This window comes from Pteropus medius, unplaced genomic scaffold (assembly GCF_902729225.1).
Source record: "Pteropus medius unplaced genomic scaffold, Ma_sr-lr_union100, whole genome shotgun sequence".
Classification (NCBI taxonomy): Eukaryota; Metazoa; Chordata; class Mammalia; order Chiroptera; family Pteropodidae; genus Pteropus; species Pteropus medius.
In genome coordinates this window covers 21227043-21371221 of record NW_024344240.1, presented here as the reverse complement: position 1 = coordinate 21371221, position 144179 = coordinate 21227043, and the positions used below count along the sequence as shown (strand labels likewise).

Sequence of the window (144179 nt, the reverse complement as noted above, 5' to 3'; positions counted from 1 at the left end):
TGCCTTACCCAGCTGGCCACTATTAAGGCGACTGATGCTAGATCCTACAAGAATCCTCTGAGGACCTTATGAAAAGCATCTCAGAACCACAGCTCTGGAGAACAAAAGGATAAACTGTTTATCTTCCACCTTATCAATCCATCACTGGAGAGCAGCCCCACAAGTTGTGCTTGTGTGAGTGGATTCCCCAGGGAGCCCAGGCCCTGGGGTAGGAAACAAGAGGCATAGGCCAGCTGAGTGAGGTGCTGCCAGTGCTACATGGATGCAGCTGGGCAAAGCCTATTAGACCTGGTTGCTACACAGAAGTTAGACTAAAATTTGACATGGTAGTCAAGAGGGTTCTAAAAAGCATGGGAAGGGAACAGAAGCAAAGGCCCTGAGATGGAAAGAACACATTAACTCTTGGTTTGCTCCAGCATCCCTGGAGGGACATGGTACATCAGTATGGAACAGACCTGAATTGGGGGAAAATATGCTAAGAGTCCTGAATCCAGGTTAGATTCTAGTGCAAATGACATACCTTGAGTGGAAATGAGAATAAAGTAGTCCCTACCTCATAGGGTTGCAATGCAAGGTGCCTGGCACATGAGACAAAATGTTGGCAAATGCTGGCTTCCCCTCTTGATAAACCAAGAGGAGGATTCGACCATCCCTAAGGAGAATTCAGGGTAAGACAAACAATTAAATTTACTTGGCTTTTTCCCAACTGTAGTTCTTTCAAAGGTAGAGATAGTGCTCTTTTAAATTTTGTAACACATATAACACACACACACATACACACACAGACACACACAGACACACACATAACTTGGGGCTAAGATATAGTAAATGCTTAAGGAGGAACTAATATTTTACTTAGTGTCTCTTATGTGCCAAGGACTGTGCTAAGTACTTTATATAGATATATATATACTATTTCACTTAATAATATAGATGATCCTGTGACACAGGTGCTATTGTTATCTATGTCTCTATTGATAAGAACACTAGGATTTAGACACATTAAAAAATGTACCTGAGATCATACAATTAGTACATCAGACACAGAATTTAAATCCAAATCTGATTCCCAAACTCAAATACATTCTTTTGCCTCCTTGTTGTTTGCTATATTAGTTTCCTAGGACTGACCCAACAACGTGACACAACTTAAATAGCTTAAGGTAACAGAAATTTATTATGTCACAGTTCTGGAAGCTGGAAGTCCAAAATCAAGGTGTCAGCAGGGTCTGTAGGAGAGAATCCTTCTTTGCCTCATCCAAGACTCTGGTGGTGGCCTGCAATCCTTGGCATTCTTTTTGGCTTGTAGCATGGGCATGTCAACCTCTGTGTCGTCACATGGCCTTCTCCCCTAGTGTATCTGTTCTTTTCTTTTCTTCCTATAAGGACACCAGTGACACTGGATTAAGGGCCTACCTTACTCCAGCATGATTCCATTTTAACCAAATACATTGGCAACAACCAAATTTACAAGTAAGGTCACTTTCTGAGGTCCTGGAGTTTAGGCACAATTCAATCCATAACACTTGCTTAGTGTACATTTGGTGAGTGGATGAACAGATGAATGAATAAATGATTAAGAATGAAGTGGCTTGACTAGAAATGAGAAGTGTAGACAATTAATAATCCCCCACTGCTACACAGCTTTTTACTTTACATGCAATTTCATATTAATCATTTTCATTTATTCTCAGTGAGAATTGCTGAAAAGTGAGTTCTTTCCACTTTTACCTGGTAGAGGCAGGCAGCCTTCTCCACCCCTCTTCAAGTACACGTTTTTATCCCTATTCGAGATCATATATCTCAGTTCCTTTCATCTGCACTACAACTTTGCAGAGTATGAAATTACATATCCCCATTTCTTGGGTGGGGAAACTGAGGTACAGAAAGGTTATGTGGCAAGGAAGCCTTGTTAAATAGTGACAAAACCAGAACTATAGCCCAGAACTTTGGGCCCACAAGCACTTTTTCCCTGTCATAAAAAAAGTATCTATTTTTCCATTATGCATATAGTATATGAAAGTGTGTTCACCACAAAAATTCTTTTCAGATAATACAGAATTGCATCAACTAAAACGTTAAAGCCCCTTCATCATCCCCAACCCACCCCCAGCCCCGGCCCCTCAGGAGGTAACTATACTGCAGCCTTACACCTCCTTCCTGGCTCTTTTTCTCTATATTTACTGTCTAATATGTATCTTTATACCTATTTTTAGGGCTTGTTTTTTATTTACATAAAGGGAATCACACCCTTCATGCTGTTCTAGTACTGGTGTTTTCCATTTAACAACACCCTGGAGATTTTTTTCATGTGTCAGCAAAACTGAAATTCACCCTGGGTGTACCAGTCCAGCGACAGGGCCAGCTTGTGCCTCCGCTGGTCAGGCATCTGTTCTGACTGGTCAGCTAACATGCTCAAGCAGGGGCTGCATATTTTGAATATCATCCTGTGTATCAATGTATACAGGTCTGTTTTATTCATTTGAACTGCTCGATAGTGCTCCAGAATACAGAGCTGACATTTTTATGTGATCGTGTACTATTAGTGCATATTTAAGTTTTTCTAGTTTTTCAGTATTTCAAACAATGTTGCCCGTAACATCCTATACCTGTCTCTTTGTGAACACGTGTGAAAATGTCAAATACTCTCTCCACAGCCACTTGCATGACAGAGACACTTGTGATCTCTTCCTGGCCTATGGCGTGACCCCTCAAAGGAGCACCCCTGAGAATCTGGAGTTGCTATAGAAACATGACCTCGGACAGTGACCAGCCACCTTGCAGCACTTAGGGTCACCTGGGGAGATTTTAAATCAATACCTATGCCTGGGCCTCACCCCCAGATGGATCCCAGGGACTAGGATTTTTTTTTTTTTTTTTTGTTCATAAAATGATTCAAATATACAGTCAAGGTTTAATAACCACGACAAAGACTCTAAATCTTTGCAAAAAGACCTACCAAAAGATTTGAAACCTGAAAAGGGAAAAGTATTAACAAAGAAGGCAGAGAGGAGAAGGGTGTGTTTGGGGCGGGGGGGGGGTCAAGGCACTGTTTATTACATCCCAGGGATGCTGAGCCAGCCCTATCTCCAGCCCCGGAAGTGCCCCCACAGGCTGGGCTGTGTCTTTCCGCAGGGGCTCCATCTTCACCTTTGGCTCTCTCTACAAATTCATACCCCCAAACAACGCCCATCTCTAAATCAGTGCTTCCCAACCTTTGTGATGGTAAGGACTGCTAACCTCAAGGGGACTTTGAAACTATTCGTTATGATACTGTAAATGTAGATTCATGATCTATGCATCGAGCAAAACCTATAGTATGTACAACACAACCAGTGAACCCTTCAGACTTAGGTAAGTGATAATGTAACAACTCTGGGTCATCAATTAAGACAAATGTATTACACCAACGGGAAACCGAGGAAGAGAGAGGATGTATAAGGGAACTCTCTGAATTTTCTGTTCGTTTTTTCTGTAAACCTATAAACTGCACTAAAAAATAAAATATATTTATTAAGAAAAGAAGATTTGCCCTCCTGAGTCCCTCCCTCCGCCTTCCTCATGTCCCCAGCAGAGGCACTGTAAACTCCTTAAAGCTTGCGAATAAGTGACTAGTTGGTCATCTCATCAGCATCAGCGTGCATTAAAGAGAACATGGCTCCATCCATGCGCAAGTTCTCTCATTCTCTCAGTCCACACACAGCAGTGCTCTACCTCTTCACAGGCCTCTTTGCAGTCACTCCTCTAAGTCCTCCAAGGCCATCCAAGGGTTAAGGACCTCCGGGTGGTGCGAACTCCTACACACGACCTTTTCCCCTCCGCATTTCCTGGCCCCAGACTCTTTTTTCAGCTGAGGTTAATCTGATTAGAGTTAAGGTGCTAATAACTTGAATGAATGCCATTAAACAGTACCAGATAAAATCTGCATTTAAACAGGGGCTCCCAAAGGGCCAGAGGCTGGAATGTCAAGCATGAGGGTAAGGGCCTGGGGAGTGAGGATTGGGGAGGAGTCCTCCACCCTCCCCCCACCCCCACCGCCACTGCCCCCCTCCCCACATCCCGCCTCTGGGTAGCTTCCCACTACAGTTTGTAAAGCAATTTAATAACATTTTCCCAGCACTTCTAAGTGTTAGTGCTGGGCTAAATGTTGCATATATAGTATCTATTTTTAGCAACCTAATGAGGTCACTACCATGGTCTCCATCTTGCAGAGGAAGGACTTGAGGTTGGGTGAGCGAAGAAATTTGTACCAGCTTGTGACAGAAAGGAAATTCAAACCTAGTTTGAATCCTACTTTAATCCCTTCTCTTCTAATCTATTTCTCCCTAACTATGAATGAAAGTCATATGTAGTAGAATTTCTCTCACCCCTAGGCAATGGATGAGACCTGTTGTGCATACAGCCTTTCCTTCTGCCGAACCAGACCTTCCTCCCTTTCTCCCCTTCATGCCAGTCCTCTCTCTCCTCCTGGCCCTGCATAGCTAGCTAATATCATCAGCCTGGCTGGAGAAATCCCCATCTTCCCTGACCCAACACTGCCTGCAAGCCAACTTTGATACAGTCATCTATGTCTTCAAAGATTTGTAGATGGAGCCATAGTGGGCCTTTGTAGTGACTTTGTAGGGGTGAGAGTAAGGTAAGAACTAATTTCTACATATTCAGAGATCTACAGTCAAATGGGAAGAACCTGGGACAAGAAGTGAACCCTGGCTTCCCTGGAATCTGCCTGCAGAGATAGCACATGGATGCCCACCCCACCCCACCCCCCGCCCCGCCCCGAACATAATGTGTTTAAGCAGGAGACTAACTTTTCCCTGGAGGGTTCCTTCATCATTGGCCCACTGTGTACTACTGAGCGGTCCAACATGAGAGACTAGAAGCCCATCAATTCCTGACTTTGTTACTTCATTAACGTCCAAGCCTTGACTTGAAAGTGGCCAATTAAGTCTCCTGAGAGGCAGGCATTGTTCAGAAGCCTCTGGCATACTGGAATGTATAGTAGAAAATGTCAATCAGTAACCCTCCAAAACTATACTTCTCATAGATATGAACCATGGGAAGTAAGCCATAGAATGTTTGTCCTGTAACAAGCTTCAGCAATGACCTTGTCAACCCCTTTGTATTACATAACAGGGAGCTGAGGCTCAGGAAAATGAGATGCTTCTCCCAGAGCGCATGGCAAGTTAGAGGCAGAGTGAGGCCTGGACCTTGGGACCCGCCCTTCACATTAAACCACTCAGGATGGGCAGAGGGCCAGAGTATACAAGGCCCCCAGTGAGACCTGGGACTCCTTCCCCACATCTCTGCCCTCTTCTCTCTAAGGATGTTAAAAACAAACAAACAAACAAACTGGAAGACAAAAGTGTCCATCTTCCCTTTGGCAGTTCCCTTGCAACCCACAATTTTCATCCCCATAAATTCTCTAATGTAGGATCTGACTTGATAGCCAGATCCAAATTCAGCTGCACCTCAGGCTCTGGGCTTGTTTAGCCAGCTGTGCCAACAGACAAAGCAGTTTTTCCAGGCAGTCAGTGGCCACTAAATTGTAAGCAGTGACTCCATAGTTCCTGCTCTTAAGACACTCAGATTCTATTCGAGTGCACAGGATACATAGCTGAAACAAATAACTGGCAACTGAAGGTGCTGACCTGATCTTTGTCCAGAGAGGAAAGCCAGCGCCTCCTTTGCCCCTCACTCTACCCTCACTTTCAGCAGGATGCAGTTCAGATCCCTGTGGGCGGAATCGGATGATTGCTGTTTAGCCTATATCTAGTTTATTGTTTTCATCTGAAATTCAAAGTTCAGGGGTCCTGACATAATTATTTATTAATCTCATTATTGTTCATTAACTGTTTTCATAAGTCAATATTCATTGAATGTTTATTGATTGATTGCCTAAATGAATTAATAGCACCTATGTAATAACAACCTATTGAGGAATGTATTGCAAATGACTACAAATGAGACTGCTATAATGATCATTTATTTAGTATGTTGTATATTCTAGGCACATCATATGTATTATCTTTAATCCTTACAACAAACTAGCAAAGCTAGCATTTAAAGAGTAAATCATTCGCCTAAAGGCACTCAGCTTTTTAAATAGTAGAGATAGGATCTGAACTCAGTTCTGGCTGACTCCAAAGTCTTTGTTTTCTACTACCACATTACCTTTCAACTTTTCAGAAGGTGCTTGTCCCCATGAACATGGGTCAGCCCTGTCCTTTCTACTTTGGGAGTCAAATGAAATGTACGTTTTTGCTTTCCAGCTTATGTTGCACTATTTTCTGGACCAGTAGGCAAGCAACTATTTGCCAGAGTGAACATTTTGTAGGGGTCAGGTGAGGTGTGGGAAGCTATGATAAGGGGCAAAGACAAAATTCAGAACACTGCCATCGATATTCCTCTGAAGATTACTCTATTCACCTAAAGTGTGATTTTGCATTTTTTTCTTTGGTTCGAAAGGTTGTTAGTCTCAAAGTTTAGTAAAACAGTACAACTCAGATATGCATTATTAAACATGCGATTTTCACTTTGTAATATCAAGTCAATGGAGCAGCTCTGGGGCAGATTTATTCCTGATTCACAACTAATTCTGAGAACATAAGGTCATAGACGATGATTGAGATTCGATTATAGAGAATAATATGAGCGAAGACATCCTGATCCGATTATTTAGGAAGAGATATGAGATAATAGATTTTGAGAGAGATATGAAGATTTGATCTTTGAGGATCCAGCTGAGAAGAGGCTTTTCTTTTTCTTTTTCTTTTTTCTTTTTCTGCTCACGTCGCCGCCCAGCGCCCAGCGCCCAGCGCCCCAGCCGCCAGCCTCACGCTCGCCTTTTTCCCGCCGCCGCCGATTTTTCTTTTTTCTCTTTCTTCTTCCTTCCTTCTTCCGCCTTCTTTCTTTCTTTCTCTCTTTCTTTCTTCTTTTTGTTTTTTTTTAAACACTTAGAGAACTTTAATCTTCTCCCATTTTATATGATTTTTTTTCTCTCTTCTAATTTAAATCTTTCAGACCTAGAGCTGAAATATTATAAAAATGGATGATGTGTTCCCTGCCTAGCTGTTCTCAGAATGCCCAAATCTTGGTAACGACACAAGAAGGCAGTGGGTATTTGGAATATTTCTAACAGGGAGGTATCCTTAGAGTGGTGGAACTGCTTAAAAGAAACAGGTCAAGATAAAAGGGATTTTTCATCCCCTTTACAGATGATGTTCTGCTAGCACTCCCTAGCACAGAGAACAGGGGCTGAGCTAACATGGGACAGATTGTTTACACAATGCTTGGTCCCTCTGGTGAATAAGGTCCTAGGGTTAAATCTCCCATAAGGACTCTCCCACCATTTCATACCCTTTGAATCACTGGAGGGGGACACATAGACTGGTGCCAGCGTAGAACCTGGGATGCACAGAAGAGGAGGAGGGGGTAGGTGAACGGAGGAGAGGGGTGAAGATTTCACTCGGAACCTAATGCCGTTATCCATCACCTTCTGTCGTTTCTGACTCTGGGTTGTTTACAAAACCCTCACCCTGGCATGCACTGGGCTGCCTTAAATAGCCTTTGCTCCTTCCTTAAGAAGGAGGCATTGCTTTTGTTATAACAAAATCAAAAACTTTAATTTAGTCCCCAGGCAAAACATACCCAAAAGCTGGTCTGTGGGAGATGGGGCTGCTTCCCATGTGACTTTAACCCCCATGAGTGTGGATGTTTTCTCTCAATATCCTCAGACATTCTCTCTCCCCTTTCCCACTTCCCCCCCAATAATGTTTATGTGAATCAGGGTGGGAAAATGTGAGAGCTACATACCTCGGTGAGCACCACCAATTCAAAAAATTCAACACACAAAGTGATGAAGAACTAAGGTAGGACAAAAAAAAAAAAAGGCAGATTCTAAGTCACTTCACAAAGACCTGTATATCCCAATAGAGCCTGCGGCCTGGTTAGAGAACCTCGTAGGGAAAAATGTACGTCTCTCATCCTATATGTTCATTCATTAATGAAGGAAGATGGATAGCAACCAAGACAGAACCACACAGAGCAGCATAGGTGCCCCCTTCCAAATTTCTTCCTGCTCACACCAAGAACCCAGAGCACAAGGAAGTTAATGGTCAAGTCTAGGTCAGAGGGTGGGCAGCTCACCAGATCGGGGAGAAATGTTCCCTTCTGCCCTCAGCACTGGCCTCTTGGTCCACCAACTATCCTCATCCCACCCTTCACAAAATGAATGTGTGTTCAGGGAATGCAAATTCATTTTAATATGACCTTAAAGAAAGCAGCTGAAGGTAAGTCCACCAGGAAGAAAAAAAAAAAAAAAACCTTAAAAATTCCAAGGCTTTAATATTCTGTATCCCTTGATCAGGGATGTAAGTGCGTGTCAACTGATCAGTGAACTTTTAGAAACCAGAGCATTTGTCATCTGCAGATTTAAAAGAATTAAGTTGTAAATCCTCGTGTGCAGTGTGACCCCTTTCCCCCAGCACATTTTGGCTCTGGGTAGCTGTGGGTATAACAGCGTTGGTGGTAGAGGCAGTCCTGGGCTCTCTTGCTGCGTGCCTGCTGGCCAGCCACGCTTCTGCGGTGGGTGAGGAAGCCAGCCGGGCTCCAGGTTCAGTGAAGCATCTCTCATGGATTTACTTTCTTCAAAAGTTTGAGCTGGCAGAACCCAAAAAGTATTTTGCCACCAGCATGTTCTCCCTTCATTTTCATGCCTTTCTGGATTTCAAAGGTAATGTCATTTGAGGGTACCTGATTCATTGAAAATAGCTCAGCGAAGTCTGGTTTGTGATGACTAGGATGCTAAGATTCTTTTCTTTTCCTTCTGGTTTTCTGGGTCTATCTACTCCAAACCCCAACCCTGATTGGAAGCTGGAGAGGTGCAACTCAAATTACAGAGGAGAGCGGAGCCCAGGAATATCCCGCGATTCTTAAACCTGTTTCACAGATGAGAATACTGAGGCTCAGATTGGGCCCTTACAGTTTGTAAGGGAGAGAATAGAGCTTTGCATCAGATCTGTCTGACTCCAGGGACTTCCTTTTCCACGGCACCGTACCATATTCTTGGGAAGCAGGCTATCCAGCCCCAAGGATGCCAGCCAAGAACTTATGCTTCACGTGGCTTCTTTCCTGTTTTCTCATTCTGTAGGACTCCGCTAGCTGGAATCTAGAAGGATTATCTCACAGTTCCCCAACAAAACAGTTCTGATTTATACCATACTATTGGTGTTAAAAGCTTGCCATATCCTTAGACACTGATCCTGTTGGCTTGGGGAGTGAGTGGTGTATATCTGTGTACAACAGTGCCATGAACATTTGATCAGGCTCAAGAGGCCAGTCCTAATTATGAGTTTGCCATTCAGAGGCCATGTCCTGCCAAGTCTCAGGTTCCCCATCTGTAAAACAAGAAGATGAAACTGTTGATCTCCAAGACTCCTTCTTACTCTGACAATCTGCAAGGGTGAGTCAATACAACAAACAATCTTGGTGCCAGAAGACAGTGCTGTTCCAGAGGGTATCTAAAGACAGAACCTGAGGACAGGGGATACAGTTATAGCCAGAGGAATTTAGACTAGAGAGAAGGGCTGCCTGAGAAGTTGCTAACCACTGCAGTAATTATGGAGAGTTTACAGAATCTCTTTGCCAGGAAATATATGCCCATCACCCTAGCTAGGAAGAGTCTCCTTAGGCAGACAGATGGAAAACTTTAGATCTTTTTCATCTGGAAAGACACAGCAGAGAATGGACCTGAGTCTTGTGAAAAGAGGCGGGGTTGATGCAAGTTCTAACTGGGGAGATCGCACCTGACCTGCCTCCTTTACAGAGTTGCCAGCATCAAGTAAGATAACATCTCTGAATGCGTGTTCTCAACTGTCTGGTGCCAAGGCAAGGACAAGGGATTTTTATTGTGTACAGGAGCTGGGGGTTCTCTCTTGAGGATTTAAGAATAAATAAAGGCAGCACTACTTTACGTAGAGGGAGTAAACTATCCAACTGACAGGAGTACAGGCTAAGATGTACAATAAACTCCAAACAGAACTCATAAGTAACAAAGGCTTTGAAGTTAAAATCAATGGCTTAATACAACTGGAAACTTATCATTATCATCTCCATCATTACCTATCAATTTTTATATACACATTTTTCATATTTCTCATTTGATCCTCACCAGAGCTTACGGGAGCAGTTCAGGAAGGTATTATCCCATTCTATGGTGAAAAAATTGAGATTCAGAAGGATTACATCAGTTGCTCAAGGTCACACAGCCAGTAAGTGGTATAGCTCTCTCTTCTAACTCTAGCTAGAGGTCAATGTCCTTGCTCATTCAAGTGATTCATTCATTCATTAACTCATTCATTCACTTATTCATGTGCTCATTCATTCAATAGATATCTAGTCAGCATCTTGAAAACAACAGAAACAGTAAACTGGAGCATATTTTCTACCCAATCTCATTGTGAGATTGAGACATTTTCAATGAAATAGTAAAATAATATCATTCTTCTGCCCTGAAAACCTGTCATGTCATCCATTGTCTTTAATACTTCTTTCCACAGCCAACAAGGTCTTAATGTTTAGCCCATCTCTCTTACCTCATCTGCTTCTTCCCACTTCCCTCTCTATGTTTTAAATACACTGACCTTCGAGTCCTTAAGACACCAATCAAGCTTCTTCCTGTTTCAGGGCCTTTGTACGTGCCATTTCCCCAGTATGCACACATCTGCACCATTCTCATAATTCAGGTCTGAGATCAAATGTCATATCCTCAGAAAGAGTTTTCCTGACCATCTTATCACACACCCTCAACACACACAGGCACTTTCTCACACAGTACTCTTTATTTTCTTTATGGTATGTATCATTATCTAGAATTTTCTCATTTATTTTTACTTGTTTGCCCTCTGTCTCCCTCCCCACCCTCAGGAATGTAAACTCCAGGAGAGTGGGGGCCTTGTCTGTCTTGCTCACTGAAGTACCTTCCTGCCTTATGTTTAACACAGAGCAAGCACTCAGTAAACAGTTATTGAATAAGACCATTAATTACTGGTCAAAGTATTTACTATATTGCACTTAATTGCATTGTGTATAACATGCAGTAATTGTTATAAGCTACGAACGAAAAAAGAAGAAAAAAACCTTTTTTAGTTTCCAACGAAACTAATCTCCTACAAGGAAAAAGTTTCAGTAGCAGCAATCAGATCCACACAGTACAAACCTAGATCAGAATATGTCCTTCATCCTTTGTTTTATTTGTTTGTTTGTTTACATATGGCATCAATTTATGAACACAGTTTCTTTAGCTTCCGGACTTATCTTGGAGCCTTCAGTCCCTGATAAATGTTGAATATGGAAAAGTATCAGTAAATCGTTGGCAGTGGACAGCAAACTCTTCTGAACAAACAAAAAATTAAAAATATTGATCGGTCATAGAGGGGGCTGCGTGTTCAGCCAGAGCCAAGCCTTCTACCCCTAGACTCAGAACTAGACCTGTAAGAAACAGTGCTGGCTTGCTTTTACCTCAGGAGTTCCTCTTTCAACAGCCTTTTCCTTTGTGGTCAGAATCTTTTCCTCAGTTACTTCTCATTCTTTTTTTTTCTCCCTCTCTCTCAATTCACTTTCTCTTATGAAAGGAGCTAAAAACTCATTCACGTTAAAGGATACATGACTGATAACCTCCCCCAGGCAGCCCTGCAGACTAAGAGAGAAAAAGGCGCAGCAAGGATAAAGCTACAACGGAATTTTAGGCATCCGGCTCTAGCAGCTGGCCAGAGGGGTTCTGTCCTGCTCCTTCTTGCTCCAACTCTTATTTGTCTTGGAAGAAAAACCTCACAGGCCATCTGATCATGCTGCTAAACATGGAGTAAAAGAGCCTCATTGCAAGGTTGAGAAGAGTAAATTGTCACATGGCTGGAAGGAATCTGAAGGGACTCTTCAAGAAATATGACCTTGTCTTCTTAACGCCCACCATTTTTTGTGGGAAATTTCCATTGGCAGGTATATCTTAAAGGTGTTTGTCTACAGAACTCCTAACTCTTACCTTGGCCCAATGACATGGACTGTAATTAGAGAGAATGAGTGTTTATCTAGCTAGGAAATGGCAGAGCCAGAATTCCTTCTGATTCTGAAGACCTTGATCTCTCCTTTAGTTTCCTTCCTCAAGTTTGTAAGTCACAATAACTTATGGAAGAATAAGCTTGCGATTCCCAAATAATGTAAGCAATTATATTTTTAATTTTCTGAACTAGACATAAATGTTCCAATTAAGTTCTGAGGCATTTGTTTGACCTTTTTGGGAGATCGCTTTACTGATAAAAACAAATATTCACCGAGCAGGTAAGTGTTAGATACTACTAAACAGAACAGCCCAACAGCTTTGTCTTCAAGGAGCTTGTGCTCTTGTGCAGGGGTAGTGGTAGAAAATAAACCATTAAGGAAAATGTAGACTGTATCTGACTGTGGTAAACGCTGTGGAGTAAAATAGAGCAGGGTTAAAATATGGAATGCCAGAGTTGGGTTGCAATTTCAAATACTCTACTCACCTCACTGAGAGTTGATATTTAAGTAAAGACTTGATGGAGGTGGAGTTGAGGGAGCAAAGCAGGTGGCTATCTGGGGAAAGCTCATTTTAGGAGTGGTGGCAAGGACAAAGTTTCTGAGGTGGAGTTAGTCACTTAATTACAAAAAAATTATGAAAAATATCAGTTTGATAAGTTGTTTGGTATTGTAAATGCCAAAAAAAAAAAGAGAGAGAGAGAGAGAGAGAGAGAGGATCTTAAATTAATCTCTTGCGATGAAATCAGAAACAGTGGTTACCGCTGGGAGGGTGCGTTCTGCTGGGAGGAGATGAGGGAGTCTGCTAAGGGGATGAAAATGTTTTATTTTACATCTTCATCTGGGTGGAGGTTAAATGCTGATTGTCACCTCCCATACACCTATGATTTATGCACTTCACTTTATGAAGTTGTACCTCGATTTAAAAAAAAATAAAAAGAGGTCTTAGTTTTTCACTTCTGGCATCTGGAGTTACATATTTACAAATTGTGTAATATCAGAATTTTTAGTGCACACTTGATGGTTTCTTCTTTGCCTGCCTTGCTCAAGGCTACAAGTCACTCAAAAAAATGAAAGCTTAAAAAGAACAGGGTTCAAGTCTTTGATCTATGATCTTGGGAGAGTTGATCATTCTTCTGGATGAGTTTCCACATTGCGAAATAGGACTAACAGTGACATTTATCTTCTGGATTTATTGGGGAATCAAAATGAGGTAGCGTCCGTGAAAGTCCTCATTTAATGGCAAGACCACAGAAATTGTACTTGATATTATAATATGGATATAGCCAGTGCTTCAGTGGGAGTGCCCTTGGAGTCACTGCTGTGGTCAGTCACTACCTGGTCTCTGCAGCTATTTGCTCTTGAGGTCACCTTATGCTGGGTACAGCAGATCCCTCAACCACAATGGTATTCAATGGGGAGGAGGTGGGGGAAATGACTCCAATTACTTTTGGGTAATACTCTGTTGGAAAGGACTCCCAAACTGAGTTAGTTATACCCTAAAATTTCAGAAAGTTTAATCAACATCCCTTTTCATCACCACTATCTCAACTCCCCTCCTCCCTGCAACCCCCTCCCTCCCATACACACACACACACACACACACAAAGACTCAGATGTCAGTTCCCTGGACAACGAGAGCGAGTTGAGAGGCACAAGCTCTGTTGTGCTGAGTTCATCCTTCCCCCTGTGGTTACGCCATGTGACTAGACCATGCCTGTCCTCTCTAGCCCCTTTAGGATGAGCTTTCCAAGTGATCAACTGCTTGCACTGAGACAAAGGGTGGAGGTGAGGGCAGGAGGGGCATTTTCTGTAGAGAACTTAAAAACATTAATGAAACTGAAGTCAGTTGATCTTATTATCACCATGAGACTGTAATTCTAAATAAAACTGATAACATACTCCTGCCCCGCAAAACCTTGTATTGGTTTTAACAGTTGCTGTGATTAATTTTGAGTTTAATTATGCACACACACCACACACATAGACATACACACATATACTTCAAATTAGCACATTTCCATTACTTATATTTAGTAAACATGGTATTTTATATGGCAGTTAATTTGGAGACCTACCAGTTATATAGTCTTGCCCCCCTACCCCCACCCATGCACCCCACCCTCAAGGACTCAGGGAAAGGCCTCTGTTTCCCCAGTATGTTCCTAGTGGCTTAATGGTTTGGAATGGTTGGAGCTCTCTTCCAGACATAGTCCACATCTTCACTGCCTGTGCTATTATATTTTCTTGCACTTAAATAATAGATTTGAAATAAGTGGTGTGATATTTTGATTTATAATAAATATATATTTTTATCTTCATCCAAGGTTCCCAGCTCACCTCTCCCCAAACTCTTGGAATTTCCTAAGCAATCAGAGCAATGAGAGCATCTTTTGTTATGATATTTGGCTTTTTGTAGTCGGTTCCTGAAATTGCTTCAGAGTCATAAAGGAGAAATAGGTGTCTTGTTATCCATGTAATAAATTCTTTCAACAACAAATGAGTTTATGTTAATGAGGTGACTTTTAGAAAACCCCTAAGGGTGGGGGCTGCTTGCCAGAGAGACCACCGGTTTTAGAGGGTTGGACGTTTCAGTCCCCCTCCTCCAATTTCTGGGGAAAGGAACTGTGGGTGAGTGGGGCTAGAGGTTGAATCAATCGCAGTGGTCAATAATTTAATCACTCATGTCTGTAATGGAGCTTCCATAAAAACCCAAAAGGATAGGGTTTGAAGAACTTCCATGTTGGTGAACTAGAACGCATCCATATACCAGGAGAATGGTGAACCCCAAGCTCCAGGGGATAGCAGTTCCTGTGTTCAGGACCTTTCTGAATCTCACCCTCTGTATCTCTTTATTTAGCTTTTTTTTTTATTCTTTAATATTCTTTGTAATAAACCAATAATCTAGTAAGTAAACAGTTTTTCTGAGTTCTGTGAGCCATCTTAGCAAATTAATTGAACCCAAAGAGGGGATCGTGGGAACCTCTGAATTACAGCTAGTAATTCAGAAGCACAGGTAACTATCTAGACTTTTGATTGGCATCTGAAGTGGAGCAGTCTTGTGGGACTGAGCCCTTAACTTGTGGAATATGATGCTATCTCCAGGTAGAGAGTGTCGGAATTGAATTAGATTTGCAAGACACCAAATCAATGTCCACTGAGAATTGCAGAATTTCTTGGTGGTGTTGAAAAGACACATGTTGAAAACAGTGACAGCAAGTACATTGAGTGTAAAGGTGAAGAAACAGAATTTGAGTTACTTCAATTCTGTTATTTTATATGAGGACTTAGAGACTTTATTTGTGTTTAAAATCTAAAATAGTGGAACAGAGTTTCAAATGCAAGGTATAATATTTTGCTTGATAACAGTTCATTTTGGTTTGTGTATGAAATATTTTCCTAAATTTGGATGATATATTTGATATTATTTATCTTTATAAATGTTAATTTAAAACCAAAAAATGAATCAATAATATGACTATTACATGATTATTATGGAAAATAATTATGAGGTATAGAGGGGGGACCAGGTGTAAAAATGATTGTTCCAAGTGTCAAATACACTAGGTTCACCAAGGACTGTGTATACCAACCACTCAACTGAACTCTGAATTCCAATGGTGGACATATTTTGCTCTCAAGCTATATGTCCTCCCACGTTATCATTGCTACCCTTCTAGGATGTATCCCATTAGGAAGCGAGGGGCTGACGGAAATGACCTGCCAAATATCTGTCATGATTCATCCATTCAAAGAACACTTATTGGGCACCTCTATTGTGTGTTTTGTATATTCAAAGTGCTGTACTTGAAGTTGGAGAAGATTATAGGGCTAAGGAAGCTAAGATTTCTCTATTAATTCCAAAATTGAGAAAACTAGCAAAAGATGACAGTTAAATATCTTGGTTTTTAAATGGCTTCAATTATGATACCGTTTCCAAAATACACCTATTAAAAAGGGAGTTTTTATAGAAGGGAAACACAGTTATAGTGTAGTAGGTGATAAACAGAAAGTCCATTTATGTTATTATATATTTACAAGATGAGTTCTAACCTGCTGTCAAGAGACCAGTAATTGTAGAGAAACTCTCTCATAATGGAGGGCTGCACACGTTCCAGCACCATCCAGGCATTTAGAGAGCCTCCTGACATGTCGCTGGAACATGCTGTAAGGTGCTATTTCCTGATTTACTTAATAAAAGCAATTCTTGCTCATTATTTCTCTTATTATCATGGGTAATAACAATAACAGGATGTTTGAACATGTTACTTTAGCTCTGGAATTAAACAGAAGGGCAGGCTTATATCCTACTGTTTGTTACTCACCTAATGGAGATCTGTGAATTGACTGGTATGAACCTGGGATGGAGAAGAGACATTGCCTTAAGGGTAGGGGGTGGAGTTGGGGATGGCCAGTGCTACTAGGTGTCTTTTGGGGATGAGGGGCCCTCCCATCTGTGTCATTCCTCAGCTGTATGATGCTGAGAAGATGCTAGTCCTGTCATTTCCTTAGACAGTGTCTGTAGGATGTCAAACATCACAGGTAGAATATGTTCTAAAATTGATTGTTGTCTTTGTCTTCTAACCGCTCCCTGACATTATGGAGATTTCAGTCCAATTTCATTACATGACATGCCTGTGACCATGGTAGCCTCCTTCATTAGACCTGTGAAGAGACTGTTTTACAGAAACAGCCATAACATATAAGGAAGGTAGCCTCTTATTTGGGATCATCAGACATCAAACTCAACTTCCTCTCTGTAAGAGCATGGGTGGAAACTTTCTCCTTGGTATAAAATTAATAATTATGAATTTCACAATGCGCTGGAATCTACGAGAGGCTTAGTCACATGCAATTTTACCTGTAATAGGGCTTTTGACTTGCCGTAGAACACAGGTTTAGTCCTCCTCATTCTGGGCACAAAGGTGCTGAAAATCAACCCAGGACACCAGAAAAAGCAGGCTCCAGCATTGATCTGGATTTGAAGTTCAGCTCTCCTGTTACTAGAGGTGGAAACTTTGAGAAGTGACTCAAATATCCTGAGCCACATTTTCCTCATCTGTATAGTATAAACCATAATACCAAGCATACAGGTCTGCTATGAGACTGATGCAGAACTATGTGTTAAACAGTGGGAGCACACTGAATTCGGTCAAAGGTAGCTACTGTCCTACAACTGCCACCCAGCTTCTCTCATATCACCATCGTTTGTATTACTATTAGCTCACATGGGTCCTATGGCTCTGTGTTCTTCCCTATTACTCAGAGTCTTAAGAAATTCTCCTTTCCGTATTTTAATAAAGGTTAGAATAAGGAGAGTGAATTGAAATATTTTATTTATTTCCTCCCAAGGAACTAAAAGATCAGTCTGATCAAAACATTACTTAACTGGTTTTTAAAAACTGCACAGAGGAGAGAATATGATTACTCCCATGCCTTAGATGGAGAAACTGAGTCTTAGAAGATAAGAAAATTGCTCAAATTCATGTAATAAGCCACAGATTTTACACAGAGAGTTCTGGGTTGTTATCTCCCCCTACCTTCACAAGGGTGCTTTCCACTATTATCATGTCAGTGAATAAGAAAATCCTTTCTGTAATATGAGTAAAATGAATTGGAACCACTTGATAAATAGAACTCTTTATGGTTTACAAAGCACTTTCACAAAAAATATCTCCCTGATTTCATGCAATATTACTTGTGAGATAGGTATTAGTATTATTATGATTTTACAAAGGAAACTGAAATTCTGAGAGGTTACTTGATCTGTCCAAAGTCATGATGCTCATATAAGTAGAGCCCAGATCAGTGTGGCTCCTAACACCATTCCACCTCATTATACATTATACATTATCTATGAACATGTAAAGCAAAATGGTATATGAGTATTTTGCTTAAAGTATACTTTCTCACCTGCATATCCTTCCCCAGTGCCCCTTGCATCTTTTCTCTCACTCCATGCAGTTTCTAATTTTCCAATCCTTGCTCCACTTTTAAGCGTCCTCGATTCACATCTTTATTTCAGATATCAAGGTATCCTGATCTTTCATCTCAACTTTGTACTCCTGACACTGAGAGAATGAGATGTGAGACATGTGCTTGCATATTTCTATTTTATCATTTGACTTTAAAACACAGTCCATCACAAATGATCATCCCAGTTTTGTGGACCTTGAAGCTAATACAATTTGGGAGGTCCTAAATAGGAAAGAAAACTAAAATTAGGTAGAAGTCCATCTAAGTGAAGGCCTTTAAAGCTCACGCTTCATAGCTTCATAGTAGATTGATGAAATCTACCTTTGTTCCCATGTAAGATACAACTTTGGGCTGGCTACCCTTTAATGAGTCTACCTTGGCCAAATGCTGAGCTTGCAGACTTAGCCCATTTCTCTCTCATAACACAATCAAGAAGATATGTTGGTTCCCATTTTATAATTCCACTCCTCTGTAGTTTATTGTTTTCAACTCAAGTCTGAGTTTTTGAACTCAGGGATCCTGCTTTCTATTTCTTTGTAGGATCCTCATTGAGCTCAACACAATTCTGAGTTCATAAATGTTTTATGGATGAATAGATGTTTGGACAAATGAATGGATGAAGAGTACATGTTCAATAGCCACCTGTTAAATTCATAGCAGAAAATCTAATGATTATAATAATTACTATTTATTGAGCATGATGATCCAGTCTCTCCTCATATACTATCTCTAATCATAGCAACTGTGCAGGGTGGGAATTATTATCTCTAATTTATAGGTAAGGAAATCGAGGCTCTTAGTGGTTAAGTCACTTGCCCAAGGTCAGACAGTAAGTGGCAGAGCCAGATTCAGTTAGCCCTAAAGCCCAAGTTCTCTCCACCTCATACTACATCTCAAAAGTGAGAACCAGGATACTTAAATCAGGGGAACTGTGTTTGGCTTGCTGGGCACCTGCTCACCATGTCCACTTTACCTTTAAATGAGGAGGTGAAGGGAGATCTCCTTCTGCTTTAACAGGCTTTGTCTTCTCCTGCTTCCCCTGTTCCCTCAGAACCTTGGACCTACTCTGCCCACATAACATGTGTGTTGAATGAATTTGAACCATAAGCAAAGTTCTTTTCATGGGTCTGCAGTAGGAAGTAAAAGGAAATAAAAGTTAGCTTGGCAAACAGAATAACCACGCCAAGGAGACCAGGATGCTGAGGACAACACTTATGAACCACTCCCTGGACCCCAAAAGAGGGAAAGAGGAAAACAAGATACTCTGGTGCTTTGCCTTCTGCCCCAGATTCCTCTGCAGGTAAATCAGCAGAAAGTTGCCCTTTGTGGTCTCTTTGGACAAACAAGACTCTGTGATCATAAGGGAATGTGAAGATGAACGCCAGATTTCCACCAAGTGCTGATAATGAGGAGATCTCTGTTGGGCAATTTTTATGTGATGAAAATACGATGGTGCTTTTAAGAAGTTTCAAGAGCCTTAGGCAAAAGATGCTCTGATAATTTTGGAATGAGGTTTTCACCTCCATTATCTCATTCAGGTCCCTTTGGTTCTCTAGGGCTAAGAGTGGGACGGCCATAGTAATTCCCATTTTATAGAGGGAAAGTTGGAAACCCAGGATAGTAGAACCCAAAAGGTCACTGTGTTTATTCTCTATTTGGCTTAGCATATGATTGCCCCAAATATAAAAAGTTTCAAGAGGATGAGGCAAACTAGAATCTTTCTTTTTCATTGTGATATAGTTCAATCTAACATTACAGAGAATTTAGTATTTTAAGGATGCTGTTGGATGCTGAGAAAGATGATTATGTTGAAGAAGATGATGATTATATGATAACAATAATGACTATGACCATCATCAGAGATCTAAATTCATTCGGGAATAATAGCACGAAGAACATTGGAACAACTCAACTGTTCCTAAGTCCTGTGTACTGAGGCCCAAATACTTTTCGGAGTCCTCTCAAACCACTCCTGAGATGAGCTGCAAAAAAATAATTAAAAAAAAAAAAAGAAAGAAAAAGAAAAAGAAGAGAGAGACAGGGAAATAAAAATTAACCTGCTCTTTAGTTTATAGTGACATCTGTACTCCATGGTTTTGGAATTCGAGGTGATTCCTTGAGCTAGCCAGTCAATAACTGATTCCTATTAGGATATATGGCTTTGTCTGGGGCACTGGAAAATGAGGTCATGTGCTGCTTACATCCCCTTTTAAGAAAGGACTTGATGGGTATGACTAGCTAGTTGATAGGTTCCATCTTTTAGCTCCCTCAGAGTCAATGTCAATTTTCTTGGAGAGGGCAGGTGGGAACATGGTATTAGGACAGACACCTAGCGATTTCTCCACTTCTCGGGACTCCTGGGTGCAGGGGCTGTCTATGCTCTACAGCTACCTTACGGGTCTCCCTGCTTAATTTTGCTTCCTCCCCTTCTCTCTCATAAGTCTTACTCCCCCCACAAACCTTTTGAACTTCTAACTCCACCTCAATATGTGCTTTCTGGAGAACCCAATCAACACACTTGCCTTAACCTCTGAAACAACAGATGTACCTAGTGCCTGAACAAAAATAGAAAAGTCAAGATCGTGCATCCGATAGGAAGAAATGAAAAAATCTGGCCCATAGGTCACCAGAGGAAAAGGATGACGAAGTGGCTAGAAGCATGGATGGCAACAGCTGGCACCAGAGCTAAACCTGGGCTATCAGGACCAAGCTGTCAGGTTCCCCTCCAAGTACAGCTAACTGCACTTTGGTGGTAACTCCAAGGCACTCAGCTTTCACTCCACCTTCCAAAGAGGGTGAACTGGGAGGTAAGGCTTTTTGTCGTCTAAGTTACTCTGAAATTTGGGTAAATTGTTTTACTGCCTTAAGCCTCAGGTGCCCCATATGGAAATTGGGACAAGTAACATGTGTTGATAAGGTATACTTTCACTTGATCCAAAGATGATTCTCTTCTCAGGCCCTATGTCTGAATCAAGTACATCAATCTTGCCCTGGACTCTGTGCCTTGATTAAGAGACAAAGACTCAAGAGGGTCAAAAATATCCCATGTCACACACGATCTTCCAGAGAGCTGACCCAAATCTGAATATAATAGCCTTCCCCTCCATTCCACAACCTGAATTTAGCCTGAGTGTGTGGAGAAAAAATATATACCTGCACACAGTGCACTCAGCACCCCTGTGTTAAATCCAGGGGAAATTCCTGGCTGGGAAGAATAGCAGCTCCACTCTGGTTTGGAATCAAGGAAGCTTGCCAATCTCTAGAGGAGAACCCGACCTGGGAGATGCAGAATCTCCAGCATCCAGAAGTTCTGGTTTCTGAACTTCTAGGGCTGAACAACTGTTATGGGTATCAATAATCAAGAACTTAGGACTTTTTTTAAAACATCGTTTTTATTTAAGTAAGATGTATATTAAGAAAGTACATATATCACAATATTCATCATCATCGGTCATCTGGGAAATGCAAAACAAAACCACAATGAGATATCACTTCTCACCCTCTACAATGCCTATAATCAAAAAGTCAGATAACAACAAGTTTTGGCAAAGATGCAGAAAAATGAAAAATCTCACGTAATGTAACATGGTGTAGCTGCTTTAGAAAACAAGTCTGGCAATTTCCTCAAACTGTCAACCGTAGTGTTATCATATGACCCAGTAATTTCACTTCTAGGTATTTACTCAGGAGAAATGGAAACATGTCTACACAAAAACTTTATGTGAATATTTATAGCAATGTTATTCATAACAGCCATAAGGTGGAAACAACCCAAATATTCATCATTTTAAATGTTATCGTTATTAAAATGTTTCATTTTAATGAATGGAGGAACAAAAGTGTTATATCTATACAATGGGATATTATTTGGTCACTAATAATGAGGTGAAGTATCGATATATGCCTTGAAAATATTACACTAAATGAAAGAAGTCAGTCGCAAAAGACCACATATTACATTATTCAATTTATACAAAATGTCTATAATAGGCAAATCTATAGAAACAGAAAGTAGATTAGTGATTGATTAGGGCTGAGGATAACGGGGCTATAGGAGGATGATAGCTAAAGTGTACACTTTCTGAAGCGATGAAGAGTTTCTAAATTAACTGTGGTGATGATTGTATATATCTATGACTAGACTAAAAACCATTGAATTGTACACGTTAAATGGGTAAATTGTATTACATGGGAATTATATCTCAATAAAGATTGAAAATTAGATCTCAAAAAATGTTTAAATGTTCAGATTAATGAATTATTAAAAAACAAATAACTCATGGAGCCATAGCCTAGGTCAAGAAATAGAACATTCTAGAACCCCAGAGGTCTCTTTATCTCCCATGTTTGTTTAATTTTCTATCTCTAGAAATCTTACTGCACTTCTCTGGAATAGGTCATTTGGTGTAACTGGTATTTACTTCCATTGGGTTTGTAATGAAACATGGTGGCTTCTCTGTTGATCTTGCTAATAAAGCACAGAATTAAGCTTATTTAGATCCATTTTTAAGGGGTTAATGACAAACTTGGACTTATCCTAAAGGGGTATAGACAGCATTAGAGAGGACTAGATCATAAGAAGAACAGCTGAGGACCCAAGTCACTTAGCCTGCGAAAAGACATCTCTGGGATACCTAATTGTCTTCCCATATTAAAGAGTTGCCATGTGGAAGCGAAGTCACTTGTGCTATGTCACCCATAGGGAAAAACTAAGAAGCAAAGAGATAGTGTCAGTCCCAATATGTATAGTGTCCAGCACTACATATGGCCCCTTAACACACAAACACCATTTAAATCAGTTATCAAGGGCCTAGAGTGTTTTGGGCACTATGCACAGTCTCAAGTCCTCACAAAGACCTTGTCAGATGGATATAGTTATCCGCATTTTGCAGATGAGGACTTAACGGAAGGAGAGATGCTGATGGGGATAGATGGCACTGAGTGGTCCTCTAATCCCCAACATCTTTATCCCGCTTTAAATAAACATGCAAGATTATTCCAAAACGAGTTATAAAAGTCTGTTTAGAAGACGAGGGAAAGGAAATACGGAGGGCACAGGGAGCTTAACCATTCCTTAACCACTCCCAATCCCCAAGTTTGAGCTCCAGACTCGCTTTGAGGTCAAAGCAGGTTTTCTTACTTTCACCCCAAAACCCATTTCAAAGGACCAAGGAACATCATCCCCAAAACACAAAGCCAAATGCCCATGATATGGAAAAGGGGAGACACAGGGAGACTGGGGGCTGCCAGGAAGGAAGGAGCTGGTGAAGGAGGAAGAGGGAGTATGCTAACATGGCATAGAGAGCTGTGGCCATGGGGTGACACTGTCCCAGTGGATGGTCCTGCCCCCTTCCTGGAAATTCAGATTATCAGATTCTATTTGTCCTGAAGACCTATTGCCATGCACTAGGCTCTGAGCTGGAAACTTTCCTCTGAGGTAACCTCCTCGGATCCCCCACAGCATTCCTGTGAAATAGGCAATATGCCATAGGTTATATTTTGGGGTTTACTTTTGCATTGAATATGATACCACTAAGCTTTATCCGTGTTGTGTGTCACTGTTGTTCATTAGTTTTGAACACTGTGTAATACTCCATTATGTGAAATATTCATCTTTTAATCTATTCTCTTATTATTGCTATTGTGCACAATGTTGCCATGAAATGTCTTTTGGGGTGTGTGTGTGTGTATGAAAAGTTTATGTAACTAGGAGTGGAATTGCTGCATTGTAGAGTACATGAAGATTTCCTATGTGGTTGAAACAATTTACACACTCATAAGCAATGAGAGATGTGTGCACCTACATCCTCTCCAACAGTTGGTTTGGTCAGACTTTTTAATTTTTTAATTAAATGAATGCATTTCTCTGATCATTAATGACTTTGAATGTCTCTGTTTATTAGCTGCATTTGTTTCCTCTTCTAAGAATGCCTGTCCATGTCTCTTATCCATTTTTCTACTAGATTCTTTATGCTTTTCTTATTGACTTATATGAGTTGTTTTCTTTTACTTTTTCTTTTTTTTTAAATATATTCTTTAACTCCTCAATCAGCCATGCTGCCTTGGTTACATTTAAAATTTCCAAATGTGTACAGATCTGTTTCTGTATTCTTTATTCTATTCCATTAGTCAATGTGTCCATCCTGTGGCACTGCCACCACATCTTAATTACTCAAATAGCATGAGATTGGCCTCTCCTGGCTCTACTTCTCCCAATATTAGCAGTGACGTCATCTCTCTCTAGAACCTTCTAGTCTAGATGAACTTCCTTTTCTCCCTAATCTGCGCAACCACAATCAAAGAGCCGCTATACCCAGGAGCTGGCAAATCCAGACCTTGATTTGATCAGGACCACCTCTGGGCAGTCTTGCCTAACTTACACAGTGACCTGGGCCCAGGATTATACGCCTGCTTGTCTCTAGCACCATGCACCTCTGTCTAGAGAATGCTGACAACTCCTGTCACCTGTGGGAGCTCTTACACTATTCCAGCTAGGCAGAGATGTCCCCATCTCCAGTTTAACTAAAACCTAAGGAAAGATGTATGATGGGAAGAGGAAAACTCCACAGCCTTTGGAATTGGCTCTGTTTTATGGATGAGTGAGCCCTGCCTTTCCAAGATTTGATCCAGCCCAAAGAAAAAAAAAAACAACTGTAATTTCAGAGTTTCTCTTGGAGTGTGTGTGTGTGTGTGTGTGTGTGTGTGTGTGTGTACCTACCTGATGGTGGACTCTCTGGGTTTGAAGAAACTCCTCAAAGGATTTTTTTTTTTTTAGATGTGCAAGGAGAGATCTCAGAGCTCAGTATGATGTGGAAGTTAGAAACAAAATTGCTTTGTGAGCCACTTAACAGACATTTTGAGGTTATAGAGAGTTGAGACCCTAGAAGAGAAGAGATGGGTGTAAGGATTTCCTGAGAAGGAACCCCCAGCAACCTGGAGGGGTGGTGGAACTAAATGGGGGCATAGCCACTGAAAAATGTTCTGTGTCAGAGAAGGGCCAATGGATTTCTAGAAACAGTGGTGTCTGACCTTCAATATGTCATTTTTTCCTGCCCTGCACCACCCAGCCAGCTATTCCTTGGGAAAGTCTGTTAAACACAATAGCTTTGTGTGAATGTTGCTCTGGGGAAGGAGAATGAGCTGTAGTCTGAACACCAGACAAGAGAAGGATGAAAAAGAACAGCTGCCCTAGGGTGAGGGTAGGGAGTTGGGATCAAAATGTAAGCGAGAATAAAAAATTTCATTAGGGCAAGAATTAGAAGGCAAATATGATCATGAGAACATAAATCCCCAAGCAGAATCCTCGGAAATATTGGAGAGGGCTCTGGGAAAGACTCTGGGCATCCTATGGTACTGGAATGAATGCTCAATCCATATTATTTGAATATTAAAGCAACGGTAACCACAGAAGACCATAGGATGTGATTTCATTTAGTGATTCAGGGACAGAGGGGCTTTCCAGGGACGTGATGGTCTTGAAAACTTATGGGACTTCTTTAAGTCTGGTCTGAGCCCCTCGTTTCACAGTTGGTTTGTAGAAGGAGCAGAGACGGCTAAATGTGCGACCCTAGAAGCTAAAGATTAAATTAACAGGGTTGAAAGACAAAAATCTACCCTTTAAGGGCTCTTATATCCTAATCACAAGCGCTTCTCTGAGCAGGGCTCAGCCAGTCAGATGTTGGTTGAGATCTTTCTTTCTCCCTCCTTCTTCCCTATTGTCCACAAGTATGATGGCCAGAGAACATTTGTCAAGTGTCAGGTCATCTGAGAGTACACTGCACAAAGCACGCTTGGCTGAAGGAAAAAATGGCACTGATTCAGGGGCCCTCTAGCCATTCACCACTGATAACTCTCATTCTCTCTCTCTCTCTCTCATTTTTTCCATTGTAGTAAAAAATATATTTTAACCATTTTTAAGTGTATAGTTTAGTGACATTAATAACATTCACAATGTTAGGCAACCATCATCACTATCTATTGCCAAAACTGCTTTATTAACCCACATAGAAACTCTACCTACATTAAATAATAAATTCTCATAATAAATTAACAAACAAATAAACAATAAATCTTCCTCCCCCTCAACCCCTTGTAACTTCGAATCTACTTTCTATCTCTGTGAATTTGACTACTCTAGGTACCTCATATAAGTGAAGTCATATAATATTTGTCCTTTGTGCCTAGATTATTTCACTTATCATAATGTCTTCAAGGTTCACTCGTATTGTAGCATATGTTAGAATTTCATTCCTTTTTATGGCTGAATAATAATCCCTTGTACGTATATACCACACTTTGGTTATGTATTCTCTGTTGATGTAGACTCGAGTTGGTTTCACCTTTTGGCTATTGTGAATAATGCTGTGAGGAACATTGATGCACCAGTATATGTTATTTCCATGTTATGTACCAGTATATGATGTACCAGTTCCTTTAGGTATATAACTAGAAGTGGAATTGCTTGGTCATATGGTAACTTTATGTTTAGTTTTTTGAGGGACCACTAAATTGTTTTCCATAGCAGCTAGACCATTTTACATGCCACCAGAAATGTATAAATGTTCCAATGGGTTTGCCATCATTTGTTATTTTCCATTTTTAAAATACTAATCATCTTAATGGATATGAAGTGGTATCTCATTGTGGTTTGCATTTACCTAATGACTAGTGATGTTGAGCATCTTTTGATGCGCTTATTGGCAATTTGTCTATCTTCTTTAGAGAAATGTCTAGTCAAGTCCTTTTCACATTTTTTAATTAGGTTGTTTTTTGTTGTTGAATTTTTGGAGTTTTTTATATATTCTGGACATTAATCCCTTATCAGATATATGATTGGTGAATATTTCTTCCCATCCTGTAGGTTTTCTTTTTACTCCTTGAGAGTGTGCTTTGTTTGATGCACAAAAATTTTTAATTTTGGTGATATTCAATTTATCTATTTTTTCTTCTGTTGCTTGTGTTTTTGGTGTCATAACCAAGAAACCACTGCCAAATCCAATGTCATGAAACTTTCCTCCATTGTTTTCTTCTAAGAGCTTTATAGTTTTAACTCTTATATTTAGGTCTTTGATCCTTTTGAGTTAATTTTTTCTAATATGGTGCAAGGTAATGTTCTAACTTCATTCTTTTGGATGTGGATATCCAGTTTTCAAGCATCATTTGTTAAAAAGACTACGCTTTCCCCATTGAATGGTCTTGGCTCTCCTGTCAAAAAATCATCTGACCATGCATTTGAAGGCTTATTTCTGGGCTTTCTATTCTGTTCCATTGGTCTATATGTCTGTCTTTATGTCAGTACCACACTGTTTTGATGACTACAGTAAGTTTTGCAGTAAGTTTTGAAATCAAGAAGTACAAGTCCTTCAACTATGTTCTTTTTCAAGACTATTTTGGCTATTCGGGGTTCCTTGAGATTCCATATGACTTTTAGAATGTTGTCTTTTTTTTCCTAAAAAAAAAAATCATTGAGATTTTGATAGAAATTACATTGAATCCTACAACTTTGCTGAATTTGGTTTTTTGTTTAACATTTTTTTTTTTTATGGACTGTTTAGGGTTTTCTACATGTCATCTGCAAACAGAGATCATTTTACTTTTTCCTTTCCAATATGGGTACCTTTTATTTCTTTTTCTGGCCTAATTGCTCTGGCTAGAACTTCCAGAAATATGTTAAATATAATTGGTGTCTTGTCCTTGGTCTTAGAAGTGAATCTGTTTTTACTAGAAATGGGATCTTTTCACTTTGCTATTAGTAATGAAGTTTTAAATACATCTGGGAAGGCATTTGGGGGCAAAATTCATGGTAACAAGTGAATGATTAATATTAAATCCTCCCCTTGGAACAGTTCTTAGAAGATTGTCACTTATGAGAATCTTGGAGAACATTGTAGCTGAATGTCCAGGAAAATAAAGTGACTTGTCTAAGCCCACAAAACAAATTGGACACCAAGCCAAGACTGGAAGTCAGGACTCTGACTTTTGTCGTGCTAGTTACATCATTGCATACAACAAAAGCACAAAAGATAGGCCTCTGCAACTCTACAAATGAGACAAGGATCTCAAGAGAAGCAGAACGGGCACAGGAAAAGGATGAAGCTTTAGGGAACCAGATTGGTTTTGAAGACAAGTCCTCACTACTTCACAATTTGGCTAGAATGTACCTAGAAACAAATTAAGTCGTACAATCCCTACTTGTTGGGGGTTGAAATTAATAAATTCATTCACTCATTTAAAAAATATACTGAGGCCTACTATGTGCCAGGTACTAGTAATAAATCATTGAATGAAATACACAAAGTTCCTGTCTTCAAGGAGCTGACATTCTAATGTTACTCGCTCTCAAGCTCCTCTTTGACAATTTCCTTTTTCTTCTGATTCTCCACGGGTGAACCATGATATACAAAGCAGAAAAATTTAACTGAGGTCAGATCCTATTAAAAGTTGGAACATGGAAGTAATAGCAACAGGGGTAACAATACCTTTGAGGATTCTTTGGGGATATGAAGAATTTCTGGTGGCCCTCTCTGTCTCAAAGACAATAAAGAGTTGATGGTAAACCCTCCTCCCCACTCCCAACCCTCTGGTGCTGAACAGTGGCTGATCTAGTGGCAGGAGTCCTTCAGCTCTATTTTTAGGCAATCCTTGAAGCTCACTCTACCGCCTCAGGTTGAAGACCCTATACCAAACCCTGCTGAATCTGGGATATTAGTCTTCATTCTGAGAAATATCTGGCATTGATCTGAATGCCAGAAAATCCTGTTGTAGGGTTCAGTCCTAAAAGCTATGAGAAAACAATCACAGGAATCTTCGGCTGCCAGCAGCCTGGCCTACATCATTAACATTCTCAAGGTTGCTCCTTCTTACAGCTAGGTCTCTCCACTCTGCCTGCCTCTGTCCTGCTGTTCCACTCTCTGCCCCATCCTCAGGGTTAGAAGACGAAGAAGAAGGGTAAGGAGCAGGCAAGGTGAGAAAGCCATTGGAGAATATGAGGTGAGTTTCCACTGAGGTTCATGGGGTGGCAGACAGAAAGAGTTGGAGGACTTGGATTCTAGATCCATCTTTTTCTTTAGCTAGTTTGTGTTCCTAGAAAAAACCACTTTACTATTTGTGACCTCAGTTTTCTCATCTGAAAAATGGGGTAATGTATTATTAGTTAAGATAACAGTAGGCAAGATAGCAGAAAGCCCCCAAATCTCAGTGGCATATGATGAGTAGTTTATCACGCACTTAAAGTCCACCTGGCCTTGAGGGTGAGAAGCTACATCACAACATCATTCAGGGACCCAGGCTCTGTCATCTTCATTATGGCTCCCAAGGATGCCTGGCTGTCTACATGCAGCTGCTAAAGTGGGGAAGAGTAGAGTGGAATGAGGATTTCAGGCCTGTAAACGGCATATATCTTTCCGTCCGCATTCAGTGAGGGCATCTCACTGCAAAGTGGACTAGGAAACATAGATGAGCCATGTTTCCAGGAGGTAAGGGAAGTAGACAAATACCCGGCACTGATGTGGCTTCCCTTCTAGGGTCTCACTACTCAAAATGTGGTCCGTGGACCACCAGCATCAGCATTCCCCTGGAGTTTATTAGAAATGCAGAATCTCAGGCCCCATCCCTGGTATACTCAATCAGAATCTGCATTTTAACAAGAGCCAGAGGTAGTTTGTGTGCACATTTTAAGTTTGATAGCAGGTGAGGGGAAATGAAGATGCTGGTCTAGCGTCTCCATTATTCTGTGAGCAAGGGCTACGGAGTTCGATGAGCCAGACTGACTCCTGCCCCTTCCACTTGGTAGCTGCGTAATCTCGGGCAAGTTATTTAATTAAGTCTCATTTACTCCAATGAGAGTAATAACAGTGCTTATCTCTCAGCATTATCGAAAATGTCAGATGAGACGATCCATGTACATTCCCCATCACATGGCCTGGCCTATAGTTTGTGCTCAATAAATGTTCACTAATATTAATCTTATTATTGCTGTTATTGTTCCCACAATGTTGGTGACTTTACCTTCCGTAAATCAACCCCAGCACAAGAATAGCAAATACATAGCATGCATTTCATCAGTTACTCCTCATTGTTCATGACAGACTTGCCAATGAATCAAGACACTCTTTCTCCCAGAGTCCAGACTTGCCTGAGATTCTGTCTCACACAAGGCTCCAGGTAGCTGTTATTAATTAATTGATGTAGGTTTGTAAGATACAAACTATTTGTCATCTCTGGTTGTCTTGGCCATTCCCAAAGACCAAATCTGCTCTTTTACTCTCAACTGTGCTGATATTCTTATTGATGACTGATATAGGATGAAGAAAGGAGAGAAGGCAAAGACCAGCAGAAAATATCCAGCCTGGGAGACTATGAGAATGGTGGAATCATTATAAATGAGGGGATTGAGAGAGGAAGGTGTTCTTAGGAAGGTATGTTAAATTTGAGGTGTCTTTAAAACATCTAAATGAAACGTCAGAAGGTAGTCAAAAACACAGGACTAGAGTTAGGAGAAACATCTGGGTTGGAGACAAAGTTCTGGCCACCATCTGCGGCAGACACTGTTGATTATCCAACAACCATTTCCCCCTTCATCTATACCTCACTTTTGTCCACATGTAGAGTGGTAATATTTTCAGCAAAGAGTGAACTCTAGTCCAGCCTCAGACCCTCACATTATGGATTTTGATTACCTCAATACAATCATAGATAATTCCATTTCCCTTTCCAGTGTTTAAGATTGGGAATATAATATAACTGTGGGCAATGAAATGAGAGAGAATGCCTGCAAAAAGGATTCTAGACAATTCTAGGGTTTATCTCCTTTTTAAAAAAGAGATGGAAAAAAAAAATAATAATCTTCCCTGCACCTGCCTCTAGATGTGGTTCTGTGAGGAGGCATTGCCTGAAGCTACTGCAGCCATTTTGTGACCATGAGGGGATGAGCCTGAGGATATAAACTGACATGCTAAGGATGGCAGAGCAGAAAGATGAAAAGAAACTGGGTCTCTGATGATACCATATAATGATGATACCATCAAATAATCCAACCCCAGAAATGACCTCAAGACGCCCTGCTATGTGATAATTACTGTCCTCCTTATTTGAGCCAGTTGAGTCAAGTTGTGTTGCTTGCTACTAAAAGTATTTCAACCAATACACCATCTATGCAGATAAATATCTACATGACAGAGGTGAGCATTGAAGCCATGAGAATGTTTGTAAAAATCAATGGAGGGTGCAGGGAGCTAAAAAGCAGTGATGAAGGCCAATAATATGAAGTCAGAGAAGAAAAGGAAGAAGCAAAAAGAGACAGAGAAAGAATGCCATCAGGGGCAGGGAGAGAATTAGAACACTCTATGTCTTGCAAGTTCATGGAAAGAGAGATTTAACAAAAAATACATGGGTGGGAATGAAATTGTGTACAGAAATAAAGCTGCATTTGTTCTGGATCAATAGAGTGGTGCAGAAGCCAGTGGGAAGGGAGAGGAAATATTTATTGGTTGACTGATTACTTGCATGATCAATTGCTTGCTTGACAGTTCTGTTCCCAGTCACCAACTACTCCATGGTGGCTGGGATGACCCCATTGTCGAGGACTTGGGAAGATTTGACCTTTTGGGTGAGAAAGAAGCATCCCTCTGCAGATATGAAAGCCATGTGCCCAGGGCTTCTGGGACAGTGGGGCTTACAGAATGCTGCCCATTGTCAGACCATGAGTGCTGACACCTGGTCCTGACCCTATCTTCTGCAGACAGAACATGAAACATTGAGTTTTGTTTATCAGTTGTAACTTGAGAGAAGTCACTTTGTTGCATTCTTGTTACCAGTACAGGGAACAGCCTCAGCTTCCTGGCACTGTTCTCCCTCCTTCTTCCTTCCTCCTTGCCCCTTTAGTATACTCTGTGCTTCCTGCCTTTGATCACAGGGATCCCCCTGCCATGGATGTTTTTCCTCCTCATCCCAACTCTACTTGTAAAGTCTCTCTTCCTGTCCTTCAAGACTGGTACCTCCTTTATGGAGTCCTCCCCAGTCCACCCAGGTAGAAATCATCTCTGGCACTTAATTGTTCCCATTCCACTTGTCTTGAAGCTCTGTTCTCCTAAGCACCAGGAGGGAATTATTTGGGGCATTCGTGGTCTCCTGGAAGACAAGAACATAGACCCAGAAGGAAAGTCACCTATACAAAAACAAAAAAAACCCACAAGGCCCGCACAACATCTGTCCCGTGTGTGAGGAGGGCAGGCACAGGGGGAGTGGAAAAGTGATCAGACCCTCTCTTCCCACCTACAAAAGAGTCCTTCCTCTCTCCCCTTCTCAGACAACCTCTAGGGCAAAACAACCTTGGCAAAGCAGGCTGGGTAACTTCCCAGATATCGGCTAGGAGCAGCGCTTCTAGGTCAGCCTGTGCATTGCTCGCTGTTACCATCTTCAGTGGGTAGTGACTTCACAAGCCCTCAGATAAATGTCCACTTCCTTTTGGCCTGGGCTCACTCTACAGACCTCCCTTCTGCTTGGCCCCTCTCCACCTCCGCAGCCTTCCCTTCTGGGCTCGAGGCCCAATGTCCAGTCACTCTCTTTCTGTTTATCCCCCTTTCTCCTTCTTTATCTGGCATTGTTTCTTTCTCTGTCTGCCCATCTCTCTTTCAGACACTGTCCTTGTCCTTCCTCGCCCCTCTTCCTCGCTTTCTAGTCCTCCCTGACTGAAGTGAGGATTCTCAGAGGAAAACAGATAGGAGATGTGAACTGGTCCAGAAGAACTACAACACAGAGCCTAAAGTGAAGAGGTTTTGGGTGCCTGGTACCGATCAGCAGAGAAACTTATGCATGTTCCTGCACTTGAGTGCACCTTGGAGTAAAATCGCCGGTCAGAGTTCAAAAAGCCTGGGCCAGAAATGAAACCCACTCCCTCACTAGTGTCGTAAACTGGTAGCCTAAACTTTTTTGATTTAATTGTCTCTATCAGTTTAAAAAAAAGTTGAGCAGTACTTTCAATATATACATATCTACCTATTTCTAAGTCTCACATTAAATAAAATTGTCGACTTTGGCGAAGAATGCTAGCTGCCTCCTGTTATCCTTTTCAATTCTTCTACAGTATTAAGACCTGAAATTTTAGCTGGACCCACATCCAAAATAAAGGTTATATTTTCCATGACCGAACATCTAAGTGTAACCATTTGCATTAAGTTCTGGTCAGTGGGTTTTGAGGGGAAGTGATGTATAAGTTCTGGAACCTGCCCTCTCTCCCTCACTTCCCTAATGCTGCCCCTCTGCCCCCTACCCTAGAGCATGGACTTGAGAGCAAGCCATCTTGGTCTCCGTGGAGTAAGATTTAAGATCTAGCCATGATGAGGCAACAAGAGAGGAGGAGCCTGGGTCCCTGGACAGGCTGACGGAGCAGAGACTTTTTATCATCCCGGGCTATCTGCCTGTAGGCACTTCTATCTAGTTGGAGTCCTGCTGTCGTGCAGCTGAACCTCTATTTCAACCATATTGTATTTTTATGAAAACATGGTGTGCATCGTAAAGCATGTAAAATATGGACTATGAAAAGGATGACATTTTTAAATAAATTTTATATTTTACAAAAAGTTTAGATTTATAGAGAATTTGTAAAGACAGATTAGAGAGTTTGTATATACCCCACACTCAGTCCCCCCTATTATTAACGTCTTAGTTTAGTATGGTAGATTTGTCACAATTAATGAACCAATAGGAATACATTGTTGTTGTTGAACAACAACAACAATCCTGCTTTACAATGATATGTCTTAAATAAATAATTTACCATTTTCTTCCTAACCCCATGCATCTTGCACACCCTCTTTGTGTGGCGGGGAGGGTCGGGGAGGGGGAGGTGTACCGAAGGGAGACCATTGTTTTAGATGGTCTCCACCAGTACACCACATGACCAAATTGCTAGTCACAAAGCACAGGAATGAGGTACTGAGAGGGGACACCAGGTGAAGGGACTCGAAGAGTTTAAGTACTGAGGAAGTACCGAGAAGTGGAGGAACAGGCATCACCAAGGAAGAATCCAGAAAGGTTCTTGGAAGTTGGGTTTTGTTGGGAGAGACAGGCACTGATGAAAAGAAGAGTATGGCATTTCCAAGGCGTGCAGACCCCAGGAGTAGGCAAAAGCAGAAGTGACGTGGGGGCAGGGTGGTGAGGTAGGATCTGGTTTGCATCAGGCCTGTGCCCTGGGAAACAGCACAGAACAAGGCTGGGTCAGGGCAGTGGTGGTAGATGTACCGGGCCTTGGGTATTTTCTTTGTTGCAGAGCATGTCTGTATTTTTTTTGAGCCCAAGGCACTGACTGTTCTGCTGGGCTCTGTGTGTCCTGGCTCCTCATTAAGACAATGGGAGTTTCCTTGACCCTTGGGAGCCCATGTATCTGGAGAGCAGCCATAATCTTGGAGAAACTTCACAGCAAGACTTCCCCTTTCAGGACAGACCAGGAGATAAGAGCTATCATGAGAATCAAGGCCTTTTCTGTCATATATGTGGAATGCACCCTCCGTGTACACACACACCCCTTATTGACTTTCTGTTCCAATTCTGATTCCCAGTGAGGAGCAAGAACCAGGTTGTACTTGGCTGTGCAGGGAAGATGTCTGTGGATTGAAAGAGTTCAGGAAACAGGGCACCTGAGGTCACCTGCATTTTTTCTCATTTGAAGAGAAGTGAGCCCAGGGAGCTGTGCCCAATGTCCCAGTACCCTGGCCATAAGGTAGGTCTGGCTTGTAGAAACAAAGGCACAGAACAAGGAGATCACAGATAGTCATGGGTGGAAGGGATGTAAGGATACTTATGAAATGATATTGAAACAACCTGTTTAGATGTCTAACCTATGAGCATCCCTGAGGATGGAGAGTGAACCTGGTATTTTTGAATTTCCATGTCTTTCTCAGTGCCTGGTCTGCAAATATGTATTCAATAAATACATAAATGTATATTGAATGAGTTGTTTGTCTAGACATACTTACCTCATTTCTGACAGAACCAATAAGATCCTGGGTATCCTGAGCCTTGGGTCCTACTGTTCTTTTCTGTACACCATATCACCAAATTGCTTCTGGACCTCAGTCTGGCGAAGCAGAAGTTCAGGCCACTTTTTGGTTCTGCCCACCATCTTGCTACTCTATCCCAAGTATGTCCACTCCTGCTCCTCAACTAGGCTAATTAGAGCATCAGGCTAATGAAGACACTTGTAGTCATAAGGTCATTGCTTATCTGGGCTGGTTAGCTTTGATCAAGCTGAGTTTTGGGGTCCTGGTAGTCTCTTTGCAAATGGGAAGGTACAAATAAGTACAGAAAGTTTTCAAATCCATAACCCTCAATGGGTCCATAGTGCCTAGAGAATAAAATCCAAAGTCTTTAGGGTCGAATTAGGGTCCTCCATATTTTGGCTAGAAAATCCTATATCTTCAACATCTTTCACACTCACTTAAATCCTAATTCTAATCACACACTTCCTCCAAACATGGATGGTTTAGTCAAATTTAATATTTACCATTCCTTATACCCAACATTTCTTGTTCCCAAACTTTGCTCAAATCTTCCTATGCCTGGTAGTGTCACCCCGCCCCCATCTCTCCCCACTCAAACTCTGCTATTCTCCAAATTCTGAAGCAAATCCCACCTCCTCTAAACTTCCTGTTCTCCTGGCCACCTGTTGGGATGTGATAAAAATGTCCCATCCTCTATACTCTCAGAGCCACATTTTCTTCTTAGTATTACAGTTAGTTTGATGTACTTCTGTGTCTGGCTGTGCAGAACATGGATGCTGGCGCCTCATCTTTAGCACTGAACCCAGAGAGACTCTTGGTAGCTCCTACACTGAGGGTGGGGAGAGTGGTCAGTAGCGTTTCCTCTGATTGGAAGAGCAGAGCTTTCGTATTTATCCACACCCTGAAGCAGAACATCCCAAATGGACCTTCCTTCCTTAAGCTGGGTGAGAGGAAGTAGTTTTGGATCTTGGGAACCATGAGATCAAGCAGGGATCACATGAATTAGTCTGTCCGACAGCAGGAGAAGAAGCCTGGACTGGGAGAAACTGGCTGGCCCAGTCCTTGGGAAAGGTCATGCAGATCCCCAAATGGGCAGGAGCACTGGGTTATGGATGCCCAGGAGGCTCAGTGGATCCAGAAGAGAAGAGGGAGCAAGTCTAGATGTGACCGTGAACCCACCCAGCTCCTTTTTCTGCTCCCTTCTCCTCTCATATCCCATTGTTCTGCTTTCCTTGCCTCTAGGAAGAAGAGACAGAGATAGCAGTGACAGGAGGAGGAAGAAACCGTGGGCAGGAGGGTCTTCCCTTTTTGGAATCTTCTTCAATATCCTTGTCAAGATGATCTCCAAACTTACCACTAGAAATTTTATTTTTAACCCAGGATGAAACATATAAAGTTAGTATTCTTTGTAAATCATCTCCACCTGGCATAAACGAATGATTTGTTGAATGAATGTTTAAAACTGTTTCCTCCGTGGCAGGACCTATACAGTAGTAGGCCGTGAGGATTCTCATCAGGTCAGCCGTCCTATCAGGCAGCGTTCAGGGGCACAGTCCATAGTCATCACCTGTTTACCTCTTACCTCTTCAGAAGGTCTCCAGACAAACACCCAGGAGCCCTCAGAAATTCACTAGCCCAGAGCTTCAGCAGAGCTAGTTCCTATCAGTAGCCTTTTCCCAGCATCCTCCATGCCACCCCTCCCCCATGCCCTCTGTGCTTTTTCCCTCCAAATGCCGCTGGGATCCTTGGATAAAGGCGCTTGGCAGCTCCATGGGTTTCCCAGGCAGCTGCTACTCCCCTAGACTCCAAGTACTGGTAACCTTCGCCCCGATGCAGCTATGACCCTTGGGCTTGGAACCAGATTCATTAAATTCATCTCTCTCTTACTCTCCAAAGAGTGGGGGGCGGGGTGGGGGGGAGGGAGCTTGGTTTCTGGGAAGCAACCAAACTTCCCACCACCATGTGCAACACTCAACTTCTGACTTTGGGCAAGAGAAAGAAAACGGCGGAATTAAGCTCTCCATGCTTCCCTGAGGAGGACCAGCTCACCTTTCTGGGAAACACAACCAGCTTTTCCTCCATCATCTGTCAGGTCACCCACACTCTCAGATAAAATTATGGGCTCATCCACACTATTCTGAGGAAGAATTGGCCCGTAAGGTTCAAAATCATAAGGAATCTCAAACCAATTCTATTTCGCTTTGGAAAACTTTTTATTTTTTCTTCTCCTGCAGCTGACTTTTCTGACTCTATTGAATGTTAAAACTCATGCCTTCCCTGGACAAAGATTGGGAAAAGGTGATTCCTAATGAGACCTGGCCACAGACAAGTCTCAAAAGAGACAATGTGCATTAAAATATCTGAGAGGTTGTTCTCTGAGAAGTTTTTTATAAGTCATAGGGATCGAAGAGTCTAAGTGCCGAATATGTTCAATATTATCTCTACTTTGAGACCATTGAGACTAACCCCCACTTTACGTAGATGAGGATACTGGAACTCACATGATAGGTAAGCTGCAGCTTAATATGGCAGCTCATCTCCTCCTCTTTATCAAAATTCATGTTCCCTTTTACCCAGAAACCCACTTACTTAACCAGCTCCCTTCACCCAACAACTTTTCAATTCTACATAGAAACTTCTGGCCAATTGCTGGGTGTATCTGTTTGTATGTGTCATATACATTTTAATGACTTATTTCCCCTATTAACCCATAAGCTAGAAAAAATTGAGTCCTTTGGGTTTCTTCTTGTAAACTCCATGTTAATGACACATTGCCTAATGACTGCTAATTAACCTCTCGGCAGCCATCTCAGGTGTTCTGCAGCAACCATCCGTGGTTCAGGTCCTGACTTTGCTACTTTCCAGCTATGTGATCTTGGGCAAATGACTTAGCTTCCCTGTAGAAGTGGCACCAAGGGAAGGCTTTAGTCCTCATAATTGCCATAGCCACCTCCAAAACACACAATGTTTAAAGTAAAAACAATGCATAACAAAATCTAGCTTCAGGACAAATCTCCTGGTACCCCTGCAACCTGATTATAAATTACATTGACCAAAATTCTGGAGCTGCCACTGCTCCCTCCCTCTTAATTTTCTCATCAGGAAGGGAGAAAATAATACCAATAGGGTTATTAGGAAAGTTACATAAGATATCTAAGTAAAGTACTTAGCACTTCGAAAAACTGTCTAACACATGTTAGGTCCAGGTACTGGAACTGGGGTTAGGGAATCAATGACAAATAAAATATGGACCCTACCCAAAATACTCACAGATCCATAGCGGAGACAGACAAGTCATTCCATGAAGACTGTATGATACAATAGATTGAGTAATATAGTAGAATGAAAAAGACAGTGTTAACTGCAGGAGGGAACGACTGTCTCAAGCTGTTTAAGGTGGTCTGAGAAGATTTTATAGAGGGTGAAATGCTTGAGCAAGAATCTAGAGCATGAATAAGAGCGTCCTGAGCAGGCATGTGAGTATTACACTAGCCAGAAGGAACACTCAATTTAAAAAAACGGATGCTTTAAACAGCATAGCACCATCAAGTTTCATGAGAAGGTAAGAAAAGTAGTAGGCAAAGTGGCTGGAGAAAGAGACAGTGTGGAATGAAAGAAAGGGCATGAGCTTTGAGTCAACAAGACTTGGATTCCACTCATGGCTCCATCACTGACCAGCTATAAGAGCAGATTTCTTTATCTCTATGAGCCTCAGTCTTTGCATCTGCAAAAAGGGCAAAATGACAGGACAATAGTCCCCTCTTGTCCATGCAGCATATATTCAAAGACCCCCAGTGGATGCCTAAAACCACAGATAGTACGGAACCCTATATACACTAGGCTTTTCCTACGCATACCTATAATAAAGTTTAATTTATAAATTAGGCATGGTAAGAGATAAACAACAATAAATAATAATAATATAGAACAATTATAACAAAGTACTGTAATAAAAGTTATGGGAATGTGGTCTCTCTCTCAAAATACCTTATTGCATTGTACTCACCCTTCTTTTTGTGATGATCTGAGATGATACAATGCCTATGTGATAAAATGAGGTGAGGTGAGTGACATAGGCATTGTGACATAGCATTAGGCCACTATTGACCTTCTAACTATACATCAGAAGGAGGATTGTCAAGACATTATGATGTTGTGTCTTCCACCCATAAATTTAATGCCTTTTCCATCTTAACTAAGCACTTGTCACACACTGCGGCTGTAACTTTTGCAGTTTGAGGTGTGACATCGAAACTAGTATGAATTCCTTTTTTCTTCTTCACAATTTCACAAATAGACGATTTGGTCTTACCATAGATCTTAGCAACCTCAGATACAATTTCTTTTCTTTCCTTATGAAGTTGAAATTGTCACCTTTTCACTTAAAGTATATACTTTATGGATTCTCTTTGGTATATCTGAATTTGCAGCATAGCTACTCTTGTACTTTGGAGCCATTATTAAGTAAAATAAGGGTTAGTTGAACACAGCATTGTCCGATACCATGATGGTCGATCTGATAACCGAGAGAGATGGACACTTAGTGATTAGCGGGCGCAGAGCATCTACAGCATTGGAGACACTGGACAAAGGGTCGATCCATGTCCTGGGCGTAATGGAGCAGGACAGTGAGAGATTTTATACTATCCAGAATGATTTAAAAGTTATAAATTGTTTACTTCTGGAATTTTCCATTTAATATTTTTGAACCTAGGTTGATCACAGGTAACTGAAACAGCAGAAAGCAAAACCATGGATAAAGGGAGCTACTGTACTACCAATAACGAACGGCTGTTACTTAGTCGGTGGCATATAAATGGTAGCCCCTGTATAAAGTGGCCCAGGCTTTGTCTGGAAGGTTATGGGGTTTCAGGCTGGATGAACGTGGGTCTCAGAAAGAACCATTTGGGTGGGGGTCACAGCAGTCGAAGTGGCATCCTTTGACTGTTTCGATATTCCGGGGAGACATGGGTGAGGGGCTGAACCACTATTTGCGGTTGTGGGGACTCCAATGAAAGGATCGAGTCAAGAGATTCGGTGGACTTGGAGGCAAAATCAACAGTTGTTCGGTGAAATTTAAATGAGGTGAGTGATAGAAAAGAGAAACTGAGGAGGAAGCCTTTAGCAACTACAATTATACAGTTTTTTGTTTTGTTTTGTTTTTTGTTTGTTTGTTTTGGTATGGATTAAAGGGAAAAAATAGAGGGTACAGAGTAAGCACACAATGAAAACTCATTATTACTGAGTTTTCCTTCTGGAGGAAAACCTAGCCCAACCCCCTCCTTTCCAAAATGAAAAGCTGAGTCCCAAAGAGGCAAAGTCACCAAGACCATGGGTGGCACTAGGGATGGGGGTAGGAGAAGAAACAAGTATTGGGGACTTCTGGGGCCAGGGAGCCGCCAATGACATTGGTTCAATAGCCTCATGTATGAATAACTGTACATTTTAGTTTTTAAAACCATGTTATGTGCTATTTAAATTAGTTTTAAAATGTCATGTCCTGCAATACGGTACATGGACTCCTTTATGAGAGGCCAGTTGACGTCAGTGGCCAGGCTACAAAAACTGCTACCCAGTGTCTAGGAAGATACAACTGTGTCCGGAGGGCTGACCTTGAAAGTCCAGAGCATTGAGTGGCAGCAGTCATGCTTCAGGCAGACTTTTCTATCAACTTCATGTTACCGGTCTCAGAACTGGGAGCCATCCTGCTCAGCTAAGTGGCCAGGCAGATGGGATAACTGAGAAAGAGCAGGCACACATATGTGCCCACGGGAGCAAAATGGAAAGCCCTCTCTATTTGCTCTCTATTTGGGTGCTCTCCAGAGGCTCTGTGTGTGTGTGTGTGTGTGTGTGTGTGTGTGTGTGTGTGTGTGTGGTGGTGTGAGGGGAGGGCTGTGTGTTGGGGAGGAAGGAGTAGGAGTGCTGGGAAGGAATACAGGGGTCTTTGTACACCAGGAGCAGCAGGTGAGTTCACTGTCTTTCACCTGATTCTAGCTAAGCAAGAAGCCTCCTTCCTTGGAGAAGGAGCAGCTAGGGACTGCCAGGGTGGACCCAATATCCCCTCTGGTTTCAATGGGCAGTGTGCACCATCAGGCTCTGCCTGCTGGCCCCATACCTCTCCAGCATCCCACACACAGGCTCCCCAAGCCTCGCCCTGCCAGAGCCACCCACACTTGGCCTATCTGATTGCAGGCGGCAGTCCGCAGGCCTAGCACAGGCTGGCAGGAGAAGGCTTTTGACTCCCTCCAGTTTGATACCCTCCAGCTGTCGCTTCCCCTCCATGCCCGCCATTTGGCAGTGTGCAGCCCCCACCCCCAACGCAGTCTGGTCCAGCAGGCACAGCTTAAGTTTCCACAGAAACTCTGACTTTTCTGGGGTTTGGAGAAGGCCAGGCAAGGAGGGAGGTCGGGTGGTTTCGGCTGGCTACAATTCCAACGGCTGCTGGCTTCTGGAGCCCCTCCCCTCCCACAGCTTCTGGCAGGGTATGGTCACCGCCACTATAGAGGCTTGGCAAATTCTGGAAGAAGAGGGTGGGGTACGCTATGGTTGGTTCCTATTCCTCTACTTCCTGAAATCCAGAATAACAACAATCACACTTAAATGTCACTTTTAACCTTTCAAAGAATTTTCCAAATTTTATTTCATTTGACTCAGTCTTCATGATTTCTCTCTGTAAAGCAAGCGGTATAATTAGGATTAACCCCTTTGGCCAAAGGAGGAACAGAGCCCAGAGGGAGTGAAATGACTTGCCCAAGTTCCCATGACTAGTTAATTGGCACGGAACCTGAGGAACCTTCCTCATGCTGTATCGCCACCACCACACCCTCTTCAGGTGGCACAACATATCCCCAGAGGTCTCTGCACTTTTCATAGCCTCCCTTTGCATAGAAGAACCTAGAGGTACCTCATGTAGGAAGCACATGGGCAGCCTCACCACATCTGCCCTCCCTTCTCCGCCGAAGAATGAAGCCCCTCCTAGACTTTCTGGAAACATGTGCTTTGTGATCAACTGTGTCCCGGGCAAGTCTTTTTCTTTATCAACATGAAAAACCCTGAAAAAAAGATACTTTGTGCTTTTCCATAGGGGTAACAGGAAGTTTCAAAGGGGAAAGGAAATTAGAAAAGATTGGGAAATATGAGGGCAGAAGAGGAAAAGGTGTACACCATGTGCATGGCCACAGACAAGAGTTTCTAGAGCTAGCTCATACATGCTGACCTCTTGGCAATTTCTCGTATGGACTGACTGACTTGACACCAGTCTGGCTTGAGAAGAGAATGCCTCCAAGGGCAATCCGTGATTACTCACGCCTAAATCCACAGGACCAAAAATCACTGGATCCAAGCCTCTGCTTCTGTGCTGGTCCATCCTTAACCCTTCCCACCCCACCCCCTCCACCCCCACCCACCAGCGATGAATCTGAATCCTAGTCTTAAACATTTCCAGGCCCGGAGATGCCTTGATGATCTCTTCCTAGGTAACTAGGATCTGGTGGTTTTGATGTGCTTCCTCACGTCTAGCCTCAACCATTCTTGCTGCGTTTTTAAAAGGCCTCTTCTTCTGCTCTCTGTGGAGGAGAGCAGGCATGGTGCCAACAGGCAGGAAATGAAATCACGGCTGCTGGTCATTTCCCCCTCTTCTTTCCTCTCCTTTCCTCCCTCCTCCTCCCATCCCCCCACTGCTCTTCCCTCCTTGGGGCTGCTTGTCAGATGTTTCCGCTGGGATGAGCAAAGCCTGTGTGTACAGTGCCTTTATGTGTTATAGATTTTTGCCATAAGCCTTCAGGCTTCTCCTTGCAGCCCTGACAAGGGAAATCCCATAATGAAGGATTTCACGGAGCTCCAAAGGCCAGGAGAGGCTTTTCTTTCCATCTGTCATTTTACTTCAAGCCTTGACCTTTCTGTTCTCATGTAAGGCGGGATCAGGAAGAAGCTGGGGCTGTGGAGTGAATGTCTGGGTTGGGATGGTGGACCGGGGCCGTGAGTGAATGGAAGCCAGGGGTCTGGATGACTTTAAGTGGGGAGCGAAGGACCACAGTGCACACCTCAGGGTGAGAGCAGGGTGCGAGTGAGAAGAGTTTAAAGAAAGGAGAGAGCCTCTCATTAGAATAAGATCTCACATACAAGTAGGACACAGAACCTCCTAGGAGTTCCCTGTCTAGCCACCCCTCACCAGACACTCAGGGGTGCCATTTTTACCAAAGAAAGCAGAGGCTTTGGACTCCCCAAAATTTGGGTTTAAAAATAGTTCTACCCACCTGCTTGTTATGACTTTGGGCCAGTCGCTTAACCTCCTTAAGCCCCAGTCTCTTCATTTGAAAGTTAGGAGTGGGAATGCAGACTTCACAGGATTGCTCCGTGCATGGAATAGGACACTGTCTGGCGCTCAGCATCGTACCCACAGACAGGTAGCACAGACTCAGCGGTGGCTACCAGCACTTTCAGATGAGAAGAGAACCTCAGGACCACCTGGAAGATAACAGGAACCAGAAAGCCCCCTTTGGCCTCTCCTGCCCATCAAACTCCCCAAAACTCTCCAAAGGGGCCTCACCCCAGGACAAACAGCCCATGGGAAAGCAAGCTGGGGCTTTGATGACAATGAAGGCCATCTTCTGACCAACTTTCCCATGTCATGTCGATAGGGAGGCTGAAAAAAAAAAAATCCCAGTCGCCAAGGCTCCACGACCAACTACCCGCCCTGCACGGCTGTGAAAGGGCAAAGCCTCCGAGATACACAAGGATTGTGATTGTTTGAAATGTTGGTAACATTTCATCTTCCCAGAGACCTTGTTCATTTATCAGGGTTCTTAAAACCCTTTTGTTCATAAACTTGTGGTGAGCACAGAAAACATTCTATCTAATATCAGAGCACAGCTGTTCCGCGACAGAGAGACTTAGGGAGAAAGCCCTTAAAACAAGGAAGGGGGGAAATCCCACCAGGGTTACAAACATGGGAAAAGCGACCGGGGGCAGGAGGACGGCCTCCCGAGCAACAGCTGCCTAACAAGAATATGCTGTTCGGGAAGTGTGAGAAAAAGCATCGCCACACTGACAGTGGGCCTCCGAGCTCTCAGTAAACACTGTGACCAAGGCAAGCCCCAGAGCTGGGCTCCTCCTCTCTGTAGGGTTCCTGGCAATTGAGCAGGAGGCCCCACCAGGGCCCCTAAAAATGTTTGAAGTAGGTGTGGAGCCCTGAGTAATATCTTCTTAAGGGCCAGTGTGGCTGGGAAAAAAAGTCTAGTGGAAAACTCTGTCCATCCAAGGCCACAGAAGACCAGGAAATATTTTCTAAAAGGGCTTTGATTGCTCCTGAAAGCACAAGACAGACTGAGCAGGGCCAGGCCAAGCCGGGGACTGCGTGACGCTAGCCATTGGCTGTGTGAGGTTGGGGCAGACAGGTCCGGAGTCTACGATTTATTTGCAGCTCTTAATTATTTAGTCGGGAGCTGTACAGAACTTCATGAATTCATATAAAGGATAATCACGTCGATGTTTATGAGCTGTCTGAATAGGGGAAGAAACCACATCCACGTTTGCAAAATGTCTGAAGAGTAGCAATTGTTAAATGTAATTTCATTTCATATTTAAAGCCATTTCATATTTAAAAGGGAAAAAAGATAAGTCAATCAAGGTAAATTTTCAACACTGAACATTATAGCTGCCTGGAATTAGACACTGGTATATTACAGAAGTTATAAGCATGAGCTCTGGAATCAGAAAGACGTGGATTTAAATGATGGTGCCGGGTGGCCGAAAAAAAATGTTTCAACATCCCCATTTCTGGGTTTCCTCATCAGTGAAATGAGAGTACGGGCACCTACCTCACAGGGTTGCTTTGGAGTTATGTGAGCTGCTACATAAAAGTGTTTAGAAAAGGGTGGGAACCTATTAAGCCCCCACAGAAGTAGAAGCTATGACTGTAATGAGTGGGGGTTATAATGATATTCTGTGGCAATAAAAAGGAAACTTGGGTTGTCTTAGCTTGACCACTAATTGGATCCTGTAACCTCTAGGCCTCAGTTTCCTCTGTCTGAGGCAAGTTATACCTGTGTACCCCATCTGACACGAATGTTGTGGGTCAAAGAATCATACGAATCATAAAGGCGTATATAAATGTGATCTATGATTATTCTAAAGTACCCTTCTTCTGCAGTGTTACTTCCCTGCATTCAGCTAACATTCTAATCCAAGAACTTTGAATGATCAGCTCACCATTCTAGCTGATACCAGACCTGATCTCCCACTTTGTTTGGATTGTGATTCTAACAAATCAATTGCGAGAGAGAGACAGAGAGGGAGACACTCAGAGAAATTTGATGATATTAAGGAATTATTGATTTTTGTTCGTTGTGATAATCGTATTAAATACATATGAGGGTTCTTCTTACATGGTTCCACATGGAGTATTTATAGATGAAGTTACATGATGTTTGGATTTACTTTAAAAATCATCTGTGTAGGGGGGAACTAGAGATAGGTATAGATAAAAGAAGATTGGCCATATGTTAATAATTGTAGAAGCTGAGTGAGGAGCACATGGGAGCTATTTATATTATATCCTCTGCCTTTATGTTTGAACATTTTCCATAAGAAAAAGAAACAATAATACAAAAAAATCCAAGAGGGGGATCAATGATTAACTATCTGTGACGGCAGCTGAGGACCAGGTAGAGTCCTGACAAAGGACGGTCAGATATTTCGGATACAAGAAGATGCACAGTAGTAGGAGAAAGCTGGACACTGGACAGCTTGCCACAGACAAAGCCTTGCGAAGTGACCAAGTCACTTAATTTCTCCAGGCTGCTGTTCCCTCCCCTTTAAAGGAGGTAAGATTCAAACGCCTTTTTCGGTCTTCACGTATGATTTTTAAGGACTTCAAAATCAAGTACACTTTGCCTGTTTTCTGAATGGAATATATAAATCTCACTTTCAAGTGAATGAAACCATTTAAAATGTACCAGACATGCTCTCGATTTAAAGGAGCACTGTGAGAGAGCGTCTGGCTTAGGCAACAAATCTTTTTGGTGAAGTCTATACCTTCTTCCCCAATTTATTTGTGGCTTCCAACTTCCTTGTTACAGTAAAAAGGTCAATTGACGAAAACATACAGAGTTTGGAGATGTTTTTCCAAGGTCCATTTTTATGAAAAAATCCTTTATGTTTCAATTCTCTATACAAAGGAATCTCTCACAAACAGGAGTCTACTTTCCCTTCTCTTAGCGAGCACAGAGAAATGGACACCACCTTCTTGGTGATCCGAGTCAGGGTTTCTTCTGGCTTGAGATCAGCACCAGGCACCAAGTCTGACTGTCCAGGACTGGAGATGTAGACAGAGAGAGCAGACATCAAGTTGAGTCTAGACTGATGCCATGGCATCTTCTGGAAGGGACGCTTTCAACTTCGATCCTTGTAAGAGCCAGTTTTAACCTTTGAGTCTCCTACAAGTGGAAGACAGAAGAAAGCAGAGCAGTTAACGAAGTGTTTCCGATCGGCTGAGTCAATCAATCTAGGTTGTAGTGAAATGGGTTGGTGCCCTGAACCCTTCATTCCCACCTATTTCTCATGTTTCTCTTTGCTACTATGAACTATTTGCTCGCAACACTTCCGACACCAAATGTATGGGCTTTTTCTCCACACCAACCAATTCTCCAACTCTCTGGGTACCAACTGCGTGTCCTACAATTCAACTGAACTCTGACACTAACTACCTGGAATTAACATAGACCCCACAGGTTAAAGGCTCAGGCCCCAAGGCCGTCCCCACTTTGGATGCCAGTCACAAGCCCCATGCTGTCACCTATACTCCTGACTGACTAGCTATAAATTCAGTGGTTCTCACAACACCCTCCTCAGGTCTGATAATTTGTTAGAGGGGCTCGCAGAACTCAGGAACAGTTTACTTACTATCACCAGTTTATTTTAAAGGATATTATAAAAGATACAAATTAACAGATGAAGAGGTACATAGCATGAGGTCTGGAAAGATCTTGAGTGCAGGCGCTTCTGTCCCTGTGGAGTGGCATGCACCCCCCAGGCAGGCACGGTTCATTACATCGTTGGCCACTGGTTATTAACTCAATCCCCGGCCTCTCACTCCTCCCCAGAGGCTGGGGGTGGAGCTCACAGTTCCATCTCTTTAATCATGTTGTGGTCTTTCTGGTCACCAGCCGCCTCATCCTCAAGCTTTCTAGGGGCCCACCAAGAGTGGCCTCATATAAAAAAAAGACCCTCCAATCACTTCTATTACCTAAAAAATTCCAAAGGATTTAGGAGTTGTGTCAGGAACAGGGATGAAAGATATATATATATTTTAATCACAGCTACTCTAAAGTCTTGGAATAAAATTTTCTAAGACACTGGCTGCAAATCTCACTTCTAAGAAGTACACGAATCTGTCTGGCAAGAATTCAATACTATTTTGGCCTCTCGAAAGCACCCTAACTCATTGATCATTGAAAAGGCAGACCATAAACATCTTTGGACATTCAATAAGCCAGTATTTATTAGTTTATCTCTGACTTGTCCCCCACTTTGATGCCTGGGATTTCAACATTTGTGTTCAAGTCCCATCTTGCTCCTTAGCTGCCAAGGACTTGGTCTTCTCTTTCTTTCTCTGTGACATGTTGATAATAACAACATGGATTTATAGGGTCGTTGGGAGGATTAAATGAGATAATCCCAGAACAGCAGTTACAATAGTGCTTGTTACACAGTAAGTGCTCAGTAAGTGTTGTCTGAGCATCTGAGAGATGTATTCATGCGAGAATCTGCTAACACCAGGAGACACCATACCCAGACAGCTGGCAAGACATCCAGCATCCAAGACCAAATGAATGGCAGAATGGGGTTATTATGGGAAGAGTTCCTGGGACTGACTGGGCTGGCTTTCAGAGTGTCTGAGGCTAATATCACCCAAGTGACTGGTCTGAGCCTCAGTCCACTGGGGTCCCCTGCCCTGAATGAACATGGACTGGCCTGAACCTCAGAGTACCTAGGCTTTCTCCTGAATAGAACTGTGAGTTCTATGGGTGTGTGGGGATAGTAGGTCAGAAAGGGCTCCATGAAGGAGGTGGCACTGGAGCCAGGGCTTCAAAGATGGATAGAGTTTCAGAAGGTTAGAGGGCAGAGATAATGAAGAGGTCGGCTTAAGTATGGCCCGTCTCTTCTCTCTAGAGGCACAGGCCCATGGCCACCTCTCCATGGGTTGAACACTGGACACTGTTGGGAATGTGTGTCCCTCCTTCTCCCTGAAATCCCTTGTTGCTGCCCAAACAGAAACCTACTTTTTCTTGCCTGGCTCTTGGGAGAGCTGCTGCCTACACACCCCTTATCCCACAGAACAGCCCTTCTCAGATCTGAAGCCTGAGGCCGTGCCAGCTCTTCCCTCTGGCTTTCTCTCTCCCAAGGACCATGTTCTGCTGGTCTCATAGAAGCCACGACTCGTCGTCGTATGCTGCCCAGCATGTGGGTGCCAACCCGCGAGTGGGCTTTGAGGCCTTCCCTGGCCAAAGCCCAGGCTTGTGGCTGCTGTCTCATCACCCTCTCTACCTCCCTCCATCTCCAGAGCTGCAGGGACGTGGTCACTGGCACCCTTTCCCAATTCAGCTCAGACTCTCTTCTCAGTACCCTGGCATCCCACTCTGGGCCATCACAGGAGATTTCAAGTGAAAAATAAGACAAAAACTGAAAAACGTCTTCTTATTTTATCACAAAATATAAACAGTAAAAGATTATATAATCCCAGCTCTGCACTTGCCAGCTGGACGAACTTGGGCAAATTACATAACTTTTCTGTGCCTCAGTACAGGCATCTGTTAAACAGGAATAACAGTAGTTATCCTATCATAATGCTGTTGTGAGGACTGAGTGAGTTACTATAAAAGAAGTATTTGAAACAGTGCCTCATACAGAGTGAGGGCATCAGTAGTATTATGTTGTCATTGTTATCGTGGTTAAGAGGGCGGGACACAGACACAGGAGACACCACTTAACCTCTCTGAGCTTCAATCTTCATCTTCTTGAAATGGAAATAAAAACATTACCTACTTCATTCAACTGTGGGAGGATCAAAGAGATACCCCACGCTCATAGTTTCCTGTTAATGATTTAGCACCATACTTATGTATAGTAAGTCGGAAAAAAGTTTACATAAAAAAAATTTTTTTGAAAGAAAGAAAGGAAAGACAGGAAGGGAAGAAAAGAAAGAAAAAGAAAGAAGGAAGGAAGGAAGGAAGAAGAAGGTTGAAGGAAGGAAGGAAGGAAGGAAGGAAGGAAGGAAGGGAAGGAAGGAAGGAAAGAAGGAAAGAAGGAAGGAAGGAAGGAAAAGAAAGGGAGAAAGACTCTGGCTTGAAAAGTAATGACCGAACGCATTAGAGATCTAAGACCTGCAACCCAGCCTCCCAAATGCAGGCAGCTGCAACACTGCCTGCAGTCCGCAGCCTCTCCAGAGAATCGCCACATGGGGGACATCCTTGCTTTCCCTCACCGTGTCTAGCCAGGAGTCTTGCACAGCACAATCACTGAGGTCAACCAGAGCTGAATAAATAGCATGTTTAAACATGCCTACCCGACCCCCAGGAAACCAGGAGAGTAAAAAGAATCTCTTAGAATTTTTCTCTACTTGCTCACCCACAGAGTTCCACCATCTGGGAGGGTGGCTGCTGTGGGTGGCACAGTTAACATGAATCAGCCACATGACTTTGAGTGCAGTGGTCAGGAGCCTAGGCTTTGGGTTTTGAAAGACAGTAGTTCAGGTCCCAATTCTGCCAGTGGCTGGCCGTGGGATTCAGATAAGTTTCTGACTCTTTCGTGGCCTCAATTTCTTCCTTCATAAAATAGAGATTGTGAAAATTACTTCACCATGGAGTTGTGAGCATCGAAAGAATTATTTGTAAGACACCTAGGACAGCATCTGGTAGGTCTTAGTGCTTAACAACTTTCGGTCACTATTATCAACTCTGGATTTCTCGAACCCCTGAAAAGAGCAGGGGATTCGGTTACGGAAGTAGTTTCAGGGAAAATCTGGTATCTGATTAATTTTTCTGGAGAAGGGTGTGGCCATGGCCTGAGCCCCTGGAATGCTCCTGCTCAGTGGCTCAGCATCACTGACATATGTCCATCCTGCTTTGGGGTCAGCGTCCTCCTCTGGCTGCAATTGTCATTCCCGTCACCATTAACACCCCTCCTTCTTCAGAGATGTGAACACTTGCATTGTTTCTTCCAACCAATGGTTTCTCTCTGGCCTGTGATTGGTACCCCTGAGATTCCATTGCAATCCAGGCATGCCAACTATGTCAGCGTGACTCAAGTTGTGTGAGGCTGACATCCACATGGCCCCGTAGAAGGCAGGCTCCAGCAAAAGGTTATTTGGAATGCTGCTGAATGTTTGATGTCTGTCAAGTTATCTTTTTGGGGTTAAGCCATTAAAGTCGCATCTGATGTTTTATGGAACAAACAAGATAAACTACATGTTGAAATTCATGGGGCATGGAAAGAATTTTTATGGATGTAGACACTGTGGCAGCTAAAAGTAGGTTATTTTTTTCCCCTAAAACTTTGTAGTTTTTCTTCTACATAACTATTTCCCTTGGATTCAAGGCAGAAACAACCCCCAAAAGTGAAGCATAGAGACTGCGATAGGAACAGATTCAGTAAAACCTGGGGCTACTGGATCACTTATAAAGAACATGGATCTATCTACCTTGCTCATATCATCTCAATCAGAGAGTTATCTGCTCTGTTCTTAAATTCTGTGCCGAAACTTGATCACACACCCTGAAGAAAAATTCTTTTCCACGCAAATCTGAATCCTTCCTGGGTGCTTTTTAGTCCATGCCCCTGGCATCTCTCCACCTCTCCCCTCCTTCCCTGCTCCTTTGAAGTGACCAATGCTCCAGATACTCCAGCCACACCACCAGCTCCTGGGGCTCTGAGCATACTGAGCACTTTCCACTTTTGTTTGTAGGCTTTGTCTCCTTTGCCCAGAGCACCCTTCCTGTCTATCTCTGTCACTACTCATTCAACCAAATGGTCTAACTGAATCCACCTGAATAACTAGCACGTTGCCAGGCAATGATAGAAAGATGAGCAGACCAAGCATCCGAGCCTTCCCATCCTCCAACTTCGGACTCAAGTGCCACCTCCTCCATGCAGATTTCTCAGTCTCAACCCGTCAGTCTCCCTCTTCCTGCACTCCCAAAACATTGAGGTGACTCCTATCTTCATCTCTCTTATATTAAAGTGAAAGCCATGTGTGTATATGTCTGTTCCCCTGTAGACTATAAGGTTGTTGAAGACAAGGACTTCAAAATGTTAATTTTCTATCTTGGACCACTTAATTTATAGAATCAAGACCTCAATATTTTTCTCTTCCTCTGGACATTCGAATGCACAGGAAAGCAAAGTACAACGATGCTTGATGGAACAATATTTATAAAAGCAAAAAATTGGTGAGGAAAGGTATGCCTATTAATTGTAGGAAGTGGTTAAATTATGATATAATATGTTTTTATTACTGAAGAACAGTCTTCTCACCCCCATGATTTTTAATAAAAAAAAATGGTTAACAAAAGAATTTGAATTCCTAAAGGCCCCAAATAAACTTTTGGTTTGATTGGCAAAAAAAGAAACAAAGAAAGAAAGAAAGAAAGAAAGAGAGAGAGAGAGAGAGAGAGAGAGAGAGAAAGAAAGAAAGGAAGAAAAGAAAAGAAAGAAAGGAAAGAAAGAAAGAAAGAAAGAAAGAAAGAAAGAAAGAAAAGTTGTTATGAAAATGAAAGAAAAGAAAGAAAGAAAAAGAAAAGAAAGTAAAAGAAAGAAAGAAAAGAAAGAAAGAAAGAAAGAAAAGGAAGAAAGAAAGAAAGAAAAGAAAGAAAGAAAAGAAAAGAAAAGGAGAAAAAGAAAAAACATTCTGCATTTACAGTGAATGAAATAGATCTATGTGTGCTGAGATAAAAAGACTCTTGGAGATTATTGTTAACTGAAAAAAATCAAGTTACAGAACAGTATGTTTGACATGATTCTGTTCAGGTTTTTAAACTCTTATTCCAAAAAAAAAAAAAAAAAAGCCCCAAAGTAAAGATCTCTCTGATGTGATGAGAAGGTGGTGGGTTATCTGAAAATGTTGGAAAGTGAGAAATCATTAAAAAACTCATACATACTTTAAATACTTCTTTGAAGTTAACATACATTTATTTACCAATTTCTCGACATTACTCCAAACCCTATTTTATAGCATGGGTCTGATAGAGTTTTGCATCATCTTTTATATGTAAGCCTCATCCATAATGCATTGTTTAAGAGTTCTAGTTTTATTTTCTGTAAAGTGCAATGAGAATTTAAAGACGGTAATACAGTAATTTGAGTTCAGGATTCTGAATTATGATCTGTAGCAGCTGTGCAACTTACACAACTTAAATAACGTTTCTAAGCATCAGTTTCTCATCTGTAACTCAGAGCATAATAATAGTAGCTATAGGTAACTGAGAGGAAAAAAGATAATTCTGCATGTACAGTGCCTAGTGCTCAAGAAGGATTAGCTAATCAATGAAATATTTTACTTTCCTATTATAGCACAGTAAGAAGGTGAAAAAGCAGCATAGGACCACCCTACCTGGCACTCTGGCCACCTTCTCTTCCTTCCTCAAAGATGCTCAAAGTCCATAGATCCCAGGAAGAAATGAATATCGTGGCCTGAAAAGCAGGTGAATGAGAACCTGCTGTGTGACAGAACTGAAACAGGTGGCATGGCAACATGGAGCTCAGTAAGTTAGCTTCTTTTTCAAAGGACATTACAATCTAATGACAAAAGATTGAAATACATGGAAAGGCAATAATAATAATATATAGTATTGATTAGTATATTTTCAGTTGCAAATGAAAAAAAAAAACCAACAAAGTAGCTTAAATACTACATTTTTTAAATCAGCTCAACCCATGAACAATTCCAGAAACTGGGGGAACTTCAAGAGATACTTGATCAGCCCTCTGGTTCTAGTTCTCTTTGATTTTTCTCAGCTCTGCTTTACTACATATGTCAGCTTTGTTCTCACTCTGGCTTCCTGCTAGTAAAAAAAAAAAATGGCTCTAGCAGTTCCAGGCTTCACATCTGAGACCACATCATCAAACTTCAGTCCTAAAAGTCCCTCTGGACTAGTCAAATTCCTGTACCTATCTCTAACTCAATCACTCTAGAAAGATGAATGGAATTATGTTGATCAAGTTGGGCCAGTCAGGGCTTACCCCTAGAGCTGGCAATGGAGTCAATTTACTGAGTGTTTCTTTCATGTGTCAGGTACTGTTCCACTTGCCTTTACACATTTATCTTCGCAACAGCCCTAAGAGGTAAGTGCTGCTAGCATCTCTAGTTTGTAGTTGAGGAAACTGAGATCCAGAGAGGTTAAGTAATTTTCCCAAGGTTGCACAGCTAATAAGTATTAGAGCCAGATTCATACTTTGGCCCTCTGACTCTAGACCCCTCATTCATAACCACTAAACCATAGTCTCCCAAGGCATCACTCCTAAATGTGGGGCGGGGGGGGAGTACCTGACGTATACTACAGATGATACTTGCTGGGTATATTAAGAGGGAAGAAAACTTGGCCAGGCTGATGTGATGATGGAGAAAGCAGGGCTTGTGGTAGGTCTTAAGCAAGTATGGGAAAATTAGATCAAGTGAACTTTCAGACACAGGAATCACGTTACAGCAGAAACAAAGGCAGTGGGCTCAGATAGCTACCAAGTCTGTCACTTACATATAAGCTGAGTGATCTTTTCCAAGTAATTTGACTTCTCTGAGCCCACAGGTGAAATAAGAAGCCATCAGAGTGAATCAAAGCCCACGGGGAGACTGTAAAGAGAGAATATGGCAGAGAATGCAATCCTGGACACCCTGAAACAGACCAGGAAGAGTCAAACAAATCCTATGAAAAATGTAAGGTCCTCCGCGAAGGAAGGTAGAAAGTAGGAAGCCCACAACCCATGGCCTCAGTGTATTGACAAGTCTAGAGCAATTCTACAGCATCCGTACCACTACCAGCTAGGAAGTAGGAAAGAGGTGGATAAAGATGAAGCCTTGGGAACTATAAGAATATCCTAATAAAGATAGCTCTATGCTACACTGAACAAGCCCGATCCCATCTGATCTCGGAAGCTAAGCAGGGTCGGGCCTGGTTAGTACTTAGATGAGAGACCACCTAGGAAGACCAGGTGCTGTAGGCATAAGAAATTAAAAAAAAGAAAAAAAAATAATAAAAAGATAGCTCCTTACAATCACCTAATTCTAAAGCTGGATGGGACAGTGGACAACATCTAGTACAACCTGCTTATTTTATAGATAAGAAAGGACACATTTGATATAGAGGCACATTTGATACATTATATACAGAGGCTTGTAGGTATAGTGTCTAGCACAGTGCCTGGAAAATAGTAGGTGCTCAGTAGATTGTAGTTCTTATTATTTTCTGAAGTGACTTATTCATCTAAGGTCTTAGAAGTTGGTTAGTGAACAAAAAACATTTTAATGCCCAGTGTAGTTTTTTTCCCTCTTAGCTTTTTTCTTCTACGGCAAATTTGAAAAGGAGAATGCCAAACACCACTGAAAGGAGGAAGAAAGAAGAGTTATTTGGTCTCTCTCTCACCCATAGTCAGCAACTCTCCTTAGTACCCAAAGTAGGGGAAACTATGATAGAAGAAAAATGTTGGAATAAGCACTAAAGAAGGCATTTGGAAACCAAGATTATGGATGGTGGTCTGCCATTAACCAGTTCAATCATCTAACTAGTGTGGGCCCCCGTTTACTCATTTATACAATCAGATATTTGGGGAAAGCAATCTGTTTCATTCCAACTCTGAAATTCTATGAAAGTAGCTTCTGCTCTTAACATCACAGTAGCTTTCTTTATAGGAAAACATAATTGAATTCTAGGAAAAATTTTATAGGGCAAAGATCATGTAAAAAAATCGAAAGCGAGAAAACATGAGAGTTGGCTTCAAATATTTGAAAAACACTCTATTCACACGGCGGTTAGACTTACTTTGTGTGAGACTCTAGCTGGCAGAAATATGATCAAGGAATAAAAGCAATAGAGGTAGGTTTCTGTTCAATACAAAACAAATTTTTTTTCATGCATTTTGGGGGCTATTTTATTAGATATATATATGTTTATAACTGTTAGGTCTTCCAAATGAATTGACTCTTTGATGGTTAAAAAGAGTTCTTTTTCACCTTAGTAACAATTTTTGTCTTAAAGTTTATTTTGTATGGTATCAGTATAGCTACTTCAGCTCTCTTTAGTTAGTATTTGCGTGACATATATTTTTCATCCTTTTACTTTAAACTTATTTGTGTCTTTGAATCTAAAGTTTGTCTCTTGTCTATAGCCATGCCACCCTGAAAGTGCCCAATCTCCTCTGATCTCGGAAGCTAAGCAGGGTCTGGCCTGGTTAGTACTTGGATGGGAGACGACCTAGGAATACTAGGTGCTGTAGGTGTTTAAAAGAAAATGAATAAAGTTTGTCTCTTGTAGACAGATACAGTCGAATAATTTTTTAAAATCGATCTGCCAATCACTTCTCTTTGTAGTGTTTAGTCTATTAATATTCAATATATTGCTGATAAGGTAGGATTCACATCTGTTATTTCGCTATTTGTTTTTTCTATGTATTATGCCTTTTTAATTTTTTTTATTAATATTTTCTTTTGTGTTAAATAGTATAATCTAGTGTGCTATTTAAATTCTCTTGTTTCATTTCCTTTTTTAAAAAAAAATCTTATTTTCTTAGTGGGAGTCTTGGGGATTACGATTAATATCTTAACTTAAAACAATCTAGTCTAGATTATTACCAACTTAATTTCAATAATGTATAAAATTTTTAGTCCAGTACAGCACTGTTCTCCTATACAGCACTGTTTGTGCTATTATTGTCATACAAATTACTTCTTTATACATTTTAAGTCTATCAACACAGTTTTATAATTAATAATTTATGTAGTTGGCTTTTAAATTAGAAAAAAATTGTTATAAAAAAAACTACATCTATATTGTCTTTTATATTTACCTATGTAGTTACATTTATCAGTGCTTTTTATTTATTTGTGTGGATCTGAGTTACTGTCTCATGTCCTTTCATTTAAACAATAAGAACTTCCTTTAGTATTTTTTACAGAGAAGGTCTGCTAGCAACAAACTCTGTTTTTGTTTATTTGAAAATGTCTGAATTGCTCCTTCATTTTTGAAAAATAACTTTGACAGATACAGAATTCTTAGTTGACAGTCTTTCTCTTTCAGCCTTTGACCACTGCCTTTTGATCTCCATGGTCTCTGATGAGAAGTCAGCTAACTTATTAAACTTATTGAAGATCCTTTATACATGATGAGTTTGCCTTTTTTCTTGCTGTTCTGAAGATTCTCTCTTTGTCTTTTGAAAGTTTGCCTATGATGTGTATAGGTGTGACTGTCCTTGAGTTTATTCTACCTTGAGTTTATTGAGCTTCTTGAATGTGTAGATTAATGTACTAAAATAAATATGAAAAGTTTTCAGCCATTACTTCTTCAAATATTCTTTCTGCCTCTTGCTCTCTCTCCTCTCTCTCTGGGATTCCCATTATGTGTATGTTGCTATATTTGATGCTGTTCTACAGGTCTCTGAGACTGCTCATTTTTCTTCACTCTTTTTTCTTTCTGTGTCTCAGACTGGATAATCTCAATTGTTTTATCTCAAGTTAGTTGATTCATTCTTCTGCTAGTTCAAATCTGCTATTGAGACACCTCACCCCAGTGAATTTTTCATTTTAGTTATACTTTTCTACTCCAGAATTTATATTTGGTTCTTTTAAATAATTTGTCTCTTTATTAATATTCTCTATTTCTTATACTTTAATTATTTAGAGATGATTTCCTTTAGTGTTTTGAACATCTTTATATTTTAAATAACTTTATATTTTAAATAGTCTTCGTTTAGTAAGACTTTATCTGCAATATCTGGGCTGCCTCAGGAATGGTTTCTGTTGATCACTTTTTTTTTCTGTGTATCGGCCATACTTTCATATTTGTGTGTTTCATAGTTTTACTGAAAACTCAACATCTCAAATAATATAAGGTACTAATTCTTCAAATCAGATTCCCCTATACACTGCCAGGTTTGTTATTACTGTGTTGTTGCTGTTTGTTTACTAAATGACTTTTATGTACTAATTCCATAAAGCCTTCATTCTTGGTCATGTGCAACCACTGAAGTCTCTGTGAAGTTTGTTTCATGGTCAGCTAATGATTAGACAGAGATTTCCTTGAATGCCTTCAACCAATACACTTCCTAACCTTTGCCAGGGGATTCTATGAATGCGTGCATACATGTGTATGCCTTCAGCAATCTGGCAGGCAGTTTACAACTCTGCCTTAACTATCACTTTCTGTTTGCACAGGGGCTCAAGGTCAGTAGTAGTGATTAATTAGGGCTTTCTCAGATCTTTCCTGGGCACGTGCACATGCATGTGACCTTCTAAATTCCCAAAAATAAGTTGGAGCTTTTTAAAGCCCTTATGGACAGCACATTTCCCAATGTTTCATCTTACTATTTTTAGATAGCCTTTTGTTAACCCCAATTTTGCCATCTCATGCAGTTGAAATGTCGAACAATTGCTGATGATTGTTTTGGACAAACATGCTGGAGATAGGACTGTTCTCAGAGAGCAAGCTCTGAGTCAGGTCAAATAATGACAAGCCCTGAGAATGGAGCCTTTCCAGAGAACCGCTAGTTAAGTCAAATAAGGACATTTCTCTGCCTTTTAGAAAGGCACAGCAGTTTGGAAGGTGATGGGACAAAAGGAAAATATATTTGGAGAGGCAAGTTATAGGCAGTGGTAGTCTGGTAAAGAGCGGGGCACCCAGTCTAAAAGTCCAATTTAGGGGAAATCATTAAAACAGAAATGAGCAATAAGTAGTAGCTAAAGCTATTTACAGAATAGAACATATTTGTGAAACAGAATATAGTATTGACAGAAAAACACAGGATGAATGGGGAAACTGTAACGATACAATTTAAATGAAAAAAACCCATGCCAGGTCTTAACTTTTTTAGTTTCAGGAGTGAAGGAATAATACCTTCATTCCAGCACTGTCACTGCCAGGCTGTGTGATTGCAGGTATACGTGAGCTGCTGCCCTTTAGTTTTTAAAGGAAGAATTGGAGTTTACGTCCCGAATTTTAATTATTTGCATACAATCTTTCTAATGTTTAAAAACCATATCTATATATCACTTCAACTTATTTAAAAAAGGATTCCTTTTTAAAACAAATACATTATAATATTTGTAAAATTATGTTTGCTATGTTACATTTTTTCTAATACTCATTAAAATAAACCTCAAGCCAATAAAATACAAAATATTCCTCCATGTACCAACTACCTCACTTTGGTAAATCATGGATTCAATGTGTAATGTTTCTTCCACTTCTGGAATTGTGTGGATGGGTTTTCCCCTGTTCCTTCTACTCATATTGCCTCTTACAGTACGTGTCTCTCTGAGGACAAGGTAATCTGGAGTTTAGAATGAACTGTTCTGAGATTAAACCAGCAGCCACTAAGTAACTGACCCACGGTGGTGGTAAACAGTGGGTAGGGACACCCCACAGTTGAGATCTGGCACAGAAATGTCAATACTTTCATAGAGTGTATGACATACATTAATAATTCCATCAAGTCCTAGAGCTGAACTCATTCTGAGAGAACAGAATAGAGTTCAACAATAAAAATAAACTCCACTTGGTTTTCTCTCAGTGCTTACTATATATGCTAGGGCACTGTGCTAAGCCAATTACAAACCTTTACTCCTTACAACCACTCTGCTAGGTAAATATTATTCCCATCTTACAGGTGAGGAAACCAAGACTCAGAGAAAAGAAATGACTCATCAATCCCTTCATAACATCCCTAATGAGTTAACCATGGTCCTTTACTTGATCACTGAAGGTAACTCTTGCCATGTTGGGATGGATTGCAGAGGAAGTTCATTATATGAGCAGAAATATGTTTCTTTCTAATATTTTATTAGAGACACTAGTTTTGTTTCTTGGGGCCCCGGTACACAGATAAAGTAAGATCATTCATAGTTCAATTCATCTAATTTATAAATTTAATTCATCCAACTTATAAAATGAGAAAATGGAGTGCAAGTTAGGGTTTTATACATAAAAGAAGCCTCCAGAAGGTAGGATAACCATTTTATTTTTCCTGTCTAGGCAAGTACATCTTCAAAGGTACTGGGGGATGCTTGCTCCAGGAAAATGGGGTAAGGGGAGTCAAATGGCAGTCCATGGGCCTAGTGTGTTTTGCTGTAACGACCTTGATTGTCTGCAGGTTGTGAAGTTGCTCCACGTTGCTTTCTCATTAGCCACACATTAAGAAGGATATCAGTCTACGGCCATGCCACCCTGAACATGCCCGAACCCATCTGATCTCGGAAGCTAAACAGGGTCGGGCCTGGTTAGTACTTGGATGGGAGACCACCTAGGAAGACCAGGTGCTGTAGGTGTTCAAAAAAAAGAAAGAGGAGGAGGAGAAGGAGTGAAGAGGAGGAGGAGGAGGTGGGAAGAGGAGGAGTATAGGAGGAAGAAGAGAGGAAGGAGGAGGAGGAGGAGGAGGAGGAGGAGGAGGAGAAGACGACGACGACCATGCTCTAAGATGGATATCAGGGAATTAGTCAGGATCCAGAGGAGGACAGCCTGCTAGTGAAGGGCTAGTTTCCAATAGAGCAGCCAAAGAGAAAGGATAGTCCAGCCGGGAGGAGAATGAAGGGGATGGCATCCTCAAATATCTGACTGTCTGCACGAGTGAGGGAGATGGCTAATTCTGCCTTGTTTCAGTGGCCAGAGACAGCGTTTGTGGGCAGAAATTGCCAGGAAGCAGAAAGTCTGGCACCCCTACTAGCTGAGTGATGTTCAATAAGTTATTTGACCATCTGTCTTTCAGGATCTTAACAGCACATGGTTTTTGGGACGGTCCTCTGAGTCTAAGACAAAGGAACCGGCTCAGGCCCACCAATAGTAAGTAGACACCAGTGTTACTAAGTTTAGATGTTAATAAAGCATCCTGTTCAACCTAAGAAGACAACATATAAACTTAGAATTGATAAACAACAGGGTTACCTTATAGGACACGAGTTCTGTATTAGCAGAAATGTTTGAGTAAAGGCATCCTCTTATCTGTCAGGGATGTTTTAAAGAGGTTCTTCCGTGATAGACAGGGGTGTGGGCTGGGAGACACAACCCTAAAATATTGTACTCTCATACAAATCTTGTCCCAGGTTACACAGCATGTGGCATAGTGGGGACTAGAACCCACCTCCCTTAATACTAAATCCAGGGCTCTCTCCAGAACGCCATACACTATGCATTTTAAAAAATTGTATAGAACACTGTCCAGAACCTATCCCAAATGTAATTGTTTATTAATTACTACAACAATTTTCTCTTTCTCAGTAGTCACTCTTTAAGAAGGAAACATGTCTACAAACACATATATTTGTAAGGTAAATAATTTATATCTAAGTAGATTTTATTGGAGTACAAAGAACACTGATGCATAAAGTTTCTCATGTGTTCAAAGCAGTGAAACACGAGGAAGAAAAGTAGGGCACAACAGAAACCGTTACTTGCTTGTTCCTAGTTATTAGGACATGCCAGAAAGCAAGGAGGGATGTCTTATTTAAAGGTGAAACTCTGGACATCTGCTTTACTCCCTTTTCATCAGAAAAGCCACCTGATGCTCCATGAGTTCCATAGAGCTCAGAATGAGCCTCTTTAAAGAGTCCCACAATGGCTCTGAGCTGTCACTTAGTCACTTAAAGAAGGATCTGCCAATTAAGGTTCATTCAAATCTATATGTCTATATGTGCTCTAAAGGGGGCTGTGTTTAAGTCGTAGGAATAAACATTGGGTTAGTTTAACCTATGTGCTGGGATTGCCTTAAGCACTCAGGAACAGTGCTATATTCCATATGTTTTTACATTCCAAGTATTTTTGAAGACTGCCATCCTATTCTATTGTGATTGGATAAGGAAAACAGCAGTCTCCATCAGCTGACAATAGGCATCAAGTGCCCACCAATAGAGGAAATGAACTTAAAAGGTTCCAATCCATAATGAGTGAATATCTCCCAGATACCTAGAATGAGGACATACCTAAATTCATAATTTAAGAATCATTATGTAAAACATAAAATATATAAAAGGCGCTATAAGATATGACTCCTATTTTGATGATGATGATGATGATGATAAACCCACTGGAACTTTAGAAATCTAGAGCTGAAAGGGAATTTAATGTCATTTACAACACCTAGCTAATTTTGTAGATGAAGAACTTCAGAAATGGAGACATTTAAGCTATCCTCAGGTCACAATGCTGGTGGGTAACAGACTGGAAACCGGAATGTGAGTATTCTGACTTCCAGCCTAGTGCCATTTCACCAATGTGATGTCAATAACGAGGACAATACTTTCTGCGTCAGCTTTAGGAGACTTCTCGGCTCATAATCAGAGGTCTATATTCTGCTCTATCAATGTGTAGGTGACCCAGGAATGGAAATGAACTTCTCTGACATCAGCTTCCCCAACCAAAGGAGTAAAGCACTAATCAATACCCTCTCAGAACCAGGGTGGGTTCATTCAGACAAGAAACAGATGCTCTGGGAAATATAGCTACTCAAAGAAAGGACTGCTCTCAAAATGATGGACCAAAAAAGCTGCTCTATCTTTGGTTACTTTAAAAGAACTAATAACTAAATCCCAAACATGTGACCCAGATATCCAACCAATTAGTAGTTCCAATAGATTATTAACAAGTTAAGAACATAATTTAAGAACATAAAAAAATACTGTGCAATCCAAGTAACAATTACTTGATTAGACTGAGTTTTAAAGAGAAGGTAAATTTCCACGTCCCTGTTTTAACGGAAGTTGTGTAAGATGGATAAAACATTGAGCATCTCACTCTATGGCCTTTGTTCCTTGGTTTTATTATTTTTTAAAAGCATTCACTTATGGGATATTAATTCTTTCCCATGCTTAATCGCTAGACAATGTGCTTCTTGGAGACAGGGACTGTATTATGCAACTATTTTTCCTTCCTGCCTTTCAACATATTCATTGAGTACCTAACTATATGCCCACTACATTCCCAACGCCTAGCACATTGTTTGGCACATGGTAAGGACTCAGTTTTTGACACATAAATGAATAAATAAATCACAAAAGCCAAAGGCAATTCCAAGGCACACAAATCTCAGTGTATTTGACAATTCCATCAAAACCATTTAATTTCTCCCTTACAAATCCGAAGTGTGCCCCCAGCACGCTCTGATGTATCTGTGCAGACCTGTGATGCTATCAGTTTAACACATACGTGGTCACTCAGCATGAATAACCTTGATGAATACTATATAGAATTTCAACTGCAGACTCCCAGACACAAAAGGCATATTCTCTGACTTGCCAAAATGTCATGAGGTTCTCCAGGCTATTCCCCTGCTTCCAAACAAGACTGCATCTAATCTATGGTAGAGAACAAGGCTTTCCTAAATCTGTAAGATTTCCACTCAGTGAAACTTACAGGCAGCCTAGGTGAAGTCTTAAGTGTCTAAACAGAAGGTCAGACTTTGATTTCTTGAGGTAAGTATGGTTTTCATCCCAAGTGTAGCAAATTCCACTGGAGTTCCATTACCAACTTACTTAAATCGCTTGCTAGACGACACAAAATTGCTAGTAATTACACTACAAAGAGTAATTATATGAACTTTTTTTGTAGAAAGGTAAGTAAATTTAAGACTTATTCAATATTGTGTCAGGGAAATTTTACATTAGATATGCAATTTTATTTAAAAAGGGAAATATTAGAAGAATATATATTCAGAATAGGGGTTAGAAAAACTTGCTATTTACCAGTTAATTGGAATCACACAGTAGAGATCTCATGTGCTTGATATAACTAAATTTCCTGAGTTTAAACGATTTCAGGAAGACCCACACACAAAACGGCCTGCACACATCTAATCCATGATCTAGACTCCCCTACCTCAAAAGTTTTTAAAAATAATGTTTCACGTTCCTGAAAAAATGAGTGTTCACAGGATGCCAGATGGAAGATGTTTCATCTGAAACCTTATGTAAACTAACCTGAACCATTTGCTTCAGAACATCTTGACACTAGGAGAGAGTTTTGGTCCTGGGTTTGCATTTGCCTGATGTACTGACTAGCTGCTCTCAAAAATGGAAACATACATGGGCACGATGAAGGAAAAGAATTTGAAAGTTAGGAAAAAAAATGTTCTTGTTCTTTCTTAATCCTGTGGTTTTTCTCTTCACCTAAGCAATAGTTATATTAAATTTTGGTGAGTTTTTATTTTCAAAAGCGCAAAATTGAGTGCTTTTGGGTTGTTTCCCAGGACAAAAACCTAACTTTAGCGTCTGTAATTTTTTTTACCATTTGATGACAATTTAAAAAAAACAAAAACAAAGTGAAGGCACACACACATTCATTGAAAGAAGGAAGACACCGAGGAATATCATCATCCTCATCACCATCATTACTAAATAGGCTTGAAGGAACTTACTTTTCTATACATCACAAAGAAAATTATTTGGTTTATAGTTGATGGGACAACAATGAAATTGTGATTTGTGATGGCTAACAGCAGAAATAAATTAAATATTTTGCTCTAATTTCATCTCTCTGGATTTGTGCTTTTCTAAATTGTTTACATAATGCATAGGTGCACACTTTGTTTCAAGTTCATGTAAGAGCAGATGCCCTTACTTTAGGCTGAGCAAAGAGCAAACACATTTCTCTTAAGAGTCTAAATCCAACCTAGCTTGGATTGTCTAGCATACTTAGACAAAATGCTTGCTTTCAGGTCAATCTTAAAATAGAAAGAACATCCCTCTCCAGAGGTGCACATTTCAAAGATTATAAAACTTTAAAAACAACCTGTTTCAAATTTCAAAACTCATTCCTTTTAATGCCAACAAAAGACTACTAAGAAAATAATTTTAGAAAAAATTTCAAACTGACTCCTGATATTTGCCGTGAGGAAAAAAAAAAATCCTCAACAAGAAAACAAATTTTCTCTGGTTTTTATTAATGAGTTTTTAAAAGTTTGGAGACTATAAATTCAGCATGTTCTAGAATTGTTATAAACTGTACTAACAGATGTTAGCAATCCTTGTGTTTAGAGATTGATATATGAAATGAGGAATATTTATTAGAAATATTTTACATTACTTCAATTTGGTTGTAACTGACACATAGCTAAATAAAACCATGAAATCAAAAGAATATTCAATCTTACTGAGAAAGTGGTCATTTTTAAGAAAATGAATGTTTGAACTTTGACAAAATTAAAGTGTTCAGAAAACAAATAAAAATGACTATTGCTCAAAAAAAATTCTGGTGGGGGTAGTCTTGACATTTTACTAAGAATTTAGACCTACAAAGTACTTAACTTAACCTCCCACAACTTAAATGCCTGAAATTAAGAAGGAGCAAAATTGAAAGAACATTTGTCTTTTTGGTTTTTTAAACACTTCCTTTAGCTCCTTCCCTATTTCTTTTCCAATAATTTCTCCTATTTTTCTACCTTTGTACATACAAACCAAGTGTCCATCAAATCAGGCACCAAAAGCAAGCACTCTTAAAGTTCATTCTGGCTAAGAAACCACATCAAATATTGACATTTTTATTAATTTTAACTTTTTTTTTTTTCCAGAAGAAACAAAACAAAGTCACTTGGGTCAGAATAGCAACCATTAAACGAAAAAGAAATAGATAAGTTAAAAATAGAGAGACTGTGTTAAAACGAAGAAAGAAAGTACTGATCATAACCAAACTCTGTCATCTTAAAAAGAAACAGTTCCACACTTGATACCTGATTCAAACAGAAAGCTTCTCCCTTACATTTGAAACAAATAATCCCACCTCAAATCCACATTTTCAAAGAAGCTCCTAGCTTTCTGCTTCTGATTCTTGCAACAGTTTCTCTACTTCATTGAGGCAAAAGCCAATTCACATATACTATTTTTCTCCCACACTCTCACTGAAGCTCCTTGTAAATTTCAATATAATCTCAGAATTGTCACCGTGGGTTTAGAAATGACATATTTCAGCCATCATCTCACAGACTGAAAGATTAAAAAGCCTCTGAGCATATTTAGGGGAAATGAAGGTGCGTGGGCTCACTCTAAAGTTACAATTTTCAGCCCTTGCAGTCCAGAAGGTTCTCCATGAGTGCTGACGGCACAGGGTATCAGGGTATCCAGCGAGTGGAAAGGAAGTCGCCCTGCACTTCTGCCCATCTATTTGTGGAACTCTTTTGACAAGCATTATTTCTAGACGAATTTGCTCCTAACACAACAAAGTTGGTCCAATTTTGCTCACATCCATCCTCGGAAGGTAGGTCTTACATTAATTATCATAGTATCAACCAATCCGGCTGGTATTTAAATAGTGAATGGGGCGGGGAGCAGGGAGGAATAGGTCGCGCGTGAAACACTCCCGATGTAAAAGTAAATGCAGAACTCGTGACCCGAGGAACAGAAAAACACATTCACGTCTCCCTCACTGGAGAGAGGCAGTAGAAAGCTAAAGGACGCGGCGTCGCGACCTACAATCGCGATATTCAGGCTAATGTCCCTAACAAGCGGAACTGGACCACAACCCTAAGAAATAAGCCTTTTCCGGAGTCAAGACCTGCTCACGATTTCAAAGCAAAAAAAATAAGCTCTTTAGGGGTGGAAGATGGAAGGGGCCAAGGGGTGCGGGGCGGGGGCAGGGTCGCCACTCTGCCTCCCAAGCGAGTGAGCACAGCCTCTTCCAGCCCGCAAGCCCGCGGGGCCAGCGATACCGCCGTGGCCGCAGCTCGTGCGCCCACCGCGCGGGGCCGGACACGCAGCCACCGCCCTGCGCCGCTCCCCGCCCGCCGGCCCCCTCCCCCGCCGCTTCCTCTCGCTCTCCCAGCCCCTTCCCCCACGTGTGGATGACGTCAAAATTCCGCGAAAAAGCCGCGTGGTGGCTCCCCGAGCGGAGGCGCGATTCCGCCGCCCAGCGGCCCCCTCCAGGGGCGCCTGGGGGAGGGCGAGCGACCGAGAAGGCCCATTCCTTTTTCTCCCAGAAGGCAGGGCCCCGCCGGCGCCGCGAGCCAAACGCCCCCCGCCCCAAATTGCATTGGAAAATTAACTTTTATAAAGCTAATGCATTTCCAGAGCTATTTTCGGCTGTGTGAGGCGTGTCCTGCAGCTGAATCAGACAGGAAGAGGGGGAAGTTCGGGTCTTTTTACTTTTAATTTTTTTTTCCAAGGGAGGGGCATAAGATGCTAGGTGGGTGAACAGACGGCAGGCGCAATTCTTCCTAACCCACGCCTATCGCATCTGCTGCCCCAGGCACGCAGTCCCGGTCCAAGCTGCAGCGCTCCGCAAGGGCAGTTTGCACAGGCCAGGCCCGACTGTGCCCCCCTCTGGATCCGCAGCGCCCCGAGGACGTGACGCGCGGGGGGGCGGCGGCGAGAGGGCCCCGGAAGCGTATTCACACCTGGAATCGCACTGCCCGAGCTCCGTGGAGATTCCCGTCATCTCGTTCCTACCCGCCCACCTCCCCTTATGCTCTCCAGTTGCCGACCTTTCCCTCTTCCTTTCGCACATTTTTCTAGTTTGCTCTTACTCCCTCCCTATTGCCCCCACCCCCATTCCTCTTTCTGTACCTCCTGCTGTTCCTTCCCAGTATTCCGGGCGCTCGGAGCCAAGAACTGGGACACTTCACCATCTACTTTTAAGTAACCGTCGGGTTTTCAGTTGTCTGACCATTCATCGCTCAGTGGAGAAACACACACAGTTCTACTCTTTGGGGGAAGAAGGGGGAGGGCATAGCCCCCATTCCTGAGCCTGAACCCACTCCCCTCCCCCAACCCGGCGTGAGTGCCGCGACGCGGAGGCAGCGGGGCTCGAACTCGTGCGGCTCCGAGGCTTAGAGCCGACGGCGGGATGACCTGGTTTGTGGGCATCTGCTAGATGAACTTGGGAGCATGTGTGCTTAGGGTTGCCGGTTCCTGCAAAAATGTGCCTATCAACACCCAACACCCGGCTTCACCCTGCACCTACAGGGTTTTGTTCACTTTCCAACCGAAACTCAAAAACTCGAGGAGTAGGGGGTGGGGAACCGGCAAGGGAGGGAATAAAAGTCCAATAAAACTTGCGTTCGCTCAAGTTTATCACTGATCCCACAAAGGACAGGATATTTTCTTTTCCTTGAAGGGCGAAAAGGGGATGAAGAAGAACCAACTTTCTCTATTTTTCTCTCCCCTGCTCCCGCCCCCCACCCCGTGACCAGTTTTGACTTCAAAAGTCAGAAAACACCGGCTCTTGGTTTTTCTCTAAACCTAAGTCTACACTCAAAGAAAACGCGCACAGAGGGCAACGTGCGTTTCCCCGCATGCTAAGCGGAGTGCTTTTTACCCAGCAAAAATAAAGTTTTAACACATGGTCGGAGTAGCGACCAAAAGGGAAAACTCAGTTTCCAGTCCAAGCCTCCCAGAGACATTCTTGCCAACCTCCGCACCCTCTCGCGCCCCACCCCGCGTGCTGGAGACTGAAACACGACAGGGGGACGGATTCGTCGCGAAGTTGATGTTCGGGAGCAGTCCGTAATAGGAAGGGGAAGTGGATGCGGGAACTTGCATTGGCAAGCCTGCCACGCGAGAAGCGTCGGAACTCGCCGGTCTGGGTCACTCGAGACCCGGGCATCCGCCGACGCCCCTCCCCTTCGGAAGCATCTCTGCCCCCATCCTGCTCCCCGCCCGAATTTCTCTGCAAAGCCAGAGGAGGGGTGGAGGGAAGGGGCGAGACGGCCAGACTTCAGGATTCGCCACCCAGGCTTTCTCCCCAGGGTTAACAAGGCCCAGAGGACGACCACCCGCCTCTGCCCCGCCCCCTTTCCTTCTACTGGAGACCCAGGGCGGGGGATACTTTCCCTGCAGGGAGGTAGAGGGAGGGCTGCGCCTGGTTAGTTATCGAGTGATGTCAAGGGACTGGAAGCCCTCGCCGGCTTCTGTCCTTGCCTGTCGGGGTAGATTTATACTTTAAAAATACCTCTCTCATCCTTCCCCTTCCCCGCCCTCCCCCCCCGCCCCCCGGCGTGCAGCTTTCTTTCATCCACTCAAAGGTAGCTGAGGTGAAGTTTGAGTGATTCCTTTATGGGGGTCTAAAAATGTAAGTTAATGTATTTACCCCGAGTGATTCAAAAGCTTGAGTTGGGAAGTCCAAGTGAGTAAAATCAATAGGTGATTGTTAGGGACCGACTCTGTTCCGAGGAACACTGTACTCAGCCCGAGTCTCATCACTTTGAGCTTGTCATCGTCGAGTGTTTCACTTTGAGTTTGCAACTTGGGTTTTTCAGTGAGCTTTTTTTCTTCCCGAAAGCTAATGGCTTCCACAGCAATTAGACGTTTTCCTCGCCTGCCCCTGCCCTCCCCTTTCTATACAGCAGATTGGACACTAATTCCCGCGGCTATTGATAAGGTCGGAGGCACCCGGCCGCTCCCCAGCCTCGCCCGCCCGTCCCCGCTCTCCCTCCGCCCTGCCTAGGCTTCCTTTTGATGTAGTGGGGAACTCGTCCCACAAAAAAAAAAAAAAAAAGAGAGAGAGAGAAAGAAAAAAAAAATAGAAAAGAAAAAAAAGTAATCTGCCCGGTAACAATCAGCGCGCAGTAGCAGGAGCCCCAGAGCCATTGGCTATGCAAATAGAGGGAGGGGAGACGGCGCCCCAAACTCTTATCCTTTTAAAGCTATATCCCCTCCCCCCCACCCTCCAGCCCCACCCTCGTTTGAAGGGGCTGGCCCGGGGGCCTGAGTTAATCGCTAGCACCTCTGGTTCAGTCACTCCCTGCCTTCTCTATTCCTCCCCCCTCCTTTCAGGAACACTTGTAAACCTCCACTCAACCCCACCCCACCCACTTGCTCTCCACTTGGTTCAGACCCCTTTTCGGTTAGGGAGGCACTGGAAGGATCTTGGTATGTCAGAGCCCGGAGCCCACGCCATGCTCGCTGCACGTGCCAGCTCGGCCAGCCACGCCTGGGGCGCTTTGGAAACACTACCTTCTCTCAAGTGAAATGTCTTGAAATGCGGAGGTGGGGGGCGCGGGAGGAAGGAGGTGAGGAAACGCTTACCATATCCCCTATGAATGCAGCCAGACCAAGGGTCGCATTTGAGCACGTGTCATAGCCGACTGCGCGGGCGGCGTCTCCCTACCAGTCCACTCCCGAGGTAAGCCCTGGCTAGCCAGTAGGGCATTAATCCAGGAGATCCTGCACGAGATGCAGGCAGAAGGACCAGGAGTGGGAAGTTCGGGGCCCCCGAGGAAAGAAAGGGGGGGGGTTTGCGCAGGGGGGTGGGCAAACCTAATCCCTCCCTCGCCCCCCTCCCCTCCCTTCCCCCTCCCCGGCTATTTCCTAGAAAGCTGTATCAGTGTGGCCACGCTCGGCGCAGACACCTCGCGCGGCTTGTCAGCAGATGCAGGGGCGAGGAAGCGGGTTTTTCCTGCGTGGCCGCTGGCCGCTGGCCGCGGAGGAACCGCTTTGCAACCCTGCCCCCGGCCCGCCGCAGCTCTGGGCGCCTCGGCGTGTCTCTCAATGGCGCCCGTAGCACCCCCAAGAACAGGAGAGTTTCTGCGTAGGGTCACATTCTACCACGTCGGAGAAGCCGCCTCCTCCCTCCTTTCCTCTCCTTTCACGCCACACACGGAGAGGGGTTGTGCAGGGGGGGCGCTGTTCTGGTCCCTTTATTTGGGCTTTTGAAACAGGTTCGGAATGATCAGGGACATAACTTTCAGGGACATAACCTTTATCTCTGGATATGCGAGGTTGCACTTTTCTAAAATCGCCCTCGTTTTTCACTTAAGGGGTCTATTTCTAAATCGTCGGAGCCCACCCCATCTTCAAGCAATCTACCCTTGATTCCTGGATCTTCATTCAATACATGGGCAGGAATGATAGGATGAGTTTTGAAGAAGCCAAAGTTGGAGTGTCGTATTTTGGCATGATACATTACAGGGTGCGAAATTAGAAGGAATACATAGGAATCGGCTTTTTGTGGGTTCCCCTATCCAGGGCCCCTGGCATGCGGAGCTGGGTGGAGGGAGAGGGCCTCGGAGAGCTAAGGAGGAGAGGGGTGGGGGGCTGGGGGAAGTTTGGAAGTTAGGTTGGGCCAGCTGCTGTTCTCCTTAATAACAAGAAGAGAAAGGAGGGAGGGAGGGAGAGATTGAAAGGAGGAGGGGAGGGACGGGAGGGGAGGAAAGGGGAGGAGGAACCAGAGAGGGGAGCGAGGCGAGAGGGAGGAGAACTGCCTAGCCAGTTTGCGTCACTGCTTCGGAGAGCAGAAGAAGAGAGCGAGCTGGGGAGAGCGAGACAAATTTGGAGGGGAGGGCAGGCAGAGTCAGCGGCCCCCGAGGCTCTCCTCTCCCACCGCCCATCTTTCTCCTCTCTTCTTCCCCAGCTCCTCTCTCTGCCTTTAACTTTCCCCCGAAAACTCCACTAGGCAAAGGAAGGAGGTAAGGGGAACCCTTTCCCCTCCCCCGTCCAAAAAACTTTTCCATTCCGGAGAGAGCAGGGGACCGAGTGGGCACCCGCCTGGCCATGGAGCTGCTGTGCTGCGAGATGGACCGAGTCCGCAGGGCCGTGCCGGACGCCAACCTGCTCTACGACGACCGCATTTTGCAGAACTTGCTCACCATCGAGGAGCGCTACCTTCCCCAGTGCTCCTACTTCAAATGCGTGCAGAAGGACATCCAGCCCTACATGCGCAGGATGGTGGCCACCTGGATGCTGGAGGTAGGTCTGCAGACAGACTCCTGTCTGTCCCCACCCTCGTTCTCGCCCCTACTCACGCAGGGACCCTGAAACTGGGAGAGGACATCCTCTGCGCCCGCCTCCCCGCGCCCTTCGGCGAGACGCGTGGCTTCTTTTCTGTTCCTTGCAGGATGCAAGATTAACTGGGGGAGGGAGAGAAGAGGGAGGAGGAAAATCTGGGAGAAACGAGGCTCTTCTGGGGCAGGGTGGGGCATCGCGCGTGTCTGCCATGTGGCTGCCTCTTCCCACCCCCATCCCATAACTGCATCTTTGCAGGGCTCGCGGCTTCCACTGGGATGCACTGAAGAAGGGGACAGGGCAGTAAAACTGGGGCCCCAAAATAAAAAAGCAGCCCCCCAAAAGGCCAGAGCAAATTCGTCCTAGTCTCAGGTCCCCGCATGTGGTCGCGACTCCGCGTTGGCACTTAAGGGGGGAGGGGGAGGAAGAGGGAGGAGGGAGGAGGAGAAAAACGGGGAATTCAGGAGCCCTGGAAGTCATACTGAAGGAACGTGTGTTTTAGGGGAACCCAAAAGAACCACTATTTTCCCCTTGCTCCAAGTCTTTGCCGAGAGCAAGCCGTGTGCCCACGTATGCACAGCTCTGGACCTGCCGTGGTTTCGCCATGTTGCTTTGCAAACTCTGGTTGGAAAGCCTGGAAAACGTCGCCCGCTCCCCCTCGCACCCCGTTATCCCGGCCACCCTTCTTCTAATAGCGCTCTTTACCCCATCCCCCACTTTACAATGGTTACCTAGTTTGTTTTCCAGTATCTTCGGTGCGGAGATTTGGGTGGGGTGGGAAGTGGGGGAGGAGGTGTGTGTAGGGGGGATATCGGGGTACCGCTAAAGGGGAGATCAGAGTTCCTGTGCCTCTCTCCGGCGGCTCCCCGGTCCTCCTCTTTCCCCCAGCTCGTCACCACGTCCCCTAGTTTCTGCCCTTGTGGGCCGCAGCCGGACACTCCCGCCGCGGCGCTCACCCCTCCAAGTTTCCCCTCAGGATCCAAGGCCCCAAGGGTCGAGATACAGACCTTTCCAGCACCCGAAAACTCCGTTTCGGGAAGCCTGGGTCCTCTTTGGGGTTTTCACGCCAAAAGGGCTTTTCTAGGATATTTCCTCGATTTTTAATTATTTTTTGAAACCGTCCCCCCTTGCTCCGACTCCAGCCGCCGCGACTACGGCGCTCTTCCTCTGCGCCCTCCCCCCTCCCCTTCTCCCACCTCTCCCCCACCCACCCCCCAATAGCAGCGCCTGGGCACGAGAACCCTGGAAATTTTTTCCAATTGTCGGGAATGATAGAGCAGGGTCTGAGGGTCCGAATGAGACCAAGAAGGAGACCCCCGGAGCCTCCAGAATATTTTTATTGATTTTTTGAAAAGATGACGAAATCCAAAAAAGAGTGAGTGAGTTAGAGCGAGCGAAGGAGTAGCCAAAGGGAGCGGCGTCGAGCTGCGGGCAACTACTGCGCATTTCTTTCCCTCCCCGTTTTGGATCTTTGATTCACCTTTTTTTCTTTTTAGTCTCGTGGGGGAATACCCCAGTACCGATGGGCTATTTATATTTACCCCACTTTCCTCTTTATTCTTATCACGTATTCTACTCCGCACAAAAAAATAAATAAATATTTTTATTTCCATAGATTATGCTTTTTCATTTTTTTTTTCTCTTTTCCTGATAGTATTTTCAACCCCCTCCACCCTCCCCCACCACCCTTCCCCACATTGTAGGTCTGTGAAGAACAGAAGTGTGAAGAGGAGGTCTTCCCTTTGGCCATGAATTACCTGGACCGCTTCTTGGCTGGAGTCCCCACTCCTAAGACCCACCTGCAGCTCCTGGGTGCTGTCTGCATGTTCCTGGCCTCCAAGCTCAAGGAGACCATCCCGCTGACGGCCGAAAAGTTGTGCATTTACACCGACAACTCCATCAAGCCTCAGGAGCTGCTGGTAACGACTGTCCCTTTCTCCCTTCCTTTCATCTTGTCCCTCTTCGAGCTCTCTCCTGGACTCTTATGCTTCTACCCTCTGTTCCAAACAAATTCTTAGGATGCAAAATTGCCCACCACTGGAATTTTCATAACTTATGGAAGATACCTCTTAAAATGAGATCTTTTGTGTTCCTACTGTGTGTGTGCGGGACACTGCTAAGAAGTACTGAGGCTACATCCACGAATAAGATCTTCAAGGAAATTTGTACTGGTGAAATTTATTTGCAGTTGGGCGTGTGTGAGTGCCTGCCTGTGTATGAGTGAATGTAAGGGAGGCACAAAACACTATGATAATATTTTAATAAAATTCCAAATTTTCAATCACTGAATTCTGAGACAGTAGTTCCACTTCCCACATGATAGGAATGTGTCGTGGTGTGTCCCCTAAGAACCGAGAGTTCAAAGGTAGTACGTTCTGTATGTAAAGTCTCAAGATACCTACACATAGTAGCTGTTCACTAAATATCAGCTCACCAACTTTTGAGCAAAGTAAAAATGTGGCCCTCATTGGAGGAATCTGAGGCATAGGTTCCTGCCTTCAGTGGGGCTGTGACCTCTGTACAATCCTAGGGGTCCTGTCTTGACTGATTTTCTGCCAGCAAACCTTTTCCCACCCAATCTAACTCTTTTCCCCTGCAGCTTCACACTTAAGACGTCCATATTGCAGCAGTGGAATGGTAGTGCGGCTCAGAGGCCCACCTTCAGTGATCTGCACACCTTTCTTTGCAATGTTTAAAAAAGGGGACCCCTCTTACCACCCTTTCCCCCTCCTTACTGGCAAGGCCTGGGCAAAGTCTGCAGAGCTGATTGGCTGCTAGACTGCTTTTTGTGAGAGGCCTTCCCTTTCTGGAGCTGTGCTGCCATCTAGTGGCAGACATGTGCAAGGATGGGGGAGGAATTGCCTAGAATGTAGAGGGGCATGAATGACTTCACCTTTGAACCGCTGCCAGATTTCAGCTGCTTCTGGTTTGCTTTGAGAGGCCCAGAAAGGTGCTTTCTTCTGGGAGATCTGCTTCCTTTAATAATGGTACAAGTGGTTTATACTCACATTCCCCTGTGAGAAGGAAGGGCTGGAATTTCAAGACATTTTAGGAGACAAGTTCAGTAGTCTATCAGGGATTTTTTTTTTTCTTTTTTTTTCTTTTTTTATTCCAACCCTCTGTAAAAAGCCAAGACAGTCTTTAAACTTATTTTTAAAAATTGTTGGAATTGGCAATCAGTCTGTATTTCTCATGGGAGACCAGAAAAATGAATTTTCATGTGGTTCATTCGCCGCAACATGATGGTGGACTGAGACATTCTTCAGGGACATCTGGTTTTTCCAGGACCAGCCAGGCTAATTTATGTTCCATTGTCCATCTCTTGCCCCTAGAAGTTGGGGTCTTGAGGAGTCCTCCTGTTTCACAAGTGGAAAAGCTGAGGCCCAGGGAAGTTAATCAGCTCAGGCCATACAGTCAGTGGCGTAGGAGGAAGGCTGGGGCTCTGGCTGCCACCCTAGCAAGTGGAAAAGAGTGTTTTTTAGGGAATGGCACACTGATGAACTGGGATCTGCCTCTCATGCTTTGAAGGTGATCAAGTGATAGGCCATTTTTCCTCAGATTACACATTTTTAAGGTTTTTTTTTTTTTTTTTTTTTTTGGCTTGTTTCCCTTGGGACAATTCTAGTATCTCAATAAGGGAAAGAAGAAAGGTTTTTTTTTTTTCCCTTTTTGGGCTGCTAGTGAAAGTCCTTAAAGAGATGGGGTTATATCGATCCCCCACTCCTCCCCGCCTTTACACTAAGGGATCTGTGACCCTGGACAAGCACCTTCGCCTTGCCCCAGATTACCTCCAGCTGCACAGTGGGGTCGCTAATGCTGCACAGTAGGATTGCTAATGACCTTCCTGGTCCTTCAGTCTTCAGTCGTGTTGGCAAAGGCCTGTGAAACATTTAGGTGAAAGGGTGCTCTGTGGTGGAGTATCATTGCCCCAAGATTTCTGCTTTATGTGTCTAGGGGAGAGTTTTAACAGCAGAAAGAAAAATGGTACTTTTTGGCACCAACTACAAGCAAGCTAATTGGTTGCCAAGGATTTAGGCCAAGGAACCTTATTTTGAGCATTATCTGTGTGCATCATTTTTCCACGAGGATTAAAAAGACTATTAATCCAGTGATGGAGACATATACAATAAATTCCTCCCAAAGGGCCACAATGACCTTGGCAGTATCTTACTGTAGGTTCAACTTTCTGGGTGGGCGGGTAATAGCATTGCATGGAAGTCAGAGTTGGGTGAGGGGTGGGGGAGCTGGAGAGGAAAAGAAATAGAAGTAGAATCTTGGCAACTGCTACCTGGGCTCTCATTATTTTCAGTGGAGCCTGACATTTGAAGCATAAGAGCCGTCAGCAACTTCAAAGCTTTAGGGGCACTTTGACAAATGGGCCGCCTTACAATCTAGCGGCGTCCTAATGAGCATCATTAAATCTGGTCTGAATCCCACCCCTCCCATCCCCCAGTCCCTTCAACACCAGGTCAGCCTGTGGGTTTTATACTCTTCTCCCTTCCCCATCAGGAGTGGGAGCTGGTGGTGCTGGGGAAGTTGAAGTGGAACCTGGCTGCTGTCACCCCTCACGACTTCATTGAGCACATCCTGCGCAAGCTGCCGCAGCCCAATGAGAAGTTGCCTTTGATCCGCAAGCATGCGCAGACCTTCATTGCTCTGTGTGCCACTGGTAGGAGCAGGCCCGAGCGGGGTGGGGGCGGGGGCTGAAGAGCCCCGTGAGCGCTGGGTGGTGTGGGCAAGGGGAGGCAGACTGGGGCACTCGCTTCCACGGGTTTGGGGTTTAAGGGAGGGGTGGCCCCGAGTAATCTAGAGTCCAAGGTTTCATTCCTGGGCTGTATTTTCTTTATCTGAGCTGGCATATTCTTTCTCTGCTAAACTCATAAATGGTTTATGAGGACAGGTGTGTAAGGGCAAAAAAAAAATAGTGCCTGTTTAAATATTCTTTATGATGCTAAAGTGCTCTTTGAAGATTATATGTACTGCTCTCTGGTAGTTTTTAAATCTTTAATCTTTTGAGGAAAAGGATGGCTTGGAGGTAAGCCCAAGAGGAACTTTGGGGGGTGGGGGCGAATACAGGTGAAAGGAGCACTGTCAAGATAAATATGCTGCCTGCTGTGATAAGTGGTGAGGGAGGCCAAAGGAATTCTTTTTACTGTAGGGCATTATTGCCTCCTAGCTGTTCTCTCTCTGCTCGGTGGGGGAGTGAACCTGATTTGCTTTTCAGCAAGGACTCACTTTCTGAGTGCTGGATTCTGATGCCCTCCAAGTTCTGCTATTTTGACTTCTGTTGCAGCTTTAACAGAGCAGTGGCAACTGGGTTTTTCACGTTAACACCTTTCCACTCACCATGTGGGATCCTGCAATTGATACATAGTTCTTATTGGCCCATTTGCTTTGCGTTTTCCTAATAAACTAAGGGCAGTGTGGTTTGATACTGTCTTCATTAAACTGAACCTTGACCAGTTTCTGTCTTCTCAGAGGTAGTGGCCATGGGAGAGAACCTGGAACCTTAAGCCTCCAGGGGAGGGATGTTAGGAGTTCATATTTTCACACTCAGAAATGTTAGGTAAAGATCTAACAGACCTTGTGTGGGGTGGGGGAGGGGAACAAATGGGGCAGCGAGTTCAGCTCGTTTGCTAAGTATGAATTGCATAGGTGGAACTGGGGGTTAAGTCTGTCAATAACTTGTTACATGTTATTTGTCAGTATGTACAGGGGATCTTATAATATGCTATAGTGTATATATTTGGTGTTTACAGTCAAAAGGTCAGGCTTTGCTACTTACCATTGGGTGACCTTGGACAGGCGCCTTAACCCCTCTGGACCTCAGCTTCTTCATGTGCAAAACATGCCCGTTGAATCACAATCCTTTTTAGGGTGGTTAGGAAAAGGAGTATCGGAAAGAGGGTATACAAGGAAGTACTTCGTAAACCAAGAAACATATAGGACGGTGTACGGTGGTACTAATTGTGAAAATGCCACCATCTCCAATTTTAAGCGTTCCGATGGAGATGGATATGGTTACTTTTCCAGCTGCCCTCATCCAGTTCCTGTAGGACACCTGTGCTCTGCCTTTGCTGGTTTGAATGGAGGATTCCGTGCCACCTGCATTTGGTTTCAGGGCTCAAGATTCCTCTCACCGGTTTTCTTTAGTCCTTCCCTTCCAGGTCCAGACCGTCCTCGATTTGTGTGTGCGTGCCCTGTGCCCCTTTGTGGGGGAGTTAGCTGCCCTTCCTGCAGCCCTGAGGGCCATTCTTCACAGCCCCCGTGGACCCTTGCTGTCTTTCACAGTAGCTATTCTTCTGCTTCCTCCCATCTCCTGCTGTCTGTCTGGCCTGGGCCCTAGAGGTCAGGTCTCATTGACCTGTCATTTTGTCTCCCAGGCCCTGCTGTCCCTTTCCCTTCCCTTGTCGTGATTTACTGTGGAGGGGAGGGAGTCAACCAGTCCTTTTTTCTCTGGCCCTAGGACAGCTGACCCTCTCCCAAGCTCCCCCATTGCCCAGCTGTTGATAGCCAGAGTCCTGCTTTGACCTTGTCTCTTGACTGCCACATCTTTTGGGGTCTGTCCACCCATTCTTCCTCTCTGATCTCTGAATGGTGTAGGGCTGGTGGGTGGAATTATGCAGTCATGGGCAGTTCCTCAGATTCTGTAAAAGATCAGTCCCTAAAATTGGGGATTCCATCCCCCACTTCTGGTCTTCTTGCCCAGATCCTTGGGGCGGCTGCCAACTTTGGGGCCAGAGTGGGAGCCTGGAATTAAGGAACTGAGGACAGAGGTCTGAGCGGGGGGTGGGCAGAGGAAGTCATAAAGACTGCCTTTTGGGAGACTTGAGCTGGCTTCTGGCAGGGTGTGGGGACGGATAGGAGGAAGAATTGCTTCTCACCAAATGAAAAACCATGCGCCAAGTACTAAGCCTTAGGTGTGGACTGGTCACAGCAGAGGGAGGACACTCAGAAGTGTCCTCCGTCTAGAAAGGATGTGCCTGTCTTGTGACACATTTCTTTCCCTGATCTGCCCTTGGGTCGGTATGAGTGTCGTATCGTACAGAATCCCCACTGCGTGGATGTTTATGCAGTCGGCCTGTCAGCGTAAAAGCCATGGGCTCCCTTTCTTGGAGGAAAGCCCTTCCAGTCAGATGAGATTCCACATTTTGGGGCCAGGGTGTGACAGATGGATGAGTGCCTAAGACTGTCTGGCGAGTAGCAAGCACGAGATAACAGAACCACAGGTAGGTGACACCAAGTCCCTCCAGCCCGTTCCTTACACGACACACCTCTCTCCCCCCAATCCTGGATCTTCTGCCCTGGAGCTGAAGGAGCACCTGCAGCCAAGGTCTGGAGGCCCACGGGGTTCCAGAAGGGGTGGTAGCCAGTCCTCAGGCTGCGTGGCTGGTCTTTAGGAAAAGCTGGTTGTGAAAGAGCTGGCAGCGGCTGTGCATTCTGCGGAGAGCGTATGTGTGTGTGAAAGGGGAAGGCAGAGAGCTGGAGAGCACAGAGGGGCCTGAAAGAAGGGTAGTCTCACTTTTCAGGGCTGGAAGGTAAGATGGTGGCAAGACAGAGAGATGTCCTCTTTCCCTTCCCTGCTCAGCCCAACTTGGCGTCTGTAAGAGAGAATGCCTAAAACTGCCTGGTATTCCTTTCTGAGCTGTCCTGGTCAGTTGGGGGTGTGGGCGAGGTCTTCATAACCACCAGCATTCCCTTTCCTAGGGCTTTGATCCTGGGGCAGCAGAGCTGAGCCTCACCATGCCCGTGGATGTAGCTCTCATGGCGGAGCCCCCAGCCCCAGGTCTGCAAACGAGACAAGTAGACCATCTGAGATTACTCAGTGTCTCACCTTGGCGTTTGATGCATACCATGCTCAACGGATGATTCCAGTTAGTCTAGAAGAGCCGATGGCATTGAGTTTGAACTTTGGATGGGGGTGAGGGAGCAGGTGCTTAACCTCCTTACCCATGGCACCCCACATCTCCAAGCTCTTTTGCCTAGGAGCCCCACCTCAAGATGCTTCCCTTAGCTGTTTGCACCACACACAGGAGAGCCCCGCCCCCGGCCCCAGGTTCCCATCTCCTTGGCCTGAGCTCCAGAGGTGATGATAACCGTGTGCTCTCCCAGCCCTCCTGGCTTTACGGAAAGGTGTCTCATGACTTTCCATCACCAGGTATAATAATTACAGCAAAACAGTGGAGGCCCAGAGAGGGTAGATGGCTTGGCCCCTGATCCAGAAAGGGAGGTTTCCAGGAAGGAAGAACTGAAACCACCTTTCTGTCTGTGAGTCTCTAGCTCCCTCCACAGCTCAGAGGTCATGGGGCTGAGGGGAAGTGGTGTGTTGAACCGGGAAGAACCCGGAGTCTCAGTTCTTCTGTTAAGTGTGCCTGTGGAGACAGACAGTGTGACGGGCTGTCTCACTTCCCATCTGGCTGTAAGATGAATGAGGAGTAGGCTGCTTGACTTTCTCTAGCCACCTCCCACCTCCTTCCTCCCAGGCCTTTGGAGTTAAAATGACATTAGTTTGTCATGGCAGTCCTGAGCCACAAGGACAGCGTGTGCTGAACTTATTCTGGGGGTGGCAGGAGTGTGCCGCGGCCTCGGACTCCTTCGTTGGCCAGTGAGCACCCTGAGTTCTGGCCTTTTAAACTTCCACCTGACTGCAGGTTAGAGGAGGGGGAGAAACTGGAAAGTACCCCGTTGGGACATTCTGCTTCTCCAGCCTCAGGACAAGTGTCTGTCTTCCCCTAGTGGTGAATAGAAGCAACGCAGGCACTCTTTTACTTAAAGGCCTTGGGCCACCAGAGCCCAAACCGTCTGCTAAACTTAACCCGCAGGGCCATGGAGTCTGGTTTTAGACCAGTGTAGCTCAGATCTCTTTTTTCAGTGAAGTCTTACCAAGAAGTGCAAATTCCAAGCTGACGAATATGGAGCATTTCTCACTGCCATTGCCCAGATGAAGGAGCCCAGTGGGGCCGAAGGAAGTCCCACGGTGTCCCTGAGAAGTGAGGCAGCTTGTGCAGGTCACACAGCTTGCTGGAACCGTGGCTGGAACTAGCACCCATCTCTTTGATCCCTGAGCCAGGGCTGTTTTGGGGCTTTTCTTCCGCTTTCGATAGGAAAGAGGGCCCTGTATTCCTCAGTGGGGTGTGGGAAATGACCCTGAAGAGTATTCACCTCCTGGTAAGTTATAAAGAGCCCTGGCTCCAGAGTCCCAAAGCTTTAATCTTAACCCCAGGCTTAGCATTAAATATTAGAAGAGTCACTTAACCTTTCAAGATTTCATTGATTCATCTATAAAAGACAGTGTTTTGAAATAGGTAAATTTTAGATTGTTTTTTATTAATACTTCACCATCACTACTACATGGACGAGCAGGCAGACAGCCCCAGAGCTGCCTCTGCTCGTCCGTAGAGCCAGATTCCCCTCGAGTGTGCCCCTTGCCCCCACCACCTAACCAGGAGCAGGAGGTTATGCCAGAGGCTTCTAGTGAATGGGCGTTATTCCTTAGCTCTGGGTAAACCACACCTGAATGTGGGCAACACTGGGAAGAGAGTTGCCACCATCTGTCTTTCATTCAATGTATGCTTGTGACCTCTTTCTGTTCCTCTGTGGGACCTCAGTTTCTGCCACTCTTGACAAACCAGAAGGGAGGCTTAAGGGACTTGATGAGGTCATTTCTGAGACACAGCCACAACCGATAGTGACATATTCTCCAGGCGGCGCAGAGCACTCATGCTCTCCGGCCTCAGCACTCTCAGCCTGCTCTCGGCATCTGCCTGCCGCCCGGGGACACTGGGCACCTTTCTCCGTGCCCCTGCTGAGCGGACTCTCCAACAGTCAAAGTCGCCCATCTCAATTCCACAGGAGTTTCCAGTGGTAGCGGTGCTGGTGGCAGCTGACAGATTGCTTACCCTGAGCCAAGCACTGCTTTCACTTGGATTGTTTTATTTAATCCTCAGAACAACCCCATGAGGTAGGTACGATTATCATCCTTATTTGCAGGAGAGAAAACAGGCAGAGAGAGGTCAGGAACGTGCGCATCTTCACACAGCTAGCTGTAGGTTGGGAGGACTCAGCTCCAAGTACTCCATCTTCCAGTTCTTGGAGGTTCTTGGCCTTACTATTCAAATCCTACCCTCTCCTTGAGGAGTCCTCCTAAGTAGCTCCACTGCTCCGATCCACTCGAGCACTTGCTTTCTTTGAGAAGTTTCTTTAGAAGTTACCCATGTAGTTTGTGCCTAGCTATTCAGAGTGTACCATGCTATGCTGCATTACTGTGTTTTACATCTTGGGGGAGCCATCCACATTGTCTAGAACAGGGAGGAACATGTCATAGTAACTTGATCAGAATGGATCACTGGCCAGTTAATTGCTTCTCACTCTGCTTCAGGAGAAGGACAGGATCTTAGGAAGTTAAAACAGCTTACCTTTCCATGTGGGCAGCCAAGGGTGAGGACAGAACCTCACCCTGAGTATGCCTTCTGTACTAAGATACAGCTTCTTGGCATTTTTGACCAAGACACTCACATTTCTGAGAGATTTTCACTCGTTTTTTATTTACTAAAGTAAAAGTAGTTTTAAAAGAGAATTTACAAAATTTTATTTCCCCCATCTAACAGTAGAAAATTTATGTGCATTTTCTGTGTATCTTCCTAGTTCGTCCCTATGCATGTGTGTACACGTATTTACATGTTTGTGAAAAGTTGTGATATTGATTAGAGTACCCATGCGTGGTTTTCTGCTCTCCCTCATCCCAGTGGATGTGGTCAGCTTTTCTCAATCCAGTTACATAGCCAAAGTTTTAAGGTTTCCAGGAATGGCGGCATAGGTTGGGTGGAACTTTCCATGGGTAAGTGTGGGGGTTGGCTAACTAGATCTAGTGCAAGGACACCGCCCTTCAGATGTTTCATTCTAGTGTTTTTTCTGCTCTGTTTCCTCGACCAGCGGAGAAGGGGGTGTCTCTGCGGTTGTTCTGGGTAGCCCCTGATACCATGCAAAAGGAGCAGTGCTCTCTGAGCAGAGATGAACTGTGACTCTGCTGGCCAATGGGAGCTGTGCTATATTCTGTTGTCTCTTCCTTGTTTTTTTTTTTTTTCCTTGAGAGTCAATCTTATTCCAGATCCTTGACTAAAAGCAAATTAGAGCTGGACGGCACCTAGGAGATTAGCCAGCCTAATATCTTTAAACTTTTTGACCTAAACCATGAAGAAAGAAATACATTTTATATCACAACTCAGGATACACACACACAGGTACACCAGACTGATACAAAAGTTTCTCAAAATGATATTTACTCTTACTACATGCAGTATTTCCTGATACTTTCTATCCTGTTCTGTTCCATTAAACAACAACAAAAAATGTTGGTCGTGACCCACAGAGGAATTTCATGACCCATCAATGAATTGCAACCGGAAGTTAGAAAAAGGCTGCTCTAACCCTACCCCTTATCAGACAAATAGGATTGCGGGCGCTCAGAGGGAAGAGGTAACTTGTCCAGTCCCACAGTCTGGACCTGGCTTTTTGGTGCTGAGGTTGCCTCCTGTCTGACTAAGCAGAGCTGGGCAGTTGCTCAGGGCTCCAGAGGAGGCCACTAGTCTGCTGCCATACAGAGTGGCAGAGGAGCGGTGCAATGGTTAGTCCTCACCACGGGAGCACTCTACCCAGTCTGTGCTACTCTGAGGTGCCAAGAGGCAGCCATGTTTATGCACACCGTGCTCCCCAGTTCTGGGGAACAGGAAACAGTGTCCTAGGAAAACTCCCCTCAGGGTTTTCCAGTCAAAACAAGAAGGGATGTATAGTCCTCTGGGCAACTCTAGTGCCTACCTCTGTACTCCAGGACCACCCATATGTACCCACTAGCTTCCAGAAGTTAATTAATTTCCTAAAAATAGGAGTTGGTTTTACATGCAGTGGGATGACGAAGATAGGCATGTGTGTGGTGTGCTTCCTGGTCTGAGGCCTGGGCAGAGGGAAGGGAGGCCAGCGGTACCCTCCTGCCCTTCCCTGCCAGATGCTCCCACCCAGGCCTGGCGGGCCCAGGGCCAGGGGCTGGCTGCCTCCTCTGCATTATGAATGTCACAGAGGGAAGCTAATGAGGTTATTGGGCAGGGAAACACTCCTGTGACCCCCTGTGGAAGAGACCTACAGCAGAGCAGGAGGCAAGGAGGCTAGCTTTGTCACTGTCCGTGGGGATGGAGAAGGCACTGGAGGAGTTAGTGGACAGCAGGCTTTGGGCAGAACATAATCTATGTCCCTCAAGTGGTAGAAATGCAAAGAACCACGGAGACAAACAGACCATCAGACGGCCAGGCCTGCTCTGTTCATGGGATTCAGCCGAGATGGGAGTGAGGTATGTGCATGGGTCAGTGATCCGGTGGTGTTTCCAACACCACTGACTTGATGCTGGACAGTGGGGTCACTGATAAAAGTGTTTCTGTGGACTATGTTCTAATAAGGCATTGTATAGGAAGAAGAGGAAATACTAGGTTGAACTGTTTTTGTAGGTCCAGCCTAATGTTTATGCTATAAGTTGGAGTGCATCCCATGTCTCCCCCTTGTACCTCTCCTTCCACTTCTACATATGGCAGATTTACTAGAGTAATGCTAACACCAGAGGTAGCACGCCCCAGGACTGTTAGGGTGGGTGATGAAACTGTAACCTCTGTAACATAGCAACACAAGGTAGGGAAGGCTCAGAAGTCTCAGGTTTCTTCTTCACACGTTAGGGTAATAACTGTGTGTACCTTTTATGGCTGATGTATGGATTAAACTAGATATAACGAAGGTACTGTACATATCGGTAGGTGGTAGCTGTTAGCAGGAGTGAGGTGCGGGTGTCCTTATGTCCCCCTGATGGACAGAGCAATGGCTGATCTTGGCCACCCAGCCACTTTGGGGGAGTGCTCAGAGGAAACCAAGGTGTCTGAGCTCCCAGCAGAGCCCTCTAGTGCACAGGAGCATCCTCTATATTTGCACGTGGAGAAGTGCAAGTGGAGAGGGTTTGGGCCCCTTTATTCCCTCATTTTATGCTTTTTTTTTTTTTCCCCTAGCGAACCACTTTTTCTTTTCCAGCCAGAAAATGGTTCTTTTTTTTTTCAGGCCCAAGAGCCATAAAATCTAAACCAGCTCCTCTATCTGATTAGGGTGCAGTGGCTGACCTTGGGCTCTTGGTTAGATTCCTGTGTGTTCTCCTAATGCCCAGATGGTCCTCAGCATGGGGCTAGAAGTTAGGGATTGTGTGAAACTTGGCCCTCATCACCCCATCCCTTCCATGGCTGCCTGTCTCACTTCACTACCTTTATTAAAATAAAATTGTCTTGTGTTGTTTGGGGCCATAGTAGTCCTTGCTCCCTGTCCAGAAAATATGGCAAGCTCACATCAGGGTTATCATTTTCATAACATTTTACCAGCTTGTACTTGTCCCTCCTTCCAACCTCTAGAGCCCTTGGTTTTTCTCACTTGGATGGCACAAGGGTTATCTGTACTGGTCTCAGACCTACTTTGCTTTTGCCATCACCCCCAGAGGGGACTGTGTCTCATTCGCCATTCTGCCCCAGCAGAGCCAAAAACCCCTCACAGGATTGTGAGACTGAGGGTTTGAGGACCTGAGTTCTCTGTGAATTCACGATGTGCACTATACCTTCTCTGCCTCAGTCTCTTCAGTTTAAAGAAAGGATGTCCTATGAAGAAAAGACTCAGCTGGTTGTGCCTGTAGAGTCAGGGCCACTTGTGCAGCTGACCCATCGCCATCTTCTTTCTGGGTATCTTTAGACTGGATCCCAGTCCTTCCTGTGCCCTGACCTTCTTCCTCTTGTTTTCACAGACTTTAAGTTCGCCATGTACCCACCATCGATGATTGCAACTGGAAGTGTGGGAGCTGCCATCTGTGGGCTCCAGCAGGATGAGGACGTGAGCTCTCTCACTAGTGATGCCCTGGTGGAACTGCTGGCCAAGATCACTAATACAGATGTGGTAGGTGGCGGCTAGCCTCTTGGTTAAACACCAGACATCTCTTTTCTCAGCTCAGGGAGAGACCGTTGGTTTGATGATGATGTGTCAGAGGTATTTTTCTTGTCGGTTTCTGTTTTCGAAGATCAACATCAAGGTGGTACAAAATCTAGCAGGTGAGGCCGCCTCCTAAGGTTTCAAAAGCCTGTGTGCCATGAAATAGAGAAAACTTAGCAAGCAGATACAAGGGGGAAGGGGAAGGCTGGTTGATGATTTTCCTTTACGATGTGGGCTTCTCGTTGGGTCTATATTATCCTTTCATTTCCATTTCTGTACACGTTAGGCTGCCTCTCCTCCAGAGCCTCGAGCCTTCATATCTTCTCACACTAAAGCTGGAAGGCACAGAGAGGAGCAAGAATCTGCCTGGAAGGGAGTGGAGACACAGGAGGTGCCCTACCATGAGAATAGGTCCAGCCTTGACAAACTGCTCAAACCTGCCTGTCCCTCACTTCCCTTTTGTTCAGTGTGGTAATGAATTAATAAGCACTTTGAAAAGAATAAAGTGCCATACAAATTCAAGGAACTATTATTAGCTGTAGATTTTTCCATGCCGAGTGCCCTGTGGAAGGCCCAGAGGCTGTAATTCTGGTTGCCAGAATTTGAAGCTCCTTAGAAGAAAGGATTTGAGTCAGACCAGGGTCAAGTGAGGCTCTTATTCAGTTGGTAGGAAATTGCAGTCCTTAAAAGGTCTGAGCCAAGGTGGTTCTGAGAGGTCAGGGAGGTGCAGAGGGCTGAGGTAGCCAGCTTTGGGGAGCGGGCAGCGGCAGCAGCAGAGGCAGAGCAGAGCTGGGACTAGAACCTGGAAGCTCTGATGCCCGGTCTGGGAACTTTGCACTCCACCCTTGCTGCAGCTGTGGGATCTTTTTGTTTGAAAAAGCCTTTTGGTTTAAAGGCAACTCGAGAAAGGGGTGTCAGTGCCGAGGCCTTCGTGAGTCACCATGGAGAGGCTCAGGAATGCAGGGGAACTTCATGATGGCCCCTCTGGGTGTTCCAGGGGGATTCTGAATGCTCTGCCGTGGGAATATACTGAATTAAGGGATAATGTGGTTGACAAGCCTGTGGCTAATGCCTCCACCCCTGACGCTGAGCAGAAGGTTGAACCTCAGAGAGCCTAAGGCTGCAGCTTACTGCCTTTCTCACCCACCCACCTTGCCTTAGCATTTATGACTATCTGCAGGAAATGGTGCAAGGAAGTGTTGAAGGGTATGATGGAACAAACCCGGGTCCTCCTCTGAAACAGGTTTACATCTGCTGTTATGTTAATGTGCTGGCTCCAAAGCATAGGCTTTTAAAACATGGTTTCCAAAAATACAGATTGAAAAGACCCCTCCAGTGCAGCTTCAGGTGAAGAATGCTTTTTGAATTTTTTAGAGGTAGATCTTGGACAGAACCTAACATTTATAGAAAAGGTATATTTCCTTCCTTTTCTGAATATATCCTGTTAAGACTGCCTTGCAACAGGGACTCCCAACCAGCTTAAGACAAAGCCCTTCCTCCACCCCAGAGACAAAAATGTCAGTGAGGAGAGTTTGAGCCCCAGGCATTGTAACCTCTTTCAGACATTTATAGACCCACTCTGACTGGCCGATTGCCCCACTGGTTCAGTCTCCAGCCTTCTTCCATATCTGTTTGTCACCCCTTATTGATTTCAAATGAACAGAGGTCACTCCTGGGGTACCACCAAGGCTCTTGGCTGTGCCTTGCTTTCCAAGACTGCAAACGGGCCTCTCATATCACACTGGAGAGACTGCTTGCTCTTTTCAAATACTACGTAGCTGGTCCATTCAAGTCGCTTTGTTAAACGGATACAAAACCAGCTCAGAGTTCTCCTCTAAATCTCAGCCATTAAACTGGAGATGCATAGACATGCCTCTTTCTCACTGGTGGTCCAGGGTTAATCATTTTAGTATTAAAAACCAAGCATGAACACAGTAGAATATAAAATTCATACCACTTTTTCAGATAGCCGTTTGAGATCTCAGTAAGTTCCAGGCCTACCTTTGGGCCCCAGAGGCTTGCTCACTCTCTCACTAGGAATGTTCTTAGTGGAAAGCCTTGAGCAGCACCGGGCCTGGCTATGTGTGTGTGCCTGACTTCCAGTTGCTAAATCCCTTCCCATCCATCATCAACCTGTGTTCTCTGAAGAGCTGAAGCTCAAAGAGTAAAGGAAAATGTAAGGACTAGAATTTAGAATGCATTAGCTTTTGGACGGAAGTGAGTTTTACTTCTTTAGCTCTGCTTACCATTTCGTGAGTCGAGAAATGGTGAACTTTAAGCAGTTACTCTCCATTCATTTCTAGAAGTATTTGTTGAAGGCCCATTTATTGCAGACTATTGCATTGTGAACAAGTATAAGAGATGAGCAAGGCATGGACTCAAGGCTCCGTGGTAGGAGTTGGGGTGGGTGGGTAGTGCATGGAAAATAAAATAGGGGTTTCCCGCCTTTTAAGGAATTTAGCAACTGTATGAAGAATCAAGAATAAACTATGTAAAACCCCAGTAACTGAAGATCATAAACGAATGAATGCTAAGTAATGTGTTAGGAACTATAAATGCAGCAGGAAATCCATTCAGGAAGGTGCTTACCAGGCCTAACGTAAAATGCCAGGCCTCCCAGCAGAGTAAAGTTGATGCTAGAAAATGTCCTTGGAATGGTGCAACTGAATGAGGTAGGTACATGCAGTGGAATATTATTCAACCTTAAGAAGTGGAGTTCTAATACATGCTATAACATGGACGAACCTTGAAAACATGCTAAGTGAAATACACCAGATATACAAAAAGACAAATATATAATTCCACTTACACGTGGTACCTGGAAAGGTCAAATGCATAGAAACAGAAAGTGGAATGGAGGTTAGCAGGGCCTAGGGGGTGGGGGGCATGGGGAGTTATTGTTTAATGAGTATGGCCTTTCAGTTTGGGCTGTTGAAAAAATTCCAGAGGTAGAAGAGTGGCAATGGTGGCACGACAAATTAAATGTACTCGGTGCCATTGTATACTTAAAAACAATCAAGAAGTAGTCTACAGCCATGCCACCCTGAATGTGCCCGATCTCGTCTGATCTCGGAAGCTAAGCAGTGTCGAGCCTGGTTAGTACTCAGATGGGAGACCACCTAGGAAGACCAGGTGCTGTAGGCGTTAACAAAATAAAAAAAAAATAAAAAATAAAAAAAAGATCAAGAAGGTAAATTTTATGTTATGCATATTTTGTCACAATGAAACATACGTAGGCACACATACACATATACATACAGTGTCTCAGGCCGCACTGTGAAATGCCCATAGGTTTGCGTTGAGCTTTTCCATGGGGAAGTCAGGCACACAGGACAGCATTTTGCCCCACTGGCTCTAATACTCTGAATGGGAATCAGGAGTCCTGCAGTCCTGCCTGCCCCACGCTCCTTGTTATTTGCGGTTTCTTTAAGCTTGGTGTTCGCTATGCAGGGATGGTCAGGGATCAGACCGTTGAAACAGGGTCCCCTTGATTGGTTTGAGACAGCCGGACGACTTTTTCTGGCTCCCTGGCCAGCGGCAGATAGCTTTGATAGGAGGGACCCATGCAGCTCTGAGAAAGTTGGTCTTTGTTGCTCCCTCTGGTTGCCAAAATAAACCGGAACGCTTCATTCCAAAGAGAAAGCTGAGTGAGAAGCCTGACAGTTTTACAGGGAATAAAAGTCTCAGAGGGTGGTATATTTTAAGTACTTTTTCCTTCCACTCATAAGTGTTGCTAAAAACAGATGCCAGCTAGAGAGGCAGCTCTGGCTTTTGGAGGAACCTCTACCGGGTTTCCGTTGCCAAGGGTAAGTTTGAGAGGAGGAATCGGCTGTCCTGGTTCCCCAGTGAACCTTTCCCCAGGCAGAATTGGGGTTCCTCTTCCGTCCCCTGGGCACTCTGCTCGTGCCATGTGCCAGCGTTTATCTCACTGTTCACTTGTCTATAGAACCTCTTGAACAGGACCCAAGTTTTACTCAGCTCTTTCTTCAGAGCCCCTGGCAGAGTCATTGGGGAATGATGCTAAAGATGGGGGAGGGAAGGAGGAAGGAAGGGATGGAGGACAAAGGGTGGGCAGATGGGTTTCAAGTGTGTTTCTAATCCTTTGGTTTCTCCAGGTCTTTTCGAAAAGCTATATATTTAATGTTAATTGTATGTCAAAGTCCTCAGAGTTTCACCTGACTCTATCTTAGAGCAGGTCACTTTATTTTCACATGACACCATTTTACTAATTCGCTAATGAAAAAGTAGCATTGAGACTCACAGGCCATAAAGATGTTGTGAGGTTATTGGAAGATACTTAACAAAACAGACATAGAATATAGTCATTTGTCATTATATTTATCCTCGTCTACCTAGGTCACATCAAAACTCTCTGTCACATTCTAAACTATCACCCGGAGAAGATTTCGACATATCCCTTCCTTAGGGTCCTGCACGTTCAGATCCTGATTGTTAGTGAACTGTTAAGAAACAGCAGTGAAGTGAGAGAAGTCTCGATTTTGACTACAGTATTCATAGGGTCCCTGACATTGTGTCTTGGTCCTCCTTAGCTAGAAGCTCGGGCACCTCACAGCACACCTTCTCCTAAAGGCCAATCTTACTGAGACTGTCCTTTGTGGACTTTACGGGGTCTGGTCAAGAACCTTGTGAAGAGTTGCTGGAAGGGGAGCTGGGGGTGGGGAGGTGGAAGGAATAGAATCGAAGGCTGATGCTTCCCTCTCTTGCCTTATTTTTTCTGTGGGCCTCATTTGGTATGCAAGGAAATAAGCCAAACAGCCTGTGAAGAAAGGAAGAATGAGATAGTTTCCTAAGTTGTCTCTGCCTGAGTTGGCTGCGGGTCTGGGGCTCATTCAGCCCTTTGTCTCCCTGTTGAGTGCAGTGCGTGTGTGGTGACAATGGAGTGATGCAGTTACACTGAGGGCTAATGGTAGGAGTTCCGTCAGCCCATTCATGGAGGCAGAGGAGGGTGCAGGGCACGGAGCTCGAGCCAGCAAGCAGAGGAAGTCGGAGGCCCGTGTAACGAGCTGGAGATCACAAACACTGCTGTCAGGGTTCCGAGGCTGGGGGCGTGGGCGAGGGAGGGGGCCTATCATCATCGAAGTTGGAGGCTTGCCCGACCTCCAGCGCTGTGGAGTGCCACCTGTCCAGGCTGACAGACGAGCATTATGGCTCTCCTTTTAATCAGCTTAATTTGGGGCATCGTAACAGAATGGCTGGTGCTTTTGGAGGCTGCCGGAAAGCAAAGGTCCCAGAGCCGCTTCGCTTTACATGCACGTAGCAGCTTTTCGCTGGAGGCACTCGGTTTTTTCCAGCCACTTGGGCTATGTCTCCTTTCCTTGGAGATTCTTGGACCTATGTGTCTTTACTTGGAGCTAGGAAAAAAAGAGGTGCCTAGGGAAAAGAGTTCTGAAATTGGAGGCTTGCCTTTTTTTTAAGGCCAGTCTTAGCTTTTCACTAGATATAACTGGGGGGCGAGCCAGGCTTCAGTTTCTAGCTGTAAAATGAGGGCACTTGGCTATTTGAGCTCCAGAAGCCCTTTGGACCCCCAAATTCTCAGATTCTGTAATAATCTATGATGTCGTCTTATAATTCTTCCCTTTGGACGTACTTTATTCACGGTTCTCCAGCTTGGCCTCCTTGCCCCTTCAGGCTCTTCAGCTGGCCTCCCTTTCCGTTTCCTCTCTCAGCTTGACCTGCTAACACAAGCAGCTTTGCTGGATCGGAGGCAGGCCTCGCTCCTCTTTCCTCCAGGTCACGTCCCCACACCCCGGTCCCAGGCACTCTTGTGCTGCTGCTGGGAGAATTGGGAGCTCCTTGGGCCGGAAGTGGGGGACTGCGTGGAGTTAGCACGATGGCAGTAAGGCGATGGCACCACCACTCACTCTCCTCTTCCTTCATTTCCACCAGCTCACAGGAAAGTCACATCTTCTTTGGAAGCACAGGGAGTGAACTCTGTGTCAAGCAGGGAGGAATGCAGGTCTCTCTCCACCAGAGAGTAAAACGTTGGACGTCATTTATACAAGACAGGCTTTTGCCCTTCAGCTTTTCATCTAGCTAAGATCAAGAGAGTTGTGTAGTTGCAACTCGAGCTGATCATGGCCAAGTTGTGAAGAAGCGACGCTGAAGGAGGGTCAGGCAGAGACCCCTGAGAGCTTTCCGGAGAGGTTAGCTTCCTGCTTGTAGGTGAGTCTAGAGTCGAGCAGGGAATAGTGTTCAGGGTCCCTCATTTCTAGAGATAACTGCTTTCGTCATTATTTTTCTCTTCAAGTAAAAGGATCAAAGATCGAGAATGGGCCAGAGTCGGTCATGATTTAGATTGAGACTGAAATGAGACTGAAGAAAAGGGAAGACTATGTGTTTTGTGTGAAATCTTCCTTCATTTTATTCAGAAAAACCTGTTCACGTGTTCTTGGTTGGAACTTACATCAATATGACACTGGATGCATGTGTTAAGATGAAGTCCCATGGCTCTGAAAATCCAGTAGAAGTGACTGCCAAATGTCCCAGCCTTCCCTGTAGGATTCTCGGAAATGTTTCTTTAAGATCTCAGGCTGCTAGAAGGGAAGGCTAATACCAGGAAAAGTAGGAACATTGGTGACCTGAAAGGGAAGACTCTACATGGCCCCAAATCAAGTTCGTTAGCTTTCTGGAGCCCTGTCTCCTCACTGTCTATCTCAGGGATGCTGGTGTGGCTGACATGGTGATGGTCATATTATTGGGGTAAGGGATGTGCTGACCGGATGATCTTTCCGTGGGGGCAAGACAGCCTCTGAGGAAGGACAGCTGGACAGGATTGGTTGGGAGGCATTAGCTTTCTTGTTAGGGGACAAGGTCTTCCACACGAACATCACAGCAGGAAGTCCTCACCGAGCGGCCGTGCCATGTCAAGCCCTCTTTAGAGAGAGCTCATTGCTGACACCTAACAGGCATTTCTTCTTGAATCTAATGCTTATGCTTATGTCCATACACACATCACACATGTGTGTGTACGTGCTTACATAGTCCCTCAATCAGCTGAGAATTCTGCCATCCTTTTTACGTTACAAAAGCCCTTTCGTGCCATTTGCTTTGGGTAGGATTTGCCTTCTGTGGAGGCCACAGTTACTATCTGTGGTTTGGAAGGGTTCTGATTCATTTCCCCTGCCTCCTAGAAACAAAATCTTAAACATACCCTTCAAGCTCCTGAAGTACCTCTGCAGGGAGGTGGCATCACACAGTAACTGCCTATATTCAACTCATTCTCTGCAAGAAAAAAAGAGAGAAAGAGGAAGACAATATTAACTTCTGTTCTGTGGCCTCACGTTTCTCAGTGAGGAATGGAGGGGAATTGCGGGGGGGATGCTGCTGTTCTGAGTCTTTGCTCCTCTCACTTCTCATGGAGGATTCTAGCATTTGAAAATGGATGTTATGCTGACTACATGGCCCCTAAGAGCAAGGTAGCTCCTTTAGATGGGGCTCAAGTGGAGAACAAGCTATCTCAGCTTTAGAAGGAAAACTGACGGAGTTGGACTTACTGTCCAGCTCTGATGCAGGACTTGCCTTATATGTTAACCCTAACCTTAGCTTTGACTTGTAATTTTTTTTTTTTTAGATTCTAAGGCTTTAATGTTTTTAAATATCTTCTACTAAAATGCAGGTGCCCTTAAAGGAAACATTATTCCTTTAGCCTTCACCACCTAAACCTTTGGCAAGTGGTGAGTGACCTAGGAGCACCAGTGCTGCAGTGTGGCCTTGGAGGCGGGCTGCAGGGAAGACCTAAGCAGGGAGGCAGGAAGGCGGGGGGACCCGTCAGCTTCCTAATCACTACTTAGTGAGGGGTCAGACAGGGTAGATGGTATGACCAGGAGAAGCCACGGGAAAGTTGAGAGATGTCCATGGGTCCTTGGTTGCCAGTCCCTGACTCCTCAGCTTGTTCAGGGTGGCACAAGGACCTCTGCAGCTGGATTATGTCTGTCTTGTTCAGCATTCAATCCCCAGTGCCAGTCACACAATGCCCCTCCACCAATCTTGAGCATATGCTTATGCATACCTCGTCTTGAAGACGTCTAGAGAATTCTTTCCGATTCCTGGAGTGATTTATTGTTATTCATAAGTAATAATCATCAATTATTGAACTGCCACTTATAGCACTTCATACATATTATCTCAGTCATTCTTTACTCTATGAGGATTTCATTATCTTTATTTTACAAGCACGGAAACTGAGATCAGAGAAGTTAAATAACTTAGCTGCTGCCCTAAGTATGGTGGGAGGACAGCGAACACCCACCCTTGCTCTTTTCCACCTTTTTACATTCTGGGCAATATTTCCTCTCTCCCCTTAGCACATTGTTCCTAGTTTAATTTTCATGAAAAGCTGTAGTTGGAAATGTGGAGTAGATGAGATAGAGGAAAGGAAAATTTTGGCATTCTTGAGGGGTTAATTCCAATTCTATTTTAGTTCTTTGGAAAGTAAAGATAATGCTTTTGTGCTTGGCATACAGTAACCTCTAGGCAGGGAAAATTACACAGCGAAACAAATGGGAAGCATATATTAACCTGTGGAAAGAGCCAGGCAGATTCCATTTCACTTATTTTCCATACATATATGCTGCTGAACAGAGTGCAGAAAATCAGCCTTGCAGTGGAGAGAGCAATTTCCTAGTGGGAACCATAGTCTCTCCCTGGTGACAGGCACCATGACTTGCCGCTGCATTCCACGTCAACCAGCTGACAGAAGCTTCTGCCTGGGGCAAACACATTCTGAATTTTCTCTACCAAATATAGACTAATATCAGAGCAATACTGCAAATTCTTTCTTATACCCAAATTAGATGGCTTGAGTGTCCAGAATTTTGTAAACATTCTGTGTTGTTTTTTTATGAGAGTTAAGGGAATGATAAATAAGCAGAAAAACAGATTGTTTTTGTTTGCAAGCATTTATACAGTTTATGTGATGGTCAGTTTAGTTAAGTCCATTCTCTTCTTTCTTAATTATACTTCAGGTACTGTTCGTCTAGTCCTATAGCACCGTCTAGTACTGGCCTTCCCCTTTTCTCTGTCACCTCCCAACTTCCCCAAGCAGAAAGCATCTCATGGCCCCTAGATTACCAGGCACTGCATGTCCATCCGTGGCTCATTATCTATGTCAGTGCTTCTCAGATGCTCCGGTGTTTATGAATCACCCAAGATTCTGCATTTCTAACAAGTTCCCAGGTGACGCCGAAGCATGGACTTGGAGTAGTGAGGTTCTGTGGCGCTTCAAGAACGCATCTCCTTTCCTTTACGTTTATTCCTACTGGAAAACTAGCATGGAATTATGCGAGGCTTGAACTGTGTATGTTTTCTTCATAAAATGCTCTGTGCCCTGTTGATGTTGCTAACAGCTCTCTGGTCTGGACCATTCTCCTCCTAGGATTGCCTCAAAGCCTGCCAGGAGCAGATTGAGGTGGTGCTGCTCAATAGCCTGCAGCAGTTCCGTCAGGACCAGGGGGATGGATCCAAGTCGGAGGATGAACTGGACCAAGCCAGCACCCCTACAGATGTGCGGGATATTGACCTGTGAGGATGTCAGTCGGGCCGAATGGGAGAGACATGTTCAAATCTGCTCTCTCCTTCTTTATGGTTGTGTTTTGTTCTTTATGTTTAGGATAAAACTTAAAAAAAAAATTCTGCCCCCACTTAGATCATATTGAAAGGTCTTTTAGAAGTGAGAGACAAAGGTCCTATAAAAGTGGAATGATTAAAAGCATTTGGTGCCTATTCAAAGTACAACAGGAGGGAATCCCTTGTGTATGTGGACAGTTATTATTTGATTATGTTAAAAGTAATAGTAAAATGCTTACAGAAATACCTGCAGAGTAGCTAGAGAAAATGTACGCCTGCAATATGGGAACAAATTAGAGGAGACCTTTTTTTCATGTTAACTAGCATATATACACCCCCTTTAGGATAATTTCAAGGAACTGTGTATGCTATTTATGGCATGATTAGATTGCAAAGCAATGAACTCAAGAAGGAATTAGAAATAAGGAGGGACATGATGGGGAGGGAGTACAAAGCAATCTCTCAACATGACTGAACCATTTTGGATGTAGAAGCACCTTTGCTCTCAACCACCTATTATTAAGTCAGCCACCTGTTGCTGGATCTCTTGTTACGAACTCTTGCTGTCTACAGTAGCTGCTACCTAAAAAAGATGTTTTATTTTCCAGTTGGACACAGGCGATTGGATCCTGGGTTCCATGTTTTTTGATATCTTGCTTCTTCTTCCAAACATGGTTCATTGTAGACACCACCACATTTTTATCTAAAGGGGCAATCTAGCTCCAGGCCATTACCAAACTCATGAAACAGAGGCAGATGGAGACCAAGGGTGGGATCTGGAATGGAATCTTTTCTCTTACTGTATTAAAGAGAGTAATGTGACCTTGGCATCCCTTATTAGGAAACAACTAATTTTTGGTGCTGATTGGCATGTCTGGTCCACAGTTTAGCATTGTTATAAACCATTCCATTCGAAAAGCACTTTGAAAAATTGTTCCCGAGGGGTAGATGGGATGGTTTATGCAAATCATGCTGAATAGACTCCTCCCTTTTTCTCTGGTGCCCCTTCCCCACATACACTCAGTCCAGGTACTATTCACTTCTGGTATCTGACATTCTCTGGTACATAGTTCTGGTGTCCCTGTGAGGACTCAAGAGATACCCTTTTCCGCTGACATTCCCATCACAACATTCCTCAGAAAAGCCTAAAAACAAATATCTGTTACCATTTTGAAGGCATAGAAGGATCTTAATTCCCACCTATATACTTCTCCTTTGGACATGTAAAGAAAAATTATTGCTGGTGCAAAGACAGACAGCCAAACATCAGTGTGGCATTTTGTTCCCTTTTCCATATTTTATTCATTTCATTGCAAAGTTGTATTCAGTGTACTTGAATTTTTTTCCTCTCCACTTCTTAGACACACGCAGTTAACAAAGAGGTTGGAGCAACAACTTTTTTTTTTTTTTTTTGCACAATTATAATTGACAGGTAATGAAGCTATTTGTTAAAATATTTGCCTTTTTAAGTGAAAAAGAAAAATCAGAACAGGGCTATTTGAAGAATTTTATACACATATTCTGCCTTGTTTCATAGTTTGAGGGTTAAGATGGAGAAAAATCAAAGGGTCTCTTATTTTTCCTTTTATTGTGTTCAGTTTTTTTATTATTATTTTTTTTTTTTGCGCTGCTAAGAAGCTAAGATCATTCATCCTTATTCACATTAACAGTACCTAGCTGTAATGTTTTTCACAGAGTGTGCTGCTATTTTATAAACATTTTTATAATATATTATTTTACTGCTTAAATACCAAGTCCCGAAGTAGGTGGTTGACATATGAGTTCTTCATACTGGAAAAGCCTTTCCATAGTTTGTTTTCTTCTGGTAGCATATTCATGATTGATTTTTTTTTTTCTTTTTGGGTTTTTTTCCTTCTGATCACATTCTTCAAAGACAGAGTATTCTTTACCTCAGGTTTACTGGATAAAATCAATAGCTACAAAAGAATAATTCACATTTTTGTTTTCATAATACCTCACAATCATACAGTCTATGCTCGGGAGCCCATGAATGTGGGGAAAGGAGACGGTGAGGAAGAGGCCGCGTGCCCTTTCTGGTGGAAGGTGGGGTGGTTTTGGCCCAGGGTTTCACACCTAGGGACCTTGTTAGTCGCGAAGGTCATCAGGCTTCCATTTTGACTCCGGTATCCTCATCATGATGGAAAAAATACAATTGAACCAAGGGATTTCCCCTCCCCCACAAGGCAGACATTCAGCACAGACATTTACACAGTATACAAGGAAGTCATAATTTGCACTTAGGTATCAGGAGACAGACTAAAGAATTCCAACAGGCTACTTGGAGACCCTCATCTTACAGCCCTTTCTAAAGCAGGGCTTTCATCACTTAGGGTCCTCTCATCTTGAAGGACCTTTACACTCTTTCCCCTTCCCTGACATAGGCATTCCCAGTTTAGGATAATCTCAGAGGTTTTTTGGTCTGAATCTGCAGCCTGCAGTGTTGTGGAGGTTCCTTCCCTCACCTGTCTGACTGGCAGCAAGTGCTGTGCAAGGCCAGGTCCTCTGCTGAGCGACACTAAATGGTTTTTAGGCATTGAATTGGCGTGATTGGTAAAATAGATCAGATGATTATTGGATGGTAGTTGAAGGGAGGTGGCGAGGCTGCTTCTTTACATAGATGCAAATCCAGATGAGTCGGTTTCTTGCAGGGTGTTTAGAGAAAGTTCAGGACTTGGCGAGTTAACATGACCCTAAATTCTAGGGAGTTTCTGGTGGGGTGGTAGGTGAATTCTGAAGTTTTGGAGAGGAAAAGTAAGCAGGCGGTATTTTATCAAGTGCTCACTTTGCACAGGACACTCTTCTGGGCCCTGAGGCGTTCCATAGAATGGAAGACAGCATTGTCCCTGGAGTTCTGGGGGCGTCTCGGAGTCTACAGACAAAACGAAGTACAAACTCATTCCATAGTGACTAGTCCTTAAGCTCAAAGAGCAGCAGCAAATGAGAGAACCCATCAAGGAAGGGAACAGGCCAACAGACTCTCCCTGCAGTCTAACTTTCCACATTTCCTAACGCTCCGATCGCCACTAGCCTTTTCTTCTTCCTACCTTCGGGGCCTAGTGTGGTGGGAGGTGTGGGGTTGCTGATGGGGAAGGTGCTAGGTTGTCTGGATTTTTCTGCCTGTTTCCTCCATAAAAGAAGGAACTCTGGATTGCTTAAGTGACTAATACCTTCTCCTTAGAGCTTGGTTTCCTTGGTAGGGGATTCTGTCCCAAAGGAGTCAGTTCTCCCTGTGAATTTTTTTTCTCTCTCACCTACTAAAGGGGTTCCACACCTATTCCTGTCTTTTTCTACCCTTTTTTTTTTTTTTAAATCTCTTCTTTACTTCTGTGTTTGTTTTTGTTTTTCTCCATCAGTGGGGGCTAAGTTGTTCCCCAAGCCTGACAAATTTCTTTCCCCTATTTTGGCCAGGTCCTAGGGGGGAGAATCCTAGTATGCCAAAAATATATACTAAGCATAATTCAATTCCATGCGGGTTCATGACAGCCAAGAAGCCTGGAGGTAAAAGCAGGGGACAGATACCACAGCAGACTTATCTCCCATGTGCTGAGGGGACAGCTCCTCAGAGTAGGGGCTGCTCTTTATAGGAGGCTTTGTTCTGGACCTGCCCCAGGACCCCCTGAATAGCTCAGCATTTCTTACAGCCAGGTCCTCTTTGGTCTCTGTTTCATACAAGAGGCTCTGTTCTGTCTCTTCTCAGCTAAGTCAGGGGCACTCATAGCTCAAAGACTGGCAGGCGCTTAAGTGACAAGGCTGGAGGAGGAAACAGACCTGACTGCGTCACACAACATCCCTTTGCTAACAGGGTGGGCTTCTCTTCAATGAGAGGAGCTGTAGCTCTCCTGAGATCCAGACGCCTTAGGGTCTCTCCACACTGCTCTGGGAGTTCTGAGACAGACAGGTTAAGAACATTAGGCAGGACCGGATGATTTTTCTCAAAGAGGGCAGGGGGATTTTCTCTCCATGGGCCACTGGGGGCAGGGCTGGGAGAAGAAACAGACTTGCACCTTATGTCATGTAAATAATGATTTTCTAGTTCAAGAAGATATTGGTAGTGTGGGAATGGGCGGTAGGAATGGGGAGGAAGTCTGAGTAAGCCAATTGGTTTCTAAGCCAAAAGGATTCCTTTTTGTTTATCTTCGAGACAGTCTAACCCTGAGAATAGCTTTAAAAGGGAAATTAATGCTGAGACAGTAAAGTCCCCTTAAGCCAACAAACTCTGTAGCTATAGAATGAGTGCAGGCTTCCACTGGTGTGGGCTTGGAGTTTTCAAGAGCTGTTCATGCTGTCCATTTGTACAAAATAGGGCAGGGAGACTCAAGAGGATATTTATGACTTCCTCACACCACATGGCTTTTCATGATTCTAGGTTCTAAACCCAGAACAGCCATTTCAGACAAAATTATTTTCCTACATTTGTGTGTCTCTGCTTTTAGACGTGGCTGGGCTATCAGACATGATTCTTGGCTCAGGTTTCAAGAAGCCATCAGCAAATGTATCCATGCATGCTGCAACATTTATTCTTTGCCTGCAGCCTACTTTGGGGAAAAAAGTGCCTTACTGACTGTAGCCATTACAGTATCCAATATATTTTGACAGGTTCCTGTCCTAAAAAAAAAAAGTTTTTTTTTTTTGTTTTTGTTTCTTAATGGGTTTAATTCTTATTGCTGGCCAACTCTTAAATCCCCAGCAAATCACCGGGCCATTGGATTTTTTCCATTATGTTCATTACCCTTGTACCATGTACCTCAGATCTCTCTCAGTTACAGTTTCTCGTCTTGGACTTCTTTTATTATTATAATTTTTTTTTTTTTTGCTTTAAACGAGTGTGATGCCATATCAAGTCAATGTAATTCTCTCACAATGTACTCTATAAGAGGTGTGGGTGTTTATTTGGTCGGGATGCTAGCAAGTGCTAAAGTAGCATGATCAGTATAAATGAAAGGTTTTTAGGAAGTATGGAAAATGTTTTATTGGTTATGATGGTGACATGGTATAGTCAGCTGCCTTTTAAGAGGGCTTATCTGTTCAGTGTTAAGTGATTTGAAATATAACCTGTTATTCTGACTAGCTTAAAGATGGATTTGAAAATGGTTTGGATGCAATTAGGTTGTGCTATTTGGACAATAAACTCACCTTGACCTAAATTCTCTGGTTGTTTTGACTTATTTATAGACCAGAAGTCCTCAGAATGGAATACATCTTTCTCATGTCAGAACTCTGTTGGCAACAATCGGTAATGGTGTAAGATACAAATCCTAACCTGGAAGGTAATCTACCTGTGCATCCATGTTACGGCAACACAAATAATTGCTGACACTTTTTTCCTTTTGGGTTGCCTATGCAGCAATCTTATAAACTAGAAGCCTTAGCCCACCTTTATATGATGAGTTAAGTCACTGCTCTCATGACAAGGCCTCAGATTCTGGCCCTTGATTATTGCCAGCTACTCGCTCTTGGCTGTGAGTGAGCATCTCCTGGCTTGGGAGATGCCAGAAGCCCTCAGTGCCATCTCCACATTCTGTGGGGTGTGGTCTCTGAGGGCCCTAACTCTGCAGCTTTCCTGGATCCCATCAGATTCCTGGCTCTGTATCCCTCTGAATCCCTGCCTTTGTGGGACCTATGAGGACCAGGACACAACTGCTCTTGGTGGAGGAGTGGTGAGGCAGAGCTTGGGAAGGGGGTGGGAGAGTCAATGCATAAGTGAATTGCCAGGCCCTGGTCCCAGCTGTTTCTGGACCTCAGCTCCTCAGACCAGCTTCCTTTCTGCAAGTGATGGGTAATGCAGAAGGCAGTGGCTTAATAGCCATTTTGGTGTTACTATAAAAATGTATTTTCTCTCTAGTTCTGTCTTTGAAAGTCACTGAAGGCTGTTTTCCAGTTTAATTATGACCTGAGTTGTCAGCAGTAAGATTAATGCTGCTCATTTGAAATGTCCAGATTAAGACATTGCCTATTAATCTCAAGTAACTAACTCTGCCTAATGGGATTTTTAGTCCTGCAAGGACTTTAGAAATTCCCCTTTGTCTCCATCCCACACTGACATCCCTGTTCTGACAGATAAGCAGAGATACCTTTTTTCTTGGCTTTCTGCCTCCTGGAGTCTGGTTGCCACTCTCACCCATCGTCCGCCCTCTGTACAACCCATAGTACAGCCAGATCCCTCTCCCTCCCCTCCCCTATCTGCTTGCCTTGCAGAATTGGGGCTCTATCTTAACACTACAACTCCACTCCTTCCAAGTGCCATCTGGTAACACCAGGGACATTTCTCATTTAGAGCTATGGATGTTTCAGGGTGGGAAGGGAGAAGACAAAGCATGCACTCCACACAGTGGTGACTATTAACATCTAATGGCCCCTTTCCATGCTCTTTCAGACCCATTTGGTCTTAAAATTAGAAAATCTCAAATTTGAGACAACAATGCCCTATCTGAAAGTGGAAGTCACGGAGTAAAGACTTAGAAATCCTAGGTCTTTTGTTTGTGCTCTAGTGAGTGCTTTTGTATTTCCAACCATTTTCCAGAGATCTAGAACTTTCATTCAGTACACAGAGGTAATGCCAAAATAAAATGTTCCATTCGGCGTGGTAATATTCTCAACATACTGTCATGAAGCAAATGTTCAAAGCTGAATATTATGCCACATTATTTCTCCCCTGCTCTTATAGCAATAAAAGAGCAAAAATGCTTGTGACTATGGGCATGAAGATTCAAGTGTCAAGAAAAAAAAAAAAAGCTGAGTGTTCATAGCCAACTCGTGTGTACAGGGCCTGCATCAGACTTTCAAGGAAAAGCAGAGAAAACAAAACCCATGGTTTAAGAAATTTTCTATGGGAAGACACAACACACAAGCCCACAAGAGTACCTAGAGGAATAAAGGCAATTGCCAATGCCTGCAGAATACATTGATGCTGAAGTGTGGGAGGGGGTGCTTTCTGAGGAGCTGAGTCAGGTTTCCTCAAGTGAGATTTAGGAAAACACTCTTGGTGTAAGGTGCAGTAGCGCTTGTAAACGGTACACACAAACTTTGACCTTTCCCCAAAATAAAAATCTGGGAAGTGATCTTAAAAATGAAGAGAAAATATTCAAATAGCATGACGAGCACACACGATATAATGGATTTTAAACACTATAAACACAGATGTTGTCCTCCTAAAACAATGAAAGAGGATAAACTCAGCCACAAGCATTGGTTTGGGATTCCCGCCTGCCTAATTTCTCCCGAGGCTTAAAGAAATAAGGCTGACAGTTTCAAGATGATGACGTCAATCATGACTTGCATATTTCCCCTCTCTAGGCTCTGGGATTTGGGGGCCTCCCCCACAATGGAGGGGCAGAATCCTTCAGCTCTGACTGCAGGCTCAGACAGGCAGGAATGAGCCAACTAAGAAAACAGCAAGGGCCCTACTGATTTCCCTCTGACCCTACCTCGGTATCCCACTGCTGCTTTGAGTTTATGCTTATCCAAACACAGCTTCCATTTCATTTGCGATGATTTGCTTTGCCTCTGGCTTTTGCTGCCCTGGTCCCCCACTACCTCTGGCCTTTGTAGGACTCAGTCATCATGGCCTAAACGTAGGGCGCTCCCTGAGAAGTCCACCAGGTGGCACCAATGCCACAGACAGGAATGACAGAAGAAAACTGCAGCCAGCCAGGTGCAGGACTGTCCAGAACAGAATACCTCTCCAGCAGACCAGCAGGACCAGCAGTTCCCTCACCTGCTTCCTTCTGGGTACTACTAGCACATTCTGACTCCATCTGGGAGTGGCTAGTGCGATTCATGACTCCTTTCGATTCTTTTCAGTGTCTAATGCGAAGATGGCAAACCAGCAGCTTACAGAGCAAATCCAGCCTGCAGGTGTATTTAGTTTAACTCCCACCATGATTTAAATTGCCTTGGAATTTCTTGCTAATATAAGAGCTTTCACGTACAATTTAGGATTTTAACTACTTGGGAAATCTGCGTGCTGGCAACAAGTCCGAGAGGCAGTAGGAGCTGTAGCTGAGGTCATTCTGGCCCTCTTCTCTGCTCCCCATCACCCCTCAACACCCACCGAACCTGCTTCACTCAATGATCTTGCTCACTTGTCCTCTGAGTTTGTAGCTCTGCAGCCTAAAATGTGTCTGTCTTACCTCTCTGGCTATGAAGTAGGACTCTTGCAAGCCCCAGGTGGAACACAAAGGCCTGAGACCCTCCCTTCGCTTTTCTAGCCCAAATAAAAAAGACCTGCACTCCCCATTAGGCTTTGTAATCTCTTTGATCGCTTTATGAGTTTTTAGTTTTCAGATAAATGGAGCCTGGGCTAGCTTTTTGAAATTCCTCTGAGACCGTGTTGTCAGCCCATATTGAGATCGCCAGGTGGGCTGGGTTAAAGATCATTTTTTTTCTCTGCTGTTTGTCCATTTGTTTTTGCAGTCGCTTTTAGTTCTCACGGCACCTTAATGAACCCATAAGACAAACCTGTGAGATTTTTTAATCTATCGAAAAATGTACAAATCCCATGGCTATGTATCAATCATCCCCTCAGTCAATAACAAGGACTTTTCAACATCTTCCCCAAGTGGGGCTTCTGGGCTCTGCTCATTCATTCAATAGGAGGGCTTGGTTATATGCTGGGTACTCTGTACCAGATACCTCGTTCAATAAATGTTTCTTTGGCCCCTGCTTTTTGAGGCACTCCTCGATCTCAATGGCTAATGGCAGAAACATACAAGAAATCACAGAACAAACTGCTCTTTATCTGGTGGTAAGGAAAACAAGGGCTCCGGGGGACTGCCTGCTCTGGAATCGTAGGCACGTTACTAGCCTCTCAGTGACTGGGTTTCTTCATCTGTGAAATGGGGTTAAATAGTAACTATCTCCTGGGCTCATTCATTTTTGTGCTTCCACGATACCTAGACAGAGCCAGAGCTTGATGAATGTTATCTGTCATCGAGGCTAAAAGCGGAGTGCCAGAGAGGCAACTTGAAATTCAGTCTTTTTAAAAGTTAATTTTATAGACACATACCAATCAATCTTTCAGCTACTCAGTACTGCCAATTTAGGCACTGAGACGAGGGAGAATTTTTAATTGGCTAAGTACATTTTGTCGTGTTAAAAGAGCGTTTCACAAGTATTTCTTGTAATCCTCACAACCCATTATTAAATTTGATACCTCATTTTGTAGCTGAGTAAATTGAGGGTCACGCAGCTCACAGTAAGGGCTGGGACTGGAACCCAGAGGTGGCTTCAAATATCACACATCTTCCACCACACAGGGCTGCTCGATTTATTTGTATTTTGCTTACCAAGAATTGAACTGAAAGAGTGAGATGTTCAGCCAAGGTGGGGTGAATTGAATGATGATATCGCTGTTGAAATCATCGGAAGATGGAATGTCATCTTCGGATTAGACAAAGTCCTCAAAGAAAGAAAAGCCCTTACGATCTAAAGTTTTTCAGTGCATTTATAGTCTGGAAGTGGGATTTTCTTTCCCGGCATTTTTGCTTTACTTCTTGGTTATTATTCACAGTAATTCTGTTCAGGTTTCTATCAGGACATGTGGCTTAAAAACGTGTAGCCACATGGATTTTCAGCCCAGAATCACATGTACCGGAATGTCAATCTTTTCCCTTAAAGTTTGTTTTGACTGGAAGAATCTGCCTGTGGAGCCATTCACAGTTCTCCCTGCTCCCAAGTTTGCGTTCTAGTGTGGGTTTGTCTCTGTAAAATCAAAATGGAAAGACTACAGAAGCACCAATGCGGTACTTCCTGCCACGTTACATGCTGTATACCCTAAATCATTCCAGGAACCAAGGCCAGAGGATCAGCATTTTAGGGCTCTAAAGGTCTTCTCTTTTTCTTAGCATGCCTGTCAGGGCTGTGGCAAAAGCAAGAGCGCTGGCCTTCCCAAGAAATGCCCTCTAGTGCTTGCTATCTGCCTGGAGTATTGTTGACTCTATCAGACATTTATATATTATATATCAGTTGTCACAAATATGTGACAGGGAGAGTCAGGATGCTGCAGTGGAAAGAGAGTTTCACTTAAGCAAGAAGATCTGGGTTTGAATCCCAGAGCTGCCACCTACTAGCTATAAGAGCTCTGGCCTCTGCTTGTTCTTTTATAAGATACAAAACTTCGCTGGATTAAGAGGATTAAATGAGGTAGTCTATGTAAAGTGCCTAATACATAGGAAGTTTCAACAAGAATACACTCAAACACATCAAGTACCATGTTAATTATTTTTAAAGGAGTTATATATGCAAATGTTAACTTTCCCAATAGGCAGGGGTGGGGGTGGGGTGATATTGTTTTCCTGTGGATCCCAATGGAGACTACTCTTGACCCCATGAGAGTAAAACCGTAAGCACTTACAACTTTCCTAGTATCCCCTTTGTGCTTTGGCCATTCTTCCAAAGAGCAATGAACTTGGGCTTGGGGAGAGATCTTTTTCCCATTAAGTGACAGGCTAAAAGGCAAGGCATGAAAAGGGATTAGTGAATGCATGTATTCAAATAAAGGGGAGTTTCCCAGAAGCACGTCAGGCCGAGAAGGCATCCTTCGACTGTCCATCAGCAGAAAAGCTGTTTGACTGGCAGATATGATTTTTTGGAACTAGCAATAATGGGGAACTCTGGGCGACAGATGTCAGATGTTAGCAGCATGGCTGCCAAAACAAATCTTCCTCCACCTTCAGACATCAAGCTGATGGAGGACTGGGCACAGTTGGACTGGCAGCCCCTTCTTGCTTGGATCATTGGTCACATTATTATTTCTCAGTCGCTGGACAAAACAGATGGTTTACCATGTATTTGTGATTTTCTGTTGGCCGAGAAATTCTGTTCCTCCATCAGGGTACAGCATGTAATCAATTATGACAGTGGGTGGTGCAAGAAAATCCCTGCCAATAAAAGTCCAAGACTTTCTCTTTTATTAAATTTGCATAAACCACTACAATATCCAACTTAAAAGCAATAGAAGAAAAAAGTAAAGTAGCGGTGTTAGAAATAACTCGGGTAATTTCAAAACCACAATTCTCAGTTGGTCCCAAAGACTCTCAGTCTATATTAACATCTGATGTCAGTCTTGTCTGTCCATCTTTAGTCTTAAACTTAAAATCTTTTTGTTTCTATTCTTGTGAGTCTTTTAGAGCTTTATCTTTGAATCATAAAATGACATAATCATAAGTAAACAGAACAAATACCAAGAACACACATACCCATCAACTAAGATTTGTTTTGACTATTCAGAATTGTACTCTATTAAATGGTAATAATAGTAAGTTGGCTTGTCTTGGTATATATGAGTGGCCACATACATAGAACGGTATATGCATTCTCCCCTATCCACCCTTTGGATAATCTTCTTTGTGAAAGACATCTTGCTTAATTATATGTATATATCACTGGAAAAAATCCTTTAGTAATAATACAGCACAAGTATTTTAAACATTATAAATATTATCTAGAGAAACTGATGCAAATGACGTTTCTTCTTGTCTTTTTTTTAAATGCATGTATTTTTTTCTTATAAAATCTGTCTCATAATGAATAGGTTTCTATCTTACTTTTAATTTTTTTCATTTAACACATATTGGGGGAATGTCATTCTATAATTAAATATTATTTAGGAACATGATTTCTAATGATGGCAAATATTGATTGGGCTCTTACAATGTTTCTGGCACTATTCTAGGCACTGAAGGAACTTACATTCTAGCAGACAGAAATAGGCAATGAACCTGTAAAAACAGTAAATAAATGATATAATTTAAGATCCAAGTGCTATAATATAGGATGATACTGACTGTGCAGGCTATTTTGCTTGAGGAAAGGCCTCTTAAGGAAGTGATTTTTGAGTTAAGATCTGAAGGCTGAGCAGGAGATAACCATGCCAAATATCTTAGGAAGACCTGTGTAAACAGAAGGGACAGAAAATTCAAAGTCTTTGAGATAGGAATGATCATGACATGTCTAGGGACAGAGAGAAGCATTGTGGCTTGGTGAAGAGAGAATGTGAAGAGGGAAATGGGACCGGAGACCTAGAGAGGGGCCAAGTCACCTAGGCCTTGTAGGAGCTGCATAAAGAGTTGGGACTTATTCTAGTTGCAATAAGAATCATTAGAGAATTTTCCAGCAAGTGATATGATCATGGAGACATCATTTGGGCAGCTGAGTAGGGGATGGTTTATAAGGTATGAGTTGTGTTAACAGGCTCTCACAGTCATCCAGACAAGAGATGATGGAGGCTTAGCATAGATTGTAGTAAGGTCATAGGAAGAGTAGTGGACTCAAGACATAATTTGGTGATAGAGCCCACATAAACTTTTAAAAAAGCTTTTAGATGTATTTACTTATTTATTTACGAAGATTTGAAAAGCACAATAAATAAGCTTGGATTCAGACATATATTGAACTCTGCAACCAATAATGAGTGAATCACATTCTTCCCACTCACACCTGAAGCATTTATACACAATGACATAGACTAGTTCACAAAAGAAGTCTCCGCAAATTTCAAAGATGTATATATTTAAAGATCTTTGAAGTCCTGAAGATTTAAGTCTATAACTGAGTCTTATGATCAGAATAAGAAGAAAACTCTCAGTTAAAAAAATTATAAACAAGAATAGAAATTCGCTAACTCTAATTAACCAACATGCCAGCATTCGGTCCAATATAATTAATTTAATCCTTAATGCTATCGTTGAAAGTGTTTAAATACCTGGAGAACTGATGTCAACTCACACTTCTTCCCCAGTCCCACATTCCAAGTAGATCAGGTATTATCACACTTGGCTCGTCTTCAGTGAAGACTATAATTAAATCTTTATTTGAAAACATGAGTAAAAGTCCAGCACTCACTGAATTATTGAGCCTACAGAAATTTGTCATAAATTTGATGCGAGCGTTAGGTTAAGGTGAAGGATCAAAGATTACATCAGCAAAGTAGTAGATTATTTCACCATTTACTGAGATAAGAAAGACTTGAAGAGGAGTGAGAAGTCTTTGGAGGTAAAAATCAAAGTGTGTGTGTGGACAAAGTTACATTGAGATGCTCACTAGAGTAGGTAACCGAATAAGTAACTGAAGTAGGTAACTGAGTAGGTAACTGAATAAATAAATGAAGTGATCAGGGAAAATTATAGGCGGGAGATATAAATAAGATCTATACAGTGGATAAGATCACCTCGGAGATTGCATAATTGCATAATGTCGAATGAATCATACATCTAAAAGTAGCTGATAAAATGGGAGATGGTTGCTTCATGGAGATGGAGGAGAGAAGTGGGCCAAGGGCAGAATCTTGGGATACTCCAACACGCACAGTACTTATGGCGTCGTCTACTCACCAAACATTCATGCATTTCCCCACATTTCCCATCACCTTTGCAGTTAGAAAGGGCCATGTAAGTAGCTCTGAACAATGAATAGAGAAAGCATCTAAGAGCTCGTTCAAGACACTCAGTCATTCTCATCATCTGCCCCAGTAATTTATGAATCCATGTGTTGATGTCAATGTGTCTGTCAACCTTAGTCCTGAATGACTATATGAAGCCTCTTTTTGATCCATGTCAGACATGTAGCATGAGAAACAAAATTTAATGGTTAAGTCGCAGAAATTTCAGGGTTAACTTGTTACCTCAGCGTAACTTGGCCTATCCTGAATAATTCAGATTTTCATCATATGAAATACCACAACAAAGCACTGTTTTTCATTTTACAAAAAGGGCAGATGTGATTTGATAGCTTGTCAACAAAGGTATATCAGTGGTTACTTCTAGCTGCTATCTAAACAAAGTTTAAACCAACTCCCTGTTCATTTTATAAATTGAATGACAATCCCTGAACCATTGTGAAAAATGCAGGATAATGTTCACTCTTTAAAAGATCCACAACCTTCATTTAAAGATTTTTAACTTTCTCCAGATTTTTAAAGTTTATGAAGACATTGTTTTTATACATATTTCTTGGATAATTTTTTAAATGAATATTGATATTTTATAATTTCCTAAATTTCTCCTACAGCAACCATCTCCCATTTTATCAGCTACTTTTAGGTGTATGATTCATTCGACAAATTGATCATAAGAGAAATTGTTCATTCATTCATTTAACAAATTTTAATTGAGTCCCTACTTTGTTTCAAACATTTTGATAGGAGCCAGGGAAATGATGAAACGGAGCCAGTATTTACTCTCATTGTTGTAGTTTTGATACTACTTGGAGCATACTTACCTGGGGTCAAACTCAGTTCTGAGATCTTAAGAGATGGGAAATTAGTTAACCTCTACATATCTTAATTTCTTCATCTGTAAAACTGAAATAACTCATAACTTACAGACATAAGACATAAATAAGACAAAGTGGAAGGCTGTTTTTAATTAGGCTTTAGAAATTCACTCAGACCCCTTAAATAGAAAGTTTTACTGTAAAAACTAGAACCTACAAGGTATCTGGTACAATGGCATCTTGAGGGACTAGGGACCAGGTTGTCTCTGCATTACTCACTTGGATCTGCTTCTGTCTGTGTGTCTATTACGTTCTTCCATTACCTTTGCTGGTCCTTACCTACAAATCTGTTCTCAAGCTTATATTGTGGTTTCTGTTTCTTCATTGCTTCAGTCTACATGCTCCCTCATAGCTCTATGTTGTGGTTTTTCTCTAGGATTTCTTTCTGCTTTAGTCCTTACAGCTAACTACCTTATTTTCATTTTTCTAGGTCAAATTTCCAGGAAAATCTGTCGGACTAGTTTATTCATTCGATCATTCAGAACATATATATGGAGCATTTACTATGTACAAGCAGTGTACCCCCGTGGTAATCAGGGCTCCACTGGAGCCCTCTGAATGACTCCTCTACCCTAATCCTGAAAATGCTCCCTTTTCCCTAGGAGCTTGTTAGAGATACTGAATTTGGCCCTCATTCCAAACCTACTAAATCAGAATCAACAGTTCAACAATATCTCCAGGTGATCTGAGTACACCTTTAAAATTTGAGAAGCACTGCTTTAAACTTCTAGCTCTTAAAATTGGCTGCACATTGGAAACAGCTGGAGGTTTTAAAAAGTTGCTGTTGCCTGGGTCCCTCCCACAGAGGTCCAGATTTCATTTTTCTGCGGTGTAGGCTGGAATTCAAAAAATCCTAGATGATTCCAATGTGCAGGTAGCTTTGAGAATCTCTGAATTAGTCCCGTGTCATCACTGAACAGCTGTGAGCTTAGACAAATTGCTTTGTTTCCCTTAGCCAGAATTCTCATCTCTTAAAGTGAAGATAATATAGCATACCCTGTCTGCCTCAGAGTTGTTCTGAGGGCCAAATGGGATTATAAACTTTTGAAATGTGTGCCTATCAATCCAAATGGCCCATGTTTCACTTAAGTTCTTTAAACCCATCTTCTACTACATAATTGAGGATTCATGGAAACAAATGCATTATTAAATAAGAGAATTTAGGTTAAAAATGCATGGAAGACAATGTAAAGACCACATCGTTAAGCTTTACCATGTATATAAAGCTAACCTTATTAAACTTTACTTGTGTCATGGCTAGTTATCTCATTTTACTTATTATTCAGAGTTTGAGAGGCTAAGTAACTCTCTCAAGTCCCTGAAGGCTGTTAAAGAGAACTTATTCACTAGTTACTTTTTAAAAAACAGCGGAAGCGGGGAGGACTCTACTCAAGACCACTGCAGTTAGAGGTCAAGACCTGCGATGGGGTAAATTTACTAAAGAGGAACTGGTTAGATAACGAGGGTCAGTGGGAAAGGAGCTTCATTAGATACTGAGGGTGAGGGTATTCTCAATAAGCTGGCTTCGCAGGATTCTTTGGGAAGACCGGGCTCAGCAGGCCAAGTATGAGGCCTAGTTTAGAAGCGGGCTCAAAAGAGTCTGCAGTTTGCTCTAGGAGCATGCCTGTCAATGCGGATTTGGGGACTGCAACTGGGTGGTTTAAGTCTGCAGACCTTGCTGACCTTACGTCCTCCGTGTTAGGCATGAACAGCTAAACCTCATATAACTCGATTCATCAGGCACTGTATACCCATGAAGTAAGACTACTGGCTGCATTCCAACCTTACAACAGATTAATCATAAATCCGAGCGTCGGGGTCCCTTATCCGCGCTGAGCCTCAAAGATAAGAGGAACGCCGGGACAAGAATAGCTTCCTCCGGCTACTACAGAGCGGACTCCGCCCGCACCTGCCGCGCGCCAATCACAGGCCCGCGCACAGGGACGCAAGCGCCATGACCGTGAGCGGGGCCTCGGCTGTAGCGGGTTTCTTCCGACCTGCGGGCCTGATTGGCCTTTCGGAGATGACGTAGGCGGCCGCTTTGGCCTATGGCAGCCGAGCCCGCTGGCCGGATGGGGTTGGAGGAAGTGGTATGGACGAGATGATCCCGCAATGCAGAGGAGCCGCGGAGCACAGTGCAGGTGACGCTCGTCGAGCTGTGGCTGTTGCTTCTCGTTCCTCTGAGTACCAGGAAGATGACACGCTTCGCTCTGACTTTTGTCCGGCAGTGAGTATTGCTGTCGCAGAGTGCCTTTCTCTCCTCTTCAATGAGTGTGTTTTGGAGTAGGTGAAGTACCGTTGATCTGTCGCCCTTTCTTTTTCTGCTTGCTCATCCTTCGGAGAGTTGGCTGGGACGGGCTATTTTCTAGCTGTTTTCGTACGTGTTATATCATTTCGACTCTTCCTTCCCCCAGCGACACTTAGCGAGGAAGGGAGGCAGGTGTCAAATATCATTACCTCCGTTTTACAGATGAGGAGAGTCAGGTCTGGATAAGTAAATGATCAAGGTTCCCAGCTACTTGATGCCTGAGCTAAAGCTGAAGAAAGACAACCTTGTCTTCGGACTTCTATATGCACCGTGTTAATTTCCAGCTGATTCCGAAGAATTTGCAGAATAGCTCGCCCAAGCCTGTTATTTGTGATCCTGGCTGCCTTCCCCTTTCTCCGTCTCTGCTGTTCCCCCTTGTTTGTCTTGGGGACTACCCCACGGACGTGTATCTGAGATTTATTTCTTCCCTCCAGAGGTTACATTACTGGAAGAGGAAAAACAGCCTTTGCCTGCGTCTCAGTCGACCACATCACCCGAACAAATATTTTTATCGTTAACATTACACGGAGCAAAATGCTGAAATGTCTTTATGTCTCTTTTTCCTTCTCAACACTTATTTGGCAGCTCTTCATGGGAAGTGAAATGAGGGTGGTTAAGAGCACAGATTTTTCAAGCAATATTGACCTAGGTAAGAATCAAGGTCTAGCTAGGAGTCTTGCAACCTGGCCTTCTGTTAACCGATTTAACCTTTCTTACCTCAGTTTCCTGATACATAAACCGGAGATACTGATAGTACCTACCTCATTGGGTTAGTGTGAGAATTAAATGGGAGAAAGGTAAAGTTTACAGCACAATGGTAGGGAAGAAATATATATGAGAATTAAATAACTTCTCTTTCTATAAGGACAGCTCTAACAAAAAATGTAGTTAATCCACAAATAAGTATGCATAGTTTATCAGAGCAGCATTTTGAATAGGTACTATGTGCCAGCAGACTGGGTTACACAGATAAATAAGATGCCATTTTTGACTTTATGGAACTCACAAGAAATACTAATATTATTTAACCTGGTCAAGCCTACTTTAATTCTATCTTTTTTGTCCTGTTGTTCTTTTATAGGAAGATAATCTTGGGAATCATCTGAAATTGTCCTTTCAGGATTCACAGGATTTTAATGACTAAACTAGAAATTGAGTTCCTCTCTATCTCTTCTGCCTTACCCCTCTTCATTTTATAGAATGCTTTATCACCTTGTATGACCAATTAAGGTCATACAGCTAATCAGTAATGAAACAGGAATTAGAATCCTAATTGCCTTTTCTTTGAATATTAGAGCGTTTTCTGGCTCCCTTGACCCAGCCAGCACAGTGTCTGACATATAATTGAAGCTCAGAAGTTGTAAGAAATTTGGATTAAACCAACCCTTGACAAATCAGGTGATCCCTATTTAGATTCTTAATGGACAATAGTCATGTGAATTTTTATCCCTTCCCTGATTCTTAAAAAAGGCTTGATTTTTAAATTGATTCCTCATAGAATAGCTATAGAAACCAATTTAAAAATGTCTTAATAAATGCCAGGCACTGTTATAATTAAATTCTGATAACAATCCAGTGAGGTAAGGATTGCTCCTCAATTTGCAGGTAAGGGAAAAAAAACAGAGGGTATGTAACTTGCTTAAAGTCACATGGCAGATTGGAGAGGCAGGATTTGAATCAAAGCAACATGACTCTACAGCCCATCCTCTTAACACTGAACTCTTCTACATCTTAAGTTAAAGACCAGTATTTGTAGATTGCTTGAATATCACCAGCCATTTTAGAGGCTACTTTTTATTTCTCTTAATGGAATTGTAAAGAGTGATAATAGTTTGTGTTGTTCTGTTTTTTTGTTTTTGTTTTTGTTTTTTTTGGGAAAGTGGAATGAAAGTGTTGAAATAATGAATAGTGTCTGAACTATCTTTTCTCCTTCAGAATTCTTAAAGCTAAAATTGATGATTCTTTAGGGAAAAAATGATTTCAAACTTGATTGATAATCACCCTAGTTATATGTAATGACTATTGGAATTAGCAAAATTCTATTATTCAGCACAATTTGGGAATAGGCACTGGAGTTTTGTTACCTGATTCTGTATAACTCTATAAGTTACTCAGACATCTTGAAATACTATGTTGGCATGATCAATATTTTATAAGAGTTCGATAATTTTATTGAGCAGTGCCTCTTTAAGTAATGCAAGAGAACATTTTAAAAGCAATATCTTTAAGTTCATCCAAATCCTTTATGAATTTCGTGCTGTTACTATATGTGTTTACCTTTCTTCATCATACTTGAAAGTGAAATATCTTGTGTAACATTTTTGGAATAGAATGCCCAAGATTTCATACTTCAAGTCTACTATATTATTAAACTGTAACTTCTCATGATCTTATAGCACAGCATTGTTGAAAACTCTGGTATGTAGGTTGACATTTCCATCACCTTCACAGTACATTGAAGACCCTAGTTCCCTTGAAATGTTATTTGTAGGTGTTTGCAATCAGTTGCCTGCAAACCATCTGTTTCACTTCCATTTTTAACTAGCTCTTAAAACTTAAAATTATTTTTACAAACTAAATTTAATTTGAATGGTGTAAAGATGATGGGTTAGTAAACGTATTGATAACTGCAATATACAGATGATGTATATCAGCATCGTACACTCAAAACCTATGTAATTTTATTAATCAATGTCACCCTAATAAATTTAAGAAAATCGGTGGAAAAAAACCATATTAATAGCAAGACTGATGTTTTCCTTACTCTATTCTAACATCAGTTAACTCACTTTTTGTTGAATGCTAATCATTGTTCTGGTCTTAATAAAGCATGCAAAATAGATATTGGACCATCTGTAAACTTTTATAAAGATAATATGTAACTGTTACGTTACTGTGATATTTGTTTCCTGGGAATGGGGTTGATCCTAGTCTTTGCACCTAGAACTAACCTATATATAAATAAAAATATATCATGAGTTGTCTATTTCCTTCCCCTTCTCAAACATCAAGAGAAAGTCTTCATGTTACTAGCCCTTGAAATCTTCTATATTTTCAAGTGACTTAATTAGTGTAGAGGAATTAGGATAATTCATGATCAAATATCAGGTGAGGCTTTACATTTTCATGTGTGCTAAAACATATCTATTTTGAAAACTTACCTCAAATGTATACTAATTTCTCATGATTTGTTTCTTGTGGCACAGACTGAGTGCTCATCTGTTGAATTTGAATTCTTTAAAAGGATATGCTTGGGAAATTAAGCTTTCTGTATGATTTCTAAAGAAATGCCACAGAATATAAACTGAAGCTAACAAAATCAAATACCTTTTTAAGTGAAGAATGGTGTGATAATCTACAAAATGAATAACGCATATTTGTAGCCTATAAAGGGCTAGACTTCTTGGCAGAAGCATTTGGATTCTTGCATAGTCAGGAAGCATTTGGATTTTGATGGAGTTTGATGGACTTTGAGGTTTGATGGAGTTCCTTTCTGGATCCAAGTAGCTCCATCCCATGGGATTTTTTTTTTTTTTTAACGAGAGCTTTATTTAAACACATGTAGGTGTTATCAGCCTTCATAATAATCAGGGAAATACAAATTAAAATTAAGGTGAGTTAAACTGTTCAGTTGTCTGACTGGCACTAATCTAAAGTCCTTATACTACTAAGTGGTGGTGAGGATGTGGAACACTGTAGAGTGGTATAAATGGGTATAACTGCTTCAGCATTATCTGATGAAGCTGGATATTTGCATACCCCATGGTCCAGCAATTCTAACGCTAGGTATATATCACGAGGCATGGTGAGCAAATTTTAATTAAAAGGCCAGATAATAGTTTAGGCTCTGTAGGCTCTACAATCTGAACTGCTCAGCTCCACTATTATAGTGTGAAAGTAACCATAACAATAAATCAACAAATGAGTGTTACTGTATCCCAATAAAACTTTGTTTACCAAAAGAATTATTTGCCAATCTTTGGATGGTTCTCAAACATAAGCATGCATCAGAATCACTTGGTGGGTTTATTAAAACACTGATTGCTGGGCCCCAGCCTCTGAATTTATGATTCAGTGTGGGGCCCAAGACTTTGCATTTTCCACCAGTTTCCAGGCAATGCTAGAGATACTGGTTCAGGGACCACACTTTGAAAACTACTGCCCTAGAGAATATGATCCACTGTGTACAAACATATTTATAGCAGCATGGCCCCAAACTGGAAACACTCTAAATGTCAACAATAGACCATATAAATAGATTTTGATAAATTCTTACAGTGGAGTATTACACAGTAATGAGAATATAAGGAGCACAGCCGCATTCAACAATATTAATGTCTTAAAATTTTGAACAAAAGAAACAATATGCAGAAGACTACATAGTAAGCAATTCATTGTAAAGTTCAACAACAACTAAACTAATCCATGCTCTACGTGTGGTGGGGAAGCTATGAGGAAAGGCAAGCAAATGAGCATCCGAACATCCAGGTAATAGATCCCTTGGAAGGGGGGCGGGGGAGTGAAAGGATATTGTGATTGGAAAGGGATCTAGGAGGCTGGCAGTGATCTGTTAACTTGGGTAGTGTTATATGGGTGTTGGCTTTATAGTTATGTTATTTGTTATGTGTTTATTTCACAGTTTTTAAAAGATTAAAAAATGTATTAAGTTAAATCTTTGATTTCTATAAAACTTCTTCCAAAAATGACCTATAAATAGAAAGGACTATTGAGTGCTTACTAAAAGCCAAGCAGTATTCTAAGCACTTTACCTGTATTCACTCAATTATCACAAGAGTCCTGTGAGATAGATTATTACTAGTTTCCTTTGACGGACGAGGAAACCGAAGTACTTGAGCTAAACCAAGCTTGTTAAGTGTGAAACCAAAGCAATGTATCTGAGCCTGATATATGGCAATGGAGTTTACTTTAAAGATTTTCACCTCTCATTGACATAGAAGGATATACATGTGGGCTGTAGACATTTGATTCCAAATGAGGAAATAACTTGTTTTGAAGAAATCTGTTTACTATTTTTACCACCCATTCCCTATTCTACGTGTAGTGTCCACAAAGAACAAGCCAACTCCTTTCTCAAGGGCAGCCACTGACCATCTCTGTGTCTCCAATGCCTAGCACTGTACTTATCACACAGAAAGCTCAATGAAGTTTCACTGAATTCTCCTTGATAGCTTTTCGTGTATGTGATGATGGCGTTTACTGTAGTTCTTTCCTGTCATTCAGTTTTATCCATATTCCGCTGCCTCCTTCACCTTCAAGTCTCAATTGATGGTTAGTTTGTGACAAAGTTTCCAGTCCTTTCACCTTTCTGGTTGCTTCAAAAAAAAAAATTTTTTTAATTCTTAAAAATTTATTACCCAAACCTCAGTTCTTCAATGTGGTCTTTAAGATAGTTATCAGCACTACAAATGGAACAGCTGAAGACCTAGGACCTAGGAGAAGGCAGGGGATCTGAGGGTTTGTGCTCTTCTTTCCCACTCCATTTGCAGTCTCTGTGCTTGCTCATTCAGCCCAGCGATGAATGGACTGACTTTCACATTTTGTTCCTGCTGCCTGTGAAAGATGCTTTGGTCACCATAGTTATTTTAATAAGAATATTTAACAACAACAACAACAACAAAATATATATATATACATGTATGTTTTTAAATAAAATATTCCACCTGCAACTCACTTAAGATTTGTGATCTATACATTTTAATTTGGGCAGTTTGAAATTTTTAACTCATCAAGTTAGTGAATTAGATGATTGCAGATATGTAGAATAAATTTTATTGTATTCATTCAGTTTTATCTAATTTACTCAAATATTAGGTTAGATTAGGAAGTATGTTACAAGGTTCACATGCTATCTTTATGAATATCATCATCTTTCATCGTTGATTTTTTTTCACCTCAAAAATAAACTAATTTGGTAATGAAGGTTTATTTACTTATTTTGTCCTACTCTCTCTTTTAGTGGAGAAACAAGATTGAACAAGGAGAGAATAATTCAAGGTTGGTATACTATTATTTTAGCTCTGTCCTTTAGTGTTATCAAGATCAGTGAGTTAACCAGATTTGGTAGGCCAGGGTGAACGGGGCAGCTCTGTATAGTGAGTTGGGATTACAGAATTAAAGCATCATAGTCACAGAAATATGATCGGAGCAGATAGTAACCAGGAGGAATGAGACTCTGAAGCGAACTGGATTTAAAGAATGCTACTCCACGTAGTTTGTGGGTAGCTTCAAAGTGGCCCAGGCAGCCGATTAAACCGTCTTAAAATATAATTGCTGAGACTTAAGATGATTTTATGTTTGGAAACATAAAATTTATTAGCTGGCATTAATGATATTTTTCTGCTAAAATATTTTCATTTTAATAGTAACAAAGAGGTTTAAAAAAGATAACTCCTTTTCTCACATGGGATGCTTACTTTATTTTGAACAGACTCTCCTTCCCTTGTGCTAATTTGGGCTCAGATCTTTTAATCTCCCTATGATTCAGCTGGTCTGGCTTTTAGAGAATATTTTGGTGAACTTTCAGCTAGACATGCTATTTCTGTATTGTGATTATAACAGCATTTTGTTTTATTTTTTGGTTAGAGACATCTGGAATTTGCAGAAACAATTTTCATATCCAGTGTGCCTAACTCCCTCTTCTAGAAACTAATAATTAAATGAAACTTTTTTATCGATGACAAGTGCCCCTCCCTGCCCCCGCCCGTTATCTTTTAGACTTAGGTTCCTGACCACCCTGTCTTTTGCTACTGCTCATTTGTCTCATTTCATTAGAAGTCGACAATGGAATATAAATAAAAGTTTTTGTGTTCACACTTGCGTTTTTAGGTTTGTTTTTCTTTTTTTTTTTAACTCTGTAAGTTAGATGCTTAGTTCTTTAAGTTATAGCCTCTTTTTTTTTTTTTTTTTTAAGCATTCAAGCTTATATTTCTAAGTGCCATTTTGGTTGCAGACCTACAGTTTAGTATGTAGTAATTTCATATTACCAAATCTCAAATCCATTCTGATTTCTTCATTGACCTATGAGTTATTTGGAACTATTTTTTTAAATTTCCCAATGACTGGGCTTTTTTTCTCCTTCATCTCTTATGATTGACTTCCAGTGTAATTGCTTGTGTTCTGACAGAATGGTTTATTTGTTAATACTTCTTTGAAATTACTTAACATAGTCAGTTTTATAAATCTGCCATTGTATGCTTGAGCAAAATCAATGTTTTCTAATTGTTAGGTTTGGAGTTACATATTAAATAATCAACCTTGATTTTTTTGTTCTAATCTTTTATACTTTACTAATTTTGTAGATTTACTAATTTGCCTATATGACCTAAATACCAGGTTATGAATGAAATATGTTGAATTTCTGACTGTAATGGCAAATTTATCCTTTGATACCTGACATTCTAGTAATTTGTGCTTTGTATGTTCTACTTTCATATAGTTAGAGGCTACTTTTTTTAGGCACGTACAAGTTAAAAAATTGTTGTATCTTGCTAGTGAATTGGATCAATGATTATTATAGTGATCTTCCCAATTCTTCCTAAGACTTTTGTCATGAAACGCTCCATTTCTTGGAGTAATATAGCTACTCCACCTGTTTTGGGATTGGATTTGCCTGGTATATATTTTTCTATCCCTTTCCTTTCCATTTTTCTATGTACTGATACCTAAGTGTTATTACCTTATAAATACTAGGTAGCTGATTTTCGTTCTTTAAAAAAAAACAACAACAACAACAATCTGTCTTTATTAGCAAGAATAGTCCTTTTATTTTATTCTGATTAGTGCTATGTTTGTTTGTTCGTTTTTTCCTTTGGTGTTCTGTTCTACCTTCTTTTTATAGTTTCCCTTTTCCTTTTTACTTTTATTAAGTGCTTATCTTTATTTTCCTTATCCAACCTCTTCTTACCTTCCCTACTGGCTTTGAAATAATAAACCATTTCTGTTCTTCCTCCCACCCCCCACTTCTGGGCTGTTCACAGCTCTCTTAACTGAAAAGCCACCCCTCCCTTGGGGGGAGGGGTATGCTATCTTTTATTTTATCTTTTTTTTTTTTAACAATTCAATGAGTTTTTTTCAATTATAGTTGACATACAATAATATAGTAGTTTCAGTTGTACAGCATAGTGATCAGAGATCGATATAATTCACAAAATGATCACCTCACTAAATCTAGTATACCTCTTCCTCCTTACATATTTATTGCAACATTATTGTTTTTTCTTTTGCTACACTTTATATCTCCATGTCTGTTTTGTAACTATCCATTTGTACTTCTTAGTCCCTTTGCCCTTTTTCACTGCCCCCCAACTCCCCTCCCATCTAGTAACCCTCAAATATCCTCTGTATCTATGAGTTTATTTCCATTTTTGTGTTTATTTTGTTTAGATTCCACATGTAAGTGAAATTATGCGATATTTGTCTTTATCTGACTTATTTCATTAGCGCAATACCCTCTAGGTTCATCAAGGCAATATCTTTTTCCATCCCCTTCCTTTTGGTCTGTGTGTGTCTTTTAATCTGAAGCGAGTCTTTTGTAGGAGTCTTGGTTTCTTATCCATTCAGTCACTCTTATCTTTTTTGTTGGAGCATTTAATTCTTTTCCATTTGAGGTACTTGTTGATATGAATGTAGTTATTACCATTCTTTATTCCTGTTCTTTCTTCTTAAAGAAGTCCCTCCAACATTGCCTGTATTACTGGCTTGGTGTTGATAATTTCCTTTAGCTTATTTTTGTCTGGGAAGCTCTTTATCTGTCCTTCAACTCTAAATGATAGCTTTGCTGGATAAATTATTCTTGGTTGTAAATCCTGGGTCTTCATCCTGTCGAATATTTTTTGCCAAGCCCTTCTGTCCTGCATAGTTTCTTTTGAGAAATCAGCTGCCAGTCTTATGGGTGCTTCCTTATAGGTAACTGCTTTTCTCTTGCTGCTTTTAAGAATCTCTTTTTGTATTTAACCTTTGGCATTTTAATTATATCGTGTCTTGGTGTGGGCCGCTTTGGGTTCATCCTTTTTGGGACTCTCTGAGCTTCCTGGGGTTGTACGTTTATTTCTTTCACCAGGTTAGGGAAGTTTTCCATCATTGTTTCTTCAAATAGCTCTTCAACTTCTCGTTTTCTCTTCGGTACCCCTATGACATGGATATATTTACATTTAATTGTGTCCTATAGGCCCCTTAAATTATTATTACAGCCTTGACTTCTTTTTTCTTGCTGTTCTGACTGACTGTCCATGGCTTCCCCATTCTCTATATTGGCGGTTCAGTCCTCTTCTTTATCCATTCTGTTTATTCTCTCTAATATATTCTTCATCTCAGATAATGTATTCTTCATTTCTGACTGGTTCCCTTTTATAATTTCCATTTCCATTTTTGTTTTTTTATGTCTTTGTTAAAGTTCTCACTGAATTCATCTATATTTCCCCTAGGGCCATTGAGCATTTTTATAACCAGTGTTTTGAACTCTGCATCTGTTAGATTGCTTGACTCCATTATTCCTGGATCTCTGTTCTGTTCTCTTTGACTGAACTATTATTTGCTCTTTGTCTTCCCATTTTGGCTGCCTTTCTGTGTCTGTTTTATGTATTAAGCAAAGCTGCTAAGTTTCCTAGTCTTATTAGTGCGGCTTCGTGTGGTAGGTGTCCAGTGGCACAGTCCTGAAAGGGGTTCAGCTGCAGGCCAAGTTTAGCTTCAGCCTGTGCCCCTCCAGGGCCACCTATTAGGATTCAGCAAACAACCCACAGATGCTGTGCTTATAATTGCCTCAAGAGGTCATGCCAGAAGCTGAGGCCCGCTGTCACCAGTGTGAGTCTTGGAGTTGGCTCAGCAAGGAGCACTAGACTCACAGAGGACAACTGGATGTGGCTTGGGTGGGGCTGTGAGTTGGGGGAGGCGGAGTTTCAGGGAATCCTCTGGGCAGAGTGACCTCTGTTTCCCAGTTTGGTGACATCTCAGCTGTGACGTTGTTGCGTCTACACATGGAGCGGGGAGAGGGGACGTGGGGGCAGGAGGACTCAACAGAGGAACAATGGATACCACCGGCACTTCTGCTCAAGAGAGAGCCTCGCCTCCGGCCCTCACTCCGACAACTCGGTGTCCCCCTGTAAGTTCCTGGTGCCCCCTACCCAGCATGGGTGCTCAGAGTGATCAAATCCATCACAGCAAAAGTCTGCTTGCAGACACGGCCCCTTTAAGAGGCGTCCGAAGCTGCCGCTGCCATAGCCTCTGTCCCACTCAGCTGTTAGGGACTGGGCAGCCTCATGTCTTCATCCCCTCCTACATTCTACCATTGCAGAGTGATTAATTATTTCTCTCTCTAGTTGTAGTGCTTTTGTTCGTCTAGATCCCAGGCAACTTTCCTTGCTGTGTTCCATGTTCCTGTCACAACTTTGATTTGGTCACAAGAGGAATGAACAAAGCCTCTACCATCTAGGCCATTTTTTCTGAGAACCTCTCATTTCTGTTCTTTTAATGGTTATCTTTAAATTTTTACCGTTCATACCTAATAAAGTATAAGATTAATATTCCCTCTCCTGAAAAATACAAAGAACTTACTGTTTAGTATCTCAGTCCTATCCTTTTTTAAACCTAGGACTTAGCTATTATTTATTTAGACAGTGTTTGTTCAGATTTACATATATATTTACCAGTTTCTCTTAGCATTTTTTTTGTATCCCAGACCTTCATTCCCCAAGTATCTTCTTTGAAAGTTCTCCTAGTGTAGATTAGTTAATGGTCAAGATAGTTTCAATCATTTCTAGTCTAGACAATTATATTTTTATTCTGTTTAATCACTTTTAGTCTAGATATGCTAGGCTGACAGGTCACTTAGCACTTGCTGTTTTATACTATTGTTCTTGTTAAAAAGCCAAATGGTGTTCATGGTAGGTAATTCGTCTTTCTCTATAACTGCTTTTAAAATCTCTTTGATTTTTGTTATTCTACAATTTCCCTTAATATATCCACAAAAGATTTTTAAAAATTTATCCTGTTTGATGTACATCGTGTTTTCTTTATCTGTAGATTTCTGGAACATTCTCAGCCATAATCTCTTCATATTTCTTCTACCCCATTATTTTTTTTCTTTTTCTAGAGTTCCAATTAGATGTAAGTTAGGAATGCTTATTCTTTCTGTCGTTACTGTGCTATATTGGAGATGTTTCATCTGTATCCATGCTGCATTCTGGGTAATGACTTCAGGCCTGTCTTGGAGTTTACAAAGCATCCCTACAATTAGATCTCCCTTGATCCACTGAGGGATTTTTCCTCCCTCAGCAATTCATTTTTTCATTATTAAAAGATCTGTTTGGTTCTCTTGAAAGCTCTCTGGTTGTTTTTGATGACTTCTTGTTATTTGCTTATTTTTGTGGTTCTGCCTTTATATTTTAATCATAAGTTATTTTAGTCTGTATTTGCTGATTTCAAAGTCTGACGTTTTAATGGTTCTAAATCTGTTGCTTATTTTTTCTGTGCCTTTCATTCATGATGGAATGATTTCTTGTGTGTTAAGTCTTTGACTGAACTAAATTAGTAGAAAACTTGTTAGCCTTTATGAGAATGATTTGCTGTGATGAGGATTTGCATTTGATTTTACCACTGACCTGAGACTACATTTGCTTTCTTACAGGATTCCTGATTTGTAGGAATATTAGATTTAGTTCTTCAGTTCTCCTACCTTGCTGTCTCATGCAGCAGCGTGTTCCCCCCACCCCAGCAACCCATTTTCTCATTTTAATATTCAGGATTCATCTTGAGGGTTTTTGGTTGCTTTACTTTTCTCTTGGAGATTTTCTTTATATCCTGTGAGCCCAGGAATGCAACACACACGCACACACACACACACACACGCGCGCATGCACGCACGCACGCACGCACGCACGCACACTTAGTTCTTTTGTAGTAGGAGGAGCCTTCAGAGTATTCTAATCAGCCTTCCTCCAGGAAGTGGTAATTCCAAAATGCTTTTTTAAGTGAAGAAGGAAAGAAGGGAGAGAAAATAATACAATATAGAACATTTGGACCATGGAGATAAAGAAGGAAAAAATTCCTTAGATGATGATCTTACCACCCAAACATAACATCTGAGTTGAGAACAGAAGATGAGAGCCAGCATTAATAAACTGTAGCTAATGAAGGGATGGGCAAATGTGAAAGAGGGGAAAACTTGAGACAGTTAAATTCTCATCATCATCTAATTCTCATTATGCAAACATTCTTTTGGGAAACATTTGAATACCTGAGCCTTTAGAGGATTATAGCTTAATTTTACTTGTTAGTTCTCTGACAAATTATATGGAAAAGTACCCAAGGAAATATTTCAATAAAATATGGATAAACACTATTTATATTCTCTTACATGTGACTTAATTTGCATTTTTGTATGTATGTATGTGTGTATGTGTGTGTGTGTGTGTATATATATATATATATCTTTGAATGGTATTGTTCTTTCTCCTAATACTACAGGGCAAGGAATAGATGAGTCTCTTTCAGAAACTGGATTTAAACAAGTAGCTGCTGCTGGTATATTTTTTAATAATGTGAAGTTTACTCATATTTTCGCCAGTGATCTCATAAGGACAAAGCAGGTAAGTAATTTAGAGTCTAGGTTTAGGCTGATGAACCAAAAGTCTCCATAGTTGTAACTTTGAAAAATCTGCTACCAAATTCTGTAGGAAATTAAATCACACACAAACATCACTCTCAACCCTCTCTTCCTGTTGACAGAACTTCTTTTTTTAAATTTAACTTTATTTTGGTTTGGTAATTATTAAATTAGAGTAGCTTTAGGGAAAATGTCTATCAAAATGTCTAAAAAAAGACATGGTGTCATGAGAGAGCCAAGCAGAAACAATAGACAGGAGAATTTCACCCACAAAGACATCAGATGTTGGAATTACTAGATACAATTAAAACAGACAAGCAATGTTACTATAAAGAAATAAAACGTGTTTGAAATATCTTTAGGGAACAGATTGCTATAAAAACAACATTAGAGGTTTTAAAAATAACCAAAGCAGCTTCTAAAAGCTCAGTGGAAGGAGACTTTTGTGACAACTATAAGGGAATAACAGAGTTGGAATTTAGCCTCCCCCTGTAAACAGCTAGAAAACATGACAAAATTTGTGAAACAACTTTTGCAGACATTGGACTTCAGGTAGTGTGGATGTATGATCCCCAAATGAAGTGGACACTGCTTCAGCTGGAAATCCCGGAGAACCCTAGGGATTCTCCGGGATTTCCAGCTGAAGCAGTGTCCAGACTCTGGTAGGAGAAGCCAAATAGAATCCAGTGGTATCAGTGAATTCAGGAGACAAAGCTTGGAATTTGGGATGGTTAAATAACTTAACTGTGGGGCAGAGTACTGGGAGAGAGAGCTGCACAGAGAAAGAACTCTAGAAATATGTATAAGGATCTCCTTAAATCTTTGATAGACTATTAATCTGTGCATGTATAGGGTGAAACTGCATGAAGCCAAGCAAAACACAATGTCAGAGGAGAGAGTAATTGCTGGGGAGTTGTAAGCTGAACAATTCCTAGAGTTCACATGGTGTAGGAATCAATTTGAGTTCTCACCAGCCAAAGTAGAGAGATTTCATTGAATACATAGAGCATATGGTAGAGATGTCACAAAGGTTACACCTTAATCATGAGGCTAAACTATCCTTAGAGGAACATAATGAGGAGAGCAATAGAAGATATAAAAAAAGAACCAAATTCATCTTCCAGAGATAAAAAATATAATATTCTGAAATGAAAATTTCACAGGATGGGATTAACAGCAGATTGGACACTAGAAGAAGAGGTCAGTGAACATGAAGATATAGAAAGAAAAAAAGACTAAAAAAAGGAAAAACGGTCTCAGTGAAGTGTAGGACAATGAAATTTAATATACATGTAGTTGAAGTTTCAAAAGAGAAGTGGGAGTGAGAGATGAGTATGAAGATAAAAAATATATATATTATGAAGAAATAATGACTTAAAAAATTCCAGATATTTATCCAGTGAAAATACTTTGAAAAATTAAGGCGAAATAGACTTTTTCTCTCAAGCAAAAGTTGTGGGACCTAAAATAAACCCACACTTATATGGTCAATTGTTTTTGAGGGTTTTTTTTGTGGCGGGGCGGAGTGGGGGGCTCAGTTGAGTTTTGGCAAAGGTGCTAGGGTAATTCAGTGGTTTAAAGGGTAGTCTTTTCAATAAGGGGTGCTGAAACAATGGGCTATCCATATGGATCAACATAAACTTTGAGTCTTACCTCACACAAAAATTAACTTGCAATTGATCATAGAACAAATCTAAAAACTAAATCTATAAAACTTCTATAAGAAAACACAGGAGAAAAATCTTTATAAAGGTTTCTTAAGACAAAGCACTAGAATTCTTTCAACTCAGTAATTAGACAAACACTTCACTTTAAAAATGGGTGAAAGGTCTACAGCCATGCCACCCTGAATGTACTCAATCTCGTCTGATCTCAGAAGCTAAGCAGGGTCGGGCCTGGTTAATACTTGGATGGGAGACCACCTAGGAATACCAGGTGCTACAGACATTAAAAAAAAAAAGTAAAAAGTAAAAATGGGTGAAAGATTTGAATTTGACCAGGCACTTTGTAAAAGAAGATACATAGAAGGCCATAAACAGAAATAAAATATGCTTAGCATAATCATAGCAAATATAAATTAAAACCACAATGAGATGCCATTATACAAACATTCAAATGACTAAAATTAAGATGATAAAAGGATGTGGAACAACTAGAACTCATACATTGCTAATGAGAATGTAAAATGGAAGAACTACTTTGGAAAACAGTTTGACAGGTTAACATACACTAACTATATGATTTAGCAATTTCAGTCTCGAATTTATCCAAGAGAGATGAGAATACACGTCCAGACAAAGACTTGTATACAACTGTTTAATAGCAACTAATGGGCAAAGAGTAGAAACAAGCCATGTGCCCATTAGTAGGTGAATGGATAAATGAACTATTTATATGTTTATACAGTGGAATACAACTTAGCAACAACATGGAGGAGTCTTAAAGGCATTATGCTGAGCAAAAGAAGCCAGACACAAAAGAGTACCTATGGTATGATTCCATTTAGATGAGACTCTGGAAAAGACTAATCTATTCTACATAAAGCAGATTGCCTGGGGCCATGAGTACTAAATTATAGATTAGATATAGCTGAAATAATCATTAGCTTATAGATAAATATAAGATAGTAACTGAAATATAGCACAGTGTGATAAATAGATTTAAAATAGGAGAGTTTAAAAGACATGAACATGATGAGGTCTAATATCTTTCAAAGGGAGGTATCAGAGAGAATGGAAAAGAGGCAATATTCAAAGAGGTCACTGTTGGTAATTCTCCAGACTTGTTGGAAGATAAATGATCAGATCCAGAAAGTATAACAAATTCTTCAGGATAAATAAAAAGTAACTCACATCTACATTTACAACAAAATTGCAAAACTCCAAAGAATAAGAAAGAAAAACATCGTTTACTAAAGGCCAGTATTAGGCTATAAGCAAATTTGTCAGTATCAATAATTTCTTTAAGGTGTTGAGAGATAATAGGATTAACCTAGAGTTTTATACCTAGCAAAACATTTTCTAAGTGTAGGTGAAATGAAGACATTTCATACAAACAGGTTGTAAAGAACATTCAAAGGATGATTGAGGAAGGAAAATAATTCCTGAAAGAAGGTCCGAGTTTCAGAAAAGAATAGTGAGGAAAGAAACTGCTAAAGGTTTAGGTATATATGTATGACTATTGACAAATAAAACAATAATGATGATAATTTAACTTGTGGGGAGGGGGTCAAATTATAAGGCAGGTTTTAGATTTAAATAATTTCCAGTTTTACAAATACAGTGTCTCTTGTAGATCAAAAATAACCAGATGCATGACGAGAAGGAAATTTGAAAATGAGCAAAAATGGAAGACAGCAGAAACAGAAACAGGAATTATTTAATAACAGGAGTTATTAGATGTAGGCTTTGAAATAACCATTTAACGCAGAGATAAAAGCCATTGAGAAAATCAGTGGATTACTGGAAACTGTAAGCAAGAATCCAATACAAATTCTAGAACTGAAAATATAACTGAAATTAAGTCTTAATGGATGCGTTTAATAGCAATTTAGACACACCCAAATGGAAAGTTGATGAACTAGAAGCTTTTATGTAAAGGACCAGATAATAAATACTTTAAGTTTTGTGGACCGTATGGGCTCTGTCACAGCTATTCAACTGCTGTTGTCCTGTGAAAGCAGCCATAAACAATACATAAATGGCTGTGTTCTAGTAAAACTTTATTTACAAAAACAAGTAATGTTCTGGATTTGGGCTATAGGCTGACCTCTGAACTAGAAGATAGTTTATAAGGAAATATGAAAATCTGACATGAAGAGACAAAGGACGAGCAGTACAAAGAGAGGCAACTTTTGCAAAGGAAAATTATTTCTAGTTCTTTTTTATTCACTAAGAAGGCATGTATTGTTTTGATGATTTGGCCAGAATAATTGTTTTTATGAGAAACAGTTGTCTTTTGATTTTCAGACCGTGCATGGGATTTTGGAGAAGAACAAATTTTGCAAAGATATGACAGTAGAATATGATTCAAGACTTCGAGAGAGAGTAAGTAACTTACATGTTCTTTATCGTAAATTATTAATAACCACATCAGTTTATCACATGGCTAAAAATTAAATGCCTTCCTGCTAGGAATATGGAAACAGCTAACATCTGTTAACAATCTATGATTCAACAGTCACTGTTACATACTTTCATAGATAGTATCTTATTTAATTATTAAAATCGTATGATTTACATCTTAAATTGTAAAAGCAAGATACACTCATAAGAATTTAACACAGTACAGCAGAGTTTAAAAGTGAAAAGTTCTCTCCCTCGGCCTCCCAATCTTACTCCTTGATTATAAGCATAAATACCCATTTTATATACCAGAGATGAATCTTTCTGAAACTGAGATTTAGCTAAAGCCATACAACAATTTCAAATCTGGAGATTTGACTCTAAGTCTCCTCCTAGAGCAGTATTCTTATTATGGTCTATAACACTGACCTATATAAGCTGGTCGATGTCCCTGTCAGCGCTGTGATTTCTTCTATACCTGGACAGAAATGTAACAGAATAGCTAGGGCATCTTTAAAGAATTTCTTTTCTTAACTTGGATGTGTTCTCTGTCATAGTTCCACATATATACTAGAGCTCCAGCGTAAATACTGCTTGGAAAGGGTTGTTCTGTGCCGGAGAACCAATGCTCCAAACGAAAACATTCTGAGTTCAGTGAAACACTGAACAGGGCCTATCATCACATGGCAGGAATGTTATCAGACTGGGCCATCTCATCTTTTCTCCTTCTGTGTTCTCTCCAAGTAATTTCATCCTCCCTTATGATTTCAGTTAATGGGCTGACGATTTCCAAAGAGGTGTTTTAACAGATTTCTTACGTAAGCTGCACACTCACACATGAAACTGCTGCCCGTTAATATCTGTTTGAATGCCTCACATCTACTTTCAGCTCAGGGGAGTGAGAATTTTCTCTACCTGACGCCTGCTTTATCCAGTTGCCTAAACCGTTCATTCTTGACTTCATTGTCTCTGACACTGTACTTCGAATTATCATCTTGTCACTTCTACCTCTAAATAGTTCTTGAATCCTTCATTTCTCTGCAAACTCACTGTTGCCATCCTATTGAAGGTCAGTGTCATCTGTCACCTAGATCACTGGAACAGTGATTCTCCTGTTTTCACTGTACCCCCTTTGCTAATCCAATTTCTACACTGCAAGCCAGAGTAATCTTTGGAAAATTTGGTTGCTATGCCCCTATATAGAGCAGTTCACTACTTCTCTTTTATCTTCAAAGATTGTCCAAGGTCTTAGCTATTCCTCACATGCTGTGAGATCTGATCTGTTGCCTCCATCTCTGTCCTTCCTTGGCCCTGGTGCCCAGTCTTAGTAATAATATGAGGTGAACATTTACACAATGTGCACCACATTTTAGCACTGTTCCAAGCACTGCAGGCTTATTAATCTTCACAACAACTGATGGGGTGAAGATTTAAAAACTTCAGTTTTAGTCCTCATTTTACAGGTGCGGAAACAAAGGCACACAGAAGTTAAGTCCATGCCCGGGGTCACAGAGATCGTTCGTGGTAGAGCTCAGATTAAAAATCGAAGCTGTCTGGCTCTGGTGTCCATGCTCTGGGCTACTAATCACATGCCTCTCAAGGACCTTCTTGAGGTGCCCAAACACTCCATACTCTTTCCTTACTGATCTTCTGAATCCGCATCTGGATTACTTGCTCCCTATGCCTGGCCCACTTCCACTCACCCCCAGGCTTTGGCCTTCTGTGATTCCCCAAGTCCAGATGAGGTGTCTGTGCTGTGCGTGTCTGTGCTCAGTGTTTCCCTCTGTCATGGCACTTTTCCACTAGTGTTCCTGGGTTAGTATCCCCTGACCCTGTGATCTCAGCAGGGGCGGCGAGCCACGGGTCACCCTGCTCTCCTTCACTGCTGTGGCACCATTTCCTAACACGCTTTAGTGTAGTGTTTGAAATATTTAACCAATAGATGTTTTTATTCTTAAAAAAGTGAAAAGTGATGATTATTAATGTTCTTCATTGTAATAGAGGTTGCTCCAGATATAGTTGATGATGTAAGAACTTTTGGACTTGAGGATTATAAGAGCACCTGGCAAAATGTGCATATACCCTTTTTAAAAATAATATTTTACTATTGAAATCTATCCGATGGTGGTGTTAGAATCTTCTGGTGTCATCGATGTAAACCATAAATAATTATTTGTCTCTTTGCATATTTTACTATGCAAGTAATCCATTATCATTGTGGGGAATTATCAGTTCAGAGGAGATATCATTAAGTAGAAGAAAACCATGCTTCTTCCTGGGGTGGTTGTTTTAAATTTGTCATAAACTTGTACTTAATTGTTGTATTGCAAATTCATTGGAGGCACTTTTTGTCCATTGGACCATTTCAGAAATACGGGGTTGTAGAAGGCAAGGGACACAGTGAGCTAAGGGCAATGGCCAAAGCAGCTGGAGAAGAATACACTACGTTCACACCGCCTGGAGCAGAGACTTTAGACCAGGTATGTAGCCTGTTGACTGATGAATTTCCTAACGTCACAGTAGCTGCAGTCTGACCTTTTTGTAAATTAGATATTTCTGAATTTCAGCTAAGCAGTTTGAAAGTTGTTCGGTTCGTGAAATAACTCTTTCTGATGTCAATTTTTTAAAAAGCTATCCTATCTTTTTAGTTGACTGTTAAGTTGACAGCCATAACTGATAATGGATTTAAAGGACGTGTGTTATTAGGTGTTAACCATTAAGAAAACTCTTTGAATATGAAGCAATAACTTCAGTAATGGTAGTCAGTAAAGCAAGTGTGTGGTGCTTTCAAGGAGAATGATAGGCAAAACACTCGAGAGGCACAATAACTCAAGACTTGAAATTTTCAGGCCCCACTGCCTCTCTAACTCTGTAAGTGATGGCATCACCATGCTTGCATTCCTTTGGAGCATTCTGCTTTTGAATTGAAATAGTGGGGATTTTTATCCCTATTCTTCATTTTCACAATTTTGTTGTAAAGACTTTCTGTTAATTTATTAAAGGAAAGATATTTTTGTCTTTGTCATTCTAATCGAACTGAGTGTCAGATGTAGTTACTTCGTTAACACTATTTAAGGGCTTCTGTTTACTTGTGTATTTTCCTAACTAGATTCTGAGTGCTTTGAAGTCAGAAATTAGGAATTTTTTCTTACTCATTTTTGTCCCCAGTGTGCTTCCATAGTTTCAGAATTATGGTGGGTACTTACTAATGTCCGTGGAACTATTGATTGAGTGATTAGAAATATAGAGCTTCACCTGCTTAGGTAGTGCTAAGGTTGATATAGAAAAATCCAGTCAGTTATGTTTTAAGATAGTCATTAATGTCACTTTGTTTCACTTTTTCTCTCCTTCCTTCTTTGTAGGTGAAGATGCGTGTAAAAGACTTTTTTGAATTTCTTTGTCAACTGATCCTAAAGGAAGCAGATCAAAAACAACAGTTTTCCCCAGGAACTGCAAGCAACTGTATGGAAACTTCTTTGGCAGACATTTTCCCTTTAGGAAAAAACTGCGCCTCCAAATTTAATTCAGACAGTGGCGCAACAGAATTAGTAGCCAATGTCTTAGTCGTGAGTCATAGTGCTTGCATGAAAATCCTGTTTGATTATTTTCTGACTGACCTTAAGTGTTCCTTACCAGCAACTCTGAGCAAATCAGACTTTACATCAGTCAGTCCCAATACAGGGATTAGTCTCTTTATCATAAATTTTGAGAAAGAAAAAGTTAAACCAACAATTCAGTGTGTTTGTATGAATCTACGGGATCATTTAAATGGAATGACTGAAACTCATTAAATGTATATGAAAATCTAACAATTTTGAGCCTGTAAGGGAGGGAGTGCCTTTGACTTTGTTTCCATCCTTTGCTAGGTAGATCTGATTTGGAAACGAATAAAACAGGTTATAACAGGTTATAAAGCTCAAATGGAATCATAGCCACATAAAACACTAATGAAAAACCATTTAGAATTATTTTTCTGAGTACAGTTGGCATTTTCGAGGATAATTTTACCACTTCGCTTAGTTATATCTCTGGGGTAGATGGATGAAAGAAATCAGTATTGCAAATCGGGGGATTAATAACCTGGTTATTTTGTTTCATTCTTTTTTATGTTATTTTTCTTTATTGTCTGAATAATCTAGTGTATTTTGTTGGCTCTCGGTAAGATAATGCATGTTTTGTACTATCTCAATCCTGTGCTCAGAAGAAGGAATTACTTATAATTCCCACTGCATATTTATAGTGACAACATGTTATATTTTAAAAGTTCTTTAAGTGAAAAATGCTTTGTAAGGCAAAATGACACTAAATTTTTAATATAGAAATCAGCTGTTGGGATTGTTTACTCAGGTTTAAAATACGGATGAATGCAGGTTATGATTGTATAGCAGTCTGGTGAGGAAGAAGTTAAAGCATCACTTGATTTAAAAACATTAAAGTAGGAATCTGAGTAGGGGAAGATAAAGCTCTTCTCTAACCTGTCGTCTGAAGAATTTAGTTTGAGGAAGGCTCTAAAGAAAGCAAACAGTTACTGGTGTACTTCACAGTTACCTCAGAATAAGAGCGGGTGTTTCTTTGAAAAAAAAAAAAAATGGTGCCCTAATAACCACAGCTGTGGGGTTTTTATGGAGGGTACAGATAACGTTGCCTCTATTTTCCACCAGATGGCACTGGAGAAAAGGGATTTTGGTTAACTTAATTTTGTATATATAATTGGACCTTCAAAGATCCTTGTCTAAATGAAGCAATGTTTTACATGTAGTTTGCTTTTCAGTTTTCATGTTGATGAATGCTGTGAATCTCAATTTATAAAAGAATTAACACTAAAGTTTCTCAATTAAGGCTAAAATCATGTATAGTCAACATTTACTTTGGACACTATTTGAATCATGTATAAAGTTGGGCATTATGCTGTTTTCAGTGTGTCTAGCACCACTAGTTTTCCTACCACTGTTGGAAGGAGCTTGTGGTTGAGTGCCAGAGGAAGTATACTGCAAATGAAAAAATTTGAAAAATAACCAAAAAGGATAAATGAAAAATGTCCACATTCCCCACCATCCAGAAGTAATACTCCCCCCATTTTAAATAACAGGTTGAGATGTAAGTAAAATTCCTTTCACTAGTTCTCACAGTCTTGTTCCTTTCTGGTACTCTACAGAGGCATCCACCACAATGAGTCTGTGTATACATTCATCCTTTATGTTTTTACCCGATATCATAAGGGAATGGTATTATTTTGGTGTTTTAAAAATGTATGTAAATCTCATCAAACTGTCCGTATCCTTTATTTTCACTTGTTATATCTATGTTGATTTGTATACATTTACTTATCACCACTGTATTCTATTGAATAAATATGATACCCTTTGTTTATTCTCATATTAGTGGACATTTAGGTATATTCAGCATTTTCCTATAAAAACAGTGCTGCAAGGAACAGCCTTTTGCATCTCTCATTATGCTGTGTCGTAAAAAATGGACACCTCCAGTTTGGCGTGAACTTAATGGTTCTTCAAAATGGCTGTACTATTTTCCAGGCTCACTACAGCATTCAAAAGTTACTATTTTCTACATCTTTGTCAACACCTGCTACTGTCCTATGAAATTTTGTTTGATGAGTGAAAAAATATTTTAATGTGCTTTTCTGCGATTTCTAATGAGTCTGGGTATTTTTTTTTTTTTTTCATGTGTGTGCTGACAGGATTTCTTCACTGGTAAATCACAAGTATACTTTGCCTGGTTTTCTCTTGGGCTGTTTTGTTTTTTTCTTGGTGAGTCGCAGGAGTAACATTAAAATAACTTTCAGTTTATTTGCCTTTTACATGTTTATCATGTGTTTTTTTCATATAAGTGCTTTTTAATATTTAAGTCAAACCTATATATCTTGTTTTTTGTGGTTTGTGAGATTTGTTTTGGTGTCTTTAAGAAATCTTATCTACCATGTTTTCTATAGTAATCTTTTTTCTTATAGTTTTAGAGGACTTTTTGAATGTTAAGTCTTTATCTGGAATTTATTTTTGTATGATATAAGGTCAGGATTCAATTTTATTTTTTTTCTCATGTGGTGAAAGTTACCTAACACCACTGTTAAGAGCCTTTCCTTTCCTAGTTGATTTGTGGTTCTACTCTGTCATACGTACCCATATTTGCTAGTCTGTCTGTGGACTTTGTTCTGTTTTACTGATCCATGTAGTCCCATAACAATATCATAGTTACTGTAGATTTGCAACTATCTTGTAGGGTGAGTACCCCCTCTTTTTCATTTTTATAGTCGTCTAGCTATTTGTGCACCCTTATTCTTTAATATACATTTTAGAGCCAATCGATCAATTTCCAGAAAAATTCTGTTGCATATTTAATTGGAATCACATGCATTTGTTCATTTATCTAGTTGTAAATATTTTTTGAGCATGGCATACACATGCCAGGCTATTACAAGAACTGCAAATATATAGCAGTAATCAAAAAATAGACCAAGTCCCCATCCTTGTGGAACCCCATATTCTGTCAAGGAAGTCACATAAATATATAACATGTCAGAGTGTGGTCAGTGCTGAGAAAAATGAAGCAGGGTAAGGGGAATTGAGACTGGAGAGAGGGATGCTGTCTGCTTTATTTAGGGCAACAACAGGACTTTCTAAGGTGATGTCGGAGTGCTGAAGGACATGAGCGAGCTCTGCTGATCTCTGGGAAGAGAGCAACCTAGACGGGTGTAGAGAGCAGATGCCCTGAGGAGGCCTCATACTTTGCATGTTTGACCTGTGCAAGGGGAGTTGGAGGAGTAATAAGAGGGAGGGCAGAGAACTAAGGGATGGGGAAGTGCTTGAGGTCTATGCTAAGGTCTATAGGGTAATTTGCTGATTGATTAATATCTGATGGGACTGGACAATGACACAGGAAAGGTGTCAGACCTGCATTCAGGTTCTAAGCCTGGCTCTTAATAGTTTTGTGGCTGAAAAAGTCTCTTAATATCCCGAGCTGTTGTTTCTCCATATTAAGTGGAGAATAATTACAATTATGTATGTGTAAGTATGTTTTGGTAACCTTTTGGTTTTGATATAGCAAAACTACAGAAAAGTTGCAAGAATAATACCAGGAACTCCTGTATACCGTTTACCTGGATTCACCACTTGCTTACATTTTGCCCTGTTTGCTTTGTCATTCTCTCCCTGTCACTGTGTGTATGTATATGTGTGTTACATAGATATGTTTTCCCTCTGAGACATTGGAGAGTAATTTGGAGATGCCATGCCATTTTTCTCTCAAAATGTCAAGTTTTTTTTAAGATCAAGGATGTTCTTGTGTATAACCACAGAATAAATATCAAAATCAGGGAATTTGACTTTGATACAATCTATTATCTACTTCTGAGGATTTTTGTCAACACTTAATACTGTCTCATGAAATTTTTAAATTTTTGAATTTTTAAAATTTGTCAGTTATTCTATTGATGTTCCTTATGACAATTTTTTTCCCCCCAGTCTGGCATCCCATCCAGGACCATATGCTGCATTTAGTTGTTGTGTTTCTTCATTCTCTTTTAATCTGAAACCATTCCTTAGGCTTTCTTTGCCTTTCTTGACCTTGTTATTAAAAAAAAAAAAAAAAAAAAAAAGGCTGATTGTTTTTTTCTGATATTTCTTGTTATGATATTCAGATGATGAATTTTTGTCTGAAGCACCTCAGAAAGGATGTGTCCTTGTTGAATCTTGTCAGGAGGGATATAATATTATATCAAGTCTGTCCACCATAAAATTACCATTTACCTGGTTCATTAAGTTTTCACCCACTCTTTTAGCCACTGTTGGTTATTTTATGACTCTTTGTTTCTATATTCATTAGTTGGCATTACCCATTAGGGAAGAACTTTCCTTTCTCTACTTTATTTATATCATATAAACTCAGTCCTTATATAAACTCGGTCAATGACTTAAAATTAGTATGCTCTCATTTATTTTATTTTATGCTCTCCAATTTGTTCTGTGAGAACTCTTTCAAGATGCTTCTTGTATTCTATTGACATATTCCCATCATTCTTTAAGCACTTTTTAACTCTCTGACATAATAAGAAAGTCCAGACTCATCTTACTCTTTCCCAGCCCCAGTCCCAAAAATCAACTTTGTCCACAAAGAGCCCCTGTTCCATTCAGAAACCAAGATCTGGAAACTAAGTGTGCTCATTGTTAATCAGGTCTTCCTTCTTATTGCATTGAATTCCAGTCTATGAATATGCCACAGTTTATTCTATTGGTAAACACATGGATTGTGTCCAGTTTGGGGATGTCATGAAAAAGCTGCTATGAATTTTTGTAAAAGTCTTTTTATGAACATATGTTTTTGTTTCTGTTGAGTAACCATCTAGGAGTGCAATTGCTAAGATAGAGGGGTAGATGTGGGTGTATGCTCCATATACAAGAAAATCATCAGACCTTTCTCCAGGGTAGTTGTACCATTTTATGCTCACCAATAAAGTATGCAAGTTTTGGGTGCTCCACATTCTCACCAACTTTTGATGTTATCAGTTTTTAATTTTAGCCATTCTGTTTGATGTGTACTATTATCTCACAGTGGTTTTAATTTTTCATTTCCTTGTTATCTGATGATGTGGAGCACTTTTTCACATACTTATTGGCTATTTTATAGCTCCCTTTGTGAAATCTCTGTGTTTTAAAGTTTTATTTGTCTTTTTCTTTTTGAGTTTGAGTTCTTTATATATTTTGGAGATTCAAGTCCTTTGTCAGCTGTATGTGTGTGTGTGTGTGTGTGTGTGTGTGTATATATATATACACACACACACACACACACACACACACACACACTTTTATATATTTATAACTTTGTTTTAAAATAATCTATAAAACGTTTTTCTTAATAGTATTTTTAATGAGATGTTAATTTTGATCAGATTAATTTACTATTTGTTTTATGGTTATTGCTTTCTATAGTCTAAGAAATCTTCACTACCCCCTGGTTACGGAGATATTCTGTTTTCTTCTACAAGCTTTATAATTTTACCTTATGTGTTTAGGTCTTTGATCCATCTGGAATTAATTAATTGTGTGTGGTGTGAGGTAAGTGGTTGAGGATCATGCTTTTTCACATGGATACCTAGTTGTTCCAGTAGCATTTATTGAACAGGCTTTCTTTTCCCCCAGGGTTTCTTTGGTTCTTTTGTCAGAAATTAATTGACTATGTAAGTGCAGGTCTATTTGGTTTTCTTGTGCTGTTGCGTGCCCTTTGTTTTCTCTCTCTCTATATTTTTAATAGACTTGAATAGTTTTTAGATTGACAAAATGTTGAGAAGATAGTACCAAGAGTTCCCTTATTCCCTGCGCTCAGTTTCCTCTATTATTGACATCTGACATTAGTATGACACACTTGTTACAATTAATGAATCAATACTGATACATCGTTAATAACTAAAGTCCAGAGTTTATGCAGATTTCCTTAGTTTTTATCTAATTTTCTTTTTCTGTTCTGTAATGCCCAATCCCATCCCATACTACATTATGTTTAGTTGTCATGGCTCCTTAAGCTCCTCTTAGCTGTGACAGTTTCTCAGACTTTTTTCTTCTTCTTTCTTTTTTTTTTTTTTTCCGATAACATTGGCAGTTTTGAGGAATACTGGTCAGTTTTGTGGGATGCCTATCTATTGGAATTTGATGGAGTCTGATTCATAATTAGAGTGAGGTTATGGTTTTGGGAGAGGAATACCGTAGAGGCAAAGTATCATTTTTATTTGATTTGTTGATGTTGACCTTGATCACCTGACTGAGGTGATGTTTGTCAGGTTTTTTTCACTGTAAACTCTTTCCCCTGCTTTCCTTACTATACCTTCAGAAAGAAGTCACTGTGTACAGTGAGGGTTTATGCTACTGTCCTTGAGATCAGAGTATCTACATTAACTATTTGAAGTTCTTTTGCTTGAGAAATTGGACTCTTCTCCTCCATTTATTTATTTACTCAATTCATTTTCTCTTTAAGATTTTGAACTTTTGAGTTAATTGAGACTTGTTTATTGGCCCAGCATGTGATCTATATTGATGAACATTCCATTTGTACTTGGAAAGAGAGTATGTTCTGTAGTCATTGAGTTTAGTGTTCTATTATTGTAAATTATAAGAAATTCATTACTTGGCCTACTTGCTTAGTTAATTACTGAGAGGGGGTGTTCACATTTCCAACTAAGATTTGTACTTGTCCACGTCTCTCTTCAGTTTTGTCACTCTTGCTTCATTTGTTGCTCTGTTTTTAGAAACATAAACATTTATGATTTTTATGGCTTCCTTATGAGTTGGCCCTTTAATCATTACAAAATATTCATTCCTCTTTACCTATGGCCATATTCCTTAATTTGAAGCCTCTTTTATATGATATTAATACAGTAAGCCCATATTTTTTATGCTCACTGTTTTCATTGTATTTGTCTATTATGGATTGAATTGTGTCCCCCACCTCTCCCCCAGAAAAAATTTATTGAAGGGCTAGCCCCCAGTTTAGGACCTAGCCCCTAGTAACTCAGAATATGACTTTTTGTAGTTAGGGCCTTTAAAGAGGCAATTAAGTTAAAATGAGGCCAGCAGAGTGGTCCCTAATCCAATCTGACTGATGCCCTTATAAGAGGAAGAAATTTGGACACACAGAGATACAAGGGATACAGACAGGTACACAGAGAAAAGACTATGTGAGGACGCAGTGAGAAGGCAACCATCTGCAAGCCAAGGAAAGAGGCCTCAGAAGAAACAAAACTTGCTGACCTCTTGGTTTTGGACTTGTAGCCTCCAGAACTCTGAGAAAATTTATTTCTGTTATTTAAGCTACCCCATCTGTGGTATTTTGTTACGGCAGCCAGAGCAAACTAGTGCAACATCTTTCCATTCTTTTTTTTCCAGTGCATCTTTTTTAGGCAACATATAGTTGGGCATTTTTATTTATTCTAGTCTGACCATCCCTGCCTTTAGTTATATATAGTATTTTATTTATATGTAATGTAATTATTGACATGATTGGATTTAGTCAGTTATTTTTCTATTTGTCCCATATGATATTTGTTCTACTATTCTTTCTTTTCTGCCTTCTTTGGAGGTACTGTTTTTCAGACCAAGACATGACCAGAACCTGAACGCCACTGAGGGGAGCAATTAGGTTCACAAGTGTTACTCGTTAGTGCTGTATCCAAAGTTTAAACTTTGGTTCCAAGTCTTGTTAGAAACAGGATAGGATCAGTTGGACTTGGTTCAATGGTTACAATGAGAATCAGCCGTAATTCTTACAGTTGTTCATCTGTGTAAAGTGGCATTTTTTCTGCAGCAGCTTTCAAGATTTTATCTTTGGTTTTCCAAAGTTTGACTGTGATATACCTAAATGAAGTTTTTTTGTATTTATCTTGCTTTAGGTTTGCTGAGCTTCTTGAATCAGTACATTGGTTTTTACCAGTTTGAGGAAAATTTCAGCCATTATAACTTTAAATATTTTCTTATTCTTAAATCTCTTCTGCTCCTATCCTTCTGGGACTCCACTTGTATGTATTTTGGACAGTTTGATACTGTCCCACAGATTATTGACATTCTAGTCATTGTTTTCCTTTTATTTTAATTAATTTTTTTTCAATTATAGCTGATATTCAATATTACTTTGTATTAGTTTCAAGTGTACAGTAGAGTGGTTAAACATTTACATAATTTATGAAGCGATCCCCCCAATTGGTTTAGTACCCACCTGGTACCATACGTAGTTATTACAATGTTATTGACTATGTTCCCTAAGCTGTACTTTACATCCCTTGACTATTTTGTAACTACCAATTTGTACTTCTTAATCCCTTCATGGTTTCTACCCAGCCCTCCCAATTTTCCCCGCCAAGTGCAGCAACCATCTGTTTGCTCTCTGTATCTATGAGTCTGTTTCTTTTTTGTTTGTTCATTTATTTTGTTCTTTAGCTTCCACATAGAAGTGAGATCATATGGTATTTGTCTTTCTCTGATTGACTTATTTCACTTAGCATAATACCTTCCAGGTCTATGTTGTCATAAATGGTAAAATTTCATTCTTTCTTTTTTTATGACTGAGTGGTATTCCATTGTATATATGTACCACAACTTCTTTATCCGATCGTCTATTGATGAGTACTTAGGTTGTTTCCATACCTTGGCTATTGTAAATAATGCTGCAGTGAACATGGTGCATATATTTTTTTCAATTAGTCTTTTGGATTTCTTCAAATAAATACCCAGAAGTGGATTTGCTGGGTCATAAGGTAGTTCTATTTTCTTTTCTTTTCTTTTCTTTTTTTTTTTTTTTGAGGAAACACCGTGCTGTTTTTCATAGTGGCTGCACCAATTTGCAGTCTCACCAACAGTGCACAAGGATTCCCTTTCCTCCACATCCTCACCAACACTTGTCATTTTTTGAATTATCGATGATGGCCATTCTGACAGGTGTGAGGTGATTGTGGTTTTAATTTGCATTTCTCTGATGCTTAGTGACATTAAGCATCTTTTCATGTCTATTGGCCATCTGCATGTCCTATGTGGAGAAATGGTTCTTCAGATTTTCTGCCCATTTTTAAATTAAATTGTTTTTTTGGTGTCAAGTTGTATGAGGTTTATGTGTATGTGTGTGTACACAGACACACACATATATATTAACCCTTATCAGATCTATTGTTGATGAATATCTTCTCTCATTCAGTAGATTATCTTTTTGTTTTATTGATGGTTTCCTTTGCTGTCTAAAAACTTTTTAGTTTGATTTAATCCCATTTATTTATTTTTTTGTTTTCCTTGCCCGAGAAGATATATTGGAAAAAAATATTACTAGAAGCCTATAAATTTAATCCATTTACATTTAAAGCGATTATTGATAAGTATATGGTTGTTGTCATTTTATTTATAATTATGTTATCCTTCCCCCTCATCCTTTCTTCTTAAAGAAATCTCTCTAACATTTCTTGTAACACTAGTTTGGTTGTGATGAACTCTTTTAGCTTCCTCTTGTCTAGGAAGCTCTTTATTTCTCCTTTGACTCTAAATGATAGCCTTTCTGGGTAGAGTAGTTTTGGTTGTAGGTCCTTGCTTTTCATCACTTTGAATATTTCGGTTATTGTAGTCTTCATTTCTGACTGATAATTTTTTGTGGTTTCTGTGTCCTTTTTTGTGCTTACTATCTCTTTATTGAAGTTTTCACTAAATTCCTTATACATCCTTACCACCAGTGTTTTGACCTCTGTATCTGGTAGGTTGCTTGCCTCTATTTTGTTTGGTTCTTTTTCTCAAGTTTTCTCCTGTTCTTGCATATGGTACATGTTTCTTTGTCTTCTTATTTTGGCTGACTCTCTGTGTTTGTTTCTGTGTATTAAGTAGATCTGCTACATCTCCCAGTCTTGGTTGGGTGGCCTTACGTAGTAGGTGTCCTGTGAGGTCCAATGGTGCAGTCTCTCTGGTCTCCTGAGCCAGATGCTCCTAGAGTGTCCCTTGGGTGGGTTGTATGTGTTCTCCTGTTGTAGTTAGAGTTTTGGCTATTGGCACATCAGTGGGTGGGACTGACTCTCAGGGTGACTGACTGTGAGGATTGGCCATGACCACAGCATATGAGTTGTGCGGGGGCTTACCTCACAGAGTGAGATTTTCCCCAGTGGGCTTTGGTGCCTGCTGAGACCACCCTTCAAGTGTGCTGCTTGTGGGACTAATTGGGTGGTGCTCTACTGTGGACTGAAGCCAGCCTCTGGGTGTGTTGATTTGAGGGCCTCTTGGGAGGGGTTCCCATATAGGCCAAATTTCACTGCTACCTGTGACTGGCCTGGGGCTACCTGGTAGGAGCTCCAAAGCGATCTGCAGTTGGTTGCTGCCTGTGCTGGACCTGGAGTCATGTGGGAGAGGCCAACCACCACCAGGACAAGGCCTGGGGCAGCTCAGCAAAAGTCCTGGGGCACCCCAAGATCTACCGCTACCTGCCAGCTGAACTTATTACTCATCCGCTGAAAGAGCCTTGGGCTGTAAGCAACTTGGGTAGAGTGAGGTCTCAGGGGGTTACCAGGGTGGGTAAGTTGTGTTCACCAAGTTACTGTAGATTCAGATTTGGCCCCCAGTATTGAGCCTGGGGCCACTCAAAAGGCTCAGAGCACACTGAGGCCAGCCACTACCCTCCTGGTACCCACAGACCCCCAAGAGTTGTCTAGGAAATTCAGCAGTGAGCGCCAACACTGGCTGCCCACCAGCTACTAAAAAGGCCTCCAGTGGTGCATGACTTGGAAGGGGTGGGGTCTCAGGGAGTGAGAGACAAGGTGAGACAAGTCATGTTTACCAGGTTAGTGCTGATTCAGATTTGGTATCAGTTCTGATCCTGGAGCCACTCAAAAGGCTCAGAGCACACTGAAGCCATCTGCCTGCCTGGGGTCCATGGACCCCTGAGAGTTGTACAAGTAAGTCCACAGCACCAGCCAATCCCAGCTGCCTGCGGCCACTGACTGCCGAAAAAGCCTCTAGCGGTGCTTAAGTTGGGTAAGGTGGGGTCGCAAGGAGTCACCAGGGTGGAGCAAGTGGAGTTTACCAGGCCAATGCAGGTACAGATTTGGTCATGGTGGGGAGGGCTCAACACAGGGACACTGGAAGCTGTCCCTCCAGCTGTTGCTCTGGAGCCATTCAACTCAATCTCTCCCTGTATGTTTCTGACACCTCCCAAGCTGCTTGCTGTCCCTCCACCAGAGCCCAGGGTGAGTGCTCTGAGAGAATCTGTGCTTGGGCCCTTTAAGAGAAATGCCTGGGTCTCTAGCATCCCTCTGTCCCACCCAGAATCCCTGCTGATTTTCACAGCCAGGTGTTGTGGGGGCTCCTCTTCCAGGCCCTGATGCTCTGCCATGGGGAGCCTGGTGTGGGGCTGGGATCCCTTGCTGTTCAGCGGGGACCTCTGCAGCTGAGATATCCCTCTGGATTTTTGCATGGATGTGAAACCAGCCTGTTTCACATCTCCACCCTTTCTACCAGTCTCCATGTGGCTTCTTCTTTATATCTTTAGTTATAGGTTTTCTATTCAGCTAGTCTTCAGATAGTTCTTCAGGTTAATTGTTCTATAATTTAGTTGTAATCTCAATATGGTCGTGGGAGGAGGCAAGCACAGCATTTACTCACTCCACCGTCTTGACCGGAACTTGGTCATTGTTTTTCAAACTTGTTTTTTCTCTTCAGATTAGATATATTAACTTTCTTTATATTAAATGGCTACATTTCTTCTTTCATCTGCAACTGCAATAAAGTCTATTTAATAAATTTTTTATTTCAGATACTGTATTTTTCAATTCTAGATTTCTTTTTGGTTCTATCATTTGCTTTCTCTCTTGAGATTCCTAATCTGTTTGTTCATTATGATAAAACTTTCCATTAAGATCCCTAAATTTAGTTATAATAGCTGCTTTAAAGTTATTGTCTGCTAATTCCAGCATCTGATCTTCATAGTTGGTTTCTAGTGATTGCATTTTCTCTTGCTGTGGGCCATTTTCCTTATTTCTTCTCATAAAGTGTGGATGATACCATTTATTAAGTCTAGATTATGTCATCTTCCTTTAAAGGGTGTTGATTTTTGTCCTGGCAGACAGATAAACTATTGGCAGATTGGGGTGGTCTTGTCAGACTTCCTTATAATTCTCTGTTAGAGCAGGTTAGCTTCAGTTTTAAATTTGGTTTTACGATCTATTCCTTTCTATTTCCTTAGTCCTTCCACCTAAGATAGGGCCTTTCTGTGGTCCCAGTTAAAAGCTGATGCACTTAGTGAGTCTCTTTACCCTGGCTTAGTTGAATTTTTAATGTTTCTTAGCATTTTATGGACTCTGGTATCATTCACTCTTCACCTCCCTCAGTTCTGTAGCAGATGATCTTTGTTAGGTCTTGCTGAATCTTTCTCTATATACATGTGGTCCAGTTCTTGTCTAAAGGCCTACAGTGAATGCTCATGCAGACTTCTGAAATCTCCCCTTTGCATAGCTCCCCTTTCTCAGCTACCCTATCCCACAAAGTCCAGCTGCTTTCTCAGCTCAGTGAGGTTGCCACTCTGCCTGGGTTCCCTCTCCCTGGCAAGTGGTCCTAAGGCAGAAAAGTAGGATGGTCATGAGACATAACTTATAAGTTCCCCTTCTCCCAAGGTCATAGTCTTGCGCTACCCCGTGCCTGAAAACAAGTGCCTCATATGTTTTGTTTTATAATTGTTTTGGCAGGACAGCAAGTCTAGTACCAGTTCTTCTTTCACAGCTAGAAGTGGAAGCTATGTAGTTATAGTTAAGATGCATAAGAGTTCTATATAAACACTAAGTGTCTCTACAGACATGAGTGATGGCTGTGATGATATCTTTATTCAGCAAGGATCGATAATTCTATAGACAAGATAAAGATTGGGCTTTTACTACTATAAACCCTAC

The 144179-nt window shown here is 41.9% G+C and overlaps 2 protein-coding genes, 1 long non-coding RNA gene, 1 other non-coding gene and 4 pseudogenes across 6 annotated transcripts; 7 read left to right on the top strand and 1 right to left on the bottom strand.

The window, feature by feature from the left end:
- Positions 1-45333: 45333 nt before the first annotated feature.
- LOC120607309 (uncharacterized) lies at positions 45334-72115 on the bottom strand. The gene is made up of 2 exons (XR_005654131.1): positions 71925-72115; positions 45334-46459 (listed from the first exon to the last, which is right to left on the bottom strand). It is a non-coding gene; the product is annotated as an uncharacterized LOC120607309 (long non-coding RNA).
- Positions 54124-54236, top strand: LOC120607602 (uncharacterized; annotated as a pseudogene).
- Positions 55390-55508, top strand: LOC120607522 (uncharacterized; annotated as a pseudogene).
- On the top strand, positions 59429-59547 carry LOC120607560 (5S ribosomal RNA). Its single transcript, XR_005654170.1, has one exon. It is a non-coding gene; the product is annotated as a 5S ribosomal RNA (ribosomal RNA).
- Positions 70376-99662, top strand: CCND2 (cyclin D2). 2 transcript variants are annotated; one of them, XM_039869085.1, is made up of 5 exons: positions 70376-70881; positions 72621-72836; positions 75427-75586; positions 84731-84879; positions 85199-85438. In XM_039869085.1, exons 1-5 carry the CDS (start codon positions 70687-70689, stop codon positions 85385-85387), a joined length of 909 nt encoding a protein of 302 aa, XP_039725019.1. In that variant the 5' UTR covers positions 70376-70686; the 3' UTR covers positions 85388-85438. The 2 variants fall into 2 exon arrangements, with proteins under 2 accessions (XP_039725019.1, XP_039725020.1); XM_039869086.1 differs by lacking the exon at positions 85199-85438 and adding an exon at positions 94307-99662 and having other exon boundaries at positions 70379-70881.
- On the top strand, positions 87938-88056 carry LOC120607610 (uncharacterized; annotated as a pseudogene).
- Positions 99663-110849: 11187 nt separating the features above from the next.
- Positions 110850-133155, top strand: TIGAR (TP53 induced glycolysis regulatory phosphatase). 2 transcript variants are annotated; one of them, XM_039869084.1, is made up of 6 exons: positions 110850-111013; positions 117072-117109; positions 123575-123696; positions 127682-127759; positions 130147-130257; positions 131140-133155. In XM_039869084.1, the coding sequence occupies exons 1-6, from the start codon at positions 110982-110984 to the stop codon at positions 131566-131568; spliced, it is 810 nt and encodes a 269-aa protein (XP_039725018.1). In that variant the 5' UTR covers positions 110850-110981; the 3' UTR covers positions 131569-133155. The 2 variants fall into 2 exon arrangements, with proteins under 2 accessions (XP_039725018.1, XP_039725017.1); XM_039869083.1 differs by having other exon boundaries at positions 127664-127759.
- Positions 125542-125660, top strand: LOC120607481 (uncharacterized; annotated as a pseudogene).
- Positions 133156-144179: the final 11024 nt, after the last annotated feature.

What these genes read in the sequence shown, in the direction of transcription:
- CCND2 (XM_039869085.1), top strand. Translation starts at nt 70,687, where the DNA reads ATGGAGCTGCTGTGCTGCGAGATGGACCGAGTCCGCAGGGCCGTGCCG. An exon ending in CATTGCTCTGTGTGCCACTG is followed by an intron (nt 75,587 to 84,730) that starts GTAGGAGCAGGC and finishes TTGTTTTCACAG; the next exon opens with ACTTTAAGTTCGCCATGTAC. An exon ending in AGATCACTAATACAGATGTG is followed by an intron (nt 84,880 to 85,198) that starts GTAGGTGGCGGC and finishes TGTACACGTTAG; the next exon opens with GCTGCCTCTCCTCCAGAGCC.
- TIGAR (XM_039869083.1), top strand. Translation starts at nt 110,982, where the DNA reads ATGACACGCTTCGCTCTGACTTTTGTCCGGCA. An exon ending in GCTCTGACTTTTGTCCGGCA is followed by an intron (nt 111,014 to 117,071) that starts GTGAGTATTGCT and finishes TCTCTCTTTTAG; the next exon opens with TGGAGAAACAAGATTGAACA. An exon ending in GAGCAGAGACTTTAGACCAG is followed by an intron (nt 130,258 to 131,139) that starts GTATGTAGCCTG and finishes CCTTCTTTGTAG; the next exon opens with GTGAAGATGCGTGTAAAAGA.